Source organism: Pseudophryne corroboree, chromosome 9 (assembly GCF_028390025.1).
Source record: "Pseudophryne corroboree isolate aPseCor3 chromosome 9, aPseCor3.hap2, whole genome shotgun sequence".
Lineage (NCBI taxonomy): Eukaryota > Metazoa > Chordata > Amphibia > Anura > Myobatrachidae > Pseudophryne > Pseudophryne corroboree.
This window is the reverse complement of record NC_086452.1, coordinates 460,115,247-460,254,932: the sequence shown is the minus strand read 5'-3', so window position 1 is coordinate 460,254,932 and position 139,686 is coordinate 460,115,247. Positions and strand designations below refer to the sequence as shown.

General features: G+C 49.7%; 2 protein-coding genes across 4 annotated transcripts in view; both read right to left on the bottom strand.

Annotated features, from left to right (window-relative positions):
- Positions 1-25,074: 25,074 nt before the first annotated feature.
- On the bottom strand, positions 25,075-92,957 carry IRAK2 (interleukin 1 receptor associated kinase 2). Of its 2 annotated transcripts, none has more exons than XM_063941270.1 (14): positions 92,583-92,957; positions 72,745-72,922; positions 47,943-48,122; positions 47,721-47,831; positions 44,921-45,024; positions 44,330-44,518; positions 38,572-38,636; positions 34,031-34,142; positions 31,053-31,162; positions 29,952-30,144; positions 29,560-29,622; positions 29,267-29,476; positions 27,107-27,536; positions 25,075-25,675 (listed from the first exon to the last, which is right to left on the bottom strand). In XM_063941270.1, the coding sequence occupies exons 2-14, from the start codon at positions 72,866-72,868 to the stop codon at positions 25,551-25,553; spliced, it is 2,016 nt and encodes a 671-aa protein (XP_063797340.1). In that variant the 5' UTR covers positions 72,869-72,922; positions 92,583-92,957; the 3' UTR covers positions 25,075-25,550. The 2 variants fall into 2 exon arrangements, with proteins under 2 accessions (XP_063797340.1, XP_063797339.1); XM_063941269.1 differs by lacking the exon at positions 92,583-92,957 and adding an exon at positions 90,194-90,895.
- A 42,158-nt stretch (positions 92,958-135,115) lies between these two features.
- The window catches only part of LOC134958571 (von Hippel-Lindau disease tumor suppressor-like), a 4,775-nt gene continuing 204 nt past the window's right edge, over positions 135,116-139,686 (bottom strand). Inside the window, exons 1-4 of one of the 2 annotated variants that reach the window (XR_010187065.1) lie at positions 139,605-139,686; positions 137,654-137,776; positions 136,586-136,858; positions 135,116-135,492 (exon numbers count right to left, since the gene is read on the bottom strand). The exon at positions 139,605-139,686 is cut by the window's right edge and continues 204 nt beyond it. Coding sequence is in view for 1 of the 2 variants with exons in the window: in XM_063941268.1 (XP_063797338.1) it covers positions 136,671-136,858; positions 137,654-137,776; positions 139,605-139,686 (393 nt within the window). In the remaining variant the exon portion in view is untranslated. Of the gene's footprint in view, positions 135,493-136,329; positions 136,859-137,653; positions 137,777-139,604 lie in introns of those variants that run through there. The other variant, XM_063941268.1, reaches the window with a different exon arrangement.

Here is a 139,686-nt window from a genome sequence, read left to right as displayed (position 1 = left end):
GCAGGAGATCTGTCTGTCACACTGAGGCTGTGCCCGGGGGCAGGAGATCTGTCTGTCACACTGACAGAGCCGGCCCTAACCAATATGATGCCCTAGGCAAGATTTTGGCTGGTGCCCCCTAGCCCCACCGCTGGTTCCGCCTCTGACCTTGCACCCCTTTCCCAGCACCATCACCCCTCACCCATACCAGTCCTCATTTCTCTGACGTCCTAGTGGATGCTGGGAACTCCGTAAGGACCATGGGGAATAGACGGGCTCCGCAGGAGACTGGGCACTCTAAAAGAAAGATTAGGTACTATCTGGTGTGCACTGGCTCCTCCCTCTATGCCCCTCCTCCAGACCTCAGTTAGAATCTGTGCCCGGCCAGAGCTGGGTGCTCCTAGTGGGCTCTCCTGAGCTTGCTAGAAAGAAAGTATTTGTTAGGTTTTTTATTTTCAGTGAGATCTGCTGGCAACAGACTCACTGCTACGTAGGACTGAGGGGAGAGAAGCAAACCTACCTGCGTGCAGCTAGCTTGTGCTTCTTAGGCTACTGGACACCATTAGCTCCAGAGGGTTCGAACATAGGGCCTGACCTTGATCGTCCGTTCCCGGAGCCGCGCCGCCGTCCCCCTTGCAGAGACAGAAGACAAAAGAAGGAGATGAAATCGGCGGCAGAAGACTCCGGTCTTCATTAAGGTAGTGCACAGCACTGCTGCTGTGCGCCATTGCTCCCACTGCACACCACACACTCCGGTCACTGTAGGGTGCAGGGCGCTGGGGGGGGGGGGGGGGGGGGCGCCCTGGGCAGCAATAAGAATACCTTTTGGCACAAAATACACATAATACAGTCTGGGAAACTGTATATGTGTAAAAAACCCCGCCATTAAGCTATACAAAACGCGGGAGAAGCCCACCGCTGAGGCGGCGGGGCCTTCTTCCTCAGCACACCAGCGCCATTTTCTCTTCACAGCTCCGCTGGAAGGACGCTCCCCAGGCTCTCCCCTGCAGTATCCTGTACGAGAAGGGTAAAAAAGAGAGGGGGGGCACATAAATTTAGGCGCAAATAGGATAATAAGCAGCTATTGGGAAAAATCACTCATTATAGTGTAAATCCCTGTATTATATAGCGATGTGGTGTGTGCTGGCATACTCTCTCTCTGTCTCCCCAAAGGACTCAGTCAGAGCATTCCCTGTGTGTGTGTGCGGTGTGTCGGTACGGCTGTGTCGACATGTTTGATGAGGAGGGTTACGTGGAGGCGGAGCAGGGGCAGATAAGTGTGGTGTCGCCCCCGACGGGGCCGACACCGGATTGGATGGATATGTGGAAGGTCTTAACAGACAGTGTCAACTCCTTACATAAAAGGTTCGATGACGCAGCAGCCTTGGGACAGCCGGGATCTCAGCCCGCACCTGCCCAAGCGTCTCAGAGGCCATCAGGGGCTCAAAAACGCCCGCTAGCTCTGATGGTAGACACAGATGTCGACACGGAGTCTGACTCCAGTGTGGATGAGGATGAGACAAATGTACAGTCTACAAAAGCCATCCGATGCATGATTACTGCAATGAAAAATGTATTGCACATTTCTGATGTTAACCCGGTTACTACCAAGAAGGGTATTATGTTTGGGGAGAAAAAGCAGCCAGTGACTTTTCCCCCATCTGATGAATTAAATGAATTGTGTGAAGAAGCGTGGAGTTCCCCTGATAAGAAACTGGTGATTTCTAAGAGGTTACTGATGGCGTACCCTTTCCCGCCAACGGACAGGTTACGTTGGGAAACATCCTCTAGGGTGGACAAGGCGCTCACACGCTAATCAAAAAAGGTGGCACTGCCGTCTCAGGATACGGCCGCCCTAAAGGAGCCTGCGGATAGAAAGCAGGAAGCTATCCTGAAGTCTGTGTATACACACTCAGGTACTATACTGAGACCTGCTATTGCTTCAGCATGGATGTGTAGTGCTGCAGCAGCATGGTCTGATACCCTGTCAGACAACATTGATTCCCTCGACAGGGATACTATTTTGCTAACCATCGAACATATAAAAGACGTCGTCTTATATATGCGGGATGCACAGAGGGACATTTGCCTGCTGGCATCTAGAATTAATGCAATGTCCATTTCTGCCAGGAGAGTATTATGGACTCGGCAGTGGACAGGTGATGCTGATTCTAAAAGACACATGGAGGTTTTGCCTTATAAGGGTGAGGAATTGTTTGGGGACGGTCTCTCGGACCTCGTATCCACAGCAACAGCTGGGAAGTCAACTTTTTTACCTCAGGTTCCCTCACAGCCTAAGAAAGCACCGTATTATCATGTACAGTCCTTTCGGCCTCAGAAAGGCAAGAGGGACAGAGGCGCATCCTTTCTGCCCAGAGGCAGGGGTAGAGGAAAGAAGCTGCACCAGGCAGCCAGTTCCCAGGAACAAAAATCCTCCCCCGCTTCCTCTAAGTCCACCGCATGACGCTGGGGCTCCACAGGCGGAGCCAGGTGCGGTGGGGGCGCGTCTCCGAAACTTCAGCAACCAGTGGGTTCGCTCACAGGTGGATCTCTGGGCTGTACAAATTGTATCTCGGGGATACAAGCTGGAGTTAGAGGCGACTCCCCCTCGCCGTTACCTCAAATCAGCCTTGCCAGCTGCTCCCAGGGAAAGGGAGGTAGTACTGGCGGCAATTCACAAGCTATACCTCCAGCAGGTGATAATCAAGGTTCCCCTCCTTCAACAGGGACAGGGTTACTATTCCACAATGTTTGTGGTACCGAAACCAGACGGTTCGGTGAGACCCATTCTGAATTTAAAATTCTTGAACACTTATATAAGGAAGTTCAAGTTCAAAATGGAATCGCTCAGGGCGGTTATTGCAAGCCTGGAAGAGGGGGATTTTATGGTGTCGCTGGACATCAAGGATGCTTACTTGCATGTCCCCATTTACCCACTTCACCAGGAGTACCTCAGGTTTGTGGTACAGGATTGTCATTACCAATTCCAGACGTTGCCGTTTGGTCTGTCCACGGCACCGAGAGTATTTACCAAGGTAATGGCCGAAATGATGATACTCCTTCGGAAGAAGGGAGTTATAATTATCCCGTACTTGGACGATCTCCTTATAAAGGCGAGGTCCAGAGAGCAGTTGTTAGTCAGCGTAGCACTCTCTCGGGAAGTGTTGCAACAGCACGGCTGGATTCTGAATATCCCAAAGTCGCAGCTGATTCCTACGACGCGTCTGCTTTTCCTGGGCATGATTCTGGACACAGAACAGAAGAAGGTGTTTCTCCCGGTGGAGAAGGCCCAGGAATTGTCATCTCTGGTCAGGGACCTCCTGAAACCAAAACAGGTGTCGGTGCATCACTGCACGCGAGTCCTGGGAAAGATGGTGGCTTCTTACGAAGCAATTCCCTTCGGCAGGTTCCATGCAAGGATCTTTCAGTGGGATCTGTTGGACAAATGGTCCGGATCGCATCTTCAGATGCATCGGTTGATCACCCTGTCCCCAAGGGCCAGGGTGTCTCTGCTGTGGTGGCTGCAGAGTGCTCATCTTTTCGAGGGCCGCAGATTCGGCATACAGGACTGGGTCCTGGTGACCACGGATGCAAGCCTCCGAGGATGGGGGGCAGTCACTCAGGGAAGGAACTTCCAAGGACAGTGGTCAAGTCAGGAGACTTCACTACACATAAATATACTGGAACTAAGGGCCATTTACAACGCCCTAAGTCAAGCAGAGCCCCTGCTTCAAAACCAACCAGTGCTGATTCAATCAGACAACATCACGGCGGTCGCCCATGTAAACCGCCAGGGCAGCACAAGAAGCAGGATGGCGATGGCAGAAGCCACAAGGATTCTTCAATGGGCGGAGAATCACGTGCTAGCACTGTCAGCAGTGTTCATTCCGGGAGTGGACAACTGGGAAGCAGATTTCCTCAGCAGGCACGACCTCCACCCGGGAGAGTGGGGACTTCATCCAGAAGTCTTCACGCAGATTGTAAACCGTTGGGAACGGCCACAGGTGGACATGATGGCGTCCCGCCTCAACAAAAAGCTAAAAAAATATTGCGCCAGGTCAAGGGACCCTCAGGCGATAGCTGTGGACGCACTAGTGACACCGTGGGCGTACCAGTCGGTTTATGTGTTCCCTCCTCTTCCTCTCATACCCAAGGTACTGAGGATAGTAAGAAAGAGAGGAGTAAGAGCTATACTCATCGTTCCGGATTGGCCAAGAAGAACTTGGTACCCAGAACTACAAGAAATGATCTCAGAGGACCCATGGCCTCTGCCTTTCAGACAGGACCTGTTACAGCAGGGGCCCTGTCTGTTCCAAGACTTACCGCGGCTGCGTTTGACGGCATGGCGGTTGAACGCCGGATCCTAACGGAAAAGGGCATTCCGGATGAAGTGATTCCTACGCTGATAAAAGCTAGGAAGGATGTGACAGCAAATCATTATCACGCATATGGCGGAAATATGTTGCTTGGTGTGAGGCCAGGAAGGCCCCTACAGAGGAATTCCAGCTGGGGCGATTTCTGCACTTCCTACAGTCATGAGTGACTATGGGCCTAAAATTGAGGTCCATAAAGGTCCAGATTTCGGCCCTATCTATTTTCTTTCAAAAAGAACTGGCTTCACTGCCTGAAGTTCAGACGTTTGTTAAGGGAGTGCTGCATATTCAGCCCCCTTTTGTGCCTCCAGTGGCACCTTGGGATCTTAACGTTGTGTTGGATTTCCTGTAATCCCACTGGTTTGAGCCACTTAAGACCGTGGAGCTGAAATATCTCACGTGGAAAGTGGTCATGCTATTGGCCTTAGCTTCGGCTAGGCGTGTGTCAGAATTTGCGGCTTTGTCATATAAAAGCCCTTATCTGATCTTCCATATGGACAGGGCAGAATTGAGGACTCGTCCTCAATTTCTCCCTAAGGTGGTATCAGCGTTTCATTTGAACCAACCTATTGTGGTGCCTGCGGCTACTCGGAACTTGGAGGACTCCAAGTTACTGGATGTAGTCAGGGCTTTGAAAATTTATGTAGCCAGGACGGCTGGAGTCAGGGAAACTGATTCGCTGTTTCTCCTGCATGCACCCAACAAGCTGGGTGCTCCTGCTTCAAAGCAAACTATTGCGCGCTGGATCTGTAACACGATTCAGCAAGCTCATTCTGCAACAGGGTTACCGCATCCTAAATCAGTAAAAGCCCATTCCACGAGGAAGGTGGGCTCTTCTTGGGCGGCTGCCCGAGGGGTTTCGACTTTACAGCTTTGCCGAGCTGTACTTGGTCGGGTTCAAACACATTTGCTAAGTTCTACAAGTTTGATACCCTGGCTGAGGAGGACCTTGCCTTTGCTCATTCGGTGCTGCAGCGTCATCCGCACTCTCCCGCCCGTTTGGGAGCTTTGGTATAATCCCCATGGTCCTTACGGAGTTCCCAGCATCCACTAGGACGTCAGAGATATTAAGAATTTACTCACCGGTAATTCTATTTCTCGTAGTCCGTAGTGGATGCTGGGCGCCCGTCCCAAGTGCGGACTCTCTGCAATACATGTATATAGTTATTGCTTAACTGAAGGGTTATTGTTATGAGCCATCTGTTACTGAGGCTCAGTTGTTGTTCATACTGTTAACTGGGTTTGGTTATCACAAGTTGTACAGTGTGATTGGTGTGGCTGGTATGAGTTTTACCCTGGATTCCAAATCCTTTCCTTGTTGTGTCAGCTCTTCCGGGCACAGTTTCCTTAACTGAGGTCTGGAGGAGGGGCATAGAGGGAGGAGCCAGTGCACAACAGATAGTACCTAATCTTTCTTTTAGAGTGCCCAGTCTCCTGCGGAGCCCGTCTATTCCCCATGGTCCTTACGGAGTTCCCAGCATCCACTACGGACTACGAGAAATAGAATTACCGGTGAGTAAATTCTTATTTTTGGTATTTGTACCCCCTATATTTTAAATAGGAACAGTTCGCACATTTGGCGCACAGCCCAAAAAGGCGTGTGTTTTTGCTGGAAAGAGGCATGGCCACACAATAGTACCCCCAATTCCAATTACGCCACACAGTAGTGCAACATTATTCACAGTTGATCATGCGATAGTGTCCATAATTCATATTACATCCCACAGTAGTATCACTTTACCTTAAACGTTACTCCTCACAGTAGAGCCCCTTATTCACATTACATCACACTGAATTGCTCCTTATTCACATTACACCACACCCTATTGCTCTTTATTCATATTAGACGACACAGTCGTGTCCTTTCTATAACGCAACGCCACATAGTAGAGCACCTTATACACATAATGCCACACATTAGTAATGCATTTATACACATAATTCCACACAGTAATGTGCCTTACACATATGAGACACATTATTAATGTCCTTATTAACATAATGCGCCTTACACATTATGACAACCTTTATTAATGCCCTTTTACACATAATGTCCCTTACACATATGCCGTACATTATTAATGCCCTTATATACATAATGACACACATAGTGCCCCTTACACATTTGCCGCACATTATTAATGCCCCTATACACATAATGACACACATACAGTAGTACCCTGTTACACATATGCCGCACATTATTAATGCCCTTATACACATAATGACACACATAGTGCCCCTTACACATTTGCCGCACATTATTAGTGCCCCTATACACATAATGACACACATACAGTAGTACCCTGTTACACATATGCCACACATTATTAATGCCCTTATACACATAATGACACACATAGTGCCCCCTACACATGTTGCACATTATTAATGCATTTTTACATGACACACATAATGCTCCTTACACATATTCTGAACACTACTGCACAACCAACCCACTCACATGCACACAGCACTCACACTGCCACTAACACTGTGACCTCTGCCTCTGCTTGGATACAGATGTGTCCTCATAAATTTTGCCTCAATGCATCTTATTTGCATTGCTATGTGGCTAGGATGCGCAAGCAGCTTCTGCTGATTAAAATGATATGCAGCATGACTATACTGTGTGAGACTGTGGCTGTATCTGCATATGAAATGCTACACACAGAATATAGGCATGCCGCATATCATTTTAATCAGCAGAAGGTTCTGATGCCCCTAGGCATTTCAAATGCCATAGGCAATTGCCTAGTTTGCCTATGCCTATGGCCGGCTCTGCACACTGAGGCTGTGCCCGGGGGCAGGGATCTGTCTGTCACACTGAGGCTGCTGTGCCCGGGGGCAGGGGATCTGTCTGTCACACTGAGGCTGCTGTGCCCGGGGGCAGGGGATCTGTCTGTCACACTGAGGCTGCTGTGCCCGGGGGCAGGGGATCTGTCTGTCACACTGAGGCTGTGCCCGGGGGCAGGGATCTGTCTGTCACACTGAGGCTGTGCCCGGGGGCAGGGTATCTGTCACACTGAGGCTGCTGTGCCCGGGGGCAGGAGATCTGTCTGTCACACTGAGGCTGTGCCCGGGGGCAGGGGATCTGTCTGTCACACCAAGGCTGGGTAGGAGATCTGTCTGTCACACTGAGGCTGCTGTGCCCGGGGGCAGGGGATCTGTCTGTCACACTGAGGCTGCTGTGCCCGGGGGCAGGGGATCTGTCTCACACTGAGGCTGTGCCCGGGGGCAGGGATCTGTCTGTCACACTGAGGCTGCTGTGCCCGGGGGCAGGGTATCTGCCTGTCACACTGAGGCTGCTGCGCCCGGGGCAGGAGATCTGTCTGTCACACTGAGGCTGCTGTGCCCGGGGGCAGGGTAGTATCTGTCTGTCACACTGAGGCTGCTGTGCCCGGGGGCAGGAGATCTGTCTGTCACACCGAGCCTGCGCCCGGGGCTGGAGGTCTGTCTGTCACACTGAGGCTGTGCCCGGGGCAGGAGATCTGTCTGTCACACCGAGGCTGCTGTGCCCGGGGGCAGGGGATCTGTCTGTCACACCGAGCCTGCGCCCGGGGCAGGAGATCTGTCTGTCACACCGAGGCTGTGCCCCGGGGGCAGGGTATCTGTCTGTCACACTGAGGCTGCTGCGCCCGGGGCAGGAGATCTGTCTGTCACACTGAGGCTGCTGTGCCCGGGGGCAGGGTAGTATCTGTCTGTCACACTGAGGCTGCTGTGCCCGGGGGCAGGAGATCTGTCTGTCACACCGAGCCTGCGCCCGGGGCTGGAGGTCTGTCTGTCACACTGAGGCTGTGCCCGGGGCAGGAGATCTGTCTGTCACACCGAGGCTGCTGTGCCCGGGGGCAGGGGATCTGTCTGTCACACCGAGCCTGCGCCCGGGGCAGGAGATCTGTCTGTCACACCGAGGCTGTGCCCCGGGGCAGGGGATCTGTCTGTCACACTGAGGCTGCTGTGCCCGGGGGCAGGAGATCTGTCTGTCACACTGAGGCTGCTGTGCCCGGTGGTAGGGGATCTGTCTGTCACACTGAGGCTGCTGTGCCCGGGGGCAGGGGATCTGTCTGTCACACTGAGGCTGCTGTGCCCGGGGGGCAGGGGATCTGTCTGTCACACTGAGGCTGCTGTGCCCGGGGGCAGGAGAACTGTCTGTCACACTGAGGCTGCTGTGCCCGGGGGGCAGGGGATCTGTCTGTCACACTGAGGCTGCTGTGCCCGGGGGCAGGAGATCTGTCTGTCACACTGAGGCTGTGCCCAGGGGCAGGGGATCTGAAATCATGAGCAGGTTCAGTTATAAGAATACTCCGTGGGGGCTATCCAATTTGACCCAATGCGGCACGGCCCTCCCTAGGGATTATGCACATGAAGCATCCGCAATAAATGAACCCTAGACCTGCGATGTATGCCGCAAAAATACATAGGTCAGCGGCTTTTCGTGGGACTTAAGTATTTTCTGCCATAAGTGTTTTTTTGAAGACAGGTATTTTTTGGAAGACCTAATTGAATAGGGGGATAAAAAAACAAAACGCAAAAACAACTGTTTTTCGTGCCTGCGCCACTGTCTCGTGTGCCTAATTTGGATTTGTATGTAAACCTGATGGTTTGTGCACGCTAATGACAATCATCCATTTGCTGCAAAACCCACAAAAACAGACAAAATCTATTGTTCAAACAAGAGGTTACATTGGTGTGATTTTAACAACTTCTCTGAAAGACAGTCGTCTGCTTTCCTGGGTGTGGGCGCAAATTACTGATTGTCATTTGCTCCCATCCATTACCAGATTTTCATTACAACCAACCAACTAGTTGGATGAAAGTTGATCTAGTGCAGAGGTTCCTAGACTCAGTCAAGGCACACTGATACCTCTTCACACTAAAATGCCAGCTCAGGGGCGGATTGGACCACCGGCTATGCTGAATGGACGCTGCCATTAAGTTGCTGCGTGCCACACTGCCGCCCACTGTGCAAATAACCCAGCGGTAGCCAGGGGCCGGGCAGTGAGAGCCTGGGCAGCGACATCCTCCTGCCTGAGTTCATCCAGCACAACCCGTTCTGGTGCGAGAGTTTGGACGGGTCAGGCGTGGGCGGCGGTGGCAGAGCAAATGAGCGGCGCCCTACAGGGAAAGGGATTTGAGGTGGACGGGAGGAGATGCAGAGAGAGGAGGACTGCTCAACTACTGGACTATTATAAGAGGCTGCGCTGGTGGGAACCTATTTGCTCTGCACCCCTCCACTGCTACTCTGCACCTCTCTGCTCTGCAACTCTTCACTGCTACTGTCCACCCCTCTCTTTCTGCTCTGCACCCATGCACTGCTACTGTGCACACCTTCCTCCTCTGCACCCCTCCACTGCTATTGTGAACCCCTCTTTGATGTACAACCCTCCACTGCTACAGTTCACCCCTCTCTGCTCTGCACTCCTCCTCTGCTACTGTGCGCCCCTCTCTTCTCTGCACCCCTTCACTGCTACCATGCACCCCTCTCTTACTACCATGCACCACTCTCTTGCTATCATGCACCACTCTCTTGCTATCATGCACCACTCTCTTGCTATCATGCACCACTCTCTTGCTATCATGCACCACTCTCTTGCTATCATGCACCACTCTCTTGCTATCATGCACTCCTTCACTGCTCTCCAACACTTACTGCTCTGCATCCCTCCACTGCTACTGTACACCTCTCTGCTCTGCACTGCTACCATGCACCATTCACTGCTCTGCACCTCTCCGCTGCTAGTGTGCCTCCCTCTTTGCTCTGCACCCCTGCACTGCTAGTGTGCAACCCTCTCAGCTCTGCACAACTCCACTGCTACTGTACACACCCATTTCTGCTCTGCATCTCACCACTGCTAGTGTGCACCCCTTTATACTCTGCACCCCTCCCCTTCTGCAATGCACTCCTTTCCGCTTTGCACCCTTACTGCTACTGTACAATGGGAGTTATTCCGAGTTGATCGCTCGCTAGCAGTTTTTAGCAGCCGTGCAAACGCATTGCCGCCGCCCACTGGGAGTGTATTTTCGCTTTGCAGAAGTGCGAACGCTTGTGCAGCAGAGCGCCTGCAAAATCTTTTTGTGCAAAACAAGACCAGCCCTGTAGTTACTCTTCATGTGCGTTGATTCTAACGACGGAGGGACGGCTTTTGACGTCACACACCTGCCCAGCAAACACCCAGCCACACCTGCGTTTTACCAAACACTCCCTGAAAACGGTCAGTTGCCACCCAGAAACGCCCACTTTCTGTCAATCTTCCTGCGTTCGGCCGTGCAACAGGAATGTTTGTTAGACTCTGTGCAAACCCACGATGCTCATTGTACCCGTACGACGCGCCTGTGCATTGCGGTGCATGCGCAGATATGCCGATTTTTAGCCTGATCGCTGCGCTGCAAACAACGGCAGCTAGCGATCAACTCGGAATGACCCCCAATATCTGTGAGTCCACATCCCTCCTGATTTGCGCTGGCCTCCTTCATTGTAGGCTCTTCTGCTAGTTTCTTTCCTGTGTATAGTTCATCATACATAATAATTTCTAGCTTCTAGCTGTTCCTCTTTATTCAAATGTCATTATTTGTTACTGCACACTGTCAGTGCTGCTTTTTGATCCCAATAATAGTATTGTCATTTAGAAACGTGCAATAAGAACCCTCCACAGTACTGTTTTGTTAAATCACCAGCCTATAATTGCACACGTGACCCTGTTTTCACAGGAAATGTCTTAATCTGCATGTCAGCATTTCAGCTCATATTCCGCTCTTGTGCAAAACAAGTGTTTGTTTTGCAAGACAAGGTATTCAGGACCAGCTCAATATTTTTTTACTTCCTGTGGGTGCCAATGTGTTTTTAGTTTCTTGTGAAGGACAATGTGATGGCCAGTGTGTGTATATTTTCCTGTGAAGGACAATGTGGAGGCCATTGTGTGTTTATTTTCCTGTGAAGGATAATGTGGAGGCCAGTGTGTGTTTATTTTCCTGTGAAGGACAATGTGGAGGCCAGTGTGCATTTATGTTCCTGTGAAGGACAATGTGAAAGCCACTGTCTGATTATTTTCATGTGAAGGACAATGTGGAGGCCAGTGTGGGTTTATTTTCCTGTGAGGGATAATGTGGAGGCCAGTGTGGGTTTATTTTCCTGTGAAGGACAATGTGAATACCAGTGTGTGTTTATTTTCCTGTGAAGGCCAGTGTGAAGGGCAGTGTGTGTTTATTTTCCTGCGAAGGACAATGTGGAGGCAAGTGTGTGTTTATTTTCCTGTGAAAGACAATGTGGAGGCCAGTGTGTGTTTATTTTCCTGTGAGGGACAATGTGGGGGCCAGTGTGTGTTTGTTTTCCAGTGAAGGACAATGTGGAACCCAGTGTGTGTTTATTTTCCTGTGAAGGACAATGTGGAAGCCAGTGTGTGTTTATTTTCCTATGAAGGACAATGTGGGGGCCAGTGTGTGTTTATTTTCCTGTGGAGGCCAGTGTGTGTTTGTTTTCCTGTGAGGGACAATGTGGGGGCCAGTGTATGTTTGTTTTCCAGTGAAGTAAATGTGGAAGCCAGTGTGTGTTTCTTTTCCTGTGAAGGACAAGTGGAAGCCAGTGTGTGTTTATTTTCATGTGAAGGACAATGTGGAGGTCAGTGTGTGTTTATTTTCATGTGAAGGACAATGTGGGGGCCAGTGTGTGTTTATTTTCCTGTGGAGGCCAGTGTGTGTTTGTTTTCCTGTGAGGGACAATGTGAGGGCCAGCGTGTGATTATTTTCCTGTGAGGGACAATGTGGGGGCCAGTGTGTGTTTATTTTCCTGTGAAAGACAATGTGGGGGCCAGTGTGTGTTTATTTTCCTGTGAAAGACAATGTGGGGGCCAGTGTGTTTATTTTCCTGTGAAGGACAATGTGGGGGCCAGTGTGTGTTTATTTTCCTGTGGAGGCCAGTGTGTTTGTTTTCCTGTGAGGGACAATGTGGGGGCCAGTGTGTGTTTATTTTCCTGTGGAGGCCAGTGTGTGTTTGTTTTCATGTGAGGGACAATGTGGGGGGCCAGTGTGTGTTTATTTTCCTGTGAGGGCCAGTGTGTGTTTATTTTCCTGTGAAAGACAATGTGGGGGCCAGTGTGTGTTTATTTTCCTGTGAAGGACAATGTGGGGGGCCACTGTGTTTTATTTTTCCTCGTGCAATGTTTTTCCTCTGCGCATGCATTTTGAGTTGTACCGCTCATGCGTCCTGATGGTATTCATACAGTGGCGCAGTACAGAGTCAGAAGCACACACACGTATCAGAAATGTGTTGGACATTCACGGGCGTTTACAGGGGACTGGCTGATCAGATGCAGATGTAACATAGTATGGGTGTGTTGCTGATAGTGGTTGTATATAGAAACGGTGAATCGCTCACTTTGGTGGTGTCACGGCTGAGTTTGATTGTGCACCCGGACTAGTACTGGACACCGGGTCTGGTCTTGAGCGGTGGACAGAACTAGGCTGGCTTAAGAATTGGTCTGCTCATTCAGGCATGGCAGTCAGGCAGTATGAACTGTGATGGTGGCCGGCTATGGGTGGGTACTGGAACACTGATGGTGGGAGCCACCAGTGCAATGGGTAACAACTATAGAGAGAGTCACGTGAGGACTGATGAGTAACGGAATGCTGGGAGTAACAGCAATGCAGGAGAGGCTCAGGTCACTGGCTGGAACCAGAGAGGTAGCTGTGAGGACTGGTGAGTAACGGAATGCTGGGAGTAACAGCAATGCAGGAGAGGCTCGGGTCACTGGCTGGAACCAGAGAGGTAGCTGTGAGGACTGGTGAGTAACGGAACGCAGGGAGGAACAGCAATGTAAGAGAGGCTCGGGTCACTGGCTGGAACCAGAGAGGTAGCTGTGAAGAGGTTGAAGTCTATGGCAATGACTGTAGACCATAAGAGAGGATATCAGCAATAACTGTAGAAAAAGCTGAGGGCATCAGCAGCCATGGTAGATGAAACTGTGGAGAGAGCTGAGGGTATCAGCAATACTTGAGGACGAAGCCGAGGACATCAGCAATACTTGTAAACGGGCTGAGGATGTCGGCAATACTTGTAGACAAAGCTGCGGACATCAGCAATACTTGTAGATGAGGCTGAGGATGTGGGCAATACTTGTAGACGAAGCTGAGGACATCAGCAATACTTGTAGACGAAGCTGAGGACATCAGCAATACTTGTAGACAAAGCTGAGGATGTCGGTAATGCTTGTAGACTATACTTGTAGATGAAGCCGAGGATGTCGGCAATGCTTGTAGACGAAGCTGAGGACATCAGCAATACTTGTATACTAAGCTGAGGATGTCAGCAATATTTGGAGACGAAGCCGAGGATGTCGGCAATGCTTGTAGCCGAAGCTGAGGACATCAGCGATACTTGTAAACGAAGCCGAGGACGTCGGCAATGCTTGTAGACGAAGCTGAGGATGTCGGCAATACTTGTAAACGAAGCCGAGGATGTCAGTAGTGGTTGTAGACGAAGCTGAGGATGTCAGCAATACTTGTAAACGAAGCCGAGGATGTCGGCAATGCAGGTTTCCAGACGCTGGGCAGCTGAGGTAGCGCAAAGGGGATTCCGTATGCTGTGCAGTGCAGTGTCGGCACTGCTGGTTTCCCAGTAGCTGTGATTCAGTGGTTATGCACAATGGATACTGCAATGTTGTAGACAGCAGTGGCAGGTTTTCCGGATACTATGGTGCACAGCGGTGAACTGGAAGCTGGCAAGCAGAGCCGGCCCTAACCAATATGATGCCCTAGGCAAGATTTTGGCTGGTGCCCCCTAGCACCACCGCTGGTTCCGCCTCTGACCTTGCACCTCTTTCCTAGCACCATCACCCCTCACCCATAGCAGTCCTTGTACCCCCTATACTTTAAATAGAAACAGTTCGCACATTTGGCGCACAGCCCAAAAAGAGGTGTGTTCTTGATGAGAAGGGTCATGGCCACACAATAGTACCCCCAATTCCAATTACGCCACACAGTACTGCAACTTTATTCACATTTGATCATGCGACAGTGTCCATAATTCATATTACATCCCACAGTAGTATCACTTTACCTTATAAACGTTCTCCTCACAGTAGAGCCCCTTATTCACATTACATCACACTGAATTGCTCCTTATTCACATTACACCACACTCTATTGCTCTTTATTCACATTAGACGACACAGTAGTGCCCTTTCTATATGCAAAGCCACATAGTAGAGCACCTTATACACATAATGCCACACATTAGTAATGCATTTATACACAATTCCACACAGTAATGCCCTCTACACATATGAGACATATTAATGTCCTTATAAACATAATGCACCTTACACATTATGACAACCTTTATTAATGGGAAAAAGGAAAACACTAAGCGCTTAGGTGAGTGAAACTGCAATATGATTGTCAGCAGCCTCTTGTACAAGGGAATTGCCAATCCCTTAATCCACAAAAATACCAAAAAAAAACAAGTGGCGCTTAACAATCATGTAATATGAAATATTTAATAAAAGTACAAATAAAGTACAATACAACAACCTCCCGGGGGTATAATACAATAATAAAACATCACAGTAATGTTGAAAAACAGTGTGATATACCAAAACACCTGATATTTGATTAGAACACCAGTTGGAGACATAAAAATTACCACTGTTAACACGGGAGTCTCAGGTTTAAACAAGAAGCAATATATACACACTTAAATGTGCAACTGCAGGATATTTTTCAAATATATGGCTCACAGTGGCGTGCCCACAGGTTGTTACCCGTGACCCGGGTTGGGATGCGTTTGTTCAGCAAATGTGAGCAGTATGGACAGATGTTAAAATAAATAGAAATAAATGCACCTGTTACCGCTGGGCAGGAGCTTTCGATTCCTGCTCCCTGGTGTTGTCCCGTTAGCCAGGGAGATGTTGTACACCAGAGCCTCAGCGGGATGGAAAGCGGTGCTGTGGTGCACGGGAAACTCGACTCAGGCGTCTTCACCGGGATGCTGCCGCATAGGAGAGCTCCGTATCCCCCTGCACGGAGGCCGTCTGCCGATGGAGCCGGGGTGGTAGCAGGGGTCCGGCCAGGTGCACTGACCAGCAGCCCGTCTGTCACTCGTGTTACCAGGCAGTGTAGCGGCGGCTGTAACTTAAAGCCGTGTGAGGTGGAAGCTGCGGACTAGGATGCCTGAACCGCAGCCGTCAATCTGGGTTCCCGTACACAGCTCTGGTGGGGGATAAGTGTACACAGCGGTACCGATCCTCATAGAATGTCCTGTATTCCTTAACACGTTTCAACGCCAGCAGGGCGTCTTTCTCAAAAGGCAGGCATCCTAGTCCGCTACACTGCCTGGTAACACGAGTGACAGACGGGCTGCTGGTCAGTGCACCTGGCCGGACCCCTGCTACCACCCCGGCTCCATCGGCAGACGGCCTCCGTGCAGGGGGATACGGAGCTTTCCTATGTGGCAGCGTCCCGGTGAAGTCGCCTGAGTCGAGTTTCCCGTGCACCACAGCACTGCTTTCCATCCCGCTGAGGCTCTGGTGTACAACATCTCCCTGGCTAACGGGACAACACCAGGGAGCAGGAATCGAAAGCTCCTGCCCAGCGGTAACAGGTGCATTTATTTCTATTTCTTATAACATCTGTCCATACTGCTCACATTTGCTGAACAAACGCATCCCAACCCGGGTCACGGGTAACAACCTGTGGGCACGCCACTGTGAGCCATATATTTGGAAAATATCCTGCAGTTGCACATTTAAGTGTGTATATATTGCTTCTTGTTTAAACCTGAGACTCCCGTGTTAACAGTGGTCATTTTTATGTCTCCAACTGGTGTTCTAATCAAATATCAGGTGTTTTGGTATATCACACTGTTTTTCAACATTACTGTGATGTTTTAATATTGTATTATACCCCCGGGAGGTTGTTGTATTGTACTTTATTTGTACTTTTATTAAATATTTCATATTACATGATTGTTAAGCGCCACTTGGTTTTTTTTGGTATTAACCTTTATTAATGCCCTTTTACACATAATGCCACACATTAGTAATGCATTTATACACATAATTCCACACAGTAATGCCCCTTACACATATGACACACATTATTAATGTCCTTATAAACATAATGCACCTTACACATTATAACAACCTTTATTAATGCCCTTTTACACATAATGTCCCTTACACATATGCCGCACATTATTAATGCCCTTATACACATAATGACACACATAGTGCCCCCTACACATTTGCTGCACATTATCAGTGCCCCTATACACATAATGACACACATACAGTACTACCCTATTACACATATGCCGCACATTATTAATACCCTTATACACATAATGACACACATAGTGCCCCTTACACATATGTTGCACATTATTAATGCATTTTTACATAACACACATAACGATCCTTACACATATTCTGAACACTACTGCACAACCAACCCACTCACATGCACACAGCACTCACACTGCCACTAACACTGTGACCTCTGCCTCTGCTTAGATACAGATGGGTCCTCCTAAATCTTGCCTCAATGATAACGTTGGGCACCTTTTTTAATGAAAATGCATCTTATTTGCATTGCTATGTGGCTAGGATGCACAAGCAGCTTCTGCTGATTAAAATGATATGCAGCATGCCTATATACTGTGTGAGACTGTGGCTGTATCTGCATATGAAATGCTACACACAGAATATAGGCATGCCGCATATCATTTTAATCAGCAGAAGCTGCTGATGCCCCTAGGCATATCAAATGCCCTAGGCAATTGCCTAGTTTGCCTATACCTATGGCCGGCTCTGCTGGCAAGAATCAGCAAAGTCTCTAATGCCGCTAGGGATATTGGACTGTCCCTCTGGAGGACTTCCAGTGAGTCTGGAGAGGGCAGGATGTAGTGGCAGCGATGGCCCTTTAAATCATCCAGGAAATCAGGCAGCCCGGGGGATGGTAACTTGCACTGAGTCTGTTACCAGCAGGAGATTCTGGAGCTCACTCTAGGCTGAGAGACATCAAAGCACTGACAGCTTGTTAGTGCTGAGAGATGGAACTTATACCCAGTGCTAGCAGCTGAGTGGATGAGCGGCTCACATGACGCGGAGAGACTTCGGAGATGGCTCCTGGGGAATCAGCTGACTGGAGACTGTCATGGCGCTGCCCATGGAGACGCTGGAGCACAATCATGGATACCGCGGTGAGCGGCAGGACACAGCGGGGACGTGCTTGAAGAGGGATCGCGCCCAGGCTTGCTGCGGGGGTGGACCAAGGTACGACTGGGGAGCGCAGGTAACCTCCATTTTGTGAGATGTGGCCATACACTGATGATCTTCACCTGACACAAGGCTGGTGAAAGTTTCAATGGTGCGGCCGATGGTGGCGTCTAATGATGCACAAAGCACGACTGCAGTGTCTGTAGGGGGTTGTCTCAGTTCTGCATATTTGGACGCACGGATGTACACCAGGGAAGGGCATTGTAGCGGCATTAGCATAAAGTTGCAGACACAATTGCTGCAAAAGACCCAAGGGAGGCCGCAACTGCGTCCAGCTCAGAATCTCTACCTATGAGGAGTGAGTTTCCTGCCGAGCTCGACAGACCACACCCCCTCAACAGACCATGCCTTCATCAGGACTGCATCCAGAAATTTCCCGGGCTGGTTTTCTATCTCAATCCGCCTCTGGTCAGGTTGCACCCGGGTGCAACCTGGCTGAGAGCCCTTTCAGAGTGGCAGCTGGACCCGGCTTATTGGTGACACGTGGCCAGTACCAGTGCTGGGAGGTGAGATTATCTCCTAGCGCCATCTCTTCCTATGCTGTAAACGGGTGTCAGGTTGCATCGTTCCGGCTTACCTGTTTACACTGCACCACGACCCAAGTCCTTCTCAGGACCAACCCTGCAAGCTAGCCGGGTTGGATTCCCGGGTCACTGAACCCGGCTTACCTGTTTCCACTGAGCCGCTCCCGGGTTATCACGGCAATAAACTCTAAATTAAGGTAATATCCATCAATTAATTGACAAATAAGTGATAATTATTGAGGTTTACAATACCATTCTTTTAAACTGGAAACTCATTAATTACACAGGTTCTCTAGCTGCAGGGCCAGCCCAAGCTTGTTTTTTTTAGTAAGCAAAAATCTATTTTGGCACCCCTTGATGGGATAAAAGGGGTGTGGTCTTACAAGAAAGGGGTGTGGCTACACAATTGTACTCCCCGTGGTACAAGGTGATAGTGGGTGACAGGGAGATAATAGGTTACTGGTGAGGCAGGGGTGACAGGGAGATGGTGGGTGACTGAGACAGGGGTGACAGGTAGATAATGGGTAACTGAGGTAGGGTGACAGGGAGATAATGGGTGACTGAGGCAGGGTGACATTGAGATAGTGGGTGACTGATGTCCCCAGTGCCAGATACACATGTCCCCACAGCGCCAGATATACCCCCAGTGCCAGATACACATATCCCCACAGTGCCAGATATGCCCCCAGTGCCAGATATACATGTCCCCACAGTGCCAGATACACATGTCCCCACAGCGCCAGATATACCCCCAGTGCCAGATACACATATCCCCACAGTGCCAGAGATACCCCCAGTGCCAGATACACATATCCCCACAGTGCCAGATATACCCCCAGTGCCAGATATACATGTCCCCACAGTGCCAGAGATACCCCCAGTGCCAGATACACATATCCCCACAGTGCCAGATATACCCCCAGTGCCAGATACACATATCCCCACAGTGCCAGATATGCCCCCAGTGCCAGATATACATGTCCCCACAGTGCCAGATACACATGTCCCCACAGCGCCAGATATACCCCCAGTGCCAGATACACATATCCCCACAGTGCCAGAGATACCCCCAGTGCCAGATACACATATCCCCACAGTGCCAGATATACCCCCAGTGCCAGATATACATGTCCCCACAGTGCCAGAGATACCCCCAGTGCCAGATACACATATCCCCACAGTGCCAGATATACCCCCAGTGCCAGATACACATATCCCCACAGTGCCAGATATGCCCCCAGTGCCAGATATACATGTCCCCACAGTGCCAGATACACATATCCCCACAGTGCCAGATACACATGTCCCCACAGCGCCAGATATACCCCCAGTGCCAGATACACATATCCCCACAGTGCCAGAGATACCCCCAGTGCCAGATACACATATCCCCACAGTGCCAGATACACATATCCCCACAGTGCCAGATACACATGTCCCCACAGCGCCAGATATACCCCCAGTGCCAGATACACATATCCCCACAGTGCCAGAGATACCCCCAGTGCCAGATACACATATCCCCACAGTGCCAGTTACACATATCCCCACAGTGCCAGATATACCCCCAGTGCCAGATATACATATCCCCACAGTGCCAGATATACCCCCAGTGCCAGATACACATATCCCCACAGCACCAGATATGCCCCCAGTGCCAGATACACATATCCCCACAGTGCCAGATACACATGTCCCCACAGTGCCAGATACACATATCCCCCCAGTGCCAGATACACATGTCCCCACAGTGCCAGATACACATATCCCCACAGTGCCAGATACACATGTCCCCACAGCGCCAGATATACCCCCAGTGCCAGATACACATATCCCCACAGTGCCAGAGATACCCCCAGTGCCAGATACACATATCCCCACAGTGCCAGATACACATGTCCCCACAGCGCCAGATATACCCCCAGTGCCAGATACACATATCCCCACAGTGCCAGAGATACCCCCAGTGCCAGATACACATATCCCCACAGTGCCAGATATACCCCCAGTGCCAGATATACACATCCCCACAGTGCCAGATATACCCCCAGTGCCAGATACACATATCCCCACAGCACCAGATATGCCCCCAGTGCCAGATACACATGTCCCCACAGTGCCAGATACACATATCCCCACAGTGCCAGATATGCCCCCAGTGCCAGATACACATGTCCCCACAGTGCCAGATATGCCCCCAGTGCCAGATACACATGTCCCCACAGCGCCAGATATACCCCCAGTGCAGATACACATGTCCCCACAGTGCCAGATATACCCCCAGTGCAGATACACATGTCCCCACAGTGCCAGATATACCCCTAGTGCAGATACACATGTCTCCACAGTGCCAGATATACCCCCAGTGCCACATACACATGTCCCCACAGCACCAGATATGCCCCTAGTGCAGATACACATGTCCCCACAGTGCCAGATATACCCCCAGTGCAGATACACATGTCCCCACAGTGCCAGATATACCCCTAGTGCAGATACACATGTCCCCACAGTGCCAGATATACCCCAGTGCAGATACACATGTCCCCACAGTGCCTGATATACTCCCAGTGCAGATACACATATCCCCACAGTGCCAGATATGCCCCCAGTGCAGATACACATATCCCCACAGTGCCAGATATGCCCCCAGTGCAGATACACATGTCCCCACAGTGCCAGATATACCCCTAGTGCAGATACACATGTCTCCACAGTGCCAGATATACCCCCAGTGCCACATACACATGTCCCCACAGCACCAGATATGCCCCTAGTGCAGATACACATGTCCCCACAGTGCCAGATATACCCCCAGTGCAGATACACATGTCCCCACAGTGCCAGATATACCCCTAGTGCAGATACACATGTCCCCACAGTGCCAGATATACCCCAGTGCAGATACACATGTCCCCACAGTGCCTGATATACTCCCAGTGCAGATACACATATCCCCACAGTGCCAGATATGCCCCCAGTGCAGATACACATATCCCCACAGTGCCAGATATGCCCCCAGTGCAGATACACATGTCCCCACAGTGCCAGATATACCCCTAGTGCAGATACACATGTCTCCACAGTGCCAGATATACCCCCAGTGCCACATACACATGTCCCCACAGCACCAGATATGCCCCTAGTGCAGATACACATGTCCCCACAGTGCCAGATATACCCCCAGTGCAGATACACATGTCCCCACAGTGCCAGATATACCCCTAGTGCAGATACACATGTCCCCACAGTGCCAGATATACCCCAGTGCAGATACACATGTCCCCACAGTGCCTGATATACTCCCAGTGCAGATACACATATCCCCACAGTGCCAGATATGCCCCCAGTGCAGATACACATATCCCCACAGTGCCAGATATGCCCCCAGTGCAGATACACATGTCCCCACAGTGCCAGATATACCCCTAGTGCAGATACACATGTCCCCACAGTGCCAGATATACCCCAGTGCAGATACACATGTCCCCACAGTGCCTGATATACTCCCAGTGCAGATACACATATCCCCACAGTGCCAGATATGCCCCCAGTGCAGATACACATATCCCCACAGTGCCAGATATGCCCCCAGTGCAGATACACATGTCCCCACAGTGCCAGATATACCCCTAGTGCAGATACACATGTCTCCACAGTGCCAGATATACCCCCAGTGCCACATACACATGTCCCCACAGCACCAGATATGCCCCTAGTGCAGATACACATGTCCCCACAGTGCCAGATATACCCCCAGTGCAGATACACATGTCCCCACAGTGCCAGATATACCCCAGTGCAGATACACATGTCCCCACAGTGCCTGATATACTCCCAGTGCAGATACACATGTCCCCACAGTGCCAGATACACATGTCCCCACAGCGCCAGATATACCCCCAGTGCCAGATATACCCCTAGTGCAGATACACATCCCCACAGTGCTTCCCCCCCAAAAGTGCTGCTCACCGCGCTGCTGTGAGGGGAGGAGAGCGCAGCGTGCGCCTCTCCTGCCCCGGGCCCTCAGTCTCCGGCGGCGGTGTCTATCTTCAATTCGGCGCCAGCCCATGAGCCAATCAGAGCTCGAGGTCTGGCAGCCAATCAGGAGACTTAGCTGCCTGGCGCTCAATGCGGCTGCGTAGCCCGCGTAGGCGTCGGGACGGCCCTGTCTAGCTGATTAAAACATAGTGTAATGCAGGCTTGAAGTCAGCCAGCCCCAGAACCTGTATACTTCAGGGATAGTATTGTAAGCCTATAATTATCCAGGGCGCTCATTCCGAGTTGATCGCTCACTAGCTACTTATTGCAGCCGTGCAAACGCATAGTCGCCGCCCACAGGGGTGTGTATGTTCGCTTTGCAAGTGTGCAAACGCGTGTGCAGCGAGCGGGACGAAAAAGTTTTTTGCAGTTTCTGAGTAGCTCTGGACTTACTCAGCCGCTGCAATCACTTCAGTCTTTTTGGTCCTGGAATTAACGTCAGACACCCGCCCTGCAAACGCCTGGACACGCCTGCGTTTTTCCAAACACTCCCAGAAAACCGTCAGTTGCCACCCACAAACGCCCTCTTCCTGTCAATCTCCTTGCGATCGGCTGTGCGAATGGATTCTTCGTTAAATCCATTGCTCAGCAACGACCCGCTTTGTACCCCTACGACACGCGTGCGCATTGCAGTGCATACGTATGCGCAGTAGTAACCTTTTCGCTGCGCTGCGAAAAAACGGCATCGAGCGATCAACTCGGAATGACCCCCCCACATACATAGTGTTTTGCACATTATGAGGAACGTGAAAGGTGCCGTGTGAACAGTGCACATGCGATCAGTGGTTATTCCTATTTATTTATTTATTATTTATTTATTACCAGTTATCTATATAGCACACACATATTCTACAGCGCTGTACAGAGAATATTTGCCCATTCACATCAGTCCCTGCCCCAGTGGAGCTTACACTCTATATTCCCTATCACATGTACACACACACACACATTCACGCTAGGGTTCATTTTGCTGGGATCCAATTAACCTACCAGTATATTTTGGGATTGTGGGAGGAAACCGGAGTACCCGGAGGAAACCCACGCAAGTACGGGGAGAACATACAAACTCCACACAGTTAGGGCCATGGTGGGAATCGAACCCATGACCTCAGTGCTGTGAGGCAGTAATGCTAACCATTACTCCATCCGTACTTATACTAGTGCTGGTTCCCAACCTTTGCATCCTAGCCAAGGGGTTGCTCACCCATTCCTGGGCTTAAGATACTATCCCAGGACACTCATGAATTAGGGATGCGTTTGACCGACGCCGGAATCCTGACACGCCTCAGGACGCCAGCACGGGACACTGACAGCGGACACATTCCTAAGGTGAGTATTGGTGTGGGCAGAAGCGTTAGAGGTTAGGCACTGGGGGGAGGGGGTTAGCCGTAGCCGACACCCCACCCATCCCCCACACACACACGCCCGCCGAGGGTTAGCTCTAGCCTGCACGGCACCCCCGGAGGGTTAGTAGGAGGGGTAAAATACTGACCCCCGTCCGGTGTCGGGATTCACACTGTTGGGATGTCGGAGCATCTTATACCCAACCCATGAACTGCACAGGTTCTGTGGCTGACTGACTTCAAGCCAACATTTCACCTGATTTTAAGCAGCTAGGGAACCTGTGTAATCTATGAGTTTCCCAGTTTAAAGGGATAGTATGGTAAGCCTGCCCATTCCCCATTTAGCAAACGGGCAACCCGTCTCCCACTGGCTGCTCCCGTTACTATAATCTGGCTCCTGCTGTATTTCAAAGTGTTAGAGGATTCCACATACCAGTTCCGTCACCGCAGGTGCAACGACCCCTGCTTCATGTCAGCTGGACCATCCGAGGCATGCATCCAAATTTATGGGAGCCAGACCTATAATGCCCGTGTGTGTTGCCATATCACCACCAATTACATTTAGTAAATAGTAATATACACGAAGGACACTTTTGTGCATGTTGTATTTTATTTCATATGATTTATAAAACCAATATTTATAAAGTAGAATAAAAGTTACTGTTCAAATCCTAATAGATAAAACTGCGCTGCGGAGGCAGCCATAGGAATTGCGCGGATTGCTGAGCCTGTCCCACTTCTCATGCTTCAGTGACAGACCGAGAGTGATGAGCATAGGATGACTTGGCTGATCCATAGAGGTAGCGTCTGCTGAGGTAGTCTCCCAGAAAATGGCCGCCTTTATCCATCTAACTGACAAATAATTTACACCAAAACTGTGCAGAAATGTTTTATTTTTTTATTTAATAAAGTTAAAAAAAATATTTTTAAATATTTTATTGAAAATAAATATATACTTAGGAGGTGTTTGCACTCCACCCTCATGTCTATAGGCCCCCATTGTAATTTTACTTCCCATCCCTCCATTATTAATACCCCCCCCAGGCGGCCTAAAATCCCCCGCATTATCAAACCCCCCCTTACCCCCGTAGTAATAGATCCCCGTGGCAGAGCCCCTGCCCTTGCCCCCTGTGTCAATGGGCTCACAGTTTAGCCCCCCTATGAGTACCTATATAAATCTTTTCATGGGGCATCATAACCCACCCCTACCCCCCTAGTGGCAAAAGATAGCCCCTCCTCCTATATCAGAGAGATCAGCATACTTGTGCTCAGTGAGGAACTATTGGTTTAGGTGCTTGCGCCCCAGAGTGACGTTTGGACGGCCGTCTGGGGCGCGACTTTGGGAGTGAGGTCAGTGGTCACAGACCGCAACATCACTCTCAGGAGGCCGCCACAGGAGGAGTCGAGATTTTCTCTGCACATGCGCAGAACGGATTTCCTCCATTACACAAGTGGGACACAGCAGGACGGCACTAACCTATGGGAGATGTGACCTGGTCAGGTAACGCACTCCTGGCTGCGACTGCATCTCACACATTAGTGCCAGGCAAGTGGTTAAGCTTTATGACCTATATACACAGTGGAAGCAGCCATTTTGTGAGTAGTTGGTTTCCTAGGAACAACTAACAGCAATGTAGCAAGGCTACTAATGTCCGCTGTCAATAGGTTCCAATCCGAATCTGGTGGCTCAATATCAAGGATCACTGTTAGCGTGTTTCGTCGTTTTTTTTTTTGTTAACAGTACACTTTATATATTCCATGTTAAGTACTACAAGGTTTTTTTTATAGTGAACATACAACATTACCGTGTTCAAAGTTTGACATTAATGCACTATATAACTTTTAGTTCAACAATGTGCGAGCCGACTTGAACCTGTGTCACCTTTCTCGACTTTAGCTCAGATTATTTCCTGAATCCACATCCAGCAAATTTTAGAAGCTCTTCATTAACCCAATTGGAGAATATTTGTGGTTCCTGCCACAAAATGGCTGCCCACGCTGTGTATTTATGGTGGATGTACTTTAATCTTGAGCGGAGCCAAAGAACACAGAGCTGTCCACCTTCTCCTCCTCGTACAGCTCAATGTCTTCCATCAACTTCATTTTTGATTTGTTGACTTTTATTCCCCAAGATGGATCTCCGCTTTCTGCGAGACAAAATAATAATTACTATCAGAGCGCAACACACAAAACATAAAACGTATTCTTCACTGTGTGATATTGGACATAAAATATGTCTACTGTAGTGGCACCCAGTCGAACTGCAGTATGTTCACTCTCCGGGACACAAGGAGAGCAGCCATTTTGCGGAGGATACAGCTCATCGCTTCCTATGAACCAGCCATGTTACTGAGGCCAGAAAAGGCTGATCACATGACACGTGCCTCAGCAAAATGGCTGCATCCACTGTGTCTGAGTGACTAGTGCACAATGCGGATGCATATATGGATCTGTACTCAGGATCAAGCCCGCTATATGGATAATAATGACCTGCTAACAGCTAACAATAACACGTGGTCACTGCTATGCAAAAATCGGACCAGAGCTGCACCTCTACAACAAAATGGGGGCCTGGGCGGGACTGTAAGCAAACTCGCAGCCTCACACTCCATATCTTCGCTGTACTTTTTGTTTGTACTTACTGACGATAGAAAAAAAAAACTCTTATTTTTTTACTGAGTGTCAGTAAATGCAATGACTTAACAACCATCAACCGAGCACGGGCACAATTCAAATAGGTTTTACTTCATTGCTCACGTTAGAGAACACTAGATGTTACACATTATTATTATTATTACATTTTATTTATAAGGCGCCACACGTGTTTCGCAGCACCGTACACAGGACAGTACAGGGAGACAAAACTTAGCATTACAGTAAATAAATAACAGAAATAGAGTACAGGTAACAAAGAGCACCACAATTCTCACACATAATACAGCTAAGATGTAAGTAGCGAGGGAGTAATCATCGTACTACTAGGAGCTGGCGGCCATAGATAGAGAGGAGCCTTTACCAGCAGGTGAAAAAGCGGTAAAGATGGTCGCTGAGTAGGGGAGAGCTGCGAGTGAAATGTGTCGAGAAGAGGGCTTAGATAACAAGAGGAAAGAGGGCCCTGCTCTGAAGAGCTAACAATCTAGTGGGAAGGGGCGACAGACAGATGACATGAGGTACAAGCAAGCAGGAGGAAGCCTGATGGCAGTATGTTAGCAAAGCAGAGATGGTCAAGGCATGTGGCAGGGGGATGGAGGAGCAGCCTCAGGACTGGGTTATGCATCGGGAGGGTATGCTTTGATGAATAGGTGGGTTTTCAGTGCCCGTTTGAAGCTTTGCAAGGTCGGGGAGAGTCTAATGGAGCGGGGGAGCGCGTTCCAATGAAGGGGTGCAGCACGGGCAAAATCTTGAACTCGAGCATGGCAAGTAGTGACCAGGGCGGTGGAGAGGTGACGGTCATTGGTCGAGCGTAGGGGGCGGGAGGGAGTACGAAGGGAGAGGCGGCTGGAGATGTAGGGAGCAGTGGAATTAGAGATGGCCTTGTATGTGAGGGTGAGGAGTGTGAAGAGGATTCTAGTATTTACCTGTAGGTGAATGTGACGTCTCTGGACACTCGCAGGAGGTGTTTTGTTCCGGGAGATGGGGGCGTGCGACGCACGAGTCCGCTTGATGACCAGTAGTCGATGGCTGAGACGACGTTGGCTCAGATCCTTGATCGTACCAACTACCCCCCGGGGACAGCAGGTAGTTGCCAGACTCGTCTAGTTCACATGGGCTCCTGTTTGAGACCTCGCTGGCTGCTGGGTAATGTTTTGTCCCGGGAATAGACGTGCAGTCCAGCACGCGCCGGGCGTTGGAGGAGCTGATGGGCTGCTCTGCAGCTTCACCTTCTGCATAGCCCAGAGACAAGGATTCATCACTTTCCTCTGGAATATTCATGCTGGTCATCTCCACTTGGGGCTCTTTAATGGGCGTTCTGAATGCATCCTCCGCCTTCTCCACCATGACTAAGACCTGAGGAGCAATTGAGAAAAATATGAAAATATTAATCTTACATATCCACATTCTGAGGAGGTTGCCTGTCGACATTTCAACAAAGTTGACATCACAACTTTCGAAATTGTAGTGTAGACATTATTGTCGGCATTGTGAGTGTCAACCTTGTGACTGCATCCCCTAGTAACAAGCTGTGAGTCAGGAGCCCAGATCATTAATACATTTAATATGCCAGACTCTCTTAAAGTTAGCTCTCCAGATACGTAACTAAGGGCCTGACTCCACTGGTAACTAAGGGCCTGACTCCACTGGTAACTAGGGGCCTGACTCCACTGGTAACTAGGGGCCTGACTCCACTGGTAACTAGGGGCCTCCACTGGTAACTAAGGGTCCGACTCCACTGGTAACTAAGGGCCCGACTCCACTGGTAACTAGGGGCCCGACTCCACTGGTAACTAGGGGCCCGACTCCACTGGTAACTGGGGGCCTACTGTCCACTACCAGCGCCCCCCTACAGTCCACTACCAGCACCCCCTATTGTCCACTACCAGCGCCCCCCCTACAGTTCACTACCAGGGCCCCCTCCACAGTTCACTACCAGCACCCCCCCTCCTGTCCACTATCAGCACCCCCCTACAGTTCACTACCGGCGCCCCCCTCCTGTCCACTACCAGCACCCCCCTCCTGTCCACTACCAGCACCCCCCTCCTGTCCACTACCAGCACACCCCCCCTGTCCACTACCAGCACCCCCCTCCTGTCCACTACCAGCACACCCCCCCTGTCCACTACCAGCACCCCCCCTTGTCCACTACCAGCACGCTCCCCTACTGTCCACTACCAGCGCGCCCCCCTACTGTCCACTACCAGCGCCCCCCTACTGTCCACTACCAGCACCCCCTATTGTCCACTACCAGCGCCCCCCCTACAGTTCACTACCAGGGCCCCCTCCACAGTTCACTACCAGCACCCCCCCTCCTGTCCGCTATCAGCACCCCCCTACAGTTCACTACCGGCGCCCCCCTCCTGTCCACTACCAGCGCCCCCTACTGTCCACTACCAGCACCCCCCTCCTGTCCACTACCAGCACCCCCCTCCTGTCCACTACCAGCACCCCCCTCCTGTCCACTACCAGCACACCCCCTTGTCCACTACCAGCACGCCCCCCTACTGTCCACTACCAGCGCGCCCCCCTACTGTCCACTACCAGCGCCCCCCTACTGTCCACTACCAGCGCCCCCCTCCTGTCCACTACCAGCACCCCCCTCCTGTCCACTACCAGCACCCCCCTCCTGTCCACTACCAGCACACCCCCCCTGTCCACTACCAGCACCCCCCTCCTGTCCACTACCAGCACACCCCCCCTGTCCACTACCAGCACCCCCCCTTGTCCACTACCAGCACGCCCCCCTACTGTCCACTACCAGCGCGCCCCCCTACTGTCCACTACCAGCGCCCCCCTACTGTCCACTACCAGCGCCCCCCTACTGTCCACTACCAGCGCCCCCCTACTGTCCACTACCAGCGCCCCCTACTGTCCACTACCAGCGCCCCCCTACTGTCCACTACCAGCGCCCCCCTACTGTCCACTACCAGCGCCCCCCCTACTGTCCACTACCAAGGGAAGACAGTTTGCTTTGCTGTGATGTTTGCAGGTGCCGGCAATTGTCCCGAGATAAGTTTTAGCTCTTATTTGAAGACTTACATGATGGATATACTGTACAGAATGCTCCCATCACATTGTGTTACCTCTGATAACTGAACCCTCTTTTTGGTCAGACATAAGCAGACTGCTGAGGCCAGGTAAAACGTAGCGCCTCTCTGCAGCTTCCCAGGCCTTGTATCCACGTATTTGGTGCTGATTTCCTTTGCACAAACAAACTCTGCAGACTCCATCTTGTTGCTTCTGGCCTCCACCCACATCTTCGCCTGCTCCATCTCCAGGAAAACAAGATCTTTCTACATGGACGAGACAACCTGCTGTCAGGTTCTATGTGCAAGAGACACACTGTAACCATGGGGTCTGATACGGCTGTTCTTACCAGGTAAGCTGGATCTCTGCTCTTGTCGCAGGCTTTCAGCCCGGTCAGGATTTCTGCTAGAACCTAAAAATAAGTCACATTTACAAGAGAATGTCACAGAAATGTCACCATTAGCATTGCATTACACAAATTAAAGTGCATTTAGCTTTAAAAATAATATTGTCTGAAATCTTTTTGGGGGGGAAATTGCTAACTGCCCGCTGCCATATTTCTGTGAAAGTCTCTTTCACAAAGTCAATGATTTGGATCAATAGATAAAACAATTCTGCAAAATGGCTGCCTCCACTGTGTATGAGGGATGGATACCCTGTCGCTAGTCCCTGCTGCTGTGTTTGTGTCACGCTCTGATGCACTCCTGTACTTTGCAATGACGCCTTGTTTTCCCTACTTACTACACCAGAGGAGAAGATGTCCGTGTGTGCGGTTAGCTGGCCGCTCCTCAGGAAGCTGTCGGACAGGTAGGGCTGGTATCTCTGCAGCTCGCAGGTTTTCATCTGAGTGTAACTTGCTGATCTGTCCGTACACAGAGAAGGGCGAGAGTGCCCCAGCTTTGGGGAGAGATCCTCATCCAGCAACACGTTGGAACTGGAAGGAGAAGAGAAGGAGGAATGAGCTGCACTTCTTGTTATGTTATAGTTATTTTGAGGTTCATTTTGTGTGTCATCACGACCGCCATGCACAGGGGCCATTCCTGCGGAGGGTTCCAGAAGCCCCCTGCCGGAACTATATCCTGCAAAGTGTAGCCCATAGGCTACAATGGGCTACCGCGATCTAGCAGCAAGGGCCAATATCGGGAATGCTTCGCATATTAGTGGCTAAACAGGTGTTTTCGGGGACACAGCTGCAAATATTGTTTGATAAATGGGCCTTCCAGAGATGTACACAAAGCAGTTGCAGCTGCAATTACGTACGCAGTGGCTGTGGGAAAATACGCAAATGTTGCAACGGACGGATTTTGTATTGGAGGTGCCTGAGATTTGCCGCTTGTGTATGAAGACACACACATCGGATGCACATCGCTGGGGCCATTGTAACTGCGTACGGGATCACAGTTGCAAGCTGAGACATGCCCGCGAAGCGTTTGTGACACGAGACGCGCTCGCATTCCAGTTGCCACTCCAACGTTACTTCCCACAAAAGCCAAATATACATCCAATTTTTCAGCAAGAGAGAGGGGCTGGGGGACCCCTTAGTGCAGAGACTCGCATCCACAGAGATGTGGCTTAAACGTCTATGTATAAACTCTCAAACATTTGGCACTGAAAGGGTTTACAGCTGCAGGAAAAATTAAAGAGGAACCAAAAATGGTCGATACCGGAATGCAGCAACAACATCCAGCCGAGGAGCGGATGCTTGTGCGTCTCTATGTACTGGCGCTGGGGAAGTCAGACTATGCGTTATACGTGTACCTGAGGTTTCTGGTGACAGTGATACTTTGCTATGGGAAGTCAGAGAAAAAGTTTATTGAACAATATGATGCATGTGGCCCTCACCTCCTGATATTTCCATGGAATATCCCGGACTCGTGCAAGTGGTGGACGGCTTGGAGGAGCCCTGTAGCGATGCGCAGCCTCTTCTCCCAGCTCAGCGTGTGAGATCCAGCCTGTGAGATACATAGCATAGTACATAACATAGAACAACATAGCGGGCCCATTTATGATGCAGCTAGATGTCTGCCCAGCGTGAAGGGCCACACCTGCTCTCCACTCTTAGGGCACGCGTTCCCTTCGCTGCCTGGAAGTAAGGAGGTGACGGGGCTATTCCTGTTTCCGGTGACATTAGCATATTGGAGGTACAATAAAGTACCGCACCTCTAACATGCGCCCCTAATGAATAAGGGGTCTATTCATGAAGCAGTGAAAAGTGTGGAGAAGTGAGCCAGTGGAGAAGTTGCCCATGGCAACCAATCAGCATTGAAGTAACATTTCTAATTTGCATACTATACAATTGTACGGAGCAGCTGATTGGTTGCCTTAGACAACTTTTGCACAGGCTCACTTCTCCACTCTTATCACTGCTTCATGAATAGACCTCTTAATCACTGCCCTGGAGATAATTTGGTTCTGCATCACTGAGAAGCTGTGATGACACCGACAGCCGATGTGCACTGTACTTAGGGGGTCATTCCGAGTTGTTCGCTCGCTAGCAGTTTTTAGCAGCCGTGCAAACGCTATGCCGCCTCCCACTGGGAGTGTATTTTAGCTTAGCAGAAGTGTGAACGAAAGGATCGCAGAGCGGCGGCAAAGTTTTTTTGTGCAGTTTTAGAGTAGCTCAAAACCTACTCAGCGCTTGCGATCACTTCAGACTGTTCAGTTCCTGTTTTGACGTCACAAACACGCCCTGCGTTCGCCCAGCCACGCCTGCGTTTTTCCTGGCACGCCTGCGTTTTTTCGAACACTCCCTGAAAACGGTCAGTTGACACCCATAAACGCCCACTTCATGTCAATCACTCTGCGGCCAGCAGTGCGACTGAAAAGCTTCACTAGACCTTGTGTGAAACTACATCGGTTGTTGTAATAGTACGTCGCGCGTGTGCATTGCGCCGCATGCGCAGAAGTGCCTATTTTTTGCCTCATCGCTGCACAGCGAATGAATGCAGCTAGCGAACAACTCGGAATGACCACCTTAGAGTGGCTTAAAGTGGGGTCTGCCGCAGTGCAACATCTCTTACTGTGATCATTCTTACACAACCTGACACAATGTGAAGCATTTTCCCGGGAAAATACCTTAGCACTGTATGAGTGTAAAGGCGCAGTACTCCAGGAAAATGGCGCGGTGACCATTTTCCTACTGCACATTTGCAAAACACTGGGAAAATGGCCACCACACCGTTTTCCCGGTGATTTGAGCAGTGCTGTTGCCGCCAACTCAGGTCTCTGGAGGGGTAAGTATTCAAGAAATGAGTGCAGTGTGGGTACAGGGGATTGTGTGCACTGCATACCTTGCACCTATTATAAATACGCCACTGTTCAGCGGACCGTGTCCGAAAAACGGGACTGTCCCGCTGAAATTGGGACAGTTGAGAAGTATGCAGTATCGTCTGAAGTGAAATTAAAAGGAAGGGTCTCTAGTTGCTTCTATTGGTGTATTCTTTGCAAATATAAGTAAACGCATGATTATTTACATAATGCAGGGCAAACTGGAAATAATACGGGTAGCAATTCCCATTTTCGCCATTCAAAACGGTGGTGGCCTATCAGGAAAGAGGGCGTGACCTGTCGGAGACTGGCAAGGTCAGGGCAGGTTGTATCACTTCCTGTTTCCAGGGGTAGGCAACGTGTGGCACTGCAGCTGCTGCGGAACTACACATCCTAGAATGCCTGGCCAACGTTTTAGCATGTCCTAACAGCAAAACTGTGGCAGGGCATGCTGGGATGTGTAGTTCTCCAGCAGCTTATGTGCCACACGTTGCCAACCCCTGATATAGCCTATGCTTCATAATGATTGCCAAGCAAGGACACCGTTACCCCATGCCGAAACATAACAAGCTGGTCACACACGGACTCACTTTGGTTTGTCAAAGCTGAACGGAATGACTATTATACACCATTATAGCTAATAATCGGATGTACCTGCCTCGTCTGGCTGGGGTGATTACATGGATGTGCAGGCAGCGACACATTTCTTCTGCCAGGCACCTGAGCTCCCGAAACAGTGCAATATCGGCAACACCGTATGTTCATCACATCGCCCATTCACGCAGCATCCGTGGATCCTAACGTCAGTGGTTGCAGGCCAGGTTTTCCAAAAAGATCCACAGGAAGAGCTGCAGATCTGCTGACCCGGCACCCTAGAATTATATCTGGGCTGCCTCTACTGAAGATAGGCTCGGTGGGGAGAGCATCCTTTCATAGGGCCCGATTCAGACCTGATTGCACAGCGGCTGATTATCGAACGACTGTGCTTGCGTATGCACCGCAATGCGCTGGCGAGATGCCAAATAGCGACAGGATGGAGCGAAAATTTCGATCACTAGGCGTACGTAAGGTGATTGACAGAAAGCGGGCGTTTGGGGGTGGTAACTGGCCGTTTTCTGGGAGTGTCAGGAAGAACGCAGGCGTTCCCAAGCGTTTTTAGGCCGGGTGTGTGACGTCAGCTCCGGCCCCGATCACCCTGTTTGTATGGCACTGTAGGAGTAAGTCCTGGGCTACACACAGACTGCGCAGTATGGAAAAATCATTAGACGGTGAGTGAGTTGCAAACGGAATTGCAGATGTCCGCTGTCTGGTGAAGTTTCTGCACGGCGTACACATGCATTCACACGCTTGCATGGGGAGGGTTTTCACTCTCTATAGGCGGCGGCTATCTGACTGCAGCTGCGATCAGGTCTGAATTAGACCATAGTACAGAAAAACCTTTCCTGACGTTCCTACATTTGATTATTTTGCTTTCTAATCATGTTACAAAGTGAATAATGTACATACAGTTCTCTTTATTTCTTTTTTCTGCATGATAAAGACACTGAGCGTACCTCCTGTAGAGCAGTATCTAGGGAACCATTCTTCATGAACTGGTGGATGAGGCAGAAGTGCTTGTTCTCCAGACAGAAGCCCAGCAGTGGCAGCAGGTTGTGGTGCTTACAACTGAAACGTAAATGGGAAGAGATCAGACGTAAGATAAGAGGCTTCCGCTGTTCTAGACCTATACATGGGGGTATATTCAATAACTGTCGGAAGCTGCCGTCTTGTCGGAAAGATGGCAGCTTCCGACAGTTTTAGGTCGGAAGGGGTTCCGACCTATTCATTAGGGCCCCGTTTATTCCGACAAGTCGGGAAACCCGACTTGTCGGAATGCTGTCAGAATGCACGCTGATCGGCGACTTCAGCCGCCGATCAGCGTGCATTGTCGGAAGCGGGGAAAAACCCGACAGGTTTGAGCCCCGTTTCCGACAATCTCAATCCGACTTTAAAAAAAGTCCAATTGAGATGAAGTAAACTGAGAGCAGGAGACGGAAGGGGGTGGGGGCAGCGGGGAGAGCAGGAACCCAGCGGCAGCGTCCACCCGGCCCCAGCAAGCAAGGTCCTGCTTGCTGGAGCCGGGTGAATGCCGCCGTGAGCCTCCGCTGCTGCTCCCCCCGTCTCCTCTCCATCTCATCCTCCTCCGCTGCTCTCCCGCTGCTGCCCCCACCGCCGCAGACATCTCTCCCACGGCAGCCGCTGACAGCTCCCCTTCCCCCCCCCCCCCTCCCCCCGGCGCTGCAGACAGCTCCCTCCCCCCCGCCGCTGCTGTCAGCGCACCCAGCAGCCGCTGACAGCAGCGGCAGGACAAGACACCGGGAGCGGCCAAATCCGACAGTCGGATTTGGCTGCTCTTTTGAATAGGGGTTGTCGGGTCCATTCCGTCAACTGCATGTCGGAATGGACCCGACTCTTATTGAATATACCCCATGGTCATGAACTGAGTGGGGACTGACGGCTTCGAGCCCTGTCACACATGGGAAGATTACCAGGCTCCATGGGCAGAAAGAGCAGGTAACTTTGTGTCTGGACAAACCATATTGCCATGCAAGGGGGGGCAAACATATTTACAGTATATTGTTTCTGTGCAGGGTAAATACTGGCTGCTTTTGCATGTAGCCCACACATGTTTAGCCAGCGTAGATGTCCTCATCGCTTACACACTGGGGTATATTTACTAAGGTCCCGATTTTGACCGAGATGCCGTTTTTTCATCAAAGTGTCATCTCGGTAATTTACTAAACTCAAATCACGGCAGTGATGAGGGCATTCGTAATTTTTGGGTAGTCCATGAAAATAATTACGAATGAATACACCATCGGTCAAAACGCGGCTGTTTAAGTATGAATCTCGGTCATTTACTAAGAAGTGCAAAGCAAAAAAAAATAAAACACTGCCGTGAAAAATTACAACTCGTAAAAAAGTGCTAAAAAAAAACAGACCTGCTTTTTTAATCCGTGATTGTATAGGCATGCAGGGATCCATGAGATCCGTGCATGTATATCAGTGGGAAGGGGTGGGAAAGTGGTTATTTTCTTTAAAAAAATTGCGTGGGGTCCCCCCTCCTAAGCATAACCAGCCTCGGGCTCTTTGAGCCGATCCTGGTTGCAGAAATATGGGGGAAAAATTGACAGGGGTTCCCCCATATTTAAGCAACCAGCATCGGGCTCTGCGCCTGGTCCTGGTTCCAAAAATACGGGGGACAAAAAGAGTAGGGGTCCCCCGTATTTTTAAAACCAGCACCGGGCTCCACTAGCTGGACAGATAATGCCACAGCCGGGGGTCACTTTTATATAGTGCCCTGCGGCCGTGGCATCAAAAATCCAACTAGTCACCCCTGGCCGGGGTACCCTGGGGGAGTGGGGACCCATTCAATCAAGGGGTCCCCCCCCCAGCCACCCAAGGGCCAGGGGTGAAGCCCGAGGCTGTCCCCCCCCATCCAATTGGCTGCGGATGGGGGGCTGATAGCCTTTTGTGAAAATGAAAAGATATTGTTTTTAGTAGCAGTACTACAAGGCCCAGCAAGCCTCCCCCGCATGCTGGTACTTGGAGAACCACAAGTACCAGCATGCGGCGGAAAAACGGGCCCGCTGGTACCTGTAGTACTACTACTAAAAAAATACCCAAAAAAAGACAAGACACACACACACCTTGAAAGTAAAGATTTATTACATACATCCACACAAACATACAAACATACTTACCTATGGCCCCACGCAGGTCGGTCCTCTTCTCCAGTAGAATCCAAGGGGTACCTGTTGAATAAATTATACTCACCAGCTCCAGGGTCCCAGGCTCCTCGTAGCATCCATTTGTAATCCACGTACTTGATTAAAATAAAAAAACGGAGAGCCGAGCCACGCACTGAAAGGGGACCCATGTTTGCACATGGGACTCCTTTCCCCGACTGCCAGAAACCCACTCTGACTTCAGTCTAAGTGGGTTTCTTCAGCCAATCAGGGAGCGCCACGTTGTAGCACCCTCCTGATCGGCTGTGTGCTCCTGTACTGACTGACAGGCAGCACGCGGCAGTGTTACAATGTAGCGCCTATGCGCTCCATTGTAACCAATGGTGGGAACTTTCTGCCCTGCGGTTGACCGAAAGTGACCTCACCGCTGAGCAGAAAGTTCCCACCATTGGTTACAATGTAGCGCATAGGCGCTACATTGTAACACTGCCGTGTGCCGCCTGTCAGTCAGTACAGGAGCACACAGCCGATCAGGAGGATGCCACAACGTGGCGCTCCCTGATTGGCTGAAGAAACCCACTTAGACAGAAGTCACAGTGGGTTTCTGGCAGTCGGGGAAAGGGGACCCATGTGCAAACATGGGTCCCCTTTCAGTGCGTGGCTCGGCTCTCCGTTTTTTTATTTTATTCAAGTACGTGGATTACAAATGGATGCTACGAGGAGCCTGGGACCCTGGAGCTGGTGAGTATAATTTATTCAACAGGTACCCCTTGGATTCTACTGGAGAAGAGGACCGACCTGCGTGGGGCCATAGGTAAGTATGTTTGTGTGGATGTATGTAATAAATCTTTACTTTCAAGGTGTGTGTGTCTTGTCTTTTTTGGGGTATTTTTTTAGTAGTAGTACTACAGGTACCAGCGGGCCCGTTTTTCCGCTGCATGCTGGTACTTGTGGTTCTCCAAGTACCAGCATGCGGGGGAGGCTTGCTGGGCCTTGTAGTACTGCTACTAAAAACAATATCTTTTCATTTTCACAAAAGGCTATCAGCCCCCCATCCGCAGCCAATTGGATGGGGGGGACAGCCTCGGGCTTCACCCCTGGCCCTTGGGTGGCTGGGGGGGGGGACCCCTCGATTGAATGGGTCCCCACTCCCCCAGGGTACCCCGGCCAGGGGTGACTAGTTGGATTTTTGATGCCACGGCCGCAGGGCACTATATAAAAGTGACCCCCGGCTGTGGCATTATCTGTCCAGCTAGTGGAGCCCGGTGCTGGTTTTAAAAATATGGGGGACCCCTACTCTTTTTGTCCCCCGTATTTTTGGAACCAGGACCAGGCGCAGAGCCCGATGCTGGTTGCTTAAATATGGGGGAACCCCTGTTAATTTTTTCCCCATATTTCTGCAACCAGGATCGGCTCAAAGAGCCCGAGGCTGGTTATGCTTAGGAGGGGGGACCCCACGCAATTTTTTTTTAAGTTTTACAGTGTTTATTTAAAAAAAAAAATGAACCCCATCACGGATCACACAGATCCGGCCGAGATTCATTTTGAAAAAGTCGGCAGTGTTTTGCTAATCACTGCCGTAAAAAACAGAAAAAAAACACGAATGACATCGACATCGGAAAACCCGAAAAGGCAAAATACGGCAGCTTAGTAAATTAGTCGTAATCAATTCAAAAAGTTGCAATTTTATACTGTCGATGTCATTCGTGATTGATCTTTGACCTTTTTCGGAAAAATACGAATTTTAGTAAATATACCCCACTGTATCTATATTAGCGTACATTACACTATGAAAACCAATATGGTTTCTTCAGATAAAACTAAATGATCCAAGACTTCAACCTGTGAATGAGTGTAGTGGGCCTGATTCTGACAGAGTGCCGCGCCGCCACATGCGGACTTCTCCGGATGCCGGATTCACCACCTTATGCTAATGTGAGTGCCCGTCTGTCCTTGTTGTGACTAATAATGCAGCTTCATGCGTGGGTATCGCTCCGCCCACTGTTTTCCCAGCCGCAGCTGCAATGATTCGTATCGCCACTTGCTCCAGACCAATGCTGGGAGCAAAAGGTCCATCTGAAACAGGCGTCCTATCTCTGTACACAAGCCTCAGACAGGCGTGGAAAGCAGGGCCACGCGCCCATGACACCCACAACAGTCCCACGTAGTGCATCTGTTCTGTGCATCCACCCTGTAACCGCACAGTTGCCACCTGCAAATACCCATTTCACAGAAGGTTATGTCTGCCCAAGATCCAACTACTATGGGGCTTCTTGCCTCTGCGGACGCTGCGTGTGATGCGTGAGCGGGCCGTGTTTGCTGTTTTTGCCACATGCGCAGTCTGCAGAGAATGGCCCTGTGCTTACCGAAAACTTATTTGTGCTTCTGTGTGGAAGAAGGAATGTAACCCGTCCGTCTGCTCGCTGTCAGGCTGGAGGGGAAAGCACAAATATTACTCAGTGCTAAGAGTAATATCCTGACACAAGACCAAGTCACCAATAATGTATGTTGCTCCTCACCTCAGTAACTCACAGTCTCTCTCCATCACACTCTCTCCCTGTCTCCAGGGCTGCCCCTCACCTCAGTAACTCACAGCCTCTCTCCATCACACTCTCTCCCTGTCTCCAGGGCTGCCCCTCACCTCAGTAACTCACAGCCACTCTCCATCACACTCTCTCCCTGTCTCCAGGGCTGCCCCTCACCTCAGTAACTCACAGCCTCTCTCCATCACACTCTCTCCCTGTCTCCAGGACTGCCCCTCACCTCAGTTACTCACAGCCTCTCTCCATCACACTCTCTCCCTGTCTCCAGGGCTGTCCCTCACCTCAGTAACTCACAGCCACTCTCCATCACACTCTCTCCCAGTCTCCAGGGCTGTCCCTCACCTCTGTAACTCACAGCCTCTCTCCATCACACTCTCTCCCAGTCTCCAGGGCTGTCCCTCACCTCAGTAACTCACAGCCTCACTCCATCACACTCTCTCCCCGTCTCCAGGATAGCCCCTCACCTCAGTAACTCACAGCCTCTCTCCATCACACTCTTTCTCCCTATCTCCAGGACTGCTGCTCACCTCAGTAACTCACAGCCTCTCTCCATCACACTCTCTCCCTGTCTCCAGGGCTGTGCTCCACCTCTGTAACTCACAGCCACTCTCCATCACACTCTCTCCCAGTCTCCAGGGCTGTCCCTCACCTCAGTAACTTACAGCCACTCTCCATCACACTCTCTCCCAGTCTCCAGGGCTGTCCCTCACCTCTGTAACTCACAGCCTCTCTCCATCACACTCTCTCCCTGTCTCCAGGGCCGCCCTCACCTCAGTAACTCACAGCCTCTCTCCATCACACTCTCTCCCTGTCTCCAGGGCTGTGCTCCACCTCTGTAACTCACAGCCACTCTCCATCACACTCTCTCCCAGTCTCCAGGGCTGTCCCTCACCTCAGTAACTTACAGCCACTCTCCATCACACTCTCTCCCAGTCTCCAGGGCTGTCCCTCACCTCTGTAACTCACAGCCTCTCTCATCACACTCTCTCCCTGTCTCCAGGGCCGCCCTCACCTCAGTAACTCACAGCCTCTCTACATCACACTCTTTCTCCCTATCTCCAGGACTGCCGCTCCCCTCAGTAACTCACAGCCTCTCTCCATCACACGCTCTCCCTGTCTCCAGGGCTGTCCCTCACCTCAGTAACTCACAGCCACTCTCCATCACACTCTCTCCCAGTCTCCAGGGCTGTCCCTCACCTCTGTAACTCACAGCCTCTCTCCATCACACTCTCTCCCAGTCTCCAGGGCTGTCCCTCACCTCAGTAACTCACAGCCTCACTCCATCACACTCTCTCCCCGTCTCCAGGATAGCCCCTCACCTCAGTAACTCACAGCCTCTCTCCATCACACTCTTTCTCCCTATCTCCAGGACTGCCCCTCACCTCAGTAACTCACAGTCTCTCTCCATCACACTCTCTCCCTGTCTCCAGGGCTGTGCTCCACCTCTGTAACTCACAGCCTCACTCCATCACACTCTCTCCCCACCTCCAGGACTGCTGCTCACCTCAGTAACTCACAGCCTCTCTCCATCACACTCTCTCCCTGTCTCCAGGGCCGCCCCTCACCTCAGTAACTCACAGCCACTCTCCATCACACTCTCTCCCTGTCTCCAGGGCCGCCCCTCACCTCAGTAACTCACAGCCTCTCTCCATCACACTCTCTCCCTGTATCCAGGGCTGCCCCTCACCTCAGTAACTTACAGCCTCTCTCCGTCACACTCTCTCCCAGTCTCCAGGGCTGTCCCTCACCTCAGTAACTCACAGCCTCTCTCCATCACACTCTCTCCCTGTCTCCAGGGCCGCCCCTCACCTCAGTAACTCACAGCCACTCTCCATCACACTCTCTCCCTGTCTCCAGGTCTGTCCCTCACCTCTGTAACTCACAGCCACTCTCCATCACACCCTCTTCCTGTCTCCAGGGCTGTCCCTCACCTCAGTAACTTACAGCCTCTCTCCATCACACTCTCTCCCAGTCTCCAGGGCTGTCCCTCACCTCAGTAACTTACAACCTCTCTCCATCACACTCTCTCCCAGTCTCCAGGGCTGCCCCTCACCTCTGTAACTCACAGCCTCTCTCCATCACACTCTCTCCCTGTCTCCAGGTCTGCCCCTCACCTCAGTAACTCACAGCCTCACTCCATCACACTCTCTCCCCATCTCCAGGGCCGCCCCTCACCTCTGTAACTCACAGCCACTCTCCATCACACTCTCTCCCTGTCTCCAGGGCCGCCCTCACCTCAGTAACTCACAGACTCTCTCCATCACACTCTTTCTCCCTATCTCCAGGACTGCCGCTCCCCTCAGTAACTCACAGCCTCTCTCCATCACACGCTCTCCCTGTCTCCAGGGCTGTGCTCCACCTCTGTAACTCACAGCCACTTTCCATCACACTCTCTTCCTGTCTCCAGGGCTGTCCCTCACCTCAGTAATTACAGCCTCTCTCCATCACACTCTCTCCCAGTCTCCAGGGCTGTCCCTCACCTCAGTAACTTACAGCCTCTCTCCATCACACGCTCCCCCTGTCTCCAGGGCTGTGCTCCACCTCTGTAACTCACAGCCTCTCTCCATGACACTCTCTCCCTGTCTTCAGGGCTGTCCCTCACCTCAGTAACTCACAGCCTTACTCCATCACACTCTCCCAGTCTCCAGGTCTGCCCCTCACCTCAGTAACTCACAGCCTCACTCCATCACACTCTCTCCCAGTCTCCAGGTCTGCCCCTCACCTCAGTAACTCACAGCCTTACTCCATCACACTCTCCCAGTCTCCAGGTCTGCCCCTCACCTCAGTAACTCACAGCCTCACTCCATCACACTCTCTCCCTGTCTCCGGGGCTGTGCTCCACCTCAGTAACTCACAGCCTCTCTCCATCACACTCTCTCCCTGTGTCCAGGGCCGCCCTTCACCTCAGTAACTCACAGCCTCTTTCCATCACACTCTCCCAGTCTCCAGGGCTGCCCCTCACCTCGGTAACTCACAGCCTCTCTCCATCACATGCTCTCCCTGTCTCCAGGTATGTTGCTCCCCTCAGTAACTCACAGCCTCACTCCATCACACTCTCTCCCTATCTCCAGGTCTGCCCCTCACCTCAGTAACTCACAGCCTCTCTCCATCACACTCTCTCCCAGTCTCCAGGGCTGTCCCTCACCTCTGTAACTCACAGCCTCTCTCCATCACACTCTTTCTCCCTATCTCCAGGACTGCTGCTCACCTCAGTAACTCACAGCCTCTTTCCATCACACTCTCTCCCAGTCTCCAGGGCTGCCCCTCACCTCAGTAACTCACAGCCACTCTCCATCACACTCTCTCCCAGTCTCCAGGTTTGCCCCTCACCTCTGTAACTCACAGTCACTCTCCATCACACTCTCTCCCTGTCTCCAGGTCCACCCCTCACCTCTGTAACTTACAGCCACTTTCCATCACACTCTCTTCCTGTCTCCAGGGCTGTCCCTCACCTCAGTAATTGCAGCCTCTCTCCATCACACTCTCTCCCAGTCTCCAGGGCTGTCCCTCACCTCAGTAACTTACAGCCTCTCTCCATCACATGCTCTCCCTGTCTCCAGGGCCGCCCCTCACCTCAGTAACTCACAGCCTCTCTCCATCACACGCTCTCCCTGTCTCCAGGGCTGTGCTCCACCTCTGTAACTCACAGCCACTTTCCATCACGCTCTCTTCCTGTCTCCAGGGCTGTCCCTCACCTCAGTAATTACAGCCTCTCTCCATCACACTCTCTCCCAGTCTCCAGGGCTGTCCCTCACCTCAGTAACTTACAGCCTCTCTCCATCACACGCTCTCCCTGTCTCCACGGCCGCCCCTCACCTCTGTAACTCACAGCCTCTCTCCATGACACTCTCTCCCTGTCTTCAGGGCTGCCCCTCACCTCCATCACACTCTCTTCCAGTCTCCAGGTCTGCCCCTCACCTCAGTAACTCACAGCCTCACTCCATCACACTCTCCCAGTCTCCAGGTCTGCCCCTCACCTCAGTAACTCACAGCCTCACTCCATCACACTCTCTCCCTGTCTCCAGGGCTGTGCTCCACCTCAGTAACTCACAGCCTCTCTCCATCACACTCTCTCCCTGTGTCCAGGGCCTCCCCTCACCTCAGTAACTCACAGCCTCTTTCCATCACACTCTCTCCCAGTCTCCAGGGCTGCCCCTCACCTCGGTAACTCACAGCCTCTCTCCATCACATGCTCTCCCTGTCTCCAGGTCTGTTGCTCACCTCAGTAACTCACAGCCTCACTCCATCACACTCTCTCCCTATCTCCAGGTCTGCCCCTCACCTCAGTAACTCACAGCCTCTCTCCATCACACTCTCTCCCAGTCTCCAGGGCTGTCCCTCACCTCTGTAACTCACAGCCTCTCTCCATCACACTCTTTCTCCCTATCTCCAGGACTGCTGCTCACCTCAGTAACTCACAGCCTCTCTCCATCACACTCTCTCCCAGTCTCCAGTGCTGCCCCTCACCTCAGTAACTTACAACCTCTCTCCATCACACTCTCTCCCTGTCTCCAGGTCTGCCCCTCACCTCAGTAACTCGCAGCCTCACTCCATCACACTCTCTCCCTGTCTCCAGGGCCGCCCTCACCTCAGTAACTCACAGCCTCTCTCCATCACACTCTCTCCCTATCTCCAGGTCTGCCCCTCACCTCAGTAACTCAAAGTCACTCTCCATCACACTCTCTCCCTGTCTCCAGGGCCGCCCCTCACCCCAGTAGCTCACAGCCTCTCTCCATGACACTCTCTCCCTGTCTCCAGGACCGCCCCTCACCTCAGTAACTCACAGCCTCACTCCATCACACTCTGTCCCAGTCTCCAGGGCTGTCCCTCACCTCAGTAACTCACAGCCACTCTCCATCACACTCTCTCCCTATCTCCAGGTCTGCCCCTCACCTCAGTAACTCACAGCCTCACTCCATCACACTCTGTCCCAGTCTCCAGGGCTGTCCCTCACCTCAGTAACTCACAGCCACTCTCCATCACACTCTCTCCCTGTCTCCAGGTCTGCCCCCCACCTCAGTAACTCACAGCCTCTCTCCATCACACTATCTCCCAGTCTCCAGGTCTGCCCCTCACCTCAGTAACTCACAGCCTCACTCCATCACACTCTCTCCCAGTCTCCAGGGCTGTCCCTCACCTCAGTAACTCACAGCCTCTATCCATCACACTCTCTCCCAGTCTCCAGGTCTGCCCCTCACCTCAGTAACTCACAGCCTCTCTCTATCATACTCTCTCCCTATCTCCAGGGCTGTCCCTCACCTCAGTAACTCACAGCCTCACTCCATCACACTCTCTCCCAGTCTCCAGGTCTGCCCCTCACCTCAGTAACTCACTCCATCACACTCTCTCCCAGTCTCCAGGTCTGTTCCTCACCTCTGTAACTCACTAACACTTTCAATCAGATTCCCATCCTTCAAGCGATCCCTTCAAAATGCCCTTTTCTCAGTGATATTACATTATGTAGTGAGAATCCCTATGCAAATATGGCAATTATTTTTTGTCATCAGAGGTAACCTCTAATCATACAGAACGTATGAATATCCCGGCAATGCACAAATTAAATGTGATAATAATAATTTACCTCCTTTAGCCGCTTTATTGCATATACTGTGTCTGCTTTCCGCCCTACGAAGACATCAGCAAATTGCCCGCTGTGTATTTTGCGGTCAGTGCTGAATTTGTCGGTGGCTTGGTTCAGTTGCTGCAGGGTCCAGTGCTGGCAGGCAGTGCCCGGGGTCAGGCTGATCTCTTGTTGGGGGATGCTCAATGCCTAGTAGTAAACAGAGGTTATTTATCACCTCTCTCCATAATGTAATGCTATCAGCCCTATAACTCAATGTGACAGAAGAGGACACTGATCCCCAATACCTGCATTTACTAACACCGTATAAACCAATATGTGATATCAACCCAAAACAATTTAAAAGGGAAATAATATACACCCAAATGATGGAAATATTATTTACAGGAGTTTATACATATATTAACGTCACTCGTGTATTTTAACATTATATACATTACTAATATTATCACTTATTCTATATTGGTGCAGGTTCTGGTGACATAAACCGGTATGCAGTCAGCATGTCTACCATCGGAATGATCTAGAGCGTAAGGCCGATAGTCATGGTGTCAACATGGGTTACTGAAGACATAATGACATCACATTTACCTGGTCGGTGCGGGACACCTGATCAGCATCTGAGTCTATATGCAGGGTTTTCAGGAGGTCAGCCGGGGGAGGGGGAGGCGATGGGAGCGATTGTGCATCAAATGCTGGAAAAAATAACCAAACGGTGATCTACCGCTGCCACCCCCCAAAATTGCAGCACAGTAATACCCAATCACAGCACAGCAATTCCCAATCACAGCGCAGTAATACCCAATCACAGCACAGCAATACCCAAATGGAGCGCGGTAATACCCAATCACAGCACAACAATACCCAATCACAGCACAGTGATACCCAATCACAGCACAGTGATACCCAATCACAGCACAACAATATCCAATCACAGCACAGTAATACCCAATCACAGCACAGTAATACCCAATCACAGCACAGCAATTCCCAATCACAGCGCAGTAATACCCAATCACAGCACAGCAATACCCAAATGGAGCGCGGTAATACCCAATCACAGTACAACAATACCCAATCACAGCACAGTGATACCCAATCACAGCACAGTGATACCCAATCACAGCACAGTAATACCCAATCACAGCACAGTGATACCCAATCACAGCACAGTGATACCCAATCACAGCACAACAATATCCAATCACAGCACAGTAATACCCAATCACAGCACAGTAATACCCAAATGGAGCGCGGTAATACCCAATCACAGCACAGTAATAATACCCAATCACAACACAACAATACCCAATCACAGCACAGTAATACCCAATCACAGCACAGTAATACCCAAATGGAGCGCGGTAATACCCAATCACAGCACAGTAATACCCAATCACAGCACAACAATACCCAATCACAGCACAGTAATACCCAATCACAGCACAGTAATACCCAATCACAGCACAGTGATTCCCAATCACAGCACAGTGATTCCCAATCACAGCACAGTGATACCCAATCACATCACAGTGATACCCAATCACATCACAGTGATACCCAATCACAGCACAGTGATACCCAATCACAGCAGTGACACCCAATCACAGCACAGTAATACCCAATCACAGTACAGTAATACCCAATCACAGCACAGTAATACCCAATCACAGCGCAGTAATGCCCAATCACAGCACAGTAATACCCAAATGGAGCGCGGTAATACCCAATCACAGCACAGTAATACCCAGTCACAGCGCAGTAATACCCAGTCACAGCGCAGTAATACCCAATCACAGCACAGTAATACCCAATCACAGCACAGTAATACCCAAATGGAGAGCGGTAATACCCAATCACAGCACAGTAATACCCAATCACAGCACAACAATACCCAATCACAGCACAGTAAAACTTAATCACAACACAGTAAAACCCAATCACAGCACAATAATACCCAATCACAGCACAGTAATACCCAATCACAGCACAGTGATAACCAAATGGAGCGCGGTAATACCAAATCACAGCACATTAATACCCAATCACAGCACAGTAATATCCAAATGGAGCACGGTAATACCCAATCACAGCATAGTAATACCCAATCACAACACAGTAATACCCAATCACAGCGCAGTAATACCCAATCACAGCGCAGTAATACCCAATCACAGCGCAGTAATACCCAAATGGAGCGCGGTAATACCCAATCACAGCACAGCAATACCCAATCACAGCACAGTAAAACCCAATCACAGCACAGTAATACCCAATCACAGCACAGTATTACCCAATCACAGCACTGTGATAACCAAATGGAGCGCGGTAATACCAAATCACAGCACAACAATACCCAATCACAGCACAGTAAAACCCAATCACAGCACAGTGATAACCAAATGGAGCGCGGTAATACCAAATCACAGCACAGTAATACCAAATCATAGCACAGTAATACCAAATCACAGCACAGTAATACCCAATCACAGCACAGTAATACACATTCACAGCACAGTAATACCCAATCACAGCACAGTGATGCCCAATCACAGCACAGTGATGCCCAATCACAGCACAGAAATACCTAATCAACGGTCTTTACATCGACTGCACTTAGGTTGACACTACTATTGGTCGACATGCATTAGGTTGACATGGTCTATCGGTCGAGATGGTCACTGTTGACATGAGTTTTTCAAAAATTTTCACTTTTTTAACTTTTTATACTTTATGATCCACGTGGACTACGATTGGGAATAGTAAACTGTGCCGAGCGCAGCGGTAGCGAAGGGACACGGTGCACTAATTAGGGTTCCTGGTCACTTTACGAAGAAAACAACACCAATTTATTTTATTTTTAAAAACTCATATCGACCTTTTTCCATGTTGACCATGTTCATGTTGACCTAATAACCGTGTCAACCTATTTCAGGTGTTGACCTAGTCACTGTCGACCAATAGTGGTCGACCTAATGACTGTCGACCTAGTTACAGTCGACCCTATGATCAACACCCCTAATCACAGCGCAGTGATACCCAATTACAGCACAGCGACACCCAATCACAGAGCGGCGATACCCAATCACAGTACAGTGATACCCAATCACAGCACAGTGACACCAAATCACAGCACAGTGATACCCAATCACAGCACAGTGACACCCAATCATAGCACGGCGATACCCAATCACAGCACAGTGATACCCAATCACAGCACAGAGATAACCAATCACAGCACAGTGACACCCAATCACAATACAGTGATACCCAATCACAGCACAGTGACACCCAATCACACAGCGACACCCAATCACAGCTCAGCGACACCCAATCACAGCTCAGTGACACCCAATCACAGCACAGCGACACTCAATCACATGCTTTTTACCTGAAACCTTTTCAGTGGAACAGTGACTGTTTCTACAGCTCTCTTCTGCTGCAGAGCGCTGGCCTGTTCTCCTCTCCTCAGCCAGAGGAACCTTTCCAGAACTATTGGAACCTACAATTAAGGATAAACACTCAACCCTTTATCACAGCCAATTCTGCACCAAGTCACCTGCGTCCACAAATACCGGTAACGGAACGGACACGTATTGGGAAAGACACTCACATTGCCTGAGGATGTGCAAAGCCCGATAGAGCTCCAAGTGGTGAAGGATGGCTTCCAAGTCTTGCACAGTGGCCAATTTCTGCCCCCAACTCCACAGCACCTCCCGGGTCACGCCATCCCCCCCTTTCCGCTTCATCCAGAACCTCTGTATAGTGGTTTGGTCATTCATGGTAAGCGATGCTAAATAAAATCACAGGACAAAAACGTGTAATCCAGTAAGAGCGCAATTCCTCATATTACACGCTCATCCGTTATACACTGACGCACTTTTTACCATTGTTCAGTATTTTACTATGCTATGCCTTTACTACGTATGTGCAGAAGGCATGGACGCATCTAAGCTCCAACAAAACGTAATATATAGGATTAATGAGAATGTATACAACTTTATCACACATCTGCCTGTGAATTACAATTGCCTTTATATAGTATATACAGGTCAATGTGTGCAAATGAATGCGGAATTCAGAAGCCAGTCAGGCCCTCATTCCGAGTTGTTCGCTCGCTAGCTGCTTTTAGCAGCATTGCACACGCTAGGCCGCCGCCCTCTGGGAGTGTATGTTAGCTTAGCAGAAGTGCAAACGAAAGGTTAGCAGTTCTGCTATGAAATATTTCCCTGCAGTTTCTGAGTAGGTCCAGACCTACTCCTACATTGCTATCACTGCAGACTGTTTAGTTCCTGGTTTGACGTCACAAACACGCCCTGCGTTCGGCCAGCCACTCCCCCGTTTCCCCAGGCACGCCTGCGTTTTTACCTGACACGCCTGCGTTTTTTAGCAAACTCCTGGAAAACAGCAAGTTACCACCCAGAAACACCCACTTCCTGTCAATCACTCGCCGATCAGCAGAGCGACTGAAAAGCGTCGCTCGGCCCTGTGTAAAATTGCATAGTTTTGTGTGAAAATACTTAACGCGTGCGCAGAATCGCCCATTTTTAGCCTGATCGCTATTCTGCTAAAAACGGCAGCGAGCGATCAACTCGGAATGACCACCTCAGTCTCTATGGGAAATAATGCCGGCTTAGGTAACTACACTAGTACTTAGCCAGCTGTTACAGATCTGCCATGCAAAGTTATTCATACGCGTTTCATGCAGTGTCAACTTCAATTCCTCAGACAATGTGGCATAACCTCAGTGCCATCGGCTGTATATTGCAATTCATATCACCATTCTAAACCCAATACCAACATATTTGAACCATTAATTGCTAAAAACAAAACCAGAATGGATTGACTGCTAAATAAGCGCCTCAGCGTTGCCCACTGCCGCTCTGCAGCGGAATAGAGACAGATTGCTGCAGATTGGTCCTAACGCGTTTCGTCACGCTCCACGTGACTTTTTTTTAAAAAAGTCACGTGGAGCGTGACGAAACGCGTTAGGACCCGCCTCTCCATACACCTTGCTCAGGTGTCTCCCATACGGCACGGAGTTCAGGATTCTCTGGGACTCGTTTCTTCATACACCTTGCTCAGGTGTCTCACATGTGGCACGGAGGTCAGGACTCTCTGACGGCAATCTTCCTGACTGATTCCAGCTTCCAAATAGCCGCTGTCACACACGCCGTATAGGTCAGCCAATCCTTTGCAGCAATCTGTCTCTATTCCGCTGCAGAGCGGCAGTGGGCAACGCAGGATACCTGACCGGGGACGCCCGGTAAATGGACCAGCCCACGTGAGAGGTATTTATCACTGATTGATCCACTGGCCATACAAACGTGTTTTAATACTGGAGCTTCATAACTGCAATTTCTTTTTCTTTTTTTGTGTAAACTGTTTTTTATTAATTAAAGCAGCAGACAAAACATTACAGCAATACTTTTCCAAAAAAAAAGAAGGGGGGAACAAAAAACATTGCATATCAGCAGGCTACACATAGAGCGCCCAAAGTATGAAAATAACTTGTCTGCTTTGCTTACAACATCCGAACTTATAAATGAGGAACATTTTAACAAAACAGCATAGAAAAATGGAAAAGAGAGAGAGGAGAAGAAAGAAGAAAGAAAAGAGGGGGAAATTTAGAACAGGTAGAGTCAGGGGTGAGTGTCTGGGACGGCTTGTTTGGGGGACGGAGGGGGGTTCTCCCTCAATTAAGGGTCTGAGACATATTAGAAAGATATCCTAATCGGAATATGAATTTGAATATAAGTATGAATATGAATATGAGGTGGGTTATGTCACCATGTAGGATCGATACAAAGGTGAGTCCTTAAAATCGTACCAGGGAAACCAGATAGCTGTAAAGTTAACGGTTTTCCCAGATGAGAAGGAGACAAGGTCTTCCATATCTAAAAAGTAATCGATCTTTGTGAACCATAATTTAATCGAGGGTGGTGAGATGGATCTCCAAAGAATTGGAACAATCGCTTTTGCTGCGTTGCTAAGATGTCTCAACAGGGAGTGTTTGTAGGAGTGTGTTTGTGCGGTGGTGTGATTGAGGAGCCAAAAACCCGGGTCTTTCGGGATCTCATCGCCCACTATCTGTTCGGAACACTTGAATACCTCTGCCCAAAATGGAGTTATAAGAGGGCAGTCCCACCAAATGTGTATAAAACTCCCTGGGGCATTTTTACATCTCCAACACAGATTCGAGAGAGAGGGAAACATTTTATTGAGAACAAGAGGAGTCCTATACCACCTATATATAAGTTTATAGAGGGTCTCTAATGTCGATAGGCATAGAGAACTCGCCTTGGCGTTGTTGAATACGGAATCCCAGTTAATCTGCGTGGGTAGCCCTGCCAATTCTCTCTCCCAGGAAGCTATGAAGGTAGGAGGTTGCGGGAAAAAGTTTTCCATGATAAGCGCATAGATTTGCGAGATAGTATGTGTGGGAGAACTAGGAGAAGTGCATAGTCTTTCAAACCCAGTGAGATCCCTAGTTATGTCAGGGAGGTTCTTAGAAGATGATATGAAATTATGAACCTGCCGGAACCTCCAAAACTCAGCACTATGAAGGTTCCAAGAAGACTGAACATCTGAAAAGGAGCGCACCCTACCCGAGCTCACCAGCTGACCGACTCTAAAAATCCCGGCTTCCGCCCATGGAGCAAAAGCTGTCCCGTGAAGACCTGGAGCAAATTCGGAGTTATGGAGAAGGGAGGTTAGGGGGGACCATTTGGAGGATATATGGTTCTGGGATCTCAGCGTGGCCCATAATTTAAGCGTGGGGGAGACCGTGGGGTGTGTAACCTTCGGAAGGGTAGGAAGCCAAGGTGCTATTTCAATATAATGTGGAAGACAGCCCTCCTCTAGCAGGACCCATTGTTTTCGGTCTTTAGCACGCGTCCATTCCAGAATCCTATTCAAATGTACTGCGTGGTAGTAGTTAGAAATATGTGGGAGTTGTTGCCCCCCTTGATGTTTTCTCCTAAATAAAATGTCGTGTTTAAACCTAGGTGTCTTACGTCCCCAAACAAACGCGCGAATAAGATTCTGGACGTCTCGGAGCCAAAGTAGGGGGATGTGTATCGGAAGGGTCTGGAGAAAGAATAATATCCTAGGGAGGGCGTTCATTTTGACAACGTTAATCCTGCCGAACCAAGACAGTCTTAGTTTCTTCCATTTCTGGAAGTCTAGGCGCAGCCTGGCCAGTAAGGGGTTAAAATTTAGGGAGAACAATTTAGATAAATCGTTGGTCAGTAACACCCCCAAGTATTTTAATTTGTGGTCGTGCCAGGTAAAGGGGAAGGCATGTTTCAGACCCTCTACTATATCAGGAGGAGTAGTTAAATTCATGGCAATAGATTTGGAATAATTTATTTTGAAGTTAGAGAGGGCTCCAAACTTCTCAAATTCTACCATCAAGTTCGGCAAAGAAGTGACCGGTTTTGAGATTATAGCAAGTAAGTCATCGGCGTATAAAGCCAGTTTGTATTCAGTCCCCTTCACCAGCAAGCCCGAGATATTCGGGTTAGCCCTAATGCTTCGAGCTAATGTTTCCATGCAAAGAACAAAGAGCAATGGAGATAGTGGGCAGCCCTGTCGCGTGCCATTGGAAATAGGAAAGGAATCGGAAAGGGAGCCATTAATCCTAATTTTGGCAGACGGGGAAGTATAAAGAGATAGGATTCTGTGAAGACAGGCGTTACCGAGCCCAAGATGCTTCAGTATACCAGCCAGAAAGTCCCAGTCTACTCTGTCAAATGCTTTTTCAGCATCGGTCGATAATATGACTGATGGGGATGAAAGCTGGCCTGCATAGTGAATCATGTTGAGCACTTTAGAGGTGTTATCTCTAGCCTCTCGGCCTAAAACAAATCCAGCTTGATCTCCATGTATCAGACCAGGTAATAATAATTTAAGGCGGTTTGCAATCAGTTTGGCAAAAAGTTTTATGTCTATATTTAATAGTGAAATTGGCCGATAACTGGAGCAAAGACTAGGGTCTTTACCCTCCTTGGGTAGAACTGCAATATGGGCTTCGAGAGATTGTGGGGAGAAAGGCGATTGTTCTGATATAGTATTGAAGGCTCTCGTGAGTAGAGGGACTAATTTCTCTTTGAAAGCTTTATAATAAGCAATGGTATAGCCATCAGGGCCGGGACTCTTGCCGTTGGGAGAGGATTCAATAACTTTCTGAACCTCCTCAGTAGAAAAAGGAGCATCTAGATCCTCCACTTCTTTTATGGATAGCGTGGGGAAGTCTAAGGTCCGTAAATAGTCAGCTATGGCTGTTTGATGGGACAACTTGTCAGGTCTTCCGGTCGGACCAGAAAGGTTATATAGAGTGGAATAATATGCCCTAAAGGCCCTAGCGATGTGAGGTGTCTCATGTTGGGACTGTCCGTGATTATTTTTAATTGTGTGAATAAAAGTAAGAGCACGTTGCTCTCTAAGGGCTTTGGCTAGTAATTTCCCAGGTTTGTTGCCCCATTGATAGTATCTGCTACGGCACTTCCGATAAGAAAACTTAACTCTATCAGAGAGTAGCTTATTCAGATCTGCCCTAGCAGCTTCGAGATCAGCATAATGCTGTGGGGATTGGGATTTCTTGTGTAAAAGCTCGAGAGATTGTATTTTAGACAATAAGTCACCTCGAAATTTCTCCCTTTGCTTTTTGCGGAAGGATCCCACCTGGACACAAACCCCCCTAATGACACATTTGTGTGCTTCCCAAACTGAGACTTTAGAAATGTCATCTAAGTCATTGGTACAGATATAAGAATCTAAAGCTTCGTCGATTCGAGACCGACAGTCTGCGTCCTGCAAAAAAGTGTCGTTAAAACGCCAGGACCATTGGCGATGTGCGTTGGGAGGCAAGCGTAAAGTGAGGTTAACTGGGGCATGATCTGACCACACAATCTGTCCTATAGAGGCATCAGAAAGGAGGTGTAAGTGCCGGTGGCTCAGAAACAGGTAATCAATTCTGGAATATGTCTGATGTGGGTGTGAGAAAAAGGAGTAATCTATCTCAGTAGGATGTGTCAGTCGCCATGTGTCAATCAGCTGGTGGTCGAGCAGGGCGCGCCTCATTCCCCTATGCTCTCTCTCCGGCCTGCAGGAGATCTTTTTAGAATTGTCCTGGCTGGGATCTAGGGTCCAATTTAGGTCACCTCCCATCACCACCACCCCCTCCAGGAGAGGTTCCGCAATATCTAGAACTGAGGACAAAAAGGAAGGTTGTTTAGCGTTGGGAGCGTATATATTCAAGAAAGAAAACCGCTGACCGTGTATGTCGCATTTCACCAGCAACCCCCTACCCTCAGCTATTCCATGGGAGGAAACATTAAGGACAGGCAGGTGGCGAGCCAGTAATATAGCCACGCCCAATGTCTTACCAGCAGAATTATTAGACAGGAAAACATGAGGATAATAGTGACATTTTAGGGACGGCACGTGTCCCATCTTGAAATGTGTTTCCTGAATAAAAGCAACATCAACTTTCTCATCCCTAAGCCATTTAAGAAGTTTAGACCTTTTCTCAGGAATATTTAACCCTTTGACGTTAAGGGTAGTTACATGTAGATCATTCACCCCCATTGTCAGGCGGGCCTAAGTGCTTTACAATAGTCTTCCCTACGTCAGACACTGGGGGAGGGGAAAGAAGAGCGGCAAGGGAAGGAAATAGAAAAAAAGGGAAAGTAGAGAAAAGAAGAAAAAAAGATGCAGCGTGGAAAACCACGCCGTAAAGTACTTTGACATTAAACAGAAATAATAATACTACAAAAAGGACTGCTGCAAAAAGGACAGGAGCGGAATCCTGCCGACTCCCAGTCCAAAGAAACAGGGGATGCAGCATAGTGGGGGTCCTACGGGGGGCCCAGGACAGCGACCATCCACAAGATATAATCTAAACAAGTATATTGTATTACCGAGGTGTGCACAAAGGCACAAATGAAACAAAAAATAAAAATATGAAATCTTATACAAAAGTGTACATATATTCTTTAAGCTATCAAACCTGGTTTCATATAGGCTGATCAATTGTGTATATGAGTATCGTCACCCACACAATAAATACAGCATGAGAGAAAAAGGACAAAAAAAAAATATATAAAAAAAATTCCTAAATAACATATCGATGATACCTCATCCCTTATCTATGAAACCATAACAACTGTAAACTTTTATAAAGTTACAAGAACCGATCTCACGTGTGAGCAACACATAGCACAATTTAAGAGAAAGAACTCAGTGCATAACATGGGTAGCAAGAAAATTCACGTCCGCTCGGGACGAGACGTCTCATTCAGGGAGGTTCTGAAGAACGTGAACCATGAGTGGTTCCCCGCGTCCGTGGGGAACGTACTTGCTGCCACGCGTCGTCTGGAGGGAGCACAACAGGTAGGACCGGTAGGTGGTGAAAGGCGTCCCAATCTGGTAACGGTACCGGAGGAATTCCCAAGATCGTGAAGAAGGCCTGTAAGTCCGAAGGTCTGGAGAGACTTGCGACTTTGCCACCATGAGAGACCTGGAGGGAGAAAGGGAAGCCCCATCTATATTTCAGCTCGAGTTTCCTGAGAGAGTCTGTAAGAGGCTTCAAGGCTCGACGTTGTTGTAAGGTCGACCAGGCAAGGTCAGGAAATATCTGGATCTTGTCCCCTTGAAAGGCAATACTATCCAGCTGACGGGCCGATCTCATTATTTCCTCTTTTTGGACATAATAATGGAGCCTGCAAATCACGTCTCGTGGTCTGTCAGATGGTAAGCCGCGGGGACGGAGGGCTCGGTGAGCTCTATCAAATATGATGTCCTTGTTCGGATCCAGGTCAATAAGTTCTCCAAATATCGTAGTTAAGGCCGCTGTCAGGTCAGCCTGTTGAACGCTCTCAGGTAGGCCCCTGACTCTAATATTATTTCGCCGACCGCGATTATCCATATCCTCAATACGTGATTTTAGAAATGAGATATCGTCCCGTTGATGTGATAGCACCTCTCGAAATTTAGTCAGAGAATCCACGTTAGACGATTCGTGGCGTTCTAGGACATCGACACGGGTCGCAACTTGGGACATATCTTGTCGGAGCGCTGTCACTTCCTGAGTGATGGTGGAAAGCAAGCGAGTCTCCAAGGCTGAGAAATCATGCTTCGTGGGGAGTGTCTTTACATGAGACAATATCTCGCTTATCTCCGCAGACAGAGAGAGGGCCTGTGGAGGCAACGGAGTCTCAGGAGATGACATGTCGACCACCGGGCCGTGTAGATTCGGAGAGGTCGGGACAGTGGAGGAAGTTGCGGGGATTGAGGTTGGAGTGGTTAAGAACTGACGTAGGTCCGACGAATGTCGGTTCGCAGGGGATGGGATCGCGTCCGGCTTGGTCTTGGCCTTTTTTTTCTTTATCCCTCTCACCATGAGATCGGTCTTCAAATTAGTTAGTGCAGCGTTACACTTTCATAGAACCTCGGCAATTATAAGAACATGCGGACCGTCGCCGTGCAAGAGCCCCCACGTGGTCTTAGGGCGGCATCAGGCAGGCAGACGCATAGTTATGAGACTAAACTACTGATCTGAGTGTGGATCTTGGACGCCGTGCGCCAGAGAGTATACGGCCGCAACACCACTCCCCAGGCTCAGTGACCCACTTGTTATGAGCAGCAACAGTATTGATTGTATTGATTCTGCTAAGGCACTGGTGACAGCAGGGAGCCAACTGGTCTGGGTGGGTAATGCACTGGGGCTGGGAACAGCGTGTGGGTAGCAGAGAGGTTACTATTATGCCACCTATATAAATTGCAGTGCAGCAGCAGCACACAGCTCCCTGATCACCCCTCTCTCCCCGCTGGAGCCCCACTAACCAGGAATCCAAGGTGTGTGTTCACTTCCTGGGCCCAGCGGGGGAGAGACCGAAAGGAGCAGCTGATCAGCGGAAACGGCCGCCGGGCGCCTCACAGCTCCGTCCCGCTCCACGATGTCCGGGGCTCACAGGCTGCGGTGAAGGTAGGCAGCGGGTAGCGGGGAATGTCTCCCGGCCGCGGCAGGCGGCAATGTAGAAGTCTGGGGTCCTGGAGGGGTTCGCGGCACGATCCGAACGATGCTGGAGCTGCCGCCGGGCTGGGGAAAAAATCGAGGCCCCGGCTTTTGGTATCCCTGTAGGCCGCAATCCGCAGGAGCGGTTAAAACCACTCCCCGACTCCGCGGCACAAACGGGGGCACAGCAGGGGGGAGCAGGAGGAACAGGGGAGCCGTTGAAGGCACAAAGGAGCCCGGAGAGCAGGTTTATAGAAAGGGAGAAGCCCTGGGTCTCAGGAGCTCATTCTGTATGCGACTGCTTCCATCAGCAGCCAGAGCACGCCCCCCAATTTCTTTTTCATATCGTACATTACGAACATTTTTCATCTCTGTCACGGATTACGGACTTCAGCATTTTTTTGTCATAGCTGTTTCAACATACAAGTCCTAATTGTGCTGTTACTGTGAGTCAATTAACTGAGCTATTACCTTTTATGTTTAGCCATTTGCTCTATTTGTATTATCCCACAGTTTTTTAAATAAATGACGATAGATTTTTTACTGTTACGTTGGCTCTCTCTATTGTTATTAATATTTATTTCTGAAATCCAGCGCAGCCATCTCTTTTTCTCATATTTGAACCATTGTCTAGCTTAAAGGTGAATATTGCACAGTTACTGCACAAATTGCAGACCTAAAAGGTCGGGCTTAGTTTTGTGTGTGTTGGTTACGGATCAAGTGGTCTCGATTAAGTTCTGCGCGGATTGAATAGCTCCAGCAGGGAGCTCCGGGAGCTATTCATTTCAGCGCACTGTCGTCACCGACTGGAGGATTTCTTCTCGCACCAACTCTTCCCCCCCCCCCCCCTCCCCGTGGGTGCGAGCCAAAATCCGACAAAACTAGGTCTGCAATGCCGTTTTGTGCCACAGCGCGGACAAAACAGCATGGCGGCAGGTAATTTAGACGGAGAATGCCCATTCTCGTGCCTAAACACCCTGCTTAGACCGTGAGAACCGGCCTTCCCCGACATGACAGTGCACAGAATTGAATAGCATCGGGAGCTCCCTCCCGGCGCTATTCAATCTGCGCAGAATTTAATCGAGCACAGTGTCCAATGTGAATGAAAGCTGTTACTCTGTAGTTTGTTTGCATCTGTGAAATCCTTTTCAATTAGAAAATAAAAACTAAGGGGTCTATTTACTAAGCCTTGGATGGAAATAAAGTACATGGAGATATAGTACCCACCAATCAACTCCTAACTGTCATTTTTCAAACCCAGGCTGTGATATGACAGTTAGGAGCTGATTGGCTGGTACTTTATCTCCAGCCACTTTCTCTCCATCCAAGGCTTTCGTAAATAGAGACCCTAAATTATTGTTTCCGAAAATGATCAGAAAATATTTAGAAAATGAATTAGTAAACAGTCCTCGTTATGCTGTACATCTAACGACATAAACACTAAACACAACAAGCACACAGAGACAGACATCGGGCATTATTCAGGTTTGTTAGCCAACCAAAAAAAGCACAGTAATGGGCAAACCCACGCTGCACTGCAGGTGGGGCAGATGTAACATGTGCAGAGAGAGTTAGATTTGGGTGGGATACGTTCAAACTGAAATCTAAATTGCAGTGTAAAAATAAAGCAGCCAGTATTTACCCTGCACAGAAACAAAATAACCCACCCAAATCTAACTCTCTCTGCACATGTTACATCTGCCCCACCTGCAGTGTAACATGGTTTTACCCATTAGTGTGCTTTTTTGGTTTGCTCACAAACCTGAATAACCCTCTTAATCTGCTTTGTCACCAAGCCAAATAAATTTTGCAAGGGCCTATGGGTGTATTATATGTAAAGCATGGTTTACTCTAACTTTTTGGGAATGTAGGGAGGCATGACGGCTTTTAGGGCCAAGTGGGGAGGCCTGAGTGGGGCGATGTGCGTTTTGGAGCACATGTAATATTTGAGGGCTCCTGGGTCTGAAATATGTCAGGGCATTATGTGGAAAGTGTGGGACTTGGGGGCATGTGCGGCTAATGGGAGGTCTGAGTGGCACGTGGTGACATTATGGAGCAAGTGAGGGGCGTTGTGAGCTGATGTGGGCCCATGTAGGTCATTTTCAGCCTGGTTTTTTTCTTCTTGAAATGAAAGGTAACAGGCAGCCATTGAAGTAACGCAGGCTGCCCGGAACCATCTGTCATATGTACAGTAACATATATATGTGAGCAGCACTGTGATATGGAGGAATAATCACATTTATTAATCAGCCTAAACCATCATTACCCTGAGCCATTACCTCATTGTCAGTCTATCATCCGGATACCCTAGGGCGCACTATCTATAATCCCAGCCATCTACGTGTATCTGAGTAAGTGAGGAAATGTAGTATACAGCGTAATATTATAAATCCCTGTCTAGTCCTTTCACCGACATATACATCCTACAGACACGTGAGAGAAACTGCTGCAGCCGCTCCCAGTGTAATATGAGCCAGAGAGCAGGTGGCTGGAGAGGGGTATGGCAATAGGTATAGAATAACGAGATGAGAGAGCGCTGACGGCCACGTCGACACTGATGAAATGTCACTGGTTGTCCATAGGCGACTTAGAGGCCCATTTATCAAATAATATTTGCAGCTTTGTTCCCGGAAACACCCGGAGATACCTGCCGCGATCCCTCCATTTCCGCCCGCAGCCAAGTCCCCCATAGGTTTCTATGGGTATGCGATGCTGCCTGATGTATCAATATCGGGAATGAGATATTGTTCCCCGCAGCTACCGCAATCTTTTGATTGCAGTAGCCTATTGTAGAAAGAAGTTCCGGCTGGGTTCCCCGGGACCATCCGCCGGAAATGACCATCTTGGACACGTGTGACCGCACAAGCTCAGGCACCCCAGCGGCCTGCACAGCATATCGCAAGGACGGGTTCCTGTCAGAGCCCCTGTCCCTGCGGGTGTCGGGTGATACATTGACCCGATAGGATCGCATATTGCAGTATGATCCTGGGCAGTAAGATCCCGCCCAGACTGCATTCAATATGCAATCCATGATAAACCGGCCCCTGCAGATCCTGCTGCACTTCCAACGGTAAATAATTGCGATCCCTAACCCTTAACCTTCTCCCTAGTGCCTAACCATAACTCTCCTCTCCCGCAGCCTAACCCTCCCCCTAGTGTCTAACCCTATCCTCCTCTCCCGCAGCCTAACTCTCCCCCTAGTGTCTAACCCTATCCTCCTCTCCCGCAGCCTAACTCTCCCCCTAGTGTCTAACCCTATCCTCCTCTCCCGCAGCCTAACTCTCCCCCTAGTGTCTAACCCTATCCTCCTCTCCCGCAGCCTAACCCTCCCCCTAGTGTCAAACCCTATCCTCCTCTCCCGCAGCCTAACCCTCCCCCTAGTGCCTAACCCAAATCCTCCTCTCCAGCAGCCTAACCCTCCCCCTAGTGCCTAACCCTATCCTCCTCTCCCGCAGCCTAACCCTCCCCCTAGTGCCTAACCCAAATCCTCCTCTCCAGCAGCCTAACCCTCCCCCTAGTGCCTAACCCAAATCCTCCTCTCCAGCAGCCTAACCCTCCCCCTAGTGCCTAACCCAAATCCTCCTCTCCAGCAGCCTAACCCTCCCCCTAGTGCCTAACCCAAATCCTCCTCTCCAGCAGCCTAACCCTCTTACTAGTGCCTAACACAAATCCTCCTCTCCAGCAGCCTAACCCTCCCCCTAGTGCCTAACCCTATCCTCCTCTCCAGCAGCCTAACCCTCCCCCTAGTGCCTAACCCTAACCTTCCATCCCATAGCCTAACCCTCCCCCTAGTGCCTAACCCTATCCTCCTCTCCCGCAGCCTAACCCTCCCCCTAGTGCCTAACCCTATCCTCCTCTCCCTAGTTCCTAACCCTACCCTAGAGCCTAACCCTATCCTCCTCTCCAGCAGCCTAACCCTCTCCCTAGTGCCTAACCCTATCCTCCTCTCCCACAGCCTAACCCTCCCCCTAGTGCCTAACCCTATCCTCCTCTCCCGCAGCCTAACCCTAACCTCCTCTCCCGCAGCCTAACCCTAACCTCCTCTCCCGCAGCCTAACCCTCCCCCTAGTGCCTAACCCTATCCTCCTCTCCCACAGCCTAACCCTCCCCCTAGTGCCCAACCCTAACCTCCTCTCCCGCAGCCTAACCCTCCCCCTAGTGCCTAACCCTATCCTCCTCTCCCATAGCCTAACCCTCCCCCTAGTGCCTAACCCTAACCTCCTCTCCCGCAGCCTAACCCTAACCTCCTCTCCCGCAGTCTAACCCTCCCCCTAGTGCCTAACCCTATCCTCCTCTCCCGCAGCCTAACCCTATCCTCCTCTCCCGCAGCCTAACCCTCCCCCTAGTGCCTAACCCCATCCTCCTCTCCCGCAGCTTAACCCTGTCCTCCTCTCCCGCAGCCTAACCCTATCCTCCTCTCCCGCAGCCTAACCCTCCCCCTAGTGCCTAACCCTATCCTCCTCTCCCGCAGCCTAACCCTATCCTCTCCCGCAGCCTAACCCTATCCTCCTCTCCCGCAGCCTAACCCTATCCTCCTCTCCCGCAGCCTAACCCTCCCCCTAGTGCCTAACCCTATCCTCCTCTCCCGCAGCCTAACCCTATCCTCCTCTCCCGCAGCCTAACCCTTACCTCCTCTCCGCAGCCTAACCCTCCCCCTAGTTCCCAACCCTATCCTCCCCTCCCACAGCCTAATCCTCCCCTAGTGCCTAACCCTAACCTTCTCTTCCACAGCCTAACCCTCCCCCTAGTGCCCAACCCTAACCTCCTCTCCCACAGCCTAACCCTCCCCTAGTGCCCAACCCTAACCTCCTCTCCCGCAGCCTAACCCTCCCCCTAGTGCCTAACCCTAACTTCCTCTCCCGCAGCCTAACCCTCCCCCTAGTGCCTAACCCTATCCTCCTCTCCAGCAGCCTAACCCTCCCCCTAGTGCCTAACCCTATCCTCCTCTCCCACAGCCTAACCCTCCCCCTAGTGCCCAACCCTAACCTCCTCTCCCGCAGCCTAACCCTCCCCCTAATGCCTAACCCTATCCTCCTCTCCCATAGCCTAACCCTCCCCCTAGTGCCTAACCCTATCCTCCTCTCCCGCAGCCTAACCCTAACCTCCTCTCCCGCAGCCTAACCCTCCCCCTAGTGCCTAACCCTATCCTCCTCTCCCGCAGCCTAACCCTATCCTCCTCTCCCGCAGCCTAACCCTCCCCCTAGTGCCTAACCCTATCCTCCTCTACCGCAGCTTAACCCTATCCTCCTCTCCCGCAGCCTAACCCTATCCTCCTCTCCCGCAGCCTAACCCTCCCCCTAGTGCCTAACCCTATCCTGTTCTCCCGCAGCCTAACCCTATCCTGCTCTCCCGCAGCCTAACCCTATCCTCCTCTCCCGCAGCCTAACCCTATCCTCCTCTCCCGCAGCCTAACCCTATCCTCCTCTCCCGCAGCCTAACCCTAACCTCCTCTCCCGCAGCCTAACCCTATCCTCCTCTCCCGCAGCCTAACCCTCCCCCTAGTGCCTAACCCTATCCTGCTCTCCCGCAGCCTAACCCTATCCTCCTCTCCCGCAGCCTAACCCTCCCCCTAGTGCCTAACCCTATCCTCCTCTCCCGCAGCCTAACCCTATCCTCCTCTCCCGCAGCCTAACCCTCCCCCTAGTGCCTAACCCTATCCTGCTCTCCCGCAGCCTAACCCTATCCTCCTCTCCCGCAGCCTAACCCTCCCCCTAGTGCCTAACCCTATCCTCTTCTCCCGCAGCCTAACCCTATCCTCCTCTCCCGCAGCCTAACCCTCCCCCTAGTGCCTAACCCTATCCTCCTCTCCCGCAGCCTAACCCTAACCTCCTCTCCCGCAGCCTAACCCTCCCCCTAGTGCCCAACCCTAACCTCCTCTCCCGCAGCCTAACCCTCCCCCTAGTGCCTAACCCTATCCTCCTCTCCCGCAGCCTAACCCTAACCTCCTCTCCCGCAGCCTAACCCTCCCCCTAGTGCCTAACCCTATCCTCCTCTCCCGCAGCCTAACCCTAACCTCCTCTCCCGCAGCCTAACCCTCCCCCTAGTGCCCAACCCTAACCTCCTCTCCCATAGCCTAACCCTCCCCCTAGTGCCCAACCCTAACCTCCTCTCCCGCATCCTAACCCTCCCCCTAGTGCCTAACCCTAACCTCCTCTCCCGCAGCCTAACCCTCCCCCTAGTGCCTAACCCTATCCTCCTCTCCAGCAGCCTAACCCTCCCCCTAGTGCCTAACCCTATCCTCCTCTCCCACAGCCTAACCCTCCCCCTAGTGCCCAACCCTAACCTCCTCTCCCGCAGCCTAACCCTCCCCCTAGTGCCTAACCCTATCCTCCTCTCCCATAGCCTAACCCTCCCCCTAGTGCCTAACCCTATCCTCCTCTCCCGCAGCCTAACCCTAACCTCCTTTCCCGCAGCCTAACCCTCCCCCTAGTGCCTAACCCTATCCTCCTCTCCCGCAACCTAACCCTATCCTCCTCTCCCGCAGCCTAACCCTCCCCCTAGTGCCTAACCCTATCCTCCTCTCCCGCAGCTTAACCCTATCCTCCTCTCCCGCAGCCTAAACCTATCCTCCTCTCCCGCAGCCTAACCCTCCCCCTAGTGCCTAACCCTATCCTGCTCTCCCGCAGCCTAACCCTATCCTCCTCTCCTGCAGCCTAACCCTAACCTCCTCTCCCGCAGCCTAACCCTATCCTCCTCTCCCGCAGCCTAACCCTCCCCCTAGTGCCTAACCCTATCCTGCTCTCCCGCAGCCTAACCCTATCCTCCTCTCCCGCAGCCTAACCCTATCCTCCTCTCCCACAGCCTAACCCTCCCCCTAGTGCCTAACCCTATCCTCCTCTCCCGCAGCTTAAGCCTATCCTCCTCTCCCGCAGCCTAACCCTATCCTCCTCTCCCGCAGCCTAACCCTCCCCCTAGTGCCTAACCCTATCCTGCTCTCCCGCAGCCTAACCCTATCCTCCTCTCCCGCAGCCTAACCCTCCCCCTAGTGCCTAACCCTATCCTCCTCTCCCGCAGCCTAACCCTATCCTCCTCTCCCGCAGCCTAACCCTCCCCCTAGTGCCTAACCCTATCCTCCTCTCCCGCAGCCTAACCCTAACCTCCTCTCCTGCAGCCTAACCCTCCCCCTAGTGCCCAACCCTAACCTCCTCTCCCATAGCCTCCCCCTCCCCCTAGTGCCTAACCCTATCCTCCTCTCCCGCAGCCTAACCCTAACCTCCTCTCCCATAGCCTAACCCTCCCCCTAGTGCCCAACCCTAACCTCCTCTCCCGCAGCCTAACCCTCCCCCTAGTGCCTAACCCTATCCTGCTCTTTCGCAGCCTAACCCTATCCTCCTCTCCCGCAGCCTAACCCTATCCTCCTCTCCCGCAGCCTAACCCTATCCTCCTCTCCCGCAGCCTAACCCTCCCCCTAGTGCCTAACCCTATCCTGCTCTCCCGCAGCCTAACCCTATCCTCCTCTCCCGCAGCCTAACCCTATCCTCCTCTCCCGCAGCCTAACCCTCCCCCTAGTGCCTAACCCTATCCTCCTCTCCCGTAGCTTAACCCTATCCTCCTCTCCCGCAGCCTAACCCTATCCTCCTCTCCCGCAGCCTAACCCTCCCCCTAGTGCCTAACCCTACCCTGCTCTCCCGCAGCCTAACCCTATCCTCCTCCTCCCGCAGCCTAACCCTCCCCCTAGTGCCTAACCCTATCCTCCTCTCCCGCAGCCTAACCCTATCCTCCTCTCCCGCAGCCTAACCCTCCCCCTAGTGCCTAACCCTATCCTCCTCTCCCGCAGCCTAACCCTAACCTCCTCTCCCGCAGCCTAACCCTCCCCCTAGTGCCCAACCCTAACCTCCTCTCCCATAGCCTAACCCTCCCCCTAGTGCCTAACCCTATCCTCCTCTCCCGCAGCCTAACCCTAACCTCCTCTCCCGCAGCCTAACCCTCCCCCTAGTGCCTAACCCTCTCCTCCTCTCCCGCAGCCTAACCCTAACCTCCTCTCCCGCAGCTTAACCCTCCCCCTAGTGCCCAACCCTAACCTCCTCTCCCATAGCCTAACCCTCCCCCTAGTGCCCAACCCTAACCTCCTCTCCCGCAGCCTAACCCTCCCCCTAGTGCCTAACCCTAACCTCCTCTCCCGTAGCCTAACCCTCCCCCTAGTGCCTAACCCTATCCTCCTCTCCCACAGCCTAACCCTCCCCCTAGTGCCCAACCCTAACCTCCTCTCCCGCAGCCTAACCCTCCCCCTAGTGCCTAACCCTATCCTCCTCTCCCATAGCCTAACCCTCCCCCTAGTGCCTAACCCTATCCTCCTCTCCCGCAGCCTAACCCTAACCTCCTCTCCCGCAGCCTAACCCTCCCCCTAGTGCCTAACCCTATCCTCCTCTCCCGCAGCCTAACCCTATCCTCCTCTCCCGCAGCCTAACCCTCCCCCTAGTGACTAACCCTATCCTCCTCTCCCGCAGCTTAACCCTATCCTCCTCTCCCGCAGCCTAACCCTCCCCCTAGTGCCTAACCCTATCCTCCTCTCCCGCAGCCTAACCCTATCCTCCTCTCCCGCAGCCTAACCCTCCCCCTAGTGCCTAACCCTATCCTCCTCTCCCGCAGCTTAACCCTATCCTCCTGTCCCGCAGCCTAACCCTCCCCCTAGTGCCTAACTCTATCCTGCTCTCCCGCAGCCTAACCCTAACCTCCTCTCCCGCAGCCTAACCCTATCCTCCTCTCCCGCAGCCTAACCCTCCCCCTAGTGCCTAACCCTATCCTGCTCTCTCGCAGCCTAACCCTATCCTCCTCTCCCGCAGCCTAACCCTCCCCCTAGTGCCTAACCCTATCCTCCTCTCCCGCAGCTTAACCCTATCCTCCTCTCCCGCAGCCTAACCCTATCCTCCTCTCCCGCAGCCTAACCCTCCCCCTAGTGCCTAACCCTATCCTCCTCTCCCGCAGCCTAACCCTATCCTCCTCTCCCGCAGCCTAACCCTAACCTCCTCTCCCGCAGCCTAACCCTATCCTCCTCTCCCGCAGCCTAACCCTCCCCCTAGTGCCTAATTCTATCCTGCTCTCCCGCAGCCTAACCCTATCCTCCTCTCCCGCAGCCTAACCCTATCCTCCTCTCCCGCAGCCTAACCCTCCCCCTAGTGCCTAACCCTATCCTGCTCTCCCGCAGCCTAACCCTAACCTCCTCTCCCGCAGCCTAACCCTCCCCCTAGTGCCCAACCCTAACCTCCTCTCCCATAGCCTAACCCTCCCCCTAGTGCCCAACCCTAACCTCCTCTCCCGCAGCCTAACCTCCTCCCCCTAGTGCCTAACCCTAACCTCCTCTCCCGTAGCCTAACCCTCCCCCTAGTGCCTAACCCTATCCTCCTCTCCCACAGCCTAACCCTCCCCCTAGTGCCCAACCCTAACCTCCTCTCCCGCAGCCTAACCCTCCCCCTAGTGCCTAACCCTATCCTCCTCTCCCATAGCCTAACCCTCCCCCTAGTGCCTAACCCTATCCTCCTCTCCCGCAGCCTAACCCTAACCTCCTCTCCCGCAGCCTAACCCTCCCCCTAGTGCCTAACCCTAACCTCCTCTCCCGCAGCCTAACCCTATCCTCCTCTCCCGCAGCCTAACCCTCCCCCTAGTGCCTAATCCTATCCTGCTCTCCCGCAGCCTAACCCTATCCTCCTCTCCCGCAGCCTAACCCTATCCTCCTCTCCCGCAGCCTAACCCTCCCCCTAGTGCCTAACCCTATCCTCCTCTCCCGCAGCCTAACCCTAACCTCCTCTCCCGCAACCTAACCCTCCCCCTAGTGCCCAACCCTAACCTCCTCTCCCATAGCCTAACCCTCCCCCTAGTGCCTAACCCTATCCTCCTCTCCCGCAGCCTAACCCTAACCTCCTCTCCCGCAGCCTAACCCTCCCCCTAGTGCCTAACCCTAACCTCCTCTCCCGCACCCTAACCCTCCCCATAGTGCCCAACCCTAACCTCCTCTCCCATAGCCTAACCCTCCCCCTAGTGCCCAACCCTAACCTCCTCTCCCGCAGCCTAACCCTCCCCCTAGTGCCTAACCCTAACCTCCTCTCCCGTAGCCTAACCCTCCCCCTAGTGCCTAACCCTATCCTCCTCTCCCACAGCCTAACCCTCCCCCTAGTGCCCAACCCTAACCTCCTCTCCCGCAGCCTAACCCTCCCCCTAGTGCCTAACCCTATCCTCCTCTCCCATAGCCTAACCCTCCCCCTAGTGCCTTACCCTATCCTCCTCTCCCGCAGCCTAACCCTAACCTCCTCTCCCGCAGCCTAACCCTCCCCCTAGTGCCTAACCCTATCCTCCTCTCCCGCAGCCTAACCCTATCCTCCTCTCCCGCAGCCTAACCCTCCCTAGTGCCTAACCCTATCCTCCTCTCCCGCAGCTTAACCCTATCCTCCTCTCCCGCAGCCTAACCCTCCCCCTAGTGCCTAACCCTATCCTCCTCTCCCGCAGCCTAACCCTATCCTCCTCTCCCGCAGCCTAACCCTAACCTCCTCTCCCGCAGCCTAACCCTATCCTCCTCTCCCGCAGCCTAACCCTCCCCCTAGTGCCTAACCCTATCCTCCTCTCCCGCAGCCTAACCCTATCCTCCTCTCCCGCAGCCTAACCCTATCCTCCTCTCCCGCAGCCTAACCCTCCCCCTAGTGCCTAACCCTATCCTCCTCTCCCGCAGCTTAACCCTATCCTCCTCTCCCGCAGCTTAACCCTATCCTCCTCTCCCGCAGCCTAACCCTGTCCTCCTCTCCCGCAGCCTAACCCTCCCCCTAGTGCCTAACCCTATCCTCCTATCCCGCAGCCTAACCCTATCCTCCTCTCCCGCAGCCTAACCCTAACCTCCTCTCCCGCAGCCTAACCCTAACCTCCTCTCCCGCAGCCTAACCCTATCCTCCTCTCCCGCAGCCTAACCCTCCCCCTAGTGCCTAATCCTATCCTGCTCTCCCGCAGCCTAACCCTATCCTCCTCTCCCGCAGCCTAACCCTATCCTCCTCTCCCGCAGCCTAACCCTCCCCCTAGTGCCTAACCCTATCCTCCTCTCCCGCAGCTTAACCCTCCCCCTAGTGCCTAACCCTATCCTGCTCTCCCGCAGCCTAACCCTAACCTCCTCTCCCGCAGCCTAACCCTCCCCCTAGTGCCCAACCCTAACCTCCTCTCCCATAGCCTAACCCTCCCCCTAGTGCCTAACCCTATCCTCCTCTCCCGCAGCCTAACCCTAACCTCCTCTCCCGCAACCTAACCCTCCCCCTAGTGCCCAACCCTAACCTCCTCTCCAGCAGCCTAACCCTCCCCCTAGTGCCCAACCCTAACCTCCTCTCCTGCAGCCTAACCCTCCCCCTAGTGCCTAACCCTATCCTCCTCTCCCTAGTGCCTAACCCTCCCCCTAGTGCCTAACCCTATCCTCCACTCCCTAGTGCCTAACCCTCCCACTAGTGCCTAACCCTATCCTCCTCTCCCTAGTGCCTATCCCTATCCTCCTCTCCCGCAGCCTAACCCTATCCTCCTCTCCCGTAGCCTAACCCTAACCTCCTCTCCCGCAGCCTAACCCTATCCTCCTCTCCCGCAGCCTAACCCTCCCCCTAGTGCCTAACCCTATCCTGCTCTCCCGCAGCCTAACCCTATCCTCCTCTCCCGCAGCCTAACCCTATCCTCCTCTCCCGCAGCCTAACCCTCCCCCTAGTGCCTAACCCTATCCTCCTCTCCCGCAGCCAAACCCTATCCTCCTCTCCCGCAGCCTAACCCTCCCCCTAGTGCCTAACCCTATCCTCCTCCTCTCCCGCAGCCTAACCCTATCCTCCTCTCCCGCAGCCTAACCCTCCCCCTAGTGCCTAACCCTATCCTCCTCCTCTCCCGCAGCCTAACCCTATCCTCCTCTCCCGCAGCCTAACCCTAACCTCCTCTCCCGCAGCCTAACCCTATCCTCCTCTCCCGCAGCCTAACCCTCCCCCTAGTGCCTAATCCTATCCTGCTCTCCCGCAGCCTAACCCTATCCTCCTCTCCCGCAGCCTAACCCTATCCTTCTCTCCCGCAGCCTAACCCTCCCCCTAGTGCCTAACCCTATCCTCCTCTCCCGCAGCTTAACCCTCCCCCTAGTGCCTAACCCTATCCTGCTCTCCCGCAGCCTAACCCTAACCTCCTCTCCCGCAGCCTAACCCTCCCCCTAGTGCCCAACCCTAACCTCCTCTCCCATAGCCTAACCCTCCCCCTAGTGCCTAACCCTATCCTCCTCTCCCGCAGCCTAACCCTAACCTCCTCTCCCGCAGCCTAACCCTCCCCCTAGTGCCTAACCCTATCCTCCTCTCCCGCAGCCTAACCCTACCCCTAGTGCCCAACCCTAACCTCCTCTCCCGCAGCCTAACCCTCCCCCTAGTGCCTAACCCTATCCTCCTCTCCCTAGTGCCTAACCCTCCACCTAGTGCCTAACCCTATCCTCCTCTCCCTAGTGCCTAACCCTCCCACTAGTGCCTAACCCTAACCTCCTCTCCCGCAGCCTAACCCTATCCTCCTCTCCCGCAGCCTAACCCTCCCCCTAGTGCCTAACCCTATCCTCCTCTCCCGCAGCCTAACCCTATCCTCCTCTCCCGCAGCCTAACCCTAACCTCCTCTCCCGCAGCCTAACCCTATCCTCCTCTCCCGCAGCCTAACCCTCCCCCTAGTGCCTAATCCTATCCTCCTCTCCCGCAGCCTAACCCTATCCTCCTCTCCCGCAGCCTAACCCTATCCTCCTCCCCCTAGTGCCTAACCCTATCCTCCTCTCCCGCAGCTTAACCCTCCCCCTAGTGCCTAACCCTATCCTGCTCTCCCGCAGCCTAACCCTAACCTCCTCTCCCGCAGCCTAACCCTCCCCCTAGTGCCCAACCCTAACCTCCTCTCCCATAGCCTAACCCTCCCCCTAGTGCCTAACCCTATCCTCCTCTCCCGCAGCCTAACCCTAACCTCCTCTCCCGCAGCCTAACCCTCCCCCTAGTGCCCAACCCTATCCTCCTCTCCCTAGTATTATAGAATAAAAATAGAGGCGCTCATGAAAAACACACACCTAAATGTCACAGGTTCAGTGTCAGCCAAGGAATAAATCAAAAAGTATAAAATATATATATTTATTAATAATGATATAAGAATACTATTTCATAATGGATAATTCACAATTAATATTCCTTATGATTTTAGCATGATTTATAAGATACAGAGGTTTAAAAATTATATGGATTATCTGAATCTTAATAGTATATTAATATACTTAAGAAATCACTGAACCGTACAATTCAAAAAAATATATGTATCAGAATGTTGCAGTCTCTTTTAGAAACACTGTTACCACAGCTGCAGGACGTGATTTATGAGTATGTCACATTGACTTCACGTATTATTGATAGTCAACAAAGATTGATATGTGAAATACCTCTCCACAAGGGCTGGTGAACCCGAGCGTCCCCGGGTGAGTCCAAAAGTTGCCCTGTAGATAAAAAAGCTGGAGGGTACGTTGGATGTCTGAATCTGTCAGCCGACAGCACGGTTGGTTTGATTTACTTACTTGTTCCACCTTGCAAATGCTGTGCAGGTAATGGTGAGCGGCAGATGTATAGCTGCTGGATCGGGTGGTATCTTAAACCCGGGTGTATATCTGCGTTCCTTCCAAGCTACCTGGACGTGCACCGTCCGCCGGTAGAGACCGCGGTGGAATCGCTGGAGATGATTGCCGTGTCCGTGCGGCGTCTGTAGCTGATCGTGTGGCCACGTAGAGAGCCGTCCACGGCTGCTGTTGGTGAGGCCGGATAAGGTGGCTGTGGCCTGAATGCGTCCTGGATACAGGTGTTCAATGATTTCCAAAAAAGGGGGAGGAGTCCTGACGCGTTTCGTCACGTGACCCGTGACTTTTTCAAAGATGACTCCTCTTAGCACAATGTGTGTAATTTAAAGGGCTCTTAATTAAGCCTCCACAGATGTAACTAGTCAGTATAATCAAACATCAATGATAACACATGCACTTACAAACGGAGAATTCCTTGGCTGTTTAGATAACTATTTATCTGGTTTAAATATCTTAAAAATTAACAAACCTTATAAAATAAATTATAATAAAACATATGTATGTTGAAAAACATACATAATGGCGGAGCTAACATATAAATCCACAAGAAACAAAAAATAAAAATAGAAATAGAGTGTCATTTGACATGGATATACAAAGGATAGCCCTTAGTTACAAAAGTTCCTCTGTATACATTATATATATATATTTATCCTTTATTATGGTCCCTTTTCATAATAAATATGGGTGCTCTCGTTATCATACAAAGTTCCGATAATCCCCAATATATATATAAGTTCACAGCACCAATAGGATGCATTGTAAAATATAGCTGGGACATATGTTTAGATTTAATACATTAATAAAGTTTTTTGGGTCCAATGACACTCTATTTCTATTTTTATTTTTTGTTTCTTGTGGATTTATATGTTAGCTCCGCCATTATGTATGTTTTTCAACATACATATGTTTTATTATAATTTATTTTATAAGGTTTGTTAATTTTTAAGATATTTAAACCAGATAAATAGTTATCTAAACAGCCAAGGAATTCTCCGTTTGTAAGTGCATGTGTTATCATTGATGTTTGATTATACTGACTAGTTACATCTGTGGAGGCTTAATTAAGAGCCCTTTAAATTACACACATTGTGCTAAGAGGAGTCATCTTTGAAAAAGTCACGGGGCACGTGACGAAACGCGTCAGGACTCCTCCCCCTTTTTTGGAAATCACTGAACACCTGTATCCAGGACGCATTCAGGCCACAGCCACCTTATCCGGCCTCACCAACAGCAGCCGTGGACGGCTCTCTACGTGGCCACACGATCAGCTACAGACGCCGCACGGACACGGCAATCATCTCCAGCGATTCCACCGCGGTCTCTACCGGCGGACGGTGCACGTCCAGGTAGCTTGGAAGGAACGCAGATATACACCTGGGTTTAAGATACCACCCGATCCAGCAGCTATACATCTGCCGCTCACCATTACCTGCACAGCATTTGCAAGGTGGAACAAGTAAGTAAATCAAACCAACCGTGCTGTCGGCTGACAGATTCAGACATCCAACGTACCCTCCAGCTTTTTTATCTACAGGGCAACTTTTGGACTCACCCGGGGACGCTCGGGTTCACCAGCCCTTGTGGAGTGGTATTTCACATATCAATCTTTGTTGACTATCAATAATACGTGCAGTCAATGTGACATACTCATAAATCACGTCCTGCAGCTGTGGTAACAGTGTTTCTAAAAGAGACTGCAACATTCTGATACATATATTTTTTGAATTGTACGGTTCAGTGATTTCTTAAGTATATTAATATACTATCAAGATTCAGATAATCCATGTAATTTTTAAACCTCTGTATCTTATAAATCATGCTAAAATCATAAGGAATATTAATTGTGAATTATCCATTATGAAATAGTATTCTTATATCATTATTAATAAATATATATATTTTATACTTTTTGATTTATTCCTTGGCTGACACTGAACCTGTGACATTTAGGTGTGTGTTTTTCATGAGCGCCTCTATTTTTATTCTATAATTCTATTAACCCTATAGGAGTACTGCACATCTCCTTATAGAGGCGAACGTGTTTCCCCACGCCATAAGATCCAGGTTCAATTTATATTTATTTATAATAGATCATTATACACAGGCGCAGCAAAAGAGTTTTTTCTTTTTTTCCTCCTCTCCCTAGTGCCTAACCCTATCCTCCTCTCCCGCAGCCTAACCCTCCCCCTAGTGCCTAACCCTAACCTCCTCTCCCGCAGCCTAACCCTCCCCCTAGTGCCTAACCCCCTCTCCCATAACCTAACCCTCCCCCTAGTGCCTAACCCTATCCTCCTCTCCCTAGTGCCTATCCCTAACCTCCCCTACCACAGCCTAACCCTTAACCTTCTCCCTAGTGCCTAACTGTAACCCTCCCCCTAGTGCCTAATCCTAACCCTCCTCTACCACTGCCTAATCCTTTACCTAGTGCTTAACCCTAACCTCCCCTCCCGCATGTTAACCTTCCCCCTCCAGTCCCAGCAGAATGTCCATATTCTCATGTCATAATTGTGAACATGTCGACATTCTACCATTGCTGACAAGTTGAATGTCGACACTTCTACAATGTTGACATCATAACTGTCGGCAGTGTGCTGTTAGCATTAGGACTACACCCCCCATATAGCGCCCAATCCTTGCAGCATAAGAGACTTGCACCTAGCACAGAAGTGATACTGGATAAAGGAGATCAGCATATGCTAAGAAACACGTAACGCATACAGAATACAGAAACGGGAACACAGCCAGGAATGTGTCTCCACGCATGTGTGTGGATACATCTGCAGATTACAGAGGTTCCAAGGCACCAAGCAGAATAAACCTCACCGAAGCGCAGCCACTCCCAGTCGTTCAGGCAGTCGACGCAACGGCAGAACTCGTCCAGCACCCTGGGGGGGATGTCTATGATCAGAGAAGAAGAAGAGCTGCTGCTCTGCCACGGACTCGTCATCTTCGCCTTTCTCTGGATTAATGGCTCCAGATATGGCTGCTCGTCCCCACCAATCTGTGAAGAGAATGGTAAATGATCAATGCCAGTTGCTAATGGCGTATGATAACGTATAACTGTATCCTCACACACTTTCCCCATCAGCAGCCACAATTGCTATTCCACGGCCTTCTGTATCACCTCTTAGAGTGTAAGCTCATTTGTCAGGATCTTATGTAGCCTATCACTGTACAGTATGTAACGGTTTGCATCGTGTCAATGGGAGAGAGTAATCCGTGCGTATGAGAGATGTAGATCTTGTGCAGAGCGGAGAGGTCGGGTAGAGAGATATTTTGAGATGAGTGAAGAGATGTATGTTGGTGCAGTTTGGTTAATAGCCTTGTATATCAGTGAAAGTTCTTTATATTGAATACGGTAGAATACAGGTAACCAATGGAGGGACTGACAGAGCGGATCTGCAGACGTTGAACGTCTAGCAAGGAAGATTAGCCTCGCGGCTGCATTCAGAATTTATTGTAGTGGTGAGAGCCTATTTTTGGGAAGATCGGTCAGGAGACTATTACAATAATCAGTGCGGGAGATGATGAGAGCATGGATTAGAGTTTTAGCTGTGTCTTGTGTAAGGTATGGTCGTATTCTGGATATGTTTTTTAGATGCATGTAACATGATTTTGAGACAGATTGAATGTGGGGAACAAAGGACAGATCAGAGTCAGGGATGACACTTAGGCAGCGAGCTTGTGGGGTAGGGATGATTGTCAAGTTGTCAACTGAGAGAGGTAGCGACGAGGAGGTGGATTCAGAGAAGTGAACACTGAAGGAGCGATTAGATAGGTAGGATAGGAACCAAGAAAGAGCGGTGTCCTGAATACCTAGGGATTGTAGTGTTTGTATGAGAAGAGAGTGGTCAACAATGTCAAAAGCAGCAGAGAGATCTAGAAGAATGAGAAGTGAGTTATGGCCTTTCGATCTAGCAGTGACAAGATCATTCACTACCTTAGTCAGTGCTGTCTCTGTGGAGTGTTGGGCATGAAATCCTGACTGAAGTGGGTCCAGTAAGTTGTGTGAGTTAAGAAAGTGTGTGAGGCGAGTGTAGACAAGTATCTCCAGTAGCTTGGAGGGGCATGGGAGCTGAGAGATGGGACGGTAGTTGGAGAGAGAGTTTGGGTCAGAATTGTGTATATTTCAGAATGGGTGTAATCACTGCATGCTTGTACAGAGAAGGAAAGATACCAGTAGAGAGATTTTAGCTTTTAGTTAAGGTTGGGATGAGCACAGGAGAGAAGACATTATATATATATGAGGGTATAGGATCAATTGGAATGGTAGTGGAGTAGGAGTTGATACTTCATATTCATTTGTTGGATCAAATAAAGAGAAGGTGTCAGAGGGTTTCAGTGGCAAACGCAGGATTTTTGGATTTTTAGAGGGGGGCTTCCAGATATAGATATATATATATATATATATATATATATATATTCACATCTCCTATATAATAGCCCTATTCTGTGACCTTGTGATTCATTTGCTAACGCTGGGCGGAGTCACAACAGTGGGCGGAGTTATTCAAATGAGTCACAGAGATCTGGCCAAATCTACAGGAGACTAGGAGCAGAAGCAGATAGCATGGGCATTGGGCATGTCACAGGCAGGGGTGCATACCTCCCAGCTTTCTGCAGGAGCTTTCTCCAGGCAGAAGGAGGGAAACACTCGGCGAAAAGGGGGCGTGGCTTCACGGGAGGGTCCCCGTTTTCGTCAGTGAGAGGGCATGCCCAGCGCTCTGTGAGCTGCTGGCATGCCCCCAGGGGCTGATTATGAGTCCGGGGGGCCCAGGGCACTTGAGACAGGGGAGCCCTATCTCATTGCTGTGCCTGCTGGGGGTTGGGGGCGTGGCCTAATCGCGGACCGCGCTGCCACGCCCCCTTATGCAAATTCCGATTTTTGTTTTTATTTTTTTTATGGGATTTTGGCCCCTCAGCTAGGGCTAAATCCAGAGGAGGTGGTCGCTCCCCCCTACACACCCGCACAGGGAGAAGAAAGCAGGGAGACTGCTGCCTCCCTGCAACACCACAGACCTGCCAATATGCAGCAGCGTGTGCTGACTGTAGCACAATGCTACCGCTGTTGCTGGCAGGACGGGGGGGAGGAGCTTCTGAGCTGGGACAGAGCTACTCCAGCCGGGGGGGCCTCTAAAACTGTGGGGCCAACGGTACGTATCCCCCCCCCCCCCTTAATCCGGCTCTGCTGCTGGAACCCCCCCATTAATCCGTACCCCCTGATGCCCCCTCTCCCTCTGTCTCCACTATTCACCGCTGCTCTGCTAAGCAGAACAGCGAGTACAGGAGCTTTCCAACTGCCCCCCCCCACCGCAGGACACTGCGACCCGCGGGTGGGACAGCGGGACAGACCCCAAAAAATGGGACTGTCCCGCGAAAATCGGGACATTTGGGAGGTATGGGGGTGTGTGAGGGGTATGTCATACAGACAGACGGGCACCGGCTCACTGTGTGCTTGACCCCCCACATCGGCATACTCAGCAGGGTCTCTCTGGTGCGGAGGAGCGTCACTTTCTGACACACTCCACGCTTCTTAGCTGCAGTTTAGTGAGGCACCTGCCGCTGTGCAGGTTCCATACTGCCTCTGTTATCTCCAGCCCCGGCAACCCCACGGCTAGCTGCAGCGCTGCCACCCGCAGTGGAGTGCGCCCAGCTCATTCACACACTTTAGCTGGCGGGTAGCGCTGCAGAAATCCGAGCTGCTTGCAGGCTCTGACCCACTCCTCCCTCCAGCCGCAGCGTCTCCTGGGAGCTAACCAGTCACTCCCAGTCTCCCCTTACCACAGTGCCCGGAAGCCGTGAGGTCCGCGCCACGTGCATGCTATGACCCCCTCCTCCCTCCAGCCGCAGCATCTCCTGGGGGCTAACCAGTCATTTCCAGTCTCACCTTACCACAGTGCCCAGCAGCTGCGCGAGGTCTGCGGTGTGTGACTGAGGAGGGGGGGAGGGATGCGGACTGGCAGAGAAAGCAGGACTCCAGCCTGAGAGAGTCAGCCATGCCAAGTCTCCAGCAGCAGCAGATCCCAACAGGTTGGAATGGAACAGCAGCAGCCAGCAGCAGTGACTCCGGTAAGACACATCTGTCTGTCACCCCTGTTTTGTCCCTAATACCAATCTCTCCCGTGCCCTGTGTTCTGTCATGTCCCTGTCACCCCTGGCCTTGCCCTGCCACCCTTATTCTGGCCCTTTCACCCTTATCCTGGCCCTGTCACCCTTATGCTGGCCCTGTCACCCTTATGCTGGCCCTGTTACCCCTATCCTGGCCCTGTCACCCCTGTGCTTGCCCTGTCAACCCTATACTGGCCCCGTCACCCCTGTCCTGGTCCTGCCGCCCCTACCCTGGCCCTGTCACCCCTATCCTGTCCCTATCATTTCTGTCCTGGCACCGTCACCCCTGTCCTGGCACCGTCAACCCTGTACTGACCCTGTCACCCCTGTCCTGGCCCTGTTACTGCATACCCTCCAACTACCTTTTATGGCATGTACAGTACCCGCAGCGCCTCCAGAACTCTCCCCAATGCACTACACCTCCGCACCTTCCCCTCCACCACATGCGGCACTCCACCCCTCCCCCACATGCTGTGCCTCCAGACCCCCTACACCACCCGTGGCTCCCACTCCTCCACCCCTTCACCACCCACAGCACCTCCAGGCCCCTTCCACCATTCACCCACCTTATACGTCTCCCCCCACACCTGCCCCCCTCCACCCGCAGCATCTGCAGACACCCTCCTCCATCAGCGGTCCCCCCCTCACCAACCCCTCACCCTCCAATGGCACCCCCGCACCTGCCCCTCCACCACCTGCAGCACCTCCGGACCTCCTTTCCCATCTGCCGCAACACCCGTACCTGCCCCTACCCTACCCATGGTGCCTGCGGTCCCCTACCCAACCCCCGGCACACCCATCCCACAGCACCTCCGGAACCCTTCACCCATCCACAACATCCCCACACCTGCCCCTCTCCCACCCGTGGCACCCCTGCCCCTCCCCCACCTGCAGTGCCTCCGGACCCCTCCCCCATCTGCATCCCCCACTCCTCTGCCCCTCCCCCACGCGCAGCACCTCCCGAACCTTCCCCATCCGGGCCCCGCCCCCACTTCTGCCTCCCCTCCACCCGCAGCATCTACAGACACCATCCGCAGTCCCCCCCGCACCCGCTACATTCTGTACATCGTGCCCTGCAGGTGCTGTTCACGCCGTCGCAAGGGGCTGCGCCTCCTTCACCATCGCACGCCCTTTCATTGTGCAATATTTCTCTGACGTCCTAGTGGATGCTGGGACTCCGTAAGGACCATGGGGAATAGCGGCTCCGCAGGAGACAGGGCACAAAATAAAAGCTTAAGGATCAGGTGGTGTGCACTGGCTCCTCCCCCTATGACCCTCCTCCAAGCCTCAGTTAGATTTTTGTGCCCGGCCGAGAAGGGTGCAATCTAGGTGGCTCTCCTGAGCTGCTTAGAATAAAAGTTTAGTTAGGTTTTTTTATTTTCAGTGAGTCCTGCTGGCAACAGGCTCACTGCATCGTGGGACTAAGGGGAGAAGAAACGGACTCACCTGAGTGAAGAGTGGATCGGGTTTCTTAGGCTACTGGACACTAGCTCCAGAGGGACGATCACAGGTTCAGCCTGGATGGGTCACCGGAGCCGCGCCGCCGTCCCCCTTACAGAGCCAGAAGAGACGAAGAGGTCCGGTGAAATCGGCGGCAAAAGACATCCTGTCTTCAGACTAAGGTAGCGCACAGCACCGCAGCTGTGCGCCATTGCTCTCAGCACACTTCACACTCCGGTCACTGAGGGTGCAGGGCGCTGGGGGGGGAGCGCCCTGAGACGCAATATAACAGAATACCTTAGGTGGCAAAACAGAATACATCACATATAGCTCCTGGGCTATATGGATGTATTTTAATCCCCTGCCATTTTACACAAAAAAGCGGGAGATAAGGACGTCGTGAAGGGGCGGAGCCTATCTCCTCAGCACACAAGCGCCATTTTCCCTCACAGCTCCGCTGGAAGGACGGCTCCCTGACTCTCCCCTGCAGTCCTGCTTCAGAATCAGGGTAAAAAAGAGAAGGGGGGGCACGTTTGGCAGCAAATAAATATATTAACAGCAGCTATAAGGGAGTAACACTTATATAAGGTTATCCCTGTATATATATATATAGCGCTGGGTGTGTGCTGGCAGACTCTCCCTCTGTCTCTCCAAAGGGCTAAGTGGGGTCCTGTCCTCTATCAGAGCATTCCCGGTGTGTGTGCTGTGTGTCGGTACGCGTGTGTCGACATGTATGAGGAGGAAAATGATGTGGAGGCGGAGCAGTTGCCTGTGTTGGTGATGTCACCCCCTAGGGAGTCGACACCTGACTGGATGATTGTATTTAAACAATTAAGTGATAATGTCAGCAATTTGCAAAAAACTGTTGACGACATGAGACAGCCGGCAAATCAATTAGTGCCTGTCCAGGCGTCTCAAACACCGTCAGGGGCGCTAAAACGCCCGTTACCTCAGTGGGTCGACACAGACCCTGACACAGATACTGAGTCTAGTGTCGACGGTGACGAGACAAACGTAATGTCCAGTAGGGCCACACGTTACATGATCACGGCAATGAAAGAGGCATTGAACCTTTCTGACACTACAAGTACCACAAAGAAGGGTATTATGTGGGGTGAGAAAAAACTACCAATATTTTTTCCTGAGTCAGAGGAAATAAATGAATATCCTTTCCCGCCAGAGGTTAGGGCGCGTTGGGAAACACCCCCTAGGGTAGATAAGGCGCTCACACGTTTATCAAAACAAGTAGCGTTACCGTCTCCTGATACGGCTACCCTCAAAGAACCAGCTGATAGAAGGCTGGAAAATATCCTAAAAAGTATATACACACATACTGGTGTTATACTGCGACCAGCAATCGCCTCAGCCTGGATGTGCAGTGCTGGAGTCGCATGGTCGGATTCCCTGACCGAGAATATTGATACCCTGGATAGGGACAATATTTTGTTAACTATAGAACATTTAAAGGATGCATTACTATATATGCGTGATGCACAGAGGGATATTTGCACCCTGGCATCAAGAGTAAGTGCTATGTCCATCTCTGCCAGAAGAGCGTTATGGACGCGACAGTGGTCAGGGGATGCGGATTCCAAACGGCACATGGAAGTATTGCCGTATAAAGGGGAGGAGTTATTTGGGGCTGGTCTATCGGACCTGGTGGCCACGGCAACGGCTGGAAAATCCACCTTTTTACCCCAGGTCACTCCACATCAGCAGAAAAAGACACCGTCTTTTCAAACTCAGTCCTTTCGTTCCCATAAGTACAAGCGAGCAAAAGGCCACTCCTTTCTGCCCCGGGGCAGAGGAAGAGGAAAAAGACTGCACCATGCAGCCGCTTCCCAGGAGCAGAAGCCCTCCCCTGCTTCTGCCAAGTCTTCAGCATGACGCTGGGGCTTTACAAGCAGACTCAGATATGGTGGGGGCCCGTCTCAAGAATTTCAACGCGCAGTGGGCTCACTCGCAAGTGGATCCCTGGATTCTACAGGTAGTATCGCAGGGGTACAAACTGGAATTCGAGGCGTTTCCCCCTCATCGGTTCCTGAAGTCTGCTTTACCAAAGTCTCCCTCCGACAGGGAGGCAGTTTTGGAAGCCATTCACAAGCTGTATTCCCAGCAGGTGATAATCAAGGTACCCCTCCTGCAACAGGGAAAGGGGTATTATTCCACGCTGTTTGTGGTACCGAAGCCGGACGGCTCGGTGAGACCAATTTTAAATCTGAAATCCTTGAACACTTACATAAAAAGGTTCAAATTCAAGATGGAGTCACTCAGAGCAGTGATAGCGAACCTGGAAGAAGGGGACTATATGGTGTCTCTGGACATCAAAGATGCTTATCTCCACGTCCCAATATACCCTTCTCACCAAGGGTACCTCAGGTTTGTAGTACAAAACTGTCATTATCAGTTTCAGACGCTGCCGTTTGGATTGTCCACGGCACCTCGGGTCTTTACCAAGGTAATGGCCGAAATGATGATTCTTCTACGAAGAAAAGGCATTTTAATTATCCCTTACTTGGACGATCTCCTGATAAGGGCAAGATCCAGGGAACAGTTAGAAGTCGGAGTAGCACTATCTCAGGTAGTGTTACGTCAGCACGGGTGGATTCTAAATATTCCAAAATCGCAGCTGATTCCAACGACACGTCTACTGTTCCTAGGAATGATTCTGGACACAGTCCAGAAGAAGGTGTTTCTCCCGGAGGAGAAGGCCAGGGAGTTATCCGAGCTAGTCAGTAACCTCCTAAAACCAGGACAGGTCTCAGTGCATCAGTGCACGAGGGTCCTGGGAAAAATGGTGGCTTCTTACGAAGCGATTCCATTCGGAAGATTCCATGCAAGAACGTTTCAGTGGGATCTACTGGACAAATGGTCCGGATCGCATCTGCAGATGCATCAGCGGATAACCCTGTCGCCAAGGACAAGGGTGTCTCTCCTGTGGTGGCTGCAGAGTGCTCATCTACTAGAGGGCCGCAGATTTGGCATTCAGGATTGGATCCTGGTAACCACGGATGCCAGCCTGAGAGGCTGGGGAGCAGTCACACAGGGAAGGAATTTCCAGGGCTTGTGGTCAAGCATGGAAACATCTCTTCATATAAACATTCTGGAACTAAGGGCCATTTACAATGCCCTAAGTCAAGCAAAACCTCTGCTTCAGGGTCAGGCGGTGTTGATCCAATCGGACAACATCACGTCAGTCGCCCACGTAAACAGACAGGGCGGCACGAGAAGCAGGAGGGCAATGGCAGAAGCTGCAAGGATTCTTCGCTGGGCGGAAAATCATGTGATAGCACTGTCAGCAGTGTTCATTCCGGGAGTGGACAACTGGGAAGCAGACTTCCTCAGCAGACACGACCTTCACCCGGGAGAGTGGGGACTTCACCCAGAAGTCTTCCACCTGATTGTAAACCGTTGGGAAAAACCAAAGGTGGACATGATGGCGTCACGTCTAAACAAAAAACTGGACAGATATTGCGCCAGGTCAAGGGACCCTCAGGCAATAGCAGTGGACGCTCTGGTAACGCCGTGGGTGTACCAGTCAGTGTATGTGTTCCCTCCTCTGCCTCTCATACCAAAAGTACTGAGAATCATAAGAAGGAGAGGAGTAAGAACTATACTCGTGGTTCCGGATTGGCCAAGAAGGACTTGGTACCTGGAACTTCAAGAGATGCTCACGGACGAACCGTGGCCTCTACCTCTAAGAAAGGACCTGCTACTGCAGGGGCCTTGTCTGTTCCAAGACTTACCGCGGCTGCGTTTGACGGCATGGCGGTTGAACGCCGGATCCTGAGGGAAAAAGGCATTCCAGAAGAAGTCATCCCTACTCTGGTCAAAGCCAGGAAGGACGTAACCGCAAAACATTATCACCGCATTTGGCGTAAATATGTTGCGTGGTGTGAGGCCAAGAAGGCCCCTACAGTGGAATTTCAACTGGGTCGTTTCCTTCATTTCCTGCAAACAGGACTGTCTATGGGCCTAAAATTGGGGTCCATTAAGGTTCAAATTTCGGCCCTGTCGATTTTCTTCCAGAAAGAACTGGCTTCAGTACCTGAAGTTCAGACTTTTGTAAAAGGGGTGCTGCACATACAGCCTCCTTTTGTGCCTCCAGTGGCACCTTGGGATCTCAATGTTGTGTTGAGTTTTCTAAAGTCACATTGGTTTGAACCACTTTCCACTGTGGACTTAAAATATCTCACATGGAAGGTGTCGATGCTGTTAGCCTTGGCTTCAGCCAGGCGTGTGTCAGAATTGGCAGCTTTATCATATAAAAGCCCTTACTTAATTTTTCATTCTGACAGGGCGGAATTGAGGACTCGTCCTCAATTTCTACCTAAGGTGGTTTCTGCATTTCACATGAACCAACCTATTGTGGTACCTGCGGCTACCAGGGACTTAGAGGACTCTAAGTTGCTTGACGTTGTCAGGGCCTTGAAAATATATGTTTCCAGGACGGCTGGAGTCAGAAAATCTGACTCGCTGTTTATCCTGTATGCACCCAACAAGCTGGGTGCTCCTGCTTCAAAGCAGACGATTGCTCGTTGGATTTGTAGTACAATTCAGCTTGCACATTCTGTGGCAGGATTGGCACAACCAAAATCAGTAAAAGCCCATTCCACAAGGAAAGTGGGCTCATCTTGGGCGGCTGCCCGAGGGGTCTCGGCTTTACAACTTTGCCGAGCAGCTACTTGGTCAGGGGCAAACACGTTTGCTAAATTCTACAAATTTGATACCCTGGCTAAAGAGGACCTGGAGTTCTCTCATTCGGTGCTGCAGAGTCATCCGCACTCTCCCGCCCGTTTGGGAGCTTTGGTATAATCCCCATGGTCCTTACGGAGTCCCAGCATCCACTAGGACGTCAGAGAAAATAAGATTTTACTTACCGATAAATCTATTTCTCGTAGTCCGTAGTGGATGCTGGGCGCCCATCCCTAGTGCGGATTGTCTGCAATACTTGTATATAGTTATTGTTACAAAAATTCGGGTTATTATTGTTGTGAGACATCTTTTCAGAGGCTCCTTTGCGTTTATCATACTGTTAACTGGGTTCAGATCACGAGTTGTACGGTGTGATTGGTGTGGCTGGTATGAGTCTTACCCGGGATTCAATATCCTTCCTTATTATGTACGCTCGTCCGGGCACAGTATCCTAACTGAGGCTTGGAGGAGGGTCATAGGGGGAGGAGCCAGTGCACACCACCTGATCCTTAAGCTTTTATTTTGTGCCCTGTCTCCTGCGGAGCCGCTATTCCCCATGGTCCTTACGGAGTCCCAGCATCCACTACGGACTACGAGAAATAGATTTATCGGTAAGTAAAATCTTATTTTAACCACTAACAAAGGAATGCAGGTAATACTCCATATAATACAAATATTAAACCCCAGAAAGGCATGCAAGGGTTAAGGGGGCGTAGCCCCTTGCGACGGTGTGAAGAGCGCCCGTAGGGCGCGATGAAGCACCTAGTATATATATATATATATATATATATATATATGAAAATAAAAGTTTATTGTGATGTATTGAATACACGTTTCTATTCTAAAAAACCTCAGAGAGCTGCTGCCTTCTTACTATTGCTGTGCTACTAGTTTCAGAGGGCACCGGAGCGAATCTGCCTGACTGATAGGGAGTGTCTATTCATGTACTATGATATATATATATATATATATATTATATATATATATATATACATACATACATTGCTCAAAAGAGTAAAGGGAACACTAAGATAACACATCCTAGATCTGAATGAATGAAATATTCTTATTAAATACTTTGTTCTTTACATAGTTCAATGTGCTGACAACAAAATCACACAAAAATTATCAATGGAAATCAAATTTATTAACCCATGGAGGTCTGGATTTGGAGTCACACTCAAAATCAAAGTGCAAAAACACACTACAGGCTGATCCAACTTTGATGTAATGTCCTCCACGTGCCTGTATGACCTCCCTACAACGCCTGGGCATGCTCCTGATGAGGTGGCGGATGGTCTCCTGAGGCATCTCCTCCCAGATCTGGACTAAAGCATCCGCCAACACCTGGACAGTCTGTGGTGCAACGTGGCGTTGGTGGATGGAGCGATCATGATGTCCCAGATGTGCTCAATTGGATTCAGGTCTGGGGAACGGGCGGGCCAGTCCATAGCATCAATGCCTTCGTCTTGCAGGAACTGCTGACACACTCCAGCCACATGAGGTCTAGCATTGTCTTGGATTAGGAGGAACCCAGGGCCAACCCCACCAGCATATGGTCTCACAAGGGGTCTGAGGATCTCATCTCGGTACCTAATGGCAGTCAGGCTACCTCTGGCGAGCACATGGAGGGCTGTGCGGCCCCCCAAAGAAATGCCACCCCACACCATTACTGACCCACTGCCAAACCGGTCATGCTGGAGGATGTTGCAGGCAGCAGAACGTTCTCCTTGACGTCTCCAGACTCTGTCACGTCTGTCACATGTGCTCAGTGAGAACCTGCTTTCATCTGTGAAGAGCACAGGGCGCCAGTGGCGAATTTGCCAATCTTGGTTTTCTCTGGCAAATGCCAAACGTCCTGCTGTAAGCACAACCACCACCTGTGGACGTCGGGCCCTCATACCACCCTCATGGAGTCTGTTTCTGATCGTTTGAGTAGACACATGCACATTTGTGGCTTGCTGGAGGTCATTTTGCAGGGCTCTGGCAGTGCTCCTCCTGTTCCTCCTTGCACAAAGGCGGAGGTAGCGGTCCTGCTGCTGGGTTGTTGCCCTCCTACGGCCTCCTCCACATCTCCTGATGTACTGGCCTGTCTCCTGATAGCGCCTCCATGCTCTGGACACTACGCTGACAGACACAGCAAACCTTCTTGCCACAGCTCGCATTGATGTGCCATCCTGGATGAGCTGCACTACCTGAGCCACTTGTGTGGGTTGTAGACTCCGTCTCATGCTACCACTAGAGTGAAAGCACCGCCAGCTTTCAAAAGTGACCAAAACATCAGCCAGAAAGCATAGGAGCTGAGAAGTGGTCTGTGGTCACCACCTGCAGAACAACTCCTTTATTGGGGGTGTCTTGCTAATTGCCTACAATTTCCACCTGTTGTCTATTCCATTTGCACAACAGCATGTGAAATTGATTGTCAATCAGTGTTGCTTCCTAAGTGGACAGTTTGATTTCACAGAAGTGTGATTGACTTGGAGTTACATTGTGTTTAAGTGTTCCCTTTATTTTTTTTGAGCAGTGTGTGTATATATATATAGCAATATGGCAGCACTCAGAGATTTGCTAAAGTGCAAAACGCTGCTGTTTATTGATATAAATAGCACCTTTTTCCTTTTTCCAGTTTATCAGTTATATTGATATTTTGGGGGACATTACTCCGGGATGTAGTTATGTGACCCGTGGTCAGAAAATCGCCAGTCACAATACCGACACCTCCATGCTGACTAACAGGGACTATTCCCACTCGTGGGTGTCCACGACACCCATAGAGTGGGAATAGAAACTGTGGCGAGCTAAGCTCGCCACCAAGCCCGCAGTGTGGCGAACACCGCGAGCCTGCAAGGGGCTTTGTTGCGCTCACACACACACCCCGCCAGGCATTCTGCGGCCGGGATCTCGGCGTCAGAATGCTGACTGCCGGGATTCCAGCCTGCCGGCAAAACATTCCCAACCCACGGAGGGCCAGAGCAAGTATATACTGCTGATGAGCACAGCAAGAGAGACAGAGCAGAAGAGAGAGAGAGAGAGAGAGAGAGAGACGCGGGAAGGGAGGAAGAGAGAGACACATGGGAAGGAAGAGACTCATGGCGAGAAAGAGATATGATGAGGGGGTCCCCGTCTGAGTGCGCTACTGGCCCCCCTCCACAAATAGACACCATCATCCCTCCCCAATCCACCCCGTACCAAGACAGACTGCTTCGGTACCATGATCATTTCTCCCAGTACTCCCCCCCCCCCCCCCCCTCCCCTCCATAGACAGACAGCAAAAGCACCATTATCCCCCCCTACCCCCCCACAGACGGGTGTAGTATGGTATGTCGGCGGCCGGGCTCCCGGCGACCAGCATACCGGCGCCGGGAGCTACCGGGCACGGTGGTGCGCCACGCTATTTTATTCTCCCTCCAGGGGGGTCGTGGACCCCCACGAGGGAGAAAAAGTGTCGGTATGCCGGCTGTCGGGATTCCGGCGCCGGTATACTGTGCGCCGGGATCCCGACAGTAGGCATACTGAAGACCACCCCCACAGACAAACTGTTAACACACACACACACACACACACACACACACACACACACACACACGAACAGATGAACTATGATCATTCCAGACCCCCCCTCCCCTCTCCCCCACACTCCCCCACTCATGCTAGTCCAAGAGCATACTCTGTTACAAAAAAACGGCTCCAGCCCGCTCCCGACATATTCAGCCACTTTGCGCTGCTGCAACTGCGACTCGCCCCTCACCTCTGAAACCACACCACCAGTCCACGAGTGATCAGGCTGAGAGGAGCTTCTCCTACTACATGTCAGCAGCCGCCTGCCTCTGAGCACGTACATAACAGAGGCAGCAACACTGCCTGAGGCTGAGCTCCGGCGGACTGCACTATTGAATAAATAAAAAACCGGTCAGCTTCTGCGAGATAGATCGTGGCCGGGAGGGTTTTTTTTCTAAGAACTCGGAAACTCCCCCTGCGTGCGCGTATGGGTTCAGGTAGGGAATTCACCAGGTCACTGGCTGAGAGAGAGCATAACATCATACTTGCCTACTCTCCCGGAATGGCCGGGAGGCTCCCGAAAATCGGGTGACCCCCCCGGCCCCCCGGAAGAGCAGGCAAGTCTCCCGATTTGCGGGGTCTCCCCTGCCCGTCCGCCCACTTAGTGTGTAAAGTGGGCGGTCCGGGCAGTAGATGACGCGATTCTTGCTGAATCGCGTCATCATAGCCACGCCCCCTGCAGTGTAATGCCGGTGATCGCGGCATTACAGACCGGGGGCGTGGCTTAAAGGAGGTGTCACTGTGATCCCACCCTTGCTCCGCCCCCGTCCTGCCCTTGCTCCACCCCTGCCCCGCCTCCGGCCACCCCCTCCTTTACAGCACAGCCTCCCCTGCCCGCCCGCTGAGCCGACCTGGCTGCTCTCTCCCGCAGAGAGCAGCCAGAATATCGGTAACTATGCATAACATTTAATCTCAGATCTTATCAATCTTTTCCTTGAAGTATGAAGCAAGATCTTGTGCACTGATAGTAGCTAGTGGGGGAGGGGGGAGGGAGGGTAAAGAAGTGATTTAAATGTATTAAAAAGTCGCTTGGGGTTGGTGGCATGAGAAGAGATGAGAGACTGGAAACAGGTTTCTTTGGCAGTGTCCAGGGCATTACGACAGGAGTGGTAGGTGGTCTTATATGTGAGGAAGTCACTTGGATTCCAAGATTTACGCCGCTGACCGTCTACTTTACATGTTTTTGTAGGTGTCTTGTTACTTTAGAGTGCCACGCTTGGCATTTAAGCCTCCGTAGAGTGTGATGGGTAGAAGATGTGTTTGGGTTTGTTAGAAAACCCCAAAAGTTAGCAATTGGGCAAAACCATACTGCACTGGAGGTGGGGCACGTGTAACATGTGCAGAGAGAATTAGATTTGGGTGGGGTGTGTTCAAACTGAAATCTAAACTGCAGTGTCAAAATAAAGCAGCCAGTATTTACCCTGCACAGAAACAAAATAACCCACCCAAATCTAACTCTCTCTGCACATGTTACACCTGCCCCACCTGCATTGCACGTTGTTTTGTTCAGTTGCTTGCTTTTCTGGTTCGCTAACAAACCTGAATAACCCCCATAGCTTGCATTTCATGTTCTGCAATGTTTTGTACTGTGAGTCTTTTGCAGATGTATCTTGTATTGTTGCACGGTTTCTGTACTCACCGCACGTCACTGTCTGGGGGTCATTCCAAGTTGATCGCTCACTAGCTATTTTTTGCAGCGCTGCGATCAGATAGTCGCCGCCTATAGGGGAGTGTATTTTCACTTTGCAAGTGTGCGAACGCATGTGCAGCCGAGCGGTACAAAAAAGTTTTGCAGTTTCTGAGTAGCTCTGAAGTTACTCAGCCGCTGCGATCACATCAGCCTGTCCGGGCCCGGAATTGATGTCAGACACCCGCCCTGCAAACGCTTGGACACGCCTGAGTTTTTCCAAACACTCCCAGAAAACATTCAGTTGCCACCCACAAACGCCTTCTTCCTGTCAATCTCCTTGCGATCGGCTGTACGAATGGATTCTTCGTAAAACCCATCGCTTAGCAACCATCCGCTATGTACCCGTACGAAGCGCCTGCGCATTGCGGTGCATGCGCAGTTTTGCTGAGTTTTGACCTGATCGCAGCGCAGCAAAAAATTGCTCGTGAGCAACTCGGAATGACCCCCACTGTCAGGTGCTGTGGATCCCTTGTAGCACTATATAAAGCAGGGACAGGCAACCTGATACACTTCAGGGGCCACATATGGAAGTCCTCTAACCAAAAGGGCCGCACATTGGTGGTCATTCCGAGTTGTTCGCTCGCTAGCTGCTTTTAGCAGCATTGCACACGCTAGGCCGCCGCCCTCTGGGAGTGTATCTTAGCTTAGCAGAATAGCGAACGAAAGATTAGCAGAATTGCTACTAAATAATTCTTTGCAGTTTTTGAGTAGCTCCAGACCTACTCCTAGTTTGCGATCAGCTCAGTCTGTTTAGTTCCTGGTTTGACGTCACAAACACGCCCTGCGTTCGCCCAGCCACTCCCCCGTTTCTCCAGCCACTCCTGCGTTTTTTTACCTGGCACGCCTGCGTTTTTTAGCACACTCCCATAAAACGGCCAGTTGTGTAAATCTGCAAAGTTTTGTGTGAAAGTACTTAGCGCATGCGCGATGCGTACCATGCGTATGTGCATTTTCCACATAATCGCTGCGTTGCGAAAATCGGCAACGAGCGAACAACTCGGAATGACCACCATTGCTTTTAGTCTCAGTAGTAAGTTAAGTGAACACGTTTAATCTATGAAAAGTGATAGCAATCTGCAACAAACAAATAATTAGGAAGCAGTTGGGGGCCACAAGTGAGGTCTTGGAAGGTCGCATGCGGCTCTAGGGACCCTTGTTGCCCACCACAGGCCCCGGTTACGCAGGCTTTATCGGCGTGAACCGAGTTCTGTACAGTCAGATTCCGTTCTGACCACCGACTGGAGCCTGAAGCGGTCACACGTAATGCTGCACTTTAATGCTCCTCATGAATACTAGACAGGAGGTGGTGGTGGTATTTCTGCCTATGATTTCTATGATAACTTTATATTGTTAATATTATAGTACAGGTTGAGTATCCCTTATCCAAAATGCTTGGGACCAGATGGATATCGGATTTTTCCGTATTTTGGAATAATTGCATACCATAATGAGATATCATGGTGATGGGACCCAAGTCTAAGCACAGAATGCATTTATGTTACATATACACCTTATACACCAGGCATTCCCAACCACGGTCCTCAAGGCACACCAACAGTGCAGGTTTTAGGGATATCCAGGCTGCAGCACAGATGGTTAAATCAAAATAACTGAGCTACTAATTAAGTCACCTGTGTTCAATCCTGGATATCACTAAAACCTGCACTGTTGGTGTGCCTTGAGGACCGTGGTTGGGAAAGCCTGTTATACATACAGCCTGAAGGTAATTTTAGCCAATATTTTTTATAATTTTGTGCATTAAACAAAGTGTGTGTACATTCACACAATTCATTTATGTTTCATATACACCTTATACACACAGCCTGAAGGTCATTTAATACAATATTTTTTATAACTTTGTGCATTAAACAAAGTGTGTGTACATTCACACAATTCATTTATGTTTCATAAACACCTTATATACACAGTCTGAAGGTCATTTAATACAATATTTTTTATAACTCTGTGTATTAAACGAAGTTTGTGTACATTGAGCCATCAGAAAACAAAGGTTTCACTATCTCAGTCTCACTCAAAAAATTCCGTATTTCGGAATATCTGGATATGGGATACTCAACCTGTATTCTATTGGGAGTGGTTCATCAAATCGACAGTGTCTAGGTCGACAATGTTTAGGTCGACCACTATAGGTCGACAGTCACTAGGTCGACATGGATGGAAGGTCGACATGTGCTAGGTCGACAGGTCTAAAGGTCGACATAAGGATTTAAAAAAAAAAATTGTGTCGTTTTCTTCGTAGAGTGACCGGGATCCCAAATTAGTGCACCGCGTCCCCTCGCATGGCTCGCTTCGCTCGCCATGCTTCGGGCATGGTGCCTTCGCTCCGCTACCGCTTCGCTCGGCACACTTCACCGTTCCAATCGTAGTCCACGTGGATCGTTAAGTGTGAAAAAATCCCCCCCCAAAAAAATAATGTGAAAAACTCATGTTGACCTTTAGACCTGTCGACCTAGCACATGTCGACCTAGAAACCCTGTCGACCTTCCATCCATGTCGACCTAGTGACTGTCGACCTATAGTGGTCGACCTAAACATTGTCGACCTATACACTGTCGGTCTTCAGACCGGATCCCATTCTTATTACTGGTCATGCTATTTGCATATTTAGCTCTCACGGACGTGCAGATAAATGTGTCTCTCTGTAGGGTATTATAAATCCAGCGTATAGGTCACACTGTAGCATTACACACATACAGACACTTCCACATTGTGTAGCGAGCATTATACCACTGATACATGCTATAGCATGGCATACATTACCTAGACCTGTCGCTGGGGGAAATGTCTGTGAGAGTCGGTGAGATCTGGAAGAAGAGTAATTCCTGGGTGCTACATATCAGCAGTCCCGGGAGTTACTGTATCCGTGCAGGGAGAGCAGACAGTCCGCTTCCGTTTTCCTGCTTTATGTAACAGGATTTGCATCACATCAGGGGTGAGCCCTGCAGCCACAGATCCCTGGGATCCCCCAGCTGCTTCCCGTAAGAGCTGGCACTCTATACTACACGCCCTGGAAGGAGCAGTAACTTCCTTCTCTGTAGCTGGGGGTGAGTACTGCAGCTACCTGGGTGTCACACAACCAGTAGAACAGGAAAGCACACTGTGAATGAGATTCAGCTCTGGCAAGTGACCCGGTGCTGCTTTGTAGGCTGATAAGAAATGCAGGGACTTGTAGTTCCACAACAGCTGGAGAGAAGCAGGTTGCCTGTGCTAGCTGCATACACTCTGGTTACTTGCAGCTACCACAACACACTGTACATAACACTGTAGAATAATTGTCTACTGTTATTCTGTATGCAATTTTAACCACTATTCTGTTAGTATAGGGAACAAGCTACACAGTACTACTTCTCATTAGGCAACTATATAATACGACCACTCCCACTATATCCAGATGGGTAACTGACAGGTACACAGTACCACTTCTCTATGCAGTGTGTGGTGAGATCACTGGTGGAAGGCAGGTATTTTTGCCCCAAGTTTCTTACTTATGTGTTTTAAAACCCCAGGAATATTGTGTTGATTCTGCTGAGAGCTTTTGGTAAGAATCGGATAAGGGTCCTGGGGTTGGATGTGAGTAGAGAGGGCGGGGTTCTCAATCCATTTAGGCCCAGTTCGGGTCTTTGGGCTTTTAGCAACACAGAAGACTAATTAAGGCTGTCAGCTGTGTGGGTGTGCTAAAAGGCGGTCAACCTGATCATTTCTCTCTCACACTGCCTGGGGAAAAGGAAACACTTTGGAGTCTCTGTGAGAGAAAACTGCTCTTGAACTTCACTAGCTGTACCTGGTAAAAACTTCTTGTATTGTTTTTTTTAGTGAGTTAGGATTATCCTGTGTATAGGTAGGGCCGGACGGCAACGTATTTATTTTGATGTTTATTTCTATTTTTCCTGCACAATAAAACTGGTTGAGGCCGGTTGCACCAAACAAACGGAATTGTGTGATCTCCAGGCTGCTGCATCCTGACATCTACCCCAGGAGATGGTACCTATTCCCCTGATCCTGTTACAGCAGTGCTTATTATCTGTTCTGTCTGTATAGGGAAATGCACAGTACTACTCTCCCTGCTGTATCCGACCTACACAGTACCACTTCTCTGTGCAATGCCTAGTATCTGTTCTGTCTGTATAGGGAAATGCACAGTACTACTCTCCCTACTAAATTCAACCTATACAGTACCACTTCTCTATGCAATGCCTAGTATCTGTTCTGTCTGTATAAGGGAAATTCACAGTACTACTCTTCCTACTGTATCCGACCTACACAGTACAACTTCTCTATGCAATGCCTAGTATCTGTTCTGTCTATATAGGGAAATGCACAGTACTATTCTTCCTACTGTATCCGACCTACACAGTACCACTTCTCTATGAAATGCCTAGCATCTGTTCTGTCTGTATAGGGAAATGTACAGTACCACTCCCCACTGTATCCAACATACACAGTACCACTACTCTATGCAATGCCTAGTATCTGTTCTGTCTGTATAGGGAAATGCACAGTACTACTCTTCCTACTATATCCGACCTACACAGTACCACTTCTCTATGAAATGCCTAGCATCTGTTCTGTCTGTATAGGGAAATGTACAGTACCACTCCCTACTGTATCTGACCTACACCGTACCACTTCTCTATGCAATGCCTAGTATCTGTTCTGTCTGTATAGGGAAATGCACAGTACTACTCTTCCTACTATATCCGACCTACACAGTACCACTTCTATATGCAATGCCTAGTATCTGTTCTGTCTGTATAGGGAAATGCACAGTACTACTCTTCCTACTATATCCAACCTACACAGTACCACTTCTCTATGCAATGCCTAGTATCTGTTCTGTCTGTATAGGGAAATGCACAGTACTACTCTTCCTACTATATCCGACCTACACAGTACCACTTCTCTATGCAATGCTTAGTATCTGTTCTGTCTGTATAGGGAAATGCACAGTGCTACTCTTCCTACTGTATCTGACCTACACAGTACCACTTCTCTATGCAATGCCTAGTATCTGTTCTGTCTGTATAGGGAAATGCACAGTACTACTCTTCCTACTGCATATGAGATGGGTAGCTGACAGCTACACTGTGCCACCGATTCCTGAAAGAATTACAGGGTGGGTTAGGGATTAGGAGTGGGGAAGAATACTTACCAGAATGCTGGAGCATCACAGGCCTGTGCCAAAAGTGACAGTCACATGATCACTGGGACCCAGAAGAAGATTCTGGAGACGATGACGCTGCCGCCATGACCAGGTAAGTGACCGCTGGGCAACCGGAGACATCAGGTTTGCATTCTACCATGTCAACATGTCATCCGTGAAGACATGATGACTATTGACCTGGTCACTGCTGACATGCAAAGCATACAGACATTTCAACTATGTTGGCATTCTTATGTCAACATGAGAACTGTCGACCTAATATACCCCATTCTATGCTTCATTATTCACAGTTCTCAGCGACCGGCTCCACAGTGCCAGCAACACATGCAGCGGATATATCTGGGCAGGGACTCGTCTACTCCTGTGCCAAGCACTCACACAGGAAATACAAAGTGATGTCAGGGGCTGGAATTTCCCTATCTGGAACCGAGAGACTGATCTACGTGCAGGACAGGAAAACCAGCGCAGACACACAAACGTCGTCTTGACCAAAGAGATGATTGTGTAACAACCCGGTGGTTACTAATGACGATCCCCTATTGTCACATACAGAGTGACTTCATCAAATGCCCCATGTTGTGCAATGTGTGGTAACACCCAATCAGATGTTTGTTTACATTTTCTAAACTGTGATAGTAAAATGACAGTCAGAACCTGATTGGTTACTACACGTGGCAGCATAACAGTGCATATTGTAGAAGCACCGTAGCGTTATACTTCTATGTAGGCGTAAGACAGGAACCACAGACAGGTTTTTATTAACTGTATATATATTAAATGCAATTTGTGACAAATTTAGCTCAACCACAGTATACGGCAGGTACACACCAAAAATCTGTCATCCTCGATTTGAGAGATGAAATGACACTGATCAGCCCCTGGGTACACACCGCAACAATCTTACGTAAATCAGCTCATTGATTTTTAAAAACGTTGACAGCAAGCAAGAGCGGATCGGCCAATCCTGCTGCCTCGCTCGCAATAATTGGATCTGGTTGCTGCATACACGCTGTACAATATTTGGACCGACCGGCCGATTACTGCACAGTGGGCCTAATTCACACCTGATCGCTAGGCTGCGTTTCCGTACAGTGGGCTATCAGGTCTAAACTGCGCATGCGTATGCACCGTAATGCGCAGGCGTTCCGCACGGGTACAAAGTGGATCGCCGCTCAGCGATGGGTTTGTGCGAAGGATCCATTCGCACGGGCGTTCGCAAGGAGATTGACAGGAAGAAGGCGTTTGTGGGTGGCAACTGACCGTTTTCAGGGAGTGGTTGGACAAACGCAGGCGTGTCCAATCGTTTGCAGGGAGGGTGTCTGATGTCAATTCCGGCCCCCGGACAGGCTGATGTGATCGCAGCGGCTGAGTAAGTCCTGGGCTGCGCAGAGACTGCACAAGATCTGTTTGTACCGCTCGGCTACACATGCGATCGCACACTTGCAAAGCTAAAATACACTCCCCTGTAGGCGGTGACTATGCGAACGCAGGACTGCAAAAAATCCCTAGCGAGCGCTCAGGTCTGAATTAGCCCCAGTGTGCACTCCGCTTTATGACAGCAGTGCAATGCATAACTTGTATATAGATGCAGTATTAGTAAATGTGTACGTGTCGTCAATAAGCTGAGGATGAGGTAAGATTGGCCCAATCGTAGTCCAAAAGTCGTATTCGTAACGCATTTTGTTGCAGAATCACCCACTACTCCATTTGACGAAGTTGTGGTTTATTCCACAAAAATATGCGTCAACTAAACTGCTGAGAGCAGTGATCCCAAAAGTCCAGGTTTTAAGGATATCCATGATTAGGCACAGGTCACTTAATTAGTACCTCAGTGAGTTTGATTATACCGTCTGTGCACAAGCAGGGACATCCCTAAAACCCGGACTGTTTGGGGGTCTCGATGACTGAGTTTAGGAACCGCTGAGTTAGGGACTACCACTGGATTGATCTTTACAAGATCCTCGGCTTAGTCATCAGAATTTGTAAGAGATGGTGAAAAAAATAAGAATTTACTCACCGGTAATTCTATTTCTCGTAGTCCGTAGTGGATGCTGGAAACTCCGTAAGGACTATGGGGGATAGACGGGCTCCGCAGGAGACTGGGCACTCTAAAAGAAAGATTAGGTACTATGGTGGTCATTCCGAGTTGTTCGCTCGCAAGCTGCTTTTAGCAGCATTGCACACGCTAAGCCGCCACCTACTGGGAGTGAATCTTAGCTTATCAAAATTGCGAACGAAAGATTCGCAATATTGCGAAAAGACTTCTCTGTGCAGTTTCTGAGTAGCTCGAGACTTACTCTGCCAGTGCGATCAGTTCAGTGCTTGTCGTTCCTGGTTTGACGTCACAAACACACCCAGCGTTCGCCCAGACACTCCTCCGTTTCTCCAGCCACTCCCGCGTTTTTCCCAGAAACGGTAGCGTTTTTTCACACACTCCCATAAAACGGCAAGTTTCCGCCCAGAAACACCCACTTCCTGTCAATCACACTCCGATCACCAGAACGAAGAAAAAACCTCGTAATGCCGTGAGTAAAATACCTAACTGCATAGCAAATTTACTTGGCGCAGTCGCACTGCGGACATTGCGCATGCGCATTAGCGGCTAAACGCTCCGTTGCGAAAAAATAATAACGAGCGAACAACTCGGAATGACCCCCTATATCTGGTGTGCACTGGCTCCTCCCTCTATGCCCCTCCTCCAGACCTCAGTTAGGGAAACTGTGCCCGGAAGAGCTGACATTACCAGGAAAGGATTTGGAATCCAGGGTAAGACTCATACCAGCCACACCAATCACACCGTATAACTCGTGATACTATACCCAGTTAACAGTATGAACAAACAACTGAGCCTCAGTAACAGATGGCTCATAACAATAACCCTTTAGTTAAGCAATAACTATATACATGTATTGCAGAGAGTCCGCACTTGGGACGGGCGCCCAGCATCCACTACGGACTACGAGAGATAGAATTACCGGTGAGTAAATTCTTATTTTCTCTGACGTCCTAGTGGATGCTGGGAACTCCGTAAGGACCATGGGGATTATACCAAAGCTCCCAAACGGGCGGGAGAGTGCGGATGACTCTGCAGCACCGAATGAGCAAACTCAAGGTCCTCCTCAGCCAGGGTATCAAACTTGTAGAACTTAGCAAATGTGTTTGAACCCGACCAAGTAGCAGCTCAGCAAAGCTGTAAAGCCGAGACCTCTCGGGCAGCCGCCCAAGAAGAGCCCACCTTCCTTGTGGAATGGGCTTTCACTGATTTAGGATGCGGCAGTCCAGCCGCAGAATGTGCCAGCTGAATCGTGCAACAGATCCAGCGAGCAATAGTTTGCTTTGAAGCAGGAGCACCCAGCTTGTTGGGTGCATGCAGGATAAATAGCGAGTCAGTTTTTCTGACTCCAGCCGTCCTGGAAACATAAATTTTCAAAGCCCGGACTACGTCCAGCAACTTGGAATCCTCCAAGTCCCGAGTAGCCGCAGGCACCACAATAGGTTGGTTCAAATGAAACGCTGATACCACCTTTGGGAGAAAGTGGGGACGAGTCCTCAATTCTGCCCTGTCCATATGGAAGATCAGATATGGGCTTTTACATGACAAAGCCGCCAATTCTGACACACGCCTAGCCGAAGCTAAGGCCAACAGCATGACCACCTTCCACGTGAGATACTTTAGCTCCACGGTCTTAAGTGGCTCAAACCAGTGTGATTTCAGGAAATCCAACACAACGTTAAGATCCCAAGGTGCCACTGGAGGCACAAAAGGGGGCTGAATATGCAGCACTCCCTTAACAAACGTCTGAACTTCAGGCAGTGAAGCCAGTTCTTTTTGAAAGAAAATAGATAGGGCCGAAATCTGGACCTTTATGGACCCCAATTTTAGGCCCATAGACACCCCTGACTGTAGGAAGTGCAGAAATCGACCCAGCTGGAATTCCTCTGTTGGGGCCTTCCTGGCCTCACACCAAGCAACATATTTCTGCCATATGCGGTGATAATGCTTTACAGTCACATCCTTCCTAGCTGTTATCAGCGTAGGAATCACTTCATCTGGAATGCCCTTTTCCGTTAGGATCCGGCGTTCAACCGCCATGCCGTCAAACGCAGCCGCGGTAAGTCTTGGAACAGACAGGGCCCCTGCTGTAACAGGTCCTGTCTGAGAGGCAGAGGCCATGGGTCCTCTGAGATCATTTCTTGTAGTTCTGGGTATCAAGTTCTTCTTGGCCAATCCGGAACGATGAGTATAGTTTTTACTCCTCTCTTTCTTACTATCCTCAGCACCTTGTGTATGAGAGGAAGAGGAGGGAACACATAAACCGACTGGTACACCCACGGTGTCACTAGTGCGTCCACAGCTATCGCCTGAGGGTCCCTTGACCTGGCGCAATATTTTTTTAGCTTTTTGTTGAGGCGGGACGCCATCATGTCCACCTGTGGCAGTTCCCAGAGATTTACAATCTGTGTGAAGACTTCTTGATGAAGTCCCCACTCTCCCGGGTGGAGGTCGTGCCTGCTCAGGAAGTCTGCTTCCCAGTTGTCCACTCCCGGAATGAACACTGCTGACAGTGCTAGCACGTGATTCTCCGCCCATCGAAGAATCCTTGTGGCTTCTGCCATTGCCATCCTGCTTCTCGTGCCGCCCTGGCGGTTTACATGGGCGACCGGCGTGATGTTGTCTGACTGAATCAGTACTGGGTGGTTTTGAAGCAGGGGCTCTGCTTGACTCAGGGCGTTGTAAATGACCCTTAGTTCCAGTATATTTATGTGTAGTGAAGTCTCCAGACTTGACCACTGTCCTTGGAAGTTTCTTCCCTAAATGACTGCCCCCCATCCTCGGAGGCTTGCATCCGTGGTCACCAGGACCCAGTCCTGTATGCCGAACCTGCGACCCTCGAGAAGATGAGCACTCTGCAGCCACCACAGCAGAGACACCCTGGCCCTTGGGGACAGGGTGATCAACCGATGCATCTGAAGATGCGATCCGGACCATTTGTCCAACAGATCCCACTGAAAGATCCTTGCATGGAACCTGCCGAAGGGAATTGCTTCGTAAGAAGCCACCATCTTTCCCAGGACTCGCGTGCAGTGATGCACCGACACCTGTTTTGGTTTCAGGAGGTCCCTGACCAGAGATGACAATTCCTGGGCCTTCTCCACCGGGAGAAACACCTTCTTCTGTTCTGTGTCCAGAATCATGCCCAGGAAAAGCAGACGCGTCGCAAGAATCAGCTGCGACTTTGGGATATTCAGAATCCAGCCGTGCTGTTGCAACACTTCCTGAGAGAGTGCTACGCTGACCAACAACTGCTCTCTGGACCTCGCCTTTATGAGGAGATCGTCCAAGTACGGGATAATTATAACTCCCTTCTTCCGAAGGAGTATCATTATTTCGGCCATTACCTTGGTAAATATTCTCGGTGCCGTGGAGAGACCAAACGGCAACGTCTGGAATTAGTAATGACAGTCTTGTACCACAAACCTGAGGTATTCCTGGTGAGGTGGGTAAATGGGGACATGCAAGTAAGCATCCTTGATGTCCAGCGACACCATAAAATCCCCCTCTTCCAGGCTTGCAATAACCGCCCTGAGCGATTCCATTTTGAACTTAAACTTCTTTATATAAGTGTTCAAGGATTTTAAATTCAGGATGGGTCTCACCGAACCGTCCGGTTTCGGTACCACAAACATTGTGGAATAGTAACCCCTGCCTTGTTGATGGAGGGGGACCTTGATTATCACCTGCTGGAGGTACAGCTTGTGAATTGCCGCCAGTACTACCTCCCTTTCCATGGGGGAAGCTGGCAAGGCTGATTTGAGGTAACGGCGAGGGGGAGTCGCCTCGAACTCCAGCTTGTATCCCTGAGATATAATTTGTACAGCCCAGAAATCCACTTGTGAGCGAACCCACTGGTTGCTGAAGTTTCGGAGGCGCGCCCCCACCGCACCTGGCTCCGCCTTTGGAGCCTTAACGTCATGCGGTGGACTTAGTGGAAGCAGGGGAGGATTTTTGTTCCTGGGAACTGGCTGTCTGGTGCAGCTTTTTCCCTCTACCCCTGCCTCTGGCCAGAAAGGATGCTCCTCTGACCCGCTTGCCTTTCTGAGGCCGAAAGGACTGCATTTGATAATACGGTGCTTTCTTAGGCTGTGAGGGAACCTGAGGTAAAAAAGTCGACTTCCCAGCAGTTGCTGTGGATACGAGGTCCGAGAGACCGTCCCCAAACAATTCCTCACCCTTATAAGGCAAAACATCCATGTGTTTTTTAGAATCAGCATCACCTGTCCACTGCCGAGTCCATAATACTCTCCTGGCAGAAATGGACATTGCATTAATTCTAGATGCCAGCAGGCAAATGTCCCTCTGTGCATCCCGCATATATAAGACGACGTCTTTTATATCTTCGATGGTTAGCAAAACAGTATCCCTGTCGAGGGAATCAATGTTGTCTGACAAGGTATCAGTCCATGCTGCTGCAGCACTACACATCCAGGCTGAAGCAATAGCAGGTCTCAGTAGAGTACCAGAGTGTGTATACACAGACTTCAGGATAGCTTCCTGCTTTCTATCTGCAGGATCCTTTGGGCCGCCGTATCCTGAGACGGCAGTGCCACCCTTTTAGATAAGCGTGTTAGCGCCTTGTCCACCCTAGGGGATGTTTCCCAATGTAACCTATCCGTTGGCGGGAAAGGGTACGCCATCAGTAACCTCTTAGAAATCACTAGTTTCTTATCAGGGGAACTCCACGCTTCTTCACACAAATCATTTAATTCATCAGATGGGGGAAAAGTCACTGGCTGCTTTTTCTCCCCAAACATAATACCCCTCTTGGTGGTAACCGGGTTAATATCAGAAATGTGCAATACATCTTTCATTGCAGTAATCATGCATCGGATGGCTTTTGTAGACTGTACATTTGTCTCATCCTCATCTACACTGGAGTCAGACTCCGTGTCGACATCTGTGTCTACCATCAGAGCTAGCGGGCGTTTATGAGCCCCTGACGGCTTCTGAGTCGCCTGGGCAGGCGCGGGTGAGACCCCGGCTGTCCCAAGGCTGTTGCGTCATCGAACCTTTTATGTAAGGAGTTGACACTGTCTGTTAAGACCTTCCACATATCCATCCAATCAGGTGTCGGCCCCGTAGGGGGCGACACCACACTTATCTGCCTCTGCTCCGCCTCCACGTAACCCTCCTCATCAAACATGTCGACACAGCCGTACCGACACACCGCACACACACAGGGAATGCTCAGACTGAGGACAGGACCCCACAAAGTCCTTTGGGGAGACAGAGAGAGAGAGTATGCCAGCACACACCACAGCGCTATATAACACAGGGATTTACACTGCTAATAAGTGATTTTCCCAATAGCTGCTTGTCTGTATCGATTTGCGCCTAAATTTATGTGCCCCCCCTCTCTTTTTAACCCGTCTTGTACCTGGATACTGCAGGGGAGAGCCTGGGGAGCGTGCTTCCAGCGGAGCTGTGAAGGGAAAATGGCGCTGGTGTGCTGAGGAAGAAGGCCCCGCCCCCTCAGCGGCGGGCTTCTGTCCCGCGTTTTCTGTAACTTAATGGCGGGGTTTTTTACACATATACAGTTAACTGACTGTATTATGTGTATTTTATGCCAAAAGGTATTATAGTTGCTGCCCAGGGCGCCCCCCCCCCCCCAGCGCCATGCACCCTACAGTGACCGAAGCGTGTGGTGTGCTGTGGGAGCAATGGCGCACAGCTGCAGTGCTGTGCGCTACCTTAATGAAGACAGGAATCTTCTGCCGCCGATTTCATCGCTTCTTCTGTCTTCTGGCTCTGCAAGGGGGACGGCGGCGCGGCTCCGGGAACGGACGATCGAGGACAGGCCCTGTGTTCGAACCCTCTGGAGCTAATGGTGGCCAGTAGCCTAAGAAGCACAAGCTATCTGCAAGCAGGTAGGTTTGCTTCTCTCCCCTCAGTCCCACGTAGCAGTGAGTCTGTTGCCAGCAGATCTCACTGAAAATAAAAAACCTAACAAATACTTTCTTTTCTAGCAAGCTCAGGAGAGCCCACTAGGAGCACCCAGCTCTGGCCGGGCACAGATTCTAACTGAGGTCTGGAGGAGGGGCATAGAAGGAGGAGCCAGTGCACACCAGATAGTACCTAATCTTTCTTTTAGAGTGCCCAGTCTCCTGCGGAGCCCGTCTATTCCTCATGGTCCTTACGGAGTTCCCAGCATCCACTAGGACGTCAGAGAAATAGGATTTTAATTACCTACCGGTAAATCCTTTTCTCATAGTCCGTAGAGGATACTGGGGATCCATTTAGTACTATGGGGTATAGACCCTGTCAAAGTCGAAAAATATTGTAATGCATATGCCTTGTACTAACCCCATGCACATGCCCGCTGCTCGTGCACTCAGTCCGCCGTGCGTGCACATATCCGCAATTTGCGTAGGATCGCTCCTGCAATCATGCGCGTGATATGGGTATTTACGGCGGAGTTTGTGAGCGCGTAGAGGGTTATTAGAACATTACATATTTAACCCAAATAGTGTACATTTTAGATATAACTCCCTTGCACCACATCAGCGAGTATTAATAGTTTAAACAGTTCCAGGACTAAGAGATTCGTCTTTGCATGATAGGAAGGGTCAGATAAAGGTTGGAAGGTGATGTCTAGTATCCAGCTGTAGGTTATTTTAAGAGTAACATTCCGGTGTCGGTTAGAGAAAGATCGCATGTTCCAGCGTATAGTTATGTGCAAAAGTAGAATATAGATATTAACTGTATTTACTGTATATTATGTATGCGGCGGGAATCCAGTGGATACCACCCACCAGAGCAGTTGGGGAAAGACATCGCCCACCTTTTCAAATCAACCTATGACCTCTCCTGTAATGAAAAGACACATCTCTGTGTCCAATGGACAATGCGATTACAGTGACCATTGTATTGTGTATGTAAGTTGTGTATTATTATTATTATTATTATTATTACCAGTTATTTATATAGCGCACACATATTCCGCAGCGCTGTACAGAGAATATTTTGCCCATTCACATCAGTCCCTGCCCCAGTGGAGCTTACAATCTATATTCCCTACCACATGTACACAGACACATTCATACTAGTGTTAATTTTGTTGGGAGCCAATTAACCTACCAGTATATTTTTGGATTGTGGGAGGAAACCGGAGTACCCGGAGGAAACCCACGCAAGTACGGGGAGAATATACAAACTCCGCACAGTTAGGGCCATGGTGGGAATCGAACCCATGACCTCAGTGCTGTGAGGCAGTAATGCTAACCATTACACCATCCGTACTGCCCCACGGATAAAAAGCCCATTGTTGCCTGGCTGGTCAGAAGACTCTGAACGCTATCTATGTGACGAGCGGAGGACCGGCCGGGTTGCGCTTGCGAACTTTCTCACGTATGTACATTCTCTGTAGCCATTATTCTGTTTAGATTTATCTTGTTAGCCTGTAGTGTATGATTTGTACTGTTTTACCTTTTGGAATAATCCACGGTGGCCTTAGAACCCTGTGGTTTCAACTACAAATCGGTGTTGTGTCTTCACTTTCCTGCAAGGGTTTTAAAAGCATATTTAACTGTATAAGGTTTATAAGCATTAATAAGGTGTACGCACTGCGGGTACTTTATACCGTCAGCGCTACTTAAGGTTTAAGGTATAACATCGTTGCAGTACTTTGCTGCTAAGGGTTTAAAGTGTAATCATATCATTGCATTGTATCACTATAAGGTTTAAAGGTTATCAATTGTGTGTGCGTGCGCTGTGCGTACTCTGTACACTCAGCGCGGCGTGTATACGCCAAATACGTACCACTTGCAGGACTCTGTACGCAAATAGCGTACAAAGTGCGTAGCACGTGTGTTCGGTCTAGCGGCCATAGTGGCTCCACGGTAAAAGTGTATTTAGAGGTATAGCTTTACGGTCTAAGATAATATCGACATTATCAATTGGGGGCTCGTCCGGTTCTTCCTCATACCCGCAGCCTAGCAGGTTTACGCAGACTTTATCTATCAGCAAAGGGCGGAAAGGTATCCCCCGTAAACCTTCTCTTGGTCGGTGGATACACTAGTGCTGATTAGATAAGCGTCTGCCCTGCATGGTTTGTAGGGATGCTGGAGGGATCCGTAAGGTAAGAACGCACAGCTAGTTGTAAAGTCTGTAAAATTTCTGTCTGGCGCCAAATGCGCACACAACACACGCATACACCTGTATTTTGTACTTTGCATATCTGCTCGCATTATTGCCATAAGCATTGATTACTAGATTCATTTTGACCTGTACTGAGAAAATTTGTTGCTATTTAGTTAAAATATAGAGTTAATAGTTAAGGAAGTAAGTGTAAGACGCACACGCAGCCTGGCCTAGTTGTAAAGGTTTATACAGTAGAAACTGTGGGGTGTGTTAAGTGAGCGATTATAGTTAAATATCGCTTACATTTATAGAAGTGTGGGATTTGTAGTACTGCGGACGCACAGCCTTTGTACACGTGTCTCGGACAGAGTACGGGACTGCGTACGCAACGTAAAGGTATACAAACGTGGCGTGTTTACGCAACGTGTGTAAAAGTACGACCGCTAAGTACAAATCACACAATAGCATTGCTTTAGTTTAGGCGCAAGACGGTAGCCACGCGATAATAGCACAAATTGTTCAGTTTCCAATATTTAGTTTAAAAACCTTTTTTACTGTATTACCTCTGGAATTAAGGCTGTTTTATCTGAATGAAAGTTAATTTTCTGTACAGAAAAACCAAAGTGTATATGAGTGAACGAGCGTGAGTGTGCAAACAATAAAGATTTTGTGAACCCAGGGAATTCGGGATCCCGTAGGAGACCACACCAGGTGAGTGGACACTTGATGGCGTGAGAGTGGCTTGCTCACGTTAACATTGATTAAAGTACAAAAAGCAAAGTAGTAGATATCGCAGACCAAAGGTCAGCGAAGGTATAGAGTACCGCAGACCAAAGGTCAGCGAGGTTTTTGTTTAGAGAGCGCAGCCCAGGTGGTTGGCGTAGAACCCATATAGGCCCGTTCAGATACGCTCCGGCTGAGGTTTCGCAGCCTGAAAAACGATTCCATTGGTCGTACGGCGGATAAGTAACAGTTACCTATACGCTGTGCGATTGGACCGCGCGTTCGTGGGTGCAAAACTTAGCTCACCGTGATACCCTTTTACGAGTTTTGCGTAAAATCGCGGGATCATAAGCGCTAGGTGTAGCACACGCAACGTGATTTGTGTAACATTTTTTTGTTTGAAGGGAGTTTTCGCTGGTCACTCAGGAAATCTCCAACGACCAATATTTACTGGGAAGGATAAGTCACTCCAATATACTTTCAGTAAATAGAGGTTACACAGGGGCCCTAGGTTGGGTACGTACCGGCGCCGACGACAGTGTTTAGGTGTATTGGCCAACGTGGGCGTGAGTGGGTGAGAGCACTTGTTGACCTTTCACCGTTGCAATATTTTGAGTATTTTGTTTTTTTGTAGGAATTAGCCGAGAAGGCAATACCTGCAAAAGATGGGGGCCAGTTGCTCAAGTAAGGGACGATCAACCAGGGTTCAGGTTGATATTCCGCGGCCCAAGGGGTCGGCGAGGTACATAATGTGTGAGAAATATGGATCACACGCAGAGGTTTTATGCAATGAATGGGAACGTATGACTGCGGAAGATAGGGAACCATTCCCTAAAGTAGGCAGTTTTAATCCAGAGGTGTGGCAGAATTTAAGGATTAGGATATGTCTGTTAAGGTCCCGAAAACAAAGGATCAGACACTCAAACTGTTTACATTTATGGCAACGAGAGAGTGATATGCAGAGGGAACTAGCTCACGCAGCCGATTCCAACCCTAGCAGGAAACTGATTGCAACTGCACCGTATATTACAGGGGAGAAAGTGGTTACAGACAATGGCATACTAATATATGATAAGAGTGAACTTGATAAATGTATTAATGTTAACCCGTGCAAGTTGTATCCCATATTAAACTTCCCTCAGGACTGCGACCAAGAAGATGAGCCCAGCACGATATCGGCACTCTCTCTAGCAGCCACCAAATAAGACACACAAGTGGGCATGGCCCAACCAGTAAGAACAGTAGCAAAGGCCCCTAGCGGAGGGACAGGTGAGGTCGTGTCCACAGGTAAGTACGGTACAGTACATTATGCAGAGACAATTGCACCTCACTTTGTAGAAGCAACTCAGAATGATGTAATTGAACTAAATCCTGTCAGGGTGATCTTCCCAATGGGAAGACTGACGCTCAGGGAGTCACTCCCGTCAGGAACATTGCTATGCATTGTCCTTGGTCCCGGACAGAACTGAGAACAATTATGTCTGAATTTCCCGATGCCAGAAAGGATCTAGCCGCATGTCAGAGGTTTATCAGAGAATTAGGTAACGCCACCGAACCCACAAACAAAGATTGGCGGACAGTGCTACGGGCATGTTTGCCCTCCAATATTTACCCTGTGAAATTCATTGCTGATTGTAAATTAGACGCAGAAGTACCTCTCACTGATGAATACACTCAGGAGAATGTACGACAGATCAATCTGCAGTTAGGAGTATATTTCTCTACTGTTGTCAAATGGAATAAAATCTTTTCCATAAGACAAAAAGAAGGTGAAACTGCTTCTGAATATTTCCATCGAGCACTGCAGGAAATGGCTAGATACACTAGGGTCGAGGACATTAAGGAAAATGTACATCATAGAGAGGTAGCTGTGTCCGTATTAATGGACGGCTTAAAAGAAACGTTGAGAACAAGGGTACAAACCACTCAACCAAATTGGAGAGGTATCTCGGTGGCTGCATTAAGAGAGTCCGCTATCGAGCACGATCGGAACATCATTAAGCACAGGGAGTCACAGGGGGATAAGCTGATGACAGTAAGTATAAAAGCCCTGACAACGAAGCCACATCAGCCAAAACCCCAGACCCCTGATGGTAAGTCGTATGTAGTAAAATGTTATAATTGCCAGAGAGAAGGACATTACGCACGGTATTGTAATTATAAAAGCACACATAACGTATATCAACCCCCTAGACCAGAACATGACTCACAGCATAACACACGTAATTGGGAACAGGGATCGCACAGGAGGAATTTTGAGCCACACGCTGGGGAAACAAGGAGGTACCCACCTAGGCGGGACTGGCAGACCTCTGGAAATTCTCAGCTACCCCCCTCACATATTGTAGCTGCCAGCGCGCTGCGGGAGGGTCACAACATACAATAGGGGTTAGGCCACACCTGTAGTTTGCAGCCAGTGAAGTTGATTGCTAGCCTTGGAAATGAACCCGAGGTTACAGTTGATGTAGCTGGTAGATCATTACCTTTCCTTGTAGATACAGGGGCGGCCAGGTCAGTGTTAAATTCAACGGTAGGTATGAAAACCACGGGTAAAACAATTTCAGCAATGGGGGTAACAGGAGTAGTGGAACACTACCCTTTAAGTAGACCAGCGGAGATTACGATAGGGCCTTTGCAGACCAAGCACTCCTTTTTGCTAGCTGCATCGGCTCCGACTAATCTACTTGGGAGAGATTTATTGTGTAAGATGAGGTGTGTCATATATTGTACTCCTGAGGGTGTCTTCTTAGATATACCCGAGAATCATGTTCAGGAAGTGCAGGATATGTTAGACACCCCACAAAGGTTAATGTCACACTCTGCTGTTATAGACAGGTGTCCATCCAAGGTAAAGGAAATGATCTCCCAGATACCGGAATCCCTCTGGACCAAAGATGGACAAGACACTGGATTGATGGCAAATGTAGCTCCTGTAGTAGTTCAAGTAAAAGATGGTAGGATAGCTCCAAAAATCCCACAGTATCCTCTGAAGCCAGAGGTGGAATTAGGAGTGTACCCAGTCATAGAGCGCTTGCTACAACAGGGCATCCTAGTTAGGACGTCCAGCACTGCCAATAGTCCCATCTTCCCTGTGAAAAAGAGTGGGGGAAGGGGTTACAGGCTAGTGCAGGATCTAAGGGGGATAAACAAGATAGTTGAGAGCCAATTCCCCGTAGTGCCAAATCCAGCTGTCATCCTCATGCAAATTCCCCCTACTGCGAAATTTTTCACTGACATTGACTTCTGTTCTGCTTTCTTTTCGGTCCCTCTGCACCCTGACAGCCAATATTTGTTTGCATTTACATACAGGGGAGTACAGTACACCTGGACTCGCCTACCCCAAGGTTTCATTGACAGCCCAAGTATTTTCTCCCAGGCTTTGCATGACTGTTTACAATCCTTTCAACCTGAGAGCGGATCAGTATTAATACAGTATGTAGATGACTTATTGCTGTGTTCAGATTCACTCGAGTCGTCCTTGAAAGACACGAAACCGCTTCTGTTTCACCTTTCTAATACGGGACACAAGGTTTCAAAGGATAAGTTACAGTTGTGCCAGACCAAGGTAAAATATTTGGGACATTGCTTGACACAAGGACTTAGACATCTCACTGCTGATAGAATACAGGCGATTCGCGACATGACTCTGCCACAAACCCAGCAGCAGATCCGCACTTTCCTTGGAATGTGTGGGTACTGCCGAAACTGGATCCCAGGGTTCTCCATACTGGCTTTACCGTTGCAGGAAATGGTCTCCTCGAACAAACCAGATCGGATCTCTCACACAGATGAGTCCGAACTGGCATTTGAGAGACTTAAACAATGCCTATCAAAGGCACCTGCATTAGGCATGCCAGATTATGGGAAACCATTTGAGTTGTACAGTACGGAAAGTGCTGGGTGTGCGGCAGGTGTCCTAACCCAGAGACATGGTGATGCCAGCAGGCCGGTAGCTTACTACAGTGCACAGTTGGACACCGTAGCACGGTCTTTCCCCACATGCTTGCGAAGTGTTGCAGCGATAGCCCTGCTAGTGAGTAAAAGCGAAGATGTAGTGTTGGGACACAACCTGACCATCCATACACCTCATGCAGTGTCAGCCTTACTGAACTCTGCCCAAACCAGACATGTCTCATCAGCACGGTTTACAAGGTGGGAATTAGCACTAATGGCCCCTGTAAACATCACCATAAGGAGATGCAGCGCACTAAATCCTGCAACTTATCTCCCGGGTGTGCCTGGACAGGCACAAAGGGTGGAGGATGAGAGTGATGGTGAAGGAGGATTTAGTACAGACACTGACACACATGATTGTATGGAATATCTGAACCAAACTTTCACTGCAAGACCCGACATTAGTGACAACCCACTGGAAGGCGTAGATTTTACTTTTTACACTGACGGTAGTTGCCACAGACAGACGGACTCGGGAGACTTGTGTACTGGATACGCAGTCGTAGATGACAAAGGTATCATAGAAGCTGAACCCCTGGGCCCACCGCACTCAGCACAAGTTGCTGAGCTGGTCGCCCTAACCAGATCGTGTGAATTGGCTAAGGGTAAGTCAGCCAATATATATACAGATTCTAGGTATGCCTTTGGAGTAGTGCATGATTTCGGGGCCCTATGGCGCCTCAGAAATTTCATGACGGCAGCTGGCACACCTGTAGCGCATGCATCCCATATAAAAAGGCTTCTAACAGAGATACAGGAACCTGACAGAGTGGCTGTTATCAAGTGCAAAGCCCACACTTACAGTCAAGACCCAGTGTCACTTGGTAACAGCCGGACAGACGAAGCTGCTAAATCAGCAGCCAGCACCCCCATACAAACAGATATCACACAACTGATGGTATTCAATACCGTCAACACACAAAAATGAAGTGAAATGCAAAATTTGTGTTCTCCACAGGAAAAGGCAGTCTGGATGTCAAAAGGATATGGCCAGGAGTCCTCAGGACTCTGGACAGATGGACAGGGTAAGCCAGTAGCTCCCAGAGCATATCTTCCAAGCTTAGCTGAGGCGGCACATGGTCTGACTCATCTGGGCAAAGAGGGTATGTGTAAGCTGGTGAGAGCCTACTGGTGTGCACCAGGATTCTCTTCTTATGCGGGTAAGAGAGCAATGACATGTCTTATCTGCTTGAGGAAGAATATTGGAAAGTCAATACCAACAGAACCATCCCATATCCCGCCAACAGACGGCCCTTTTCAGGTAATACAAATTGATTTCATACAGTTGCCACCCTGCAGAAATGTAAAATATGTGTTAGTTTGAATTGACGTGTTTTCAAATTGGGTAGAAGCGTTCCCCGCTGCCACAAATACTGCTACGTTTACTGCAAAGAAAATAGTGCAGGAATTTGTGTGCAGATATGGTATCCCTAGGATAATTGAAAGCGATAGGGGTACCCATTTTACAGGTGAAGTCTTTCAGGTTATGTGCAAACTGATGGGAATTAATAGTAAGCTGCATACTCCGTACCGCCCACAGGCGAGTGCGAAGGTGGAAAGAGTAAACAGCACTATTAAGAACAAGTTGAGCAAAGTGATGGCTGAAACTGGATTGTTGTGGCCAGAAGCTTTGCCACTTGTATTGTACAGCATCAGAACCACTCCCAGGTCCCCCCTTAACCTATCACCCTTTGAGATTCTTTTTGGTCGACAACCCCATGTAATGATTGACCCCCAGGATGATTTGAAATGCAATAATGAGGTGACTGTAAAATATATGGTTAAGATGAGCCAGCAGTTGAGGAATCAAAACAGAAATCTAAAGCTGGTGATTCCTGACCTACCAAACAGTAATTGTCATGACATTGAACCTGGGGATTATGTAATGATTCTAAATTTTCTACGCTCAGGTTGCCTCATTGACAGGTGGGAAGGACCGTACCAAGTCTTACTAACCAGCACAACAGCATTAAAGGTTGCCGAGAGAGAGACTTGGGTCCACTCGTCCCACTGTAAGAAGGTCGCTGACCCAGAGAGAGCCCGTGACAAAGAGCAGAGGGTAGAGGTAATCGTATCACTGGAGTGCCTGTTCCGGGAAGGTTGAGAGGCAGGACTGTTGTCACGGCACCTGAGCACGGTGAACTACAAAACCAGAGGCGGTTGTCGCACCAAATTTCTTTTTCCTTTTTATTATTTTCTCCATCTCCCATTACCTTCTTTTTCCCCTTCCTTGCTCCTTTTTCTCTCCCCTTAACAAGATGGACTTACCCCAAGAGACTGCATTCCGGGTTTTCCTGTTGACCCTGTTGTTGACCAGAGCAGTCTGTTTCGGTGAGAGTACCAGAGAGGTTGAGAAAGGATCTGGAATGGGTTCTGATGGCAAGGACCGATTTGTAGAATTCCAAGAGCAACACATCCGAGCAAAGGCGAGTATCAGAAAACGATCTGGTAGTCAAGAAACTAGGAGGCACTGTGAAGGGTTATTGGCTGAGGAAAAATAAGAATTTACTTACCGATAATTCTATTTCTCGTAGTCCGTAGTGGATGCTGGGGACTCCGTCAGGACCATGGGGAATAGCGGCTCCGCAGGAGACAGGGCACAAAAATAAAGCTTTAGGATTAGGTGGTGTGTACTGGCTCCTCCCCCTATGACCCTCCTCCAAGCCTCAGTTAGGATACTGTGCCCGGACGAGCGTACACAATAAGGAAGGATATTGAATCCCGGGTAAGACTCATACCAGCCACACCAATCACACCGTATAACTTGTGATCTGAACCCAGTTAACAGTATGACAAACGTAGGAGCCTCTGAACAGACGGCTCACAACAATAACAACCCGAATTTGTTTGTAACAATAACTATGTACAAGTATTGCAGACAATCCGCACTTGGGATGGGCGCCCAGCATCCACTACGGACTACGAGAAATAGAATTATCGGTAAGTAAATTCTTATTTTCTCTGACGTCCTAGTGGATGCTGGGGACTCCGTCAGGACCATGGGGATTATACCAAAGCTCCCAAACGGGCGGGAGAGTGCGGATGACTCTGCAGCACCGAATGAGAGAACTCAAGGTCCTCCTCAGCCAGGGTATCAAATTTGTAGAATTTTGCAAACGTGTTTGCCCCTGACCAAGTAGCAGCTCGGCAGAGTTGTAATGCCGAGACCCCCCGGGCAGCCACCCAGGATGAGCCCACTTTCCTTGTGGAATGGGCCTTGACAGATTTAGGTTGTGGCAAGCCTGCCACAGAATGTGCAAGTTGAATTGTGCTACAAATCCAACGAGCAATCGTCTGCTTAGAAGCAGGAGCACCCATCTTGTTGGGTGCATACAATATAAACAGTGAGTCAGACTTTCTGACTCCCGCCGTTCTTGAAATATATATTTTCAATGCCCGGACCACGTCCAACAACTTGGAATCCTCCAAATCGTTAGTAGCCGCAGGCACCACAATAGGCTGGTTCAGGTGAAACGCTGACACCACCTTAGGCAGAAAATGAGGACGCGTCCGCAGTTCTGCCCTGTCCGTATGGAAAATCAGATATGGGCTCTTATATGATAAAGCCGCCAATTCTGATACTCTCCTGGCTGAAGCCAGGGCCAGTAGCATGGTTACTTTCCATGTAAGATACTTCAACTCCACCGATTTGAGCGGCTCAAACCAATGGGATTTGAGAAAATCCAAGACTACATTAAGATCCCACGGTGCCACTGGGGGCACAACCGGGGGCTGTATATGTAGTACTCCTTTTACAAAAGTCTGGACTTCAGGAACTGAAGCCAATTCTTTCAGGAAGAAAATCGACAGGGCCGAAATTTGAACCTTAATGGACCCCAATTTGAGGCCCATAGACAATCCTGTTTGCAGGAAATGTAGGAATCGACCCAGTTGAAATTCCTCCGTGGGGGCCTTCCTGGCCTCACACCACGCAACATATTTCCTCCAAATGCGGTGATAATGTTGTGCAGTCACCTCCTTCCTGGCTTTTACCAGTGTAGGAATGACCTCTTCCGGAATGCCTTTTTCCCTTAGAATTCGGCGTTCAACCGCCATGCCGTCAAACGCAGCCGCGGTAAGTCTTGGAATAGACACGGTCCCTGCTGAAGCAGGTCCCGTCTTAGAGGTAGAGGCCACGGATCCTCCGTGAGCATCTCTTGAAGTTCCGGGTACCAAGTTCTTCTTGGCCAATCCGGAGCCACTAGTATCGTTCTTACTCCCTTTTGCCGTATAATTCTCAGTACTTTTGGTATGAGAGGCAGAGGAGTGAACACATACACTGACTGGAACACCCACGGTGTTACCAGAGCGTCCACAGCTATTGCCTGAGGGTCTCTTGACCTGGCGCAATACCTGTCCAGTTTTTTGTTGAGGTGGGACGCCATCATATCCACCATTGGTTTTTCCCAACGGTTCACAATCATGTGGAAGACTTCTGGATGAAGTCCCCACTCTCCCGGGTGTAGATCGTGTCTGCTGAGGAAGTCTGCTTCCCAGTTGTCCACTCCCGGAATGAATACTGCTGACAGTGCTATCACATGATCTTCCGCCCAGCGAAGAATCCTTGCAGCTTCTGCCATTGCTGTCCTGCTTCTTGTGCCGCCCTGTCTGTTTACGTGGGCGACTGCCGTGATGTTGTCCGACTGGATCAACACCGGCTGACCCTGAAGCAGGGGTTTTGCCAGACTTAGAACATTGTAAATCGCTCTTAGCTCCAGTATATTTATGTGAAGAGACATCTCCAGGCTTGACCATACTCCCTGGAAGTTTCTTCCCTGTATGACCGCTCCCCAGCCTCTCAGACTGGCATCCGTGGTCACCAGGACCCAGTCCTGTATGCCGAATCTGCGGCCCTCTAACAGATGAGCACTCTGCAACCACCACAGAAGAGACACCCTTGTCCGTGGCGATAAGGTTATCCGCTGATGCATCTGCAGATGTGATTCGGACCATTTGTCCAGCAGATCCCACTGAAAAGTTCGTGCGTGGAATCTGCCGAATGGAATCGCTTCGTAAGAAGCCACCATCTTTCCCAGGACTCTTGTGCATTGATGCACAGACACTTTCCCTGGTTTTAGGAGGTTCCTGACAAGTTCGGATAACTCCCTGGCTTTCTCCTCCGGAAGAAACACCTTTTTCTGAACCGTGTCCAGAATCATTCCCAGGAACAGCAGACGTGTCGTCGGGGTCAACTGAGATTTTGGAAAATTCAGAATCCACCCGTGTTGTTGCAGCACTAGTCGGGTTAGTGCTACTCCATCCTCCAGCTGTTCTCTGGACCTTGCCCTTATCAGGAGATCGTCCAAGTAAGGGATAATTAATACGCCTCTTCTTCGCAGAAGAATCATCATTTCGGCCATTACCTTGGTAAAGACCCGAGGTGCCGTGGACAATCCAAACGGCAGCGTCTGAAACTGATAATGACAGTTTTGCACCACGAACCTGAGGTACCCTTGATGTGAAGGGCAAATTGGGACATGCAGGTAAGCATCCTTTATGTCCAGGGACACCATAAAGTCCCCTTCTTCCAGATTCGCTATCACTGCTCTGAGTGACTCCATCTTGAACTTGAATTTTTGTATGTACAGGTTCAAAGATTTCAGATTTAGAATAGGTCTTACCGAGCCGTCCGGCTTCGGTACCACAAATAGCGTGGAGTAATACCCCTTTCCCTGTTGTAGGAGGGGTACCTTGACTATCACCTGCTGAGAAAACAGCTTGTGAATGGCTTCCAATACCGTCGCCCTGTCTGAGGGAGACGTTGGCAAAGCAGACTTTAGGAACCTGCGAGGGGGAGACTTCTCGAATTCCAACCTGTAACCCTGAGATACTACCTGCAGGATCCAGGGGTCCACCTGTGAGCAAGCCCACTGTGCGCTGAAATTCTTGAGTCGACCCCCCACCGCTCCTGAGTCCGCTTGTAAGGCCCCAGCGTCATGCTGAGGGCTTTGCAGAACCCTGAGAGGGCTTCTGTTCCTGGGCAGGGGCTGCTTGCTGCCCTCTCTTACCCCTTCCTCTGCCCCGAGGCAGATATGACTGTCCTTTTGTCCGCTTGTTCTTATAGGACCGAAAGGACTGCGGCTGAAAAGACGGTGTCTTTTTCTGTTGGGAGGGGGTCTGAGGTAAAAAGGTGGATTTTCCGGCAGTTGCCGTGGCCACCAGATCCGATAGACCGACGCCAAATAATTCCTCCCCTTTATACGGCAATACTTCCATATGTCGTTTGGAATCCGCATCACCTGACCACTGTCGCGTCCATAAACTCCTTCTGGCAGATATGGACATCGCATTTACTCTCGATGCCAGAGTGCAAATATCTCTCTGAGCATCTCGCATATAAAGGAAAGCATCCTTTAATTGCTCTATAGTCAATAAAATACTGTCCCTATCCAGGGTATCAATATTTTCAGTCAGGGAATCCAACCAGACGACCCCAGCACTGCACATCCAGGCTGAGGCGATGGCTGGTCGCAGTATAACACCAGTATGTGTGTATATACTTTTTAGGGTAGTTTCCAGTCTCCTATCAGCTGGATCCCTGAGGGCGGCCGTATCAGGAGACGGTAACGCCACTTGTTTTGATAAGCGTGTGAGCGCCTTATCCACCCTAGGGGGTGTTTCCCAGCGCGCCCTAACCTCTGGCGGGAAAGGGTATAATGCTAATAACTTTTTTGAAATTAGCACTTTTCTATCTGGGTTAACCCACGCTTCATCACATACATCATTTAATTCCTCTGATTCAGGAAAAACTACAGGTAGTTTTTTCACCCCCCACATAATACCCCTTTTTGTGGTACTTGCAGTATCCGAGATATGCAAAGCCTCCTTCATTGCCGTAATCATATAACGTGTGGCCCTACTTGAAAATACGTTTGTTTCATCACCGTCGACACTAGATTCAGTGTCTGTGTCTGGGTCTGTGTCGACCGACTGAGGTAAAGGGCGCTTTACAGCCCCTGACGGTGTCTGAGACGCCTGGGCAGGTACTAACTGGTTTGCCGGCCGTCTCATGTCGTCAACTGATTTTTGTAATGTGCTGACATTATCACGTAATTCCATAAACAAAGCCATCCATTCCGGTGTCGACTCCCTGGGGGGTGACATCACCATTATCGGCAATTGCTCTGCCTCCACACCAACATCGTCCTCATACATGTCGACACACACGTACCGACACACAGCAGACACACAGGGAATGCTCTTATCGAAGACAGGACCCCACTAGCCCTTTGGGGAGACAGAGGGAGAGTTTGCCAGCACACACCCAAGCGCTATAATATATATGGGAACAACCTTATATAAGTGTTGTTCCTTATAGCAGCTTAAATATATCAAAATATCGCCAAAAAATGCCCCCCCTCTCTGTTTTACCCTGTTTCTGTAGTGCAGTGCAGGGGAGAGTCCTGGAAGCCTTCCTCACAGCGGAGCTGAGCAGGAAAATGGCGCTGTGTGCTGAGGAGAATAAGCCCCGCCCCCTATTTTGGCGGGCTTTTCTCCCGGAGTTTTAGATATCTGGCATGGGTTAAATACATACATATAGCCTCAATGGCTATATGTGATGTATTCTTTTGCCATAAAGGTATTAAATATTGCTGCCCAGGGCGCCCCCAGCAGCGCCCTGCACCCTCCGTGACCGCTTGGTGTGAAGTGTGTGACAACAATGGCGCACAGCTGCAGTGCTGTGCGCTACCTTCATGAAGACTGAAGAGCCTTCTGCCGCCTGTTTCCGGACCTTCAATCTTCAGCATCTGTAAGGGGGGTCGGCGGCGCGGCTCCGGGACGAACCCCAGGGTGAGACCTGTGTTCCGACTCCCTCTGGAGCTAATGGTGTCCAGTAGCCTAAGAATCCAATCCATCCTGCACGCAAGTGAGTTGAAATTCTCTCCCCTAAGTCCCTCGATGCAGTGAGCCTGTTGCCAGCAGGACTCACTGAAAATAAAAAACCTAAAAACTTTTTCTAAGCAGCTCTTTAGGAGAGCCACCTAGATTGCACCCTGCTCGGACGGGCACAAAAACCTAACTGAGGCTTGGAGGAGGGTCATAGGGGGAGGAGCCAGTACACACCACCTAATCCTAAAGCTTTATTTTTGTGCCCTGTCTCCTGCGGAGCCGCTATTCCCCATGGTCCTGACGGAGTCCCCAGCATCCACTTAGGACGTTAGAGAAATTGTATTTGTAGAAACTGTGAAAACATAGTTGAGGATGGGTGCATCCAGAGATGTCAGTCCAGCCTTAATATCAACATGGACCGTCATCCATTGAGTGATTATCACTCATTAGTGGGTAAGGTTTTAAACCAAACAGAATGCTGGGTGTGCTCACAAGTACCTCAAGGTCAGAGCAAGTCAGGACTAGTACCGTATCCTTTAACAATAGATGAGATATTTGAATTACGGAGTGGGAGACCGGTGGACAAGAAATTTAATATTTCTAGGCCCCCTAGTTTGAAGCTCCACCAATATCATGTGGATAGATCCTTAGTATGTTTCAACATTTCCAATTCCCGAAAGCCGGGAAATTGGGAAGTGACATGGAATAACCAAACCATGGCATTTTCACACAGAGCCGACAGAATGCCCGTAGACTCTGAACTTATACGCCAAATAGCCGACGGTGGAAGGTATTTTCGGTACAGGTATACTCTAGGAAGTAGGACCATGCGGGTTGGAGAAGTGTCACCAGGGTACTGTGCGCATATCATACAGCCTGATATGTGTACTAAACAGATGAGAGAGTTAGGGATAGGATTGTTCACTTGGAAGGTTTGCAATATGGTAATGTCATATTCTGTCCCATATGTTCTCCCCGATGATGCATATTTCATATGCGGGAGGAAGGCGTATAAGTGGCTTGCCCCAAACTCAGAGGGATTGTGTTACATTGGAAGAGTGTTGCAATAAATAGTGGAAAACTGCTCTAATCAAGCTGGTAACAATCCCCTGGTGCTGCGGGAGGGGGTTACTCTAGACAAGAAATACAAAAGGGATTTTTCCCACGCACTCTGCTGGCTGTTAGTAAGAAGAACTATATACTATGTAATAATAGGAAATTTAGAGCTCTTCGTTACATATGTTTTGCAAAAGATATGATAAGCCTCCAGGCCACTTCACGGCTGCTCTATTACTGGAGGTCCCTAACTAAGCATAGGTCCAAGGCTTGGACCCCACAAAGTCGGCTCAGGCCCGACCACCCCAGGGCAGCACACCATTGAGTGTTAATATGTGTTAAGAAAGAAGCAGAAGCTATGGGTTAGAAAGTGCTACAAAAATAAGGGTGTTAATAAAATACTCAAAAGAGTAATATTAGTGAAAAAATAGGAGTGTTACATAAGTGCTAAATAAATAATATGGCATGCTACCCCAAGGTGGCCCAGCCCCACCAGACCCGGGGGGTACCACTCCCCAAACCCATACACAGCATAATAATAATAACATCCACTATGGGTCATACAATTAATTAATATATGGCCACATGATAATGGCACATACAGAACATATCCAGATTGAGAGCTAGTTTACCTGGAGGCACCCCTGTATCCTCCAAATGGCACTACAGGACCCAGCATGCCCTCCTAATGCTGGCTCCATCTATGCCTCTCTGGAAGAGTGTTGCCAGAAGTTATGAACATAACCCATAATAAGATGAAAGACGTTCACCGCAATGCTCAAGCTCCTTACACTCATACTCACTACGAACACATCGTTAAGAGACACCTTATAGATAGGACAGAGCACGCAGCCTCTGATTTGATCCACGAATCCACCGGGATTAAATTCCTACTCGCGTTAGACATCACCCGTACCGCCAGAGGAATTATAAATTATAGGTATATCCACGCGCTAGCGAACCTAATAGATAATATAACCGAGATGTATGATGACACCTTCAGGTATACAGGGAGGGAGTTGCTAGCTTACAAAACGGAACTGATCCCGCACAGGATGGTTCTCAATTATATCACAGCGGTGACAGGCGGGTACTGTGTCACCTTGGCAACTCAGTATGGTGTGAAGTGCTGCACGTACATTACAAACCTCACTGATGACCCAACCGAGGTCATAGATCAAAAGATGGACGATATCTTGCAATTGAAGAGGGAGTTCCGGAGGAGACACAACCTTACCCTTACTGCTGTGAGTAATGAACTGACCGGCTGGGTCTCATGGTTGAACCCACGCAATTGGTTCTCAGGTTTAGGAGAATGGGCTCAAAATGTTATCGTGAGTGTAGGAAAGTTTCTCCTTTGTATCCTGGGAGTTGTCATAATGATTGGTTTGATATTTAGGTGTGTTCGAATTTTAACACGGCGCAAGCACGGTACCAAAGTGATGAGTTTGAGGAGCAGGGGCATTGGTACAGCAACTGATTTCATTTATGACCCATCAATAGAGACAATGTTGTGATAAAACGTGATTCCACGGTCCGTTTCTTTCACCCGTTTCTCCTTTGTTTTCCCTCAGCAAAAATACACCCATCTGGAGAAAACTTCAATCAACACCCAAGAATGATTACGAAAATGTTATGTGAATGTATTGTACATATGTGTCTTATCCTCATCTCTACAACCTTCAGGTAGTGACACACATAGTCGACAGGTGATATCCACATATTAGCATTCACATGTGTTCCCCCTCCATGTATTATCAACTAAATGTGCACCCCATTTGTTGGAACAAGAAGCCGAAAAGAGCTCGGTAGTGTTTGTTGGCCCACTTACAGACCCTTAATACGGGATGAGAAGGATTTAATGTATACTTCACAATACTTCGAAGCTTATCTAGAACATATATGGCACGATGATACATGCCCCTCAGACATGGATTTCATACATACATGCTGTTACTATCCCACTAGGTCATACATTTTCCGCCTACACCTCTCCTCCTACCATCCAATCATCTGTGGATAATGTATTGTATATTTTTATCCAACCATCTGTAAATATTGTATTGTATATTTTTCTGTTCAATGTTTAGATAGTGGCAGTTATTGTTGACTGCCAAAGGGTGAACTGTCAAAGTCGAAAAATATTGTAATGCATATGCCTTGTACTAACCCTATGCACATGCCCGCTGCTCGTGCACTCAATCCGCCGTGCGTGCACATATCCGCAATTTGCGTAGGATCGCTCCTGCGATCATGCGCGTGATATGGGTATTTACGGCGGAGTTTGTGAGCGCGTAGAGGGTTATTAGAACATTACATATTTAACCCAAATAGTGTACATTTTAGAAATAACTCCCTTGCACCACATCAGCGAGTATTAATAGTTTAAACAGTTCCAGGACTAAGGGATTTGCCTTTGCATGATAGGAAGGGTCAGATAAAGGTTGGAAGGTGATGTCTAGTATCCAGCTGTAGGGTATTTTAAGAGTAACATTCCGGTGTCGGTTAGAGAAAGATCGCATGTTCCAGCGTATAGTTATGTGCAAAAGTAGAATATAGATATTAACTGTATTTACTGTATATTATGTATGCGGCGGGAATCCAGTGGATACCACCCACCAGAGCAGTTGGGGAAAGACATCGCCCACCTTTTCAAATCAACCTATGACCTCTCCTGTAATGAAAAGACACATCTCTGTGTCCAATGGACAATGCGATTACAGTGACCATTGTATTGTGTATGTAAGTTGTGTATAAAAAGCCCATTGTTGCCTGGCTGGTCAGAAGACTCTGAACGCTATCTATGGGACGAGCGGAGGACCGGCCGGGTTGCGCTTGCGAACTTTCTCACGTATGTACATTCTCTGTAGCCATTATTCTGTTTAGATTTATCTTGTTAGCCTGTAGTGTATGATTTGTACTGTTTTACCTTTTGGAATAATCCACGGTGGCCTTAGAACCCTGTGGTTTTAACTACAAATCGGTGTTGTGTCTTCACTTTCCTGCAAGGGTTTTAAAAGCATATTTAACTGTATAAGGTTTATAAGCATTAATAAAGTGTACGCACTGCGGGTACTTTATACCGTCAGCGCTACTTAAGGTTTAAGGTATAACATCGTTGCAGTACTTTGCTGCTAAGGGTTTAAAGTGTAATCATATCATTGCATTGTATCACTATAAGGTTTAAAGGTTATCAATTGTGTGTGCGTGCGCTGTGCGTACTCTGTACACTCAGCACGGCGTGTGTACGCCAAATACGTACCACGTGCGGGACTCTGTACGCAAATAGCGTACAAAGTGCGTAGCACGTGTTCGGTCTAGCGGCCATAGCAGCTCCACGGTAAAAGTGTATTTAGAGGTATAGCTTTACGGTCTAAGATAATATCGACATTATCAACCCGTCTATACCCCATGGTACTAAATGAATCCCCAGTATCCTCTAGGTCTAGGACGTAAGAGAAATGTCTCCGGATTGTGGAGTAAATAAAAAGAGATTGCTACTGTGTTCTATCAGCCATAACTTTCTATAAATGTCCCTCAGTATACAGTACCGCTGTACATTATAGTAGAGAAATAACCTATTGGTGCTGTATATCGAAAATATAATAATTATCTGCTGAACATTTATGTTACAGAAACTTCTATAATTTAGTTAATAAATGCAATTGTAATCGCTGTCTGAGTCCAGTCACATCATTAGTAACATCAGCGCTGCCTCAAATGTATACAGTGCATCCGGAAAGTATTCACAGCCCTTCACTTTTTCCACATTTTGTTATGTTACAGCCTTATTCCAAAATGGAATAAATTCATTTTTCCCTCAGAATTGTACACAAAATACCCCATAATGACAACATGAAAAAAATAAGATTTTACTCACCGGTAAATCTATTTCTCGTAGTCCGTAGTGGATGCTGGGAACTCCGAAAAGACCATGGGGAATAGCGGCTCCGCAGGAGTCTGGGCACAACTAAAAGAAAGCTTTTAGACTACCTGGTGTGCACTGGCTCCTCCCACTATGACCCTCCTCCAAGCCTCAGTTAGGATACTGTGCCCGGAAGAGCTGACACAATAAGGAAGGATTTTGAATCCCGGGTAAGACTCATACCAGCCACACCAATCACACCGTATAACACGTGATACCATATCCAGTTAACAGTATGAAACATAACTAAGCCTCTCAACAGATGGCTCATAACAATAACCCGTTAGTGAACAATAACTATGTACAATTATTGCAGACAATCCGCACTTGGGACGGGCGCCCAGCATCCACTACGGACTACGAGAAATAGATTTACCGGTGAGTAAAATCTTATTTTCTCTAACGTCCTAGTGGATGCTGGGAACTCCGAAAGGACCATGGGGATTATACCAAAGCTCCCAAACGGGCGGGAGAGTGCGGATGACTCTGCAGCACCGAATGAGAGAACTCAAGGTCCTCCTCAGCCAGGGTATCAAATTTGTAGAATTTTGCAAACGTGTTTGCCCCTGACCAAGTAGCAGCTCGGCAAAGTTGTAAAGCCGAGACCCCTCGGGCAGCCGCCCAAGATGAGCCCACCTTCCTTGTAGAATGGGCTTTAACTGATTTAGGATGCGGCAGTCCAGCCGCAGAATGCGCCAGCTGAATTGTGCTACAAATCCAGCGAGCAATAGTCTGCTTAGAAGCAGGAGCACCCAGTTTGTTGGGTGCATACAGGATAAATAGCGAGTCAGTTTTCCTGACTCCAGCCGTCCTGGAAACATACATTTTCAAGGCCCTGACTACGTCCAGCAACTTGGAATCCTCCAAGTCGCTAGTAGCCGCAGGCACTACAATAGGTTGGTTCAAGTGAAAAGCTGATACCACCTTAGGGAGAAACTGGGGACGAGTCCTCAATTCTGCCCTATCCATATGGAAAATCAGATAAGGGCTTTTAAATGACAAAGCCGCCAATTCTGATACACGCCTGGCCGAAGCGAAGGCCAATAACATGACCACTTTCCACGTGAGATATTTTAGATCCACGGTCTTTAGTGGCTCAAACAAATGTGATTTTAGGAAATTCAACACCACGTTGAGATCCCAGGGTGCCACTGGAGGCACAAAAGGGGGCTGAATATGCAGCACTCCTTTTACAAATGTCTGAACTTCAGGTAGTGAAGCTAGTTCTTTTTGGAAGAAAATCGACAGAGCCGATATCTGCACCTTAATGGAGCCTAATTTTAGGCCCATAGCCACTCCTGCCTGTAGGAAGTGCAGAAATCGACCCAGCTGAAATTCCTCTGTTGGGGCCTTATTGGCCTCACACCAAGCAACATATTTCCGCCATATGCGGTGATAATGCTTTACAGTTACATCTTTCCTGGCTTTAATCAGCGTAGGAATGACATCCTCCGGAATGCCCTTTTCCTTTAGGATCCGGTGTTCAACCGCCATGCCGTCAAACGCAGCCGCGGTAAGTCTTGGAACAGACAGGGCCCCTGCTGCAGCAGGTCCTGTCTGAGCGGCAGAGGCCATGGGTCCTCTGAGATCATCTCTTGAAGTTCCGGGTACCACGCTCTTCTTGGCCAATCCGGAACCACGAGTATTGTCCTTACTCCTCGTTTTCTTATTATTCTCAGTACCTTTGGTATGAGAGGCAGAGGAGGGAACACATAAACCGACTGGTACACCCACGGTGTCACTAGAGCGTCCACCGCTATCGCCTGAGGGTCCCTTGACCTGGCGCAATATCTCTCTCGTTTTTTGTTTAGGCGGGACGCCATCATGTCCACCTGTGGTTTTTCCCACTGGTTTACAATCATTTGAAAGACTTCTGGATGAAGTCCCCACTCTCCCGGGTGGAGGTCGTGCCTGCTGAGGAAGTCTGCTTCCCAGTTGTCCACTCCCGGAATGAACACTGCTGACAGTGCTAGCACATGATTTTCCGCCCATCGGAGAATCCTTGTGGCTTCTGCCATTGCCGTCCTGCTTCTTGTGCCGCCCTGTCGGTTTACATGGGCGACCGCCGTGATGTTGTCTGACTGGATCAGTACCGGCTGGTGTAGAAGCAGGGGTTTTGCCTGACTTAGGGCATTGTAAATGGCCCTCAGTTCTAGAATATTTATGTGTAGGGAAGTCTCCTGACTCGACCATAATCCTTGGAAGTTTCTTCCCTGTGTGACTGCCCCCCAGCCTCGAAGGCTGGCAGCCGTGGTCACCAGGACCCAGTCCTGTATGCCGAATCTGCGGCCCTCTAGAAGATGAGCACTCTGCAGCCACCACAGCAGAGACACCCTGGTTCTTGGAGACAGGGTTATTAGCCGATGCATCTGAAGATGCGATCCGGACCATTGGTCCAACAGGTCCCACTGAAAGATTCTGGCATGGAACCTGCCGAAAGGAATTGCTTCGTAAGAAGCCACCATCTTTCCCAGGACTCGCGTGCAGTGATGCACCGACACCTGTTTTGGTTTCAGGAGGTTTCTGACTAGAGACGACAGCTCCATGGCTTTTTCCTCTGGGAGAAACACTTTTTTCTGGACTGTGTCCAGAATCATTCCCAGGAACAGTAGACGTGTCGTCGGAACCAGCTGTGACTTTGGAATATTTAGAATCCAACCGTGCTGCTGTAGCACCTCCTGAGATAGTGCTACTCCTACCAACAACTGCTCCTTGGATCTCGCCTTTATTAGGAGATCGTCCAAGTATGGGATAATTAAAACTCCCTTTTTTCGAAGGAGTATCATCATTTCCGCCATTACCTTGGTAAACACCCTCGGTGCCGTGGACAGACCAAACGGCAGCGTCTGGAATTGGTAATGGCAATTCTGTACCGCAAATCTGAGGTACTCCTGGTGAGGATGGTAAATAGGGACATGCAGGTAAGCATCCTTGATGTCCAGGGATACCATGTAATCCCCCTCGTCTAGACTTGCAATAACCGCCCTGAGCGATTCCATCTTGAACTTGAATTTTTTTATGTATGTGTTCAAGGATTTCAAATTTAAAATGGGTCTCACCGAACCGTCCGGTTTCGGTACCACAAACAGTGTGGAATAGTAACCCCGTCCTTGTTGAAGTAGGGGCACCTTGACTATCACGCGCTGGGAATACAGCTTGAGAATTGCCTCTAGCACAGCCTCCCTGTCCGAGGGAGTTGCTGGCAAGGCTGATTTGAGGAAACGGCGGGGGGGAGACGCCTCGAATTCCCGCTTGTACCCCTGAGATACTACTTGAAAGATCCAGGGATCCACCTGTGAGCGAGCCCACTGAACGCTGAAATTTTGGAGGCGGCCCCCCACCGTACCTGGCTCCGCCTGTGGAGCCCCACCGTCATGCGGCGGACTTGGAAGAAGCGGGGGAGGACTTTTGCTCCTGGGAACTAGCTGTTTGTTGCAGCCTTTTTCCCCTACCTCTGCCTCTGGACAGAAAGGACCCGCCTTTTCCTCGCCTGTTTTTCTGGGTCCGAAAGGACTGTACCTGATAAAACGGCGCTTTTTTAGGCTGTGAGGGAACATGGGGTAAAAATGCTGACTTCCCAGCTGTCGCTGTGGAAACGAGGTCCGAGAGACCATCCCCGAATAACTCCTCACCCTTATAAGGCAAAACTTCCATGTGCCTTTTGGAATCTGCATCCCCTGTCCACTGCCGGGTCCATAAGCCTCTCCTAGCAGAAATGGACAATGCACTTATTTTAGATGCCAGCCGGCAGATCTCCCTCTGTGCATCTCTCATGTATAAGACTGAGTTTTTTTATATGCTCTATGGTTAGCAGAATAGTGTCCCTGTCAAGGGTGTCAATATTTTCTGACAGGGAATCTGACCACGCAGCGGCAGCACTGCACATCCATGCTGACGCAATAGCTGGCCTAAGTATAATGCCTGTGTGTGTGTATATATAGACTTCAGGATCGCCTCCTGTTTTCTATCCGCAGGCTCCTTCAGGGCGGCCGTATCCGGAGACGGAAGTGCCACCTTTTTAGACAAACGTGTGAGCGCTTTATCCACCCTAGGAGGTGTTTCCCAACGTGCCCTATCCTCTGGCGGGAAAGGGAACGCCATTAGTAATTTTTTTGAGATTATCAATCTTTTATCAGGGAAAGCCCACGCTTCTTCACACACTTCATTTAATTCTTCAGATGGGGGAAAAACTACGGGTAGTTTTTTCTCCCCAAACATAATACCCTTTTTTGTGGTACCTGGGTTTAAATCTGAAATGTGTAACACCTCTTTCATTGCCTCAATCATGCAGCGAATGGCCTTAGTGGACATTAGATTAGACTCATCGTCGTCGACACTGGTATCAGTATCCGTGTCGACATCTGGGTCTGCCATCTGAGGTAGCGGGCGTTTTAGAGCCCCTGATGGCCTTTGAGACACCTGGGCAGGCACAAGCTGAGAAGCCGGCTGTCCCGCATTTGGCATTTAGTCAAATTTTTTGTGTAAGGAGTCGACACTTGCACGTAATTCCTTCCATAAAACCATCCACTCAGGTGTCTGCCCCGCAGGGGGTGACATCACTTCTACAGGCATCTGCTCCGCCTCCACATAATTTTCCTCCTCAAACATGTCGACCCAGCCGTACCGACACACCGCACACACACCGGGAATGCTTTAAACAGAGGACAGGACCCCACAGAAGCCCTTTGGGGAGACAGAGAGAGAGTATGCCAGCACACACCAGAGCACTATATACTGCAGGGACTAACTGAATTATGTCCCCTATAGCTGCTATAATATTTACTGCGCCTAAATTTAGTGCCCCCCCTCTCTTTTTTTACCCTTTTTCTGTAGTGTAGACTGCAGGGGAGAGCCAGGGAGCTTCCTTCCAGCGGAACTGTGAGGGAAAAATGGCGCCAGTGTGCTGAGGGGGATAGCTCCGCCCCTTTTTCGCGGACTATTCTCCCGCTTTTTTAAGGATTCTGGCAGGGGTAATTATCACATATATAGCCTCTGGGGCTATATATTGTGATTGTTTTGCCAGCCAAGGTGTTTTTATTGCTGCTCAGGGCGCCCCGCCCCCCCCCCCCCCCCCCCCCAGCGCCCTGCACCCTCAGTGACTGGAGTGTGAAGTGTGTATGAGAAGCAATGGCGCACAGCTGCAGTGCTGTGCGCTACCTTGGAGAAGACAGAAGTCTTCATACCGCCGATTTTCCGGACTTCTTCTTGCTTCTGGCTCTGTAAAGGGGACGGTGGCGCGGCTCCGGGACCGAACACCAAGGCCAGTTCCATGCGGTCGGTCCCTCTGGAGCTAATGGTGTCCAGTAGCCTAAGAAGCCCAAGCTAGCTGCAAGCAGGTAGGTTCGCTTCTTCTCCCCTTAGTCCCTCGTTGCAGTGAACCTGTTGCCAGCAGGTCTCACTGTAAAATAAAAAACCTAAAATATACTTTCTTCTAAGAGCTCAGGAGAGCCCCTGGTGTGCATCCAGCTCGGCCGGGCACAAAAATCTAACTGAGGCTTGGAGGAGGGTCATAGTGGGAGGAGCCAGTGCACACCAGGTAGTCTAAAAGCTTTCTTTAGTTGTGCCCAGACTCCTGCGGAGCCGCTATTCCCCATGGTCCTTTCGGAGTTCCCAGCATCCACTAGGACGTTAGAGAAAGCTTGCAAATTTCTTAAAAATAAAAAACTAAGAAATCACATGTACATAAGTATGCACAGCCTTTGCTCAATACTTTGTTGATGCACCTTTGGCAGCAATTACAGCCTCAAGTCTTTTTGAATATGATGCCACAAGCTTGGCACACTTATCTTTGGGCAGTTTTGCCCATTCCTACTTGCAGCACCTCTCCAGCTCCATCAGGTTGGATGGGAAGCGTCGGTGCACAGCCATTTGCAGATCTCTCCAGAGATGTTCAATTGGATTCAAGTCTGGGCCACTCAAGGACATTCACAGAGTTGTCCTGAAGCCAGTCCTTTGATATCTTGGCCGTGTGCTTAGGGTCGTTGACCTGCTGAAAGATGAACCATCATCCCAGTCTGAGGTCGAGCGATCTGGAGCAGGTTTTCATCCAGGATGTCTCTGTACATTGATGCATTCATCTTTCCCTCTATCCTGACTAGTCTCCCAGTTCCTGCCGCTGAAAAACATCCCCACAGTATGATGCTGTCACCATCATGCTTCATTGTAGGGATGGTATTGACCTGGTGATGAGCGGTGCCTGGTTTCCTCCAAACATGAAGCCTGGCGTTCACGTCAAAGAGTTCAATCTTTGTCTCGTCAGACAAGAGAATTTTGTTTCTCATGGTCTGAGAGTCCTTCAGGTGCATTTTGGCAAAATCCAGACGGGCTTCCATTTGGACACTCTGCCATACAGGCCTGATTGGTGGATTGCTGCAGAGATGGTTGTCCTTCTGGAAGGTTCTCCTATCTCCACATTAGAATGCTGTAGCTCTGACATAGTGACCATTGGGTTCTTGGTCACCTCCCTGACTAGGGCCCTTCTCCCCCGATCGCTCAGTTTAGATGGCCGGCCAGCTCTAGGAAGAGTCCTGGTGGTTCTGAACGTCTTCCATTTACGGATGATGGAGGCCACTGTTCTCATTGGGACCTTCAAAGCAGCAGATATTTTTCTGTACCCTTCCCCAGAATTTGTGCCTCCAGACAATCCTGTCTCGGAGGTCTACAGACAATTCCTTTGCCTTCATACTTGGTTTGTGCTCAGACATGTACTGTCAAGTGTGGGACCTTATATAGACAGGTGTGTGCCTTTCCAAATCATGTCCAATCAAGTGAATTTACCACAGATGGACGTCAATTAAGCAGTAGGAACATCTCAAGGATGATCAGTGGAAACAGGATGCACCTGAGCTCAACTTTGAGCTTCATGGCAAAGGCTGTGAATACTTAAGTACATGTGATTGTGATTTTTGCAAATTTATAAAAATAAAAAATGTTTTTTTCACGTTGTCATTATGGGGTATTGTGTGTAGAATTTTGAGGGGAAAAAAATAAGAATTTACTTACCGATAATTCTATTTCTCATAGTCCGTAGTGGATGCTGGGGACTCCGAAAGGACCATGGGGAATAGCGGCTCCACAGGAGACTGGGCACAAAAGTAAAAGCTTTAAGACTACCTGGTGTGCACTGGCTCCTCCCCCTATGACCCTCCTCCAAGCCTCAGTTAGGATACTGTGCCCGGACGAGCGTACACAATAAGGAAGGATTTTGAATCCCGGGTAAGACTCATACCAGCCACACCAAGCACACCGTACAACTTGTGATCTGAACCCAGTTAACAGCATGATAACAGAGGAGCCTCTGAAAAGATGGCTCACAACAATAATAACCCGATTTTTTGTAACAATAACTATGTACAAGTATTGCAGACAATCCGCACTTGGGATGGGCGCCCAGCATCCACTACGGACTATGAGAAATAGAATTATCGGTAAGTAAATTCTTATTTTCTCTGACGTCCTAGTGGATGCTGGGGACTCCGAAAGGACCATGGGGATTATACCAAAGCTCCCAAACGGGCGGGAGAGTGCGGATGACTCTGCAGCACCGAATGAGAGAACTCCAGGTCCTCCTCAGCCAGGGTATCAAATTTGTAGAATTTAGCAAACGTGTTTGCCCCTGACCAAGTAGCTGCTCGGCAAAGTTGTAAAGCCGAGACCCCTCGGGCAGCCGCCCAAGATGAGCCCACTTTCCGTGTGGAATGGGCTTTTACAGATTTTGGCTGTGGCAGGCCTGCCACAGAATGTGCAAGCTGAATTGTACTACAAATCCAACGAGCAATAGTCTGCTTAGAAGCAGGAGCACCCAGCTTGTTGGGTGCATACAGGATAAACAGCGAGTCAGATTTTCTGACTCCAGCCGTCCTGGAAACATATATTTTCAGGGCCCTGACTACGTCCAGCAACTTGGAATCCTCCAAGTCCCTAGTAGCCGCAGGCACCACAATAGGCTGGTTTAAGTGAAATGCTGAAACCACCTTAGGGAGAAATTGAGGACGAGTCCTCAATTCTGCCCTGTCCGTATGAAAAATTAGGTAAGGGCTTTAATAGGATAAAACCGCCAATTCTGAGACACGCCTGGCTGAGGCCAGGGCTAACAGCATTACCACTTTCCATGTGAGATATTTTAAGTCCACAGTGGTGAGTGGTTCAAACCAATGTGATTTTAGGAACCCCAAAACTACATTGAGATCCCAAGGTGCCACTGGAGGCACAAAAGGAGGCTGTATATGCAGTACCCCCTTGACAAACGTCTGGACTTCAGGAACTGAAGCTAGTTCTTTTTGGAAGAATATTGACAGGGCCGAAATTTGAACCTTAATGGACCCTAATTTTAGGCCCATAGACAGTCCTGTTTGCAGGAAATGCAGGAAAACGACCCAGTTGAAATTCCTCTGTAGGGGCCTTCCTGGCCTCACACCACGCAACATATTTACGCCAAATACGGTGATAATGTTGCACAGTTACATCCTTCCTGGCTTTGATCAGGGTAGGGATGACTTCATCGGGAATGCCTTTTTCCTTCAGGATCCGGCGTTCAACCGCCATGCCGTCAAACGCAGCCGCGGTAAGTCTTGGAACAGACATGGTCCCTGCTGGAGCAGGTCCTTTCTTAGAGGTAAAGGCCACGGGTCTTCCGTGAGCATCTCTTGAAGTTCCGGGTACCAAGTCCTTCTTGGCCAATCCGGGGCCACGAGTATAGTCCTTACTCCTCTCCTTCTTATGACTCTCAGTACCTTGGGTATGAGAGGCAGAGGAGGGAACACATACACTGACTGGTACACCCACGGTGTTACCAGAGCGTCCACAGCTATTGCCTGAGGGTCCCTTGACCTGGCGCAATATCTGTCCAGTTTTTTGTTGAGGCGGGACGCCATCATGTCCACCTTTTGGTTTTTCCCAACGGTTCACAATCATGTGGAAGACTTCTGGGTGAAGTCCCCACTCCCCCGGGTGGAGATCGTGTCTGCTGAGGAAGTCTGCTTCCCAGTTGTCCACTCCCGGAATGAACACTGCTGACAGTGCTATCACATGATTTTCCGCCCAGCGAAGAATCCTTGCAACTTCCGTCATTGCCCTCCTGCTTCTTGTGCCGCCCTGTCTGTTTACGTGGGCGACTGCCGTGATGTTGTCCGACTGGATCAGCACCGGCTGACCCTGAAGCAGAGGCCTTGCCTGACTTAGGGCATTGTAAATGGCCCTTAGTTCCAGGATATTTATGTGAAGTGACGTTTCCATGCTTGACCATAAGCCCTGGAAATTTCTTCCCTGTGTGACTGCTCCCCAGCCTCTCAGGCTGGCATCCGTGGTCACCAGGACCCAGTCCTGAATGCCGAATCTGCGGCCCTCTAGAAGATGAGCACTCTGCAACCACCACAGGAGAGACACCCTTGTCCTTGGAGACAGGGTTATCCGCTGATGCATTTGAAGATGCGATCCGGGCCATTTGTCCAGCAGATCCCACTGAAAAGTTCTTGCATGGAATCGCTTCGTAAGAAGCCACCATTTTTCCCAGGACCCTTGTGCATTGATGCACTGACACTTGGCCTGGTTTTTGGAGGTTCCTGACTAGGTCGGATAACTCCCTGGCTTTCTCCTCCGGGAGAAACACCTTTTTCTGTACTGTGTCCAGAATCATCCCTAGGAACAGCAGACGTGTCGTCGGAATCAGCTGCGATTTTGGAATATTTAGAATCCATCCGTGCTGTCGTAGTACTACTTGAGATAGTGCTACTCCGACCTCTAACTGTTCTCTGGACCTTGCCCTTATCAGGAGATCGTCCAAGTAAGGGATAATTAAGACGCCTTTCCTTCGAAGAAGAATCATCATTTCGGCCATTACCTTGGTAAAGACCCGGGGTGCCGTGGACAATCCAAACGGCAGCGTCTGAAACTGATAATGACAGTTTTGGACCACGAACCTGAGGTACCCTTGGTGAGAAGGGCAAATTGGGACATGGAGGTAAGCATCCTTGATGTCCAGAGACACCATATAGTCCCCTTCTTCCAGGTTCGCTATCACTGCTCTGAGTGATTCCATCTTGAATTTGAACCTTTGTATGTAAGTGTTCAAGGATTTCAGATTTAAAATAGGTCTCACCGAGCCGTCCGGCTTCGGTACCACAAACAGCGTGGAATAATACCCCTTTCCCTGTTGTAGGAGGAGTACCTTGATTATCACCTGCTGGGAATACAGCTTGTGAATGGCTTCCAATACCGCCTCCCTGTCGGGGGGAGACGTTGGTAAAGCAGACTTCAGGAACCGGCGAGGGGGAGACGTCTCGAATTCCAATTTGTACCCCTGAGATACTACCTGCAGGATCCAGGGGTCCACTTGCGAGTGAGCCCACTGCGCGCTGAAATTCTTGAGACGGGCCCCCACCGTGCCTGAGTCTGCTTGTAAGGCCCCAGCGTCATGCTGAGGACTTGGCAGAAGCGGGGGAGGGCTTCTGTTCCTGGGAAGAGGCTGTCTGCTGCAGTCTTTTTCCCCTTCCTCTGCCCCGGGGCAGATACGAGTGGCCTTTTGCCCGCTTGCCCTTATGGAGACGAAAGGACTGAGCCTGAAAAGACGGTGTCTTTTTCTGCTGAGAGGTGACCTGGGGTAAAAAGGTGGATTTCCCAGCCGTTGCCGTGGCCACCAGGTCCGATAGACCGACCCCAAATAACTCCTCCCCTTTATACGGCAATACTTCCATATGCCGTTTGGAATCCGCATCACCTGACCACTGTCGCGTCCATAACCCTCTTCTGGCAGAAATGGACAGCGCACTTACTCTTGATGCCAGAGTGCAAATATCCCTCTGTGCATCTCTCATATATAGAAATGCATCCTTTAAATGCTCTATAGTCAATAATATATTGTCCCTGTCCAGGGTATCAATATTTTCAGTCAGGGAATCCGACCAAGCCACCCCAGCACTGCACATCCAGGCTGAGGCGATTGCTGGTCGCAGTATAATACCAGTATGTGTGTATATACTTTTTAGGATATTTTCCAGCTTCCTATCAGCTGGTTCCTTGAGGGCGGCCGTATCAGGAGACTGTAACGCCACTTGTTTTGATAAGCGTGTGAGCGCCTTATCCACCCTAGGGGGTGTTTCCCAACGCGCCCTAACCTCTGGCGGGAAAGGGTATAATGCCAATAATTTTTTAGAAATTAGCAGTTTTTTATCGGGGGAAACCCACGCTTCATCACACACCTCATTTAATTCATCTGATTCAGGAAAAACTACGGGTAGTTTTTTCACACCCCACATAATACCCTTTTTTGTGGTACTTGTAGTATCAGAAATGTTCAAAACCTCCTTCATTGCCGTGATCATGTAACGTGTGGCCCTACTGGAAAATACGTTTGTTTCCTCACCGTCGACACTGGAGTCAGTGTCCGTGTCTGGGTCTGTGTCGACCACCTGAGGTAACGGGCGCTTTAGAGCCCCTGACGGTGTTTGAGACGCCTGTACAGGTATTAACTGATTTGCCGGCTGTCTCATGTCGTCAACAGTCTTTTGTAAAGTGCTGACACTATCACGTAATTCCTTCCATAAGACCATCCAGTCAGGTGTTGACTCCCTAGGGGGTGACATCACTAATACAGGCAATTGCTCCGCCTCCATACCATTTTCCTCCTCATACATGTCGACACAACGTACCGACACACAGCACACACACAGGGAATGCTCTGATAGAGGACAGGACCCCACTAGCCCTTTGGGGAGACAGAGGGAGAGTTTGCCAGCACACACCAGAGCGCTATATATATATACAGGGATAACCTTATATAAGTGTTTTTCCCTTATATAGCTGCTGTATAGATTTATCTGCCAATTTAGTGCCCCCCCTCTCTTGTTTTACCCTGTTTCTGTAGTGCAGGACTGCAGGGGAGTCAGGGAGCTTCCCTCCAACGGAGCTGTGAGGAAAAATGGCGCCAGTGTGCTGAGGAGATAGGCTCCGCCTCCTTCTCGGCGGCCGTTCTCCCGCTTTTTTATGGAAAAACAGGCATGAGTTAAATGCATCCATATAGCCCAGGAGCTATATGTGATGCATTTTTTGCCCCCTAAGGTGTTTATATTGCGTCTCAGGGCGCCCCCACCCAGCGCCCTGCACCCTCAGTGACCGGAGTGTGAAGTGTGCTGAGAGCAATGGCGCACAGCTGCGGTGCTGTGCGCTACCTTATTGAAGACAGGACGTCTTCTGCCGCCGATTTTTCCGGACCTCTTCTGCTCTTCTGGCTCTGTAAGGGGGACGGCGGCGCGGCTCTGGGACCCATCCATGGCTGGGCCTGTGATCGTCCCTCTGGAGCTAATGTCCAGTAGCCTAAGAAGCCCAATCCACTCTGCACGCAGGTGAGTTCGCTTCTTCTCCCCTTAGTCCCTCGATGCAGTGAGCCTGTTGCCAGCAGGTCTCACTGAAAATAAAAAACCTAAAACTAAACTTTTTTCTAAGCAGCTCAGGAGAGCCACCTAGACTGCACCCTTCTCGTTCGGGCACAAAAATCTAACTGAGGCTTGGAGGAGGGTCATAGGGGGAGGAGCCAGTGCACACCAGGTAGTCTTAAAGCTTTTACTTTTGTGCCCAGTCTCCTGCGGAGCCGCTATTCCCAATGGTCCTTTCGGAGTCCCCAGCATCCACTAGGACGTCAGAGAAATAATTTTATTCCATTTTGGAATAAAGCTGTAACATAACAAAATGTGGAAAAAGTGAAGCGCTATCTATATACACAGTACTACAGTATACTCTCTGGGTGGTCACTTTCTCATAGTCATGGATAGCTCTCCTGAATGCTGACACAGAGAGCCCCTCACCTTATCCACAGCCTGACGCTACTCTGCGTATTACACACACTGAGTGCCCCTGACCGAAGTCACAGCCTGACGCTACTCTGCATATTACACACACACTGAGAGCCCCTAACCTTAGTCACAGCCTGGCGCCACTCTGTATATTACACACACTGAGAGCCCCTAACCTTATCCACAGCCTGGCGCTACTCTGTATATTACACACACTGAGAGCCCCTAACCTTATCCACAGCCTGGCGCTACTCTGCATATTACACACACTGAGAGCCCCTAACCTTATCCACAGCCTGGCGCCACTCTGCATATTACACACACTGAGAGCCCTTAACCTTATCCACAGCCTGATGCCACTCTGCATATTACACACACTGAGAGCCCCTAACCTTATCCACAGCCTGGCACCGCTCTGCGTATTACACACACAGAGCCCCTAACCTTATCCACAGCCTGGCACCGCTCTGCGTATTACACACACACAGAGAGCCCCTAACCTTATCCACAGCCTGACGCCACTCTGCGTATTACACACACAGAGAGCCCCTAACCTTATCCACAGCCTGACGCCACTCTGCGTATTACACACACCGAGAGCCCCTAACCTTATCCACAGCCTGGCACCGCTCTGCGTATTATACACACTGAGAGCCCCTAACCTTATCCACAGCCTGACGCCACTCTGCATATTACACACACTGAGAGCCCTTAACCTTATCCACAGCCTGATGCCACTCTGCATATTACACACACTGAGAGCCCCTAACCTTATCCACAGCCTGGCACCGCTCTGCGTATTACACACACAGAGAGCCCCTAACTTTATCCACAGCCTGGCACCGCTCTGCGTATTACACACACACACACACAGAGAGCCCCTAACCTTATCCACAGCCTGACGCCACTCTGCGTATTACACACACAGAGAGCCCCTAACCTTATCCACAGCCTGACGCCACTCTGCGTATTACACACACCGAGAGCCCCTAACCTTATCCACAGCCTGACGCCACTCTGCGTATTACACACACCGAGAGCCTCTAACCTTATCCACAGCCTGGCACCGCTCTGCATATTACACACACCGAGAGCCCCTAACCTTATCCACAGCCTGGCACCGCTCTGCGTATTACACACACTGAGAGCCCCTAACCTTATCCACAGCCTGACGCCACTCTGCGTACTACACACACTGAGAGCCCCTGACCTTAGTCACAGCCTGGCGCTACTCTGCGTATTACACACACTGAGAGCCCCTAACCTTATCCACAGCCTGGCACCGCTCTGCGTATTACACACACTGAGAGCCCCTAACCTTATCCACAGCCTGACGCCACTCTGTATATTACACACACTGAGAGCCCCTAACCTTATCCACAGCCTGACGCCACTCTGCGTATTACACACACTGAGAGCCCCTAACCTTAGTCACAGCATACCTCCCAACTTTTCATATTTTCAAGGAGAAACACACACGCGGCGAAGCTGTGCGCGCTCCCGAAAACGGGGTGTGACCTAAGAAAAGGGGCGTGGCTTCACGGAGGACCCGCAATCGCGAGTCACGCCCCCTTTTTCGTCACTGAGGGGGCATGCCTAGCACTCTGTGAGCCGCTGACATGCCCCCTCTCCCTCTGACTTAAGTGAATAGACGCTGTGCGCATGCGCACAGCGTCTATTCACCGCTGCTCTGCTAAGCAGGGCAGCGAGAGACAGAGCCTCCCAACTGCCCCCCCACCGCGGGACACTGCGGCCCACGGGTGGGACAGCCCCCAAAAAACGGGACGGTCCCGCGAAAAATCGGGACAGTTGGGAGGTATGGCCACAGCCTGACGCCACTCTGCGTATTACACACACTGAGAGCCCCTAACCTTAGTCACAGCCTGGCGCCGCTCTGTAGATTACACACACTGAGAGCCCCTAACCTTATCCACAGCTTGGCGCTACTCTGTGTATTACACACACTAAGAGCTCGTATCCTTAGCCACAGGCTGGAACCGCTCTGCATCAGTATACCTGCACAGTATGTAATTATCCCGGCATTACTAATATAAGATTACAAGAAGCATAAAACATTTACTCCTAACTAGGAATCAGAGTTCTGGAGGGATAAGAACAGGCTAACAAGTTTAATCAGAGGCACAAATACAATATGTATAAAGCTTTACAGGAAATATTACAAAGGATTCACATCAACGTACATAAGTAATGAAAAATATATATATTATTTATTCCTGCCCTCCCGCTCCTTTGCTCTCCACCCCTGTAACCTTATCAGGGAGCGTGGGTGAGGTAATTCCGATGCAATTTATTTAATTATTTACAAAGGGGTCCCAAAGCTTTGTCCCATCACTCCGATTCTGCATTCATTAGCACGGTGCTGAAATATAACCTGGCTGATTGTTGGGATGAGAGAGATCTGCATTCTACCGGAGACTGGAAATACCCAGATTTCCTATGGTGGGTCCCATTTTGGCCTTGGGTCTCCTGCTCGGGAAAAAAAGGTTCCAATAAGATTTTTGACAGAGTTTCTTTTGATGTTTGGCTTATCATACAACATATATATTCCAGGGACCCTTCACTGTGTTGGAAGACTAGTCTGACACCTCTCTGTTACCTACTTAAATGAACATGTAGCTCTGTGCACCAGCACTGCAATAACACCAAGGACACATCCCTCATCTCCTGATATACTCTGTGCTGCTGGGGACCCTGCTCCTTCCACTATATAAGTCTCAGTCTGTGACTTCCTGCGGCCTCCCTTCCTCTCCTCACATCATGTCACTGCCCCTGTCACATGCAGCCCTGTCCTCACTGACATCACACTCATCTCCTGATATACTCTGTGCTGCTGGGGACCCTGCTCCTTCCACTATATAATGCTCAGTCTGTGGCTTCCTGCTGTCTCCATTCCCCCCTCACATCATAACACTGTTCCTGTCACTAACACAATCACATAAGAGTACAGGTCACTTGTTCCCAGGTAATCAGTACACTTAACACCTGGAAAACCTGCTTCCTAGAACACTGCAATGATCTGATTGGCTACAAAACTTACCAGGTAAGTAGAAGAGTGAGTACAGCAGAGTGCTCTGGATAGACACAAACAGCTATAAAGAAACAACGCTGCCTGGCAGATAGTAAGGCTGTGATGAAAAACTCAGAATTACAATGCAGTGTATTTAGTAAAAATTGCAGGTTGGTAAATAAAAACCATTAAGTCTGAAAAGTCTTACACTACAGATGCTGTTTCTAATAGAAGGAATTCTATATAAGCAGAGAGACTATGGCACAGGTTACAAAACCACAAACGAGAGCCCCATATTTCATTTATGCAGTCACCATAACTGTACTGAACTTTAATCAACAAGAGATAAGGACACCGCTGCAGTAACTAATGCCATCGGTAGTATATGGCGGTGCAGTAACTAATGCTGTAGTATATGGCGCGGCAGAGGTCCTGCCGGCTGAGTAACACAAGCAGAGTAGGGGTGAGTTTGGACAATACTCTCTCCCTGACACTTTATAGAGGTGGAGAAGGGAGAGTATGAGTTATAACAAGAGAGAACTGGGCCCTCACCACCTCGTCACCCATCTGGGGCGTAAGAAGAATAACACAATTATACTGAAGAACTTTTCCCAATGCACTGTCTTCAGTTTAGCGGTCAGCTTTCGGCGTCTTCTAATCTACTCTGTTCCCAGAAACCAACTGCTAGTCTGCGCAAGTCCTTAGTGATATTTGGGCGGTTTTCAAGGTCTTCATACAGGGACGCCACAATCTCCAGCTTTCGGTAATCTTCTGGCTTTACCAGACTCCTGACCACCTGCAGGCAGCGATCTTTCAGGCTGAAGACTGTGGAGGAGACACGTGTTTATGTTACATTATAAAGGTTTTATTTCTCATTCATCCTATGGGGGACACAACGTGTGCAGAAGCATCATAGCCAATACGATTACACCACTTGTCTAGCAGATGCTGCCTGTTTTCTATTCATTCTAGTACCTTTTCCCACTGGACACCAAGACGGGGGTGGGGGAAAGGGGGGGGGGGGAGGCAGAGGTACTAAGCTTTGAGCTTTGGAGAGAAATAAAGTGGAAAGAGATAAAATAATCAGCTCCTAACTGCCATGTCACATTGTGTTTAAAGAAGAAAAAAAATAAAAATCAGTTAGCCGATTGGGTGGTAATTTATCTCTCTCCACTTTATCACTTTCCAAGGCTTAGTAAATCTGTCCCCAGGTTTTATAAATGTCTCACACTTCACACGCTTAACCCAAGAGTTATGTAGCTTGTAGTTCTAGAGCGGTCAAATGCAAAGTAGTGATGTCACCCTCAGCAACCAATCAGATTTGGTCTAACATTTCTCTGTTGATCATAGAAAATGAGCAACAATTCCCACTCTTCATTTTTAGAACTTAACCCTTAGGGGTCTATTTACTAAGCTTTGGATGGAGATAAATCCGACCGAGATAAAGTACCAGCCAATCAGCTCCTAACTGCCATGTCACAGGCTGGGTTTGAAAAATGACAAGAGATGATTGGCTGGTACTTTATCTCAGTCGGATTTATCCCCATCCAAGGCTTAGTAAATAGACCCCTTAGTCTCTAAAATGCAGCACACGATGTAGAAACGCAAGGAGAATGTTACCTGGCAAAGAGATGTTTACAACAGCTGGCGGCCCGTTCTCATTAGGGGAAGGCACGTATATCTCCTTCTTGTTTACCGTCAGGGCCACGTCCGTCTCAACTTCACGGAACAACCAAATATGTCCTGTGGGATAGAAGTAGATACAGATATTTAATCTTAGTGTTGCAGGATATTTTATTCATTTCTACACCTTACTGTATCTTCAAATCTCACACGTGTTACTGTAAAGGTCCCCATACATCAGTGGCTGCAATTCCCCAACCAGCCATTGGCGATCGATGATCCAACGGGGAAATGAAACACGTATAAAATGCCCGATTTGCCGATCCTGACCATTTCCGGTCAGAATGAAGGAATCAGGATTTTTAAACTGGTTTACTATTCCGATTTCCCAACCTGGCCGTTGGGGGATTGGGACATTGCCCCAATACATCGGTGATGTAGGAGGGCCATAAGTCTCACAGAAAATAAGTAAATAGCTCCAGCTGAGTCCCACATTACATTAAAACCTCATCCCATCGTATTCCGCACTGCTATATATACTGCAGCACTGTGCAAAACAAAGGCTGCAAAGAATGCTTTCAAAAATAGAAGTGTTAATAGCATTTTGTTAATTGATAAACAGAAACTAAGTGAATGAACAGACGATACATCTAATCAAATCAATATTTGGTGTGACCTTTGCCTTCAAAACAGCATCATTCTTCTAGGTACACTTGCACACAGTTTTTGAAAGAACTCGGCAGGGCGGTTGTTCCAAGCATCTTAGAGAACTAACCACAGATCTTCTCTGGATGTAACTTGCTCAGATCCTTCTGTATCTTCATGTAATCCCAGACAGACTCGATGATGCGGAGATAAGGTCTCTTTTGGGAACAATATCACCACTTCCAGGACTCCTTGTTCTGCTTTACGCTGAAGATAGTTCTTAATGAATTTGGCTGTATGTTGGTGTCATTGTCTTGCTGCGGAATAAATTTGGAGCCAATCAGCTGATGGTTCCTGCCACATTATGTTTACTTCCCTTTGAAATTGGATGTCCAGCAGTGCCATCAGATCAGAACTGGCAGAAACCAGTGGGACTCATGTACACCAATCTACTGTTCAGAGAAGTCTGGCCAAAAAGCCATACCTTGGACATGGACACAAGACCAAGCGACTCAACTATGCATGAAAACATAGGAACTGGGGTGCAGGAAAATGGCAGCAGATGCTCTGGACCGAGGCTGGACCGAGGAGTCAAAATGTGAAATATCTGCCTGTAACAGAAAACAGTTTGTTGGCCGAAGGGCTGGAGAGCCGTATAATAATGAGAAGCATGGTGGAAGCTGCTTGCAAGTTTGGGGCTGCATTACATCAAATAGAGGTGGGGATTTGGTCAGGATTAAAGGTGTCCTCAATGCTGACAAATACAGGCATGTACTTTATCCACCATGCAATGCCATCAGGGAGGTGTCTCTGATTGGCTGCAAATATATTCTGCAGCAGAATGACGACCTCAAACATACAGTCAATGTCATTAGGAACTATCTTCAGCATAAAGAAGAACAAGGAGTCCTGGAAGTGATGATACGGCGCCTATAGCGCCCTGATCTCAACATCATCAAGCCTGTCTGGGATTACATGAAGAGACAGACGGATTTGAGCAAACCTATATCCAGAGAAGATCTGTGATTAGTTCTCCAAGATGTTTGGAACAACCTCCCTGCAGAGTTCCTTTAAAAACTGTGTGCAAGTGTACCTAGAAGAATTGATGCTGTTTTGAAGGCAAAGGGTGGTCACACCAAATACTGATGTGATTTATATTTCCCTTCTGTTCATTCACTTTGCATTTTGTTAATTGAAAAAAACAAAAACATATTAACTCTTCTATTTTTTAGAGCATTCTTCCTGTGCAGCGTGACCCTATTGTGCCAGTTGCCCGGCTGCGGCCCTGCGGGTAGCCATGTACCCAGATAGGTGATCATCCTGCGCCCGGTGCCGGGTGGCAGAGCCGGGTAGGGCTGCGGGTCCCCCTGAAAGTTCACCCAGAT

Excerpts from the sequence above, each read along its gene's own strand:
- IRAK2 (XM_063941270.1), bottom strand. The coding sequence starts at position 72,868 with ATGACGAGTCCGTGGCAGAGCAGCAGCTCTTCTTCTTCTCTGATCATA. Across the intron at positions 48,123-72,744 it reads CTGGGAGTGGCTGCGCTTCG|CATCGCTTACCATGAATGAC; the intron begins GTGAGGTTTATT and ends GATTTTATTTAG. Across the intron at positions 31,163-34,030 it reads TAGATACTGCTCTACAGGAG|GCTGGATCTCACACGCTGAG; the intron begins GTACGCTCAGTG and ends TGTATCTCACAG.